The sequence below is a fragment of the Emys orbicularis genome, chromosome 23 (assembly GCF_028017835.1).
Source record: "Emys orbicularis isolate rEmyOrb1 chromosome 23, rEmyOrb1.hap1, whole genome shotgun sequence".
Taxonomy (NCBI): Eukaryota; Metazoa; Chordata; order Testudines; family Emydidae; genus Emys; species Emys orbicularis.
This window is the reverse complement of record NC_088705.1, coordinates 17,509,333-17,650,449: the sequence shown is the minus strand read 5'-3', so window position 1 is coordinate 17,650,449 and position 141,117 is coordinate 17,509,333. Positions and strand designations below refer to the sequence as shown.

Here is a 141,117-nt window from a genome sequence, read left to right as displayed (position 1 = left end):
TCATGCGAGACAAGTTGTCACTAGCCCCATAAACCAACAGGACAGCCGCCTGGATTCTGTCTGAGCTTAGACTGCAAGATTCCTGGAGCCTGGACTGTGCCAGTAGTAATTTCTTGTTCAGTGCCAGCACTTAATAAACAATACTGACTCACCTCTGTCCCGAGAGCGCACCCGTGCCCCTCAGAGCTGGCACTGAGGGATGGCCTAGCACACCCCCGGGGCCAGGGTCTGGAATCCACTCTGGGCTCCTGGCTGGCTGTGGGTGGTGTGACCCTGGTTTGTGGGATTAGCAAGCTCCATTGGCATGTGGAAGATGACGTTCTTGGGCAGGAGTGGAGTACCAAGACATGGGCCTCTTGCTCTGTAATGCACATCGTGTGTGCCGTCTACCTGGCTGAGCCACGCTTTCCTCTGGGCAGATCCTTGCACCTGTGCACACTCAGCCCTAGTTCTATCAAACAAAGACTTGCTCTGTTTTCACAACATCTAGAGATCCTGGGCGTTATTCCACACACCAGAAAGTAGAAGCCCTCACAGGTGATGAGACCCGCTGTCCGTGATGGAAGCCAAGTCACCAGCAAAAAGGCTCTGCAAGAAACCAAAGGGATAATTATTGTGATGAACCTGCTGGCTGCTGAGTGGTACCATGTTTACCCCCCTCCCCCGCCGCCCATGCAGCATCCAGCTGGCACAGGGCTCTGTCATTCCAGAGGAAAGGACAGGGATGGGCCAGCTCAGGTGAGAGGGGACCAGCCTCAGAGGAGCCAGAGGCTGCATGAGGGGGAGTACCTGCTGGCTGAGGAGGGAAGGCTAGGCAGCTGTCTGGGAGCTGGGTGAGAGCTGGGCTGGGCACACCCTTTGCAGGCAGGGTGCACAGCAGGACAATGCCGGGGGGTTGCAAGTCTCTTATATCCTTGTACTGGGCTCCCCCTAGGGTTCTTTTGATGGGTTTTGTCACTGTTACAGCCTTTATCTCTGGCAGTCCCAGTGAAATATCCTGGGTTCTGTTCGGTGTGTGTGGGCTGTGGGCTGGATCCTGTGAGCCAGAGGCGCCGACCCTGGGGGTGCTCCAGGGCTCAAGCACCCACCGAAAAAAATAGAGGGTGCTTAGCACCCGCAAACCCAGGTTAATCTTTTGTTGGCCCTGGCACCCAGACTGTGGCCTGCCCCCCTCTCCGCCAGCACTCTGCCCCAAGACCCCAACCCCGCTTGGCCTCTTCCCCACAAGGTCCTGCCCACCACACAGTCCTGAGGCCCCGCCCCTGCTCTGCCCGAGGCCCCGCCCCCACTTGGCCTCTTTCCCCCCACCAAGGCCCTGTCTGCGCTGCGAGGCTCCGCCCCTGCTCAGCCTCTTCCCCCTGAGGCCCAGCCCACCACTCGCACAGGGGCGGAGAGGAGAGCACTGTCAGTGCCTGTGCTGTGTGCCCACAGTGCATGGAGCGGCTCCCAGCCATCAGAGGGGACTGGTCCCCCGGCCCTCGTGGTCACACCCTGCAGGAGAGCAGGACAGTTACAGAACTGGGACGGCCTCGCAGGGCAGCCCCATTCCCAGTGCCCATGAGGCTTTGCTGGAGGGAATATGTCTTGGGGAGCCGAGGGCATGGAGCATTGCACCTGGCTGAAGTACTGCGTTGTCAGGCTCAGAACTCTGGATTCGGGGAGAGAGAGTCCAGAGTGAAAGTGGGGGAATGGTGCTGCTATTGTGGGGTGCTTTCCTGGCTCATACACGACCCCGGTGAAATGGGCTCGCGAAAGGATCTGAGTCTTCGCTCCCACTTCCTTTACCCACAGGCCTGCCTGACCTCGAGGGCTCCCCTTCCACTCTCCTGTGTGGCAGAGTCCTCGGAACCCCAACAAGGCTGGGCCCAGGATTCCTGGGGCCTCGACCCCCAACCTTGTCGTGGTCACTCAGGGCAGGGGCTAGGGTGTCCCCACCCTGGGGTGCTCTCTCTGCATTGGGCACTTCCCTGATCCACTGATCATTGCATACAGCTCAAAGCAAATACAATTTATTAAACAGCAATCAATTTAAAAAATAAGGAAAAAATTTAGGCTAAAGGAACACAAATAATTCTGCTCTGTGGCCCGGGGACGTCACAACCAGCGTCTCTGGAACGTCCGGGCAGTTCAGTCTGTTCCTCACACGGCCCAGGCCCCTGCCCAGGCCCTGGCTGTGCTGCAGAGACGCTGCGGGTCGGACACTTGCTCTGGCGGTGGCCACACGCCTTCAGTCTCTAGGTGGCAGGGCCCTTCTTCCCAGTGTCAGGGTTACAATCCCCCTCCAAGTCTGGCCTGCAGGGCCTCTTGGCTGTGGGGCATCTCCCTGTGCTGGGCCCTCTTCCCAGGGTCCCCCTCACTCTCTCCAGCTGCTCACCGCACCCAGCTCCGGACTGCTCCAGCCCCAGCTCCAGCTCCACTCGGCCTCACCGCTGCTGCTGCTGCTCTGCCTCCAGCCCCCTGGGCTGCTTCTCTGGCCTCTCTGGCCGGCCCGGCCCTGCTCCCCGGCTCAGCTCGGGCCCCTGCTCTCTCCTTAGCTCAGCCCCACTCTGTTCCAGGCCATTCCTGCTCACAGGAGGACGGGACCCCCCTGGCCTCCTGACACCCTCCCTGACCTGGAGCACTGGCCTCTGCCCATTGTTCCTGGGCACTGTCAGTCTCAGGGTCCTGATTTCCCACCGACCCTCCCCCTTCCTCTTGGTACTGGGAGCTAGCAGCCAACCCCCCGACACACACTGAGTTTCAGTGAGGGGCCGACAGTCCCCTTACAAGAGCTTGGGCCGCATGGCTGTTGTGTTCTGTCTAAGCCTAGTCCCGGTCCCAGAACCCTGCTCTGCTGCTGCATGGCGGATATGTACGCTGACTCGTGCAGCTGAGGACTGCACTGGCCAGAACCATGCAAGACAGACTGTAGGGCCCAGTGCTGCCTGGGTTAAAGGCACTAAGTGACCTATTCGGTGAGTTCCCATCCTCACAGGCTTCCCCCAGGCTACTCGCCCCAACAAATAACCTGGCTGTGTGGGGCCTCTCAGGAGGGGGAGGGGTCCAAGGCGCCAGTCCTGAGGCCAACATAGCCCCTAGCACAAGGAAGAGCCCCAAGGTCTGTGCTGACTTTGGCTGCCCACAGCCACCAATGGCTGCTGCCCAGAATTGCTCCAGCCACGTCCCTCCTGCCCCAGCCACCCCACTGCCATGCTGGTGTGCTGGGGCTGCCTGCAGGCCCGTGTGGGGCTCCTGGTACCGGCCCTACACTACCCATACATGGGGTCCCTGCAGGTTCGCTGAGCTGGCTTTGCCAGAATTGAAACCTCTCTGCACCAGCGAGGCGTCAGATAGCAAACAGCTGCCTGCACAGACATGCCCTGTGTCGCGGGCGAAGGCACTGCATCCCTGCAATGCTGAATCCGGTTCCATACCCAGCCTGGGGTCCCCAGCAGAGGGGCTGAGCCCCAAGTGATGCAGTTCCCTGCGTGCAGTATGGGCCTGATCCTTCCTGGTGTAAATGCACTGAAGTCGGTGGAGCTGTTTGCCAGCAGCTGAGGAGCTGGGCCTGTATCTGTAAATGCCAGACCCTTCCTTCCCTGGGGACGCCCACTGGTCTTGGGCTGGGTGCACGGAGTGAGCTCTCCGGGGCGCTCTGAATTAGGGTTGCCAACTTTCTAATTGCAGAAAACTGAACACCCTTGCCCCACTCCCTGCCCCGAGACCCCACCCCGCCCCTTCTCTGAGGCTCCGCCCTCACTCACTCCATCCCCCCTCCCTCCGTTGCTCGCGCTCTCCCACCCTCACTCACTCGCTCATTTTCACCAGGCTGGGGCAGAGGGTTGGGGTGCAGGAGGGGGTGAGGGCTCTGGGGTGGGACCAGGGATGAAGGGTTTGGAATGCAGGAGGGGGTTCTGGGCTGGGGTGTGGGGCCAAGGGGTTCGGAGTGTGGGAGGGGGCTCCAGGCTGAGGAAGGGGATGTTGGAGGGGGTACAGGCTCTGGGCTGGGAGTGTGGGCTATGGGTGGCGCTGCGGATGAGGGGTCTGGGGTGCAGGAGAAGGCTCTGGACTGGGGACAAGGGGTTCAGAGTGCAGGAGTGGACTCCATGCTGGGGCAGGGGGTTGGGGTGCAGGAGGGGGTGCAGGAGGAGGTGCGGGGTCCGGGCGGCGCTTACCTCCAGCGGCTCCCGGAAGCGGCCAGCATGTCCCTCTGGCTCCTAGGTGCAGAGGCAGCAAGGGAGGCTCCGCGCGCTGTCCTCACCACAGGTGCCGGCCCCTGTGAAGCCAGCGCTCGGGGCGGGGGCAGCACGCGGAGCCCCCGTGGCCGCTCCTGCACCTAGGAGCTGGAGGGACGTGCTGACCGCTTCCTGGTACCGTGCGGAGCCAGGTAGTGAGCCTGCCTGCACTGCCAACTGGACTTTTAACAGCCCGGTGAGCAGTGCTGACCGGAGCCACCAGGGTCCCTTTTTGACGGGGTGGTCTGGTCGAAAACCGGACACTTGGCAACCCTACTGTGAATGAAGGGGGGTCATTCCAGGGCCGGGGGGCTGTGGGTGTGAGGTGCAGGAGGCAGGCCGAGAATGGAGATGAGGGGAGGGAGGAGCAGGGTCTTGTGGGGCAGAAGGGCACTAGAAGGAAAGAAGCCGAGTCAGGCTGGGCCTGGGAGCAGAGGAAGGGCTGGGGGCCAGGCTCGGATGCTGAAGGCATGGGGCAATCAGTGCAGGGATTGTAGCAGGGGAAGGCCCTGGGGGCAGCGTGGGGGGAGCAAGGAGAGAGGCCGGGGGGAGGCTGCAGGCACAGCAGGCCTTGCTCCTCTTCCCTCTGGAGCCCTTTTGGACCCCGTAGCTATGCAGAGCAGCCCTCTCTGCAGGGCCCCAGGCGGAAACAGCTGCTGGGCTCCCCTCAGCAAGCAACATCCTTCCAGCAGCTCCATGCACTCGCGAAGACGCCCTTTCCAGCTGGCCGTGCAGCCACCATGAGGGTTTGTCCCCATGCGCTGGGCGCTGCATTTGCCGCCTGCAGCTTCTCGCAGGATCCTTCAAAATCCAGGCGATTGCCACGCTGGGGCTCCGGGCAGCGTGCCCCGGGAGCACCCATCCCCTAATGTGTGAGAGCCCCACCCTGGGTGCAGGACGTCTGCCCGGCAGGGCTAAACTTAGGCTGAGTCCTGCCTAACTGCCTCCTCTCCCTGGTGCCACCTCCTGCCTTCCTGCTAACTCCACCCAGGCCCTGCCCCACCCAGCTCTCCCTCCTTGACGGGGCTCTGGTGACCTGCTCACAGGGCTTTCCCAGGGCAGGTGGGGAATCTCTGCCACGGCCCCTTGGCACCAGTCAGTCGGGTGCTTGGCGGGGCAAGGGGCCGGCTGTGCTGGCGCCTGTATGTAATGGCCCAGGAGGCGGGGGGCAGGGCTACTAGCTCTGCTCCCCGGTAAGAGGTGATGCCATCTGCTACTGCAGAGGAGTGAGGCTCCGGAACAGCCTCCCAATAGGAGCACTGACAGCAAACACCCCATCTGGTTGTAAGCTGGAGCTTGGTACTTCTAGGGCTGGGCTCAGTGCCCCAGAAGGTCCCTTCCTGCCCGATGCGCCTGTGTTCAGCACTCAGAGCCAGGAGGGAAACGCTGAGCCCTGGCGCCCGCCCTGCACAGGGAAGCAGGCTGGATTCGTGCTCCCAGGTGGCGTCACTGCTGGGGCTGTGGGAGCCGGAGGCTGCAGAGTGGGATTCCCGAGCAAGGAGTGTGTGTGTTCCCTGGAGCAGAGTCAGCTGACAGAGCATTAACGTGCTCTGGTCCCTCGGCCGTCACCCCCACGCCTCCACACAGCCCCTGCACAGCACCCACCAGGCACTACTAGAAACATTCCCTGCCCCTCGGTGGCTGCAGCACGGCCTCTGAACACTCCTCCGTCCCCACCACCTCCTGGCTTGGCTTCCTCACGGATGCAAAGGCAGCTGGATAATGATGGAGCTGCCGGCTGTGCATGGCTGGAGCCTGGACGAGTCGCCAGTCTGGCTCCTTGGGGGCAGCGTATCAGCTTCCTGCCCGGCACGTCCCAGAGAAGCCAGTCCAGGTCCCGGGTGCATGGAGCCCAGAGCGCAGGTGTCTGGCGCAGATAGCGCAGCATGAACCTGCCAGAGCAATCTGGGAAGGGACGGAGAGGATGGGAGCCATGCCCCAGCCCCGGGCAGGACCACGGGGAAAGCCACAAAAAAGGAGTCTTGCTCCAACTCAGTTGCACCGAGCTGGCTGGGCCTCCTGCAGCAGCGGGGCCGAACTGTGCTATGGAGCCCGCCCCAGCTTCATCAGATCCAAGCCTGGTGTGCAGAGCCATGTGTGCATGGGTGTGCCTTGAGCCTGGGCTGCATGCAGGGCACCACGCTGGTGTGACGAACTGGGACTGTTCTTACTGTGGTCTGTGAATGCTGACAGGGGAGTGTGGCTAGGATAGTCTGCATTGGGGGATGGGAGACTGACCGATGGAGAATACCTGAGCATGTAACATGAGAACCGAGGAGGGGGCTGGGGCGAGGTGACACCTTTGCCCGGGAAACTGAACAAAGGCTGTGGGAGGGGTTGCTGAAGGCAGAGTTTCAGGAGCTGGCTGGGGAGCTGGCTGGGAGGCAGACGGGGCTCTGACCTCGCAAGGGGGCTGGGGCGCCCTGGGACCCCAAGATGGACCTAACTGAGGGGGGTCCTGTTGTCTGTGCCTGCAAGACCTGTCTTGGACTGTGTTCCTGTCGTCTAAATAAACCTTCTGCTTTACTGGCTGGCTGAGAGTCACGGTGAATCTCAGGAAGAGAGGGGTGCAGGGCCCTGACTCCCCCACACTCCGTGACAGCTGGACCCAGAGCTGTGGTGAGCAGCGCTGCTCAGCTGAGGAAGGGTTGAGAAGCCTGCACCATGCAGAGGCTGGAAAGGGAGGGGTGTTTCCCACAGGGCTGGGAGGACCCAGAAGAGTTCTGCTTTCCCCAAACCTTTTGGAGTCCCTCAAATCCTTTTTCTCCTCCCTTCAGTCCGGCGCGATGCAAGCGATCCAGTTCTGTCCCACCAGGCACGCCAAACAAGCCGGGCTCTGCTTTCAGCTGGATGCTGCCCAGCTCCTAGGACGAGCCGGGAATCAAACCAAACCACGTGGCAGCTCAGAGCTCACCTTGTGCCAGAGGCAAGTGGATCTAGAGCCACCACAGCTTGGAGTTGGTGCCATTCTGGCTCTAGAACCCAGGATTTCTGAGTCCCTTCTACACGGGGCCAAAGGAGCTTCTGCCAACAGTACCTGTGCTGTGCGTGTGTGTGCATGTTCCTACTCACACTGCTCAGATTGTGAGTGTGTGTCTGCATATGCCTGCAAGGAGAGAGAGAGTGTGTGTGTGTCTGTGTGCGCGTGTGAAGCCACGGGTGCCTCGGCTGCATGCCTGCTAACTGCTCCTTATATATGTGGGGTGTTTATGTGTGAAAATATGGGAATGTGTTGACTCCCTGTTCAATGACCTTCAAAAATGTCCAGCAAATTCGGCTTGGACAGTGAGCTCAACCAGATGGCCCTTCTCGAGCATGTTGGCCATGCAAACTGGGGTTTTGCTCTTGATTCCTGATCCTGATCCAAGGCAGGCTCATGAAACAACGTATTCAGTATGTGCTACTGGGAAGGCAGCCACACACCCCAGCTTGAAGAAAGATGCTGGGAAGAGGCCAAGCCTGGGTGTGGAGTGGAGGGGGAGGAGGATGTTACAGAACATTCCAGCAGAGATTTTTTTCCCCGCATTGAAATGTGAAGCATGGAGCTAAGTCTGGAGAATGGAAATCGCAAGCCCCAGGGAGGAGGGGCAGGCGGGAATCCAGGGGCAAGATGGGAGGCGAATATGGAGCCGTTTCAGGCTGTCACCGCAGGGCGCTGTCTCCGAAGGTCTCCAGGAGCTGCTGCTGCTGGAATGTGGGTGTCAAGAGACCCCTGCGACGCCCATGGGAGCCTGGTGCACAGGAACGCGGGGGTGGCCTAACTGCTCCCAGAGACCCAGTGAGTTTTACCAGTGGAAACAGAGCGAGGCTGGCACCGAGCTGTGGAGCTTTGGCCCCCAGCCCCGTGTTGTAGGAGCAGCCTCTCAACAGGACAGAGCCAACCCCCCACCGCCACAGTGACCATGGGCCGGATCCGCTCTCACTGACACGGGGATAAATCAGCAGTAACTCCACTGAAGCCAATGGAGTCAGAGCTATGCAAAGGAGAGGAGAACCAGGCCTTGCATTTTAAGAGTTAATCTCTCTGCCCCCTTCCCCCCATCTGATTTCTGTCCCCAAATGAAAATCTCAGAAACTGGGCTAACACCTTCATCACCCCCCAAACTGCCCTGGGCTCTTCACTGGCAACATTTCACCCTGGCCACTCTCTGTAATCCATGTGGGACTGCATGCTGTGTTTGTACAGCTCCAAGCACCCTGGGGTCTTGGTCTGTCCCTGGGGCCCCCAGGCGCTGCCCCAACACAAACAATGAATCATAACAAGCACTAGATTTTCAGCTGGCAAGGAAAGGCCTGCTCTGGGTATTTACCCTTCCCTGCCCCAGGGAGGCCTTCTGCTCAGCCCCGCACTCCCCGCCCCCGCAGGGTAAGCAGCTGCACTGCCTACTAGCCCACAGCACTGCTCCATCACTAGGTGTCACAGAGTTTGGGGGAGACAGGGCCCTGCACCCCCGGCTTCCTGTGATTCACCGTGACTCTCAGCCAGCCAGTAAAACAGAAGATTTCTTTAGACGACAGGAACACAGTCCAAGACAGGTCTTGCAGGTACAGACAACAGGACCCCCCAGTCAGTTCAATCTTGGGGGGGGCAGGGAGGCCAGAGCCGCACCTGGGCTCCCCTCCATTTTCCCAGCCAGCTCCAAACTGAAAACTCTCCAGCCCCTCCTCTGCCTTTGTCTCTTTCCCGGGCCAGGAGGTCACCTGATCTCTTTGTTCTCCAACACCTTCAGTTGGCTCCTTTGCAGAGGAGGGGCCCAGGCCATCAGTTGCCAGGAGACAGGGTGTTAGCTATTCTCTGTGCAGACAGCATCACACTGGCCCTCTAGGGCTCTGCAACAATCATACACCCCTAGACACTCGAGAACTGCATGGGGGAAACTGAGGCACCCACACAGCACTCAGAGAAAACATTAAGAACATTCCCACTTCATCACACTGGGCTGCTGGCCCCACAGTTGCCATTGTATTATTTCACCTGCTTTTTTATTTCCCCCCTTTAACTTAAGTTCTAACTTTCAACCCAAAAGTGCTGGAGCAAATCATGTGCTGAGATCCATCTCGTGCAGCCCCCTGAAGTCAGGGGGAAAGGAGCTCACCTCAGGATGTTACTTGCTGTCCTGCCCCAAGTTAGGGGTGTGGGAGAGTCAGCCTGGAATCACTGCCCTGGAGCAGGGACTTGAATTCAGCTCTCCCTGTCCCCCCATCAGCACTCTAGCCCCCCTGCTATAGGCTGGTCTGCAGTGGGCAGCTCTCAGTCTCTCCTCTTGGAGCTGCTCCCCTCCGTATAGATACTGAAATGTTTGTCTGGCCCAAGAGAGGGAATGACTCTGCCGCCTGGTGAACGAGGCACTCGGCGGAGAGGTGGCGTCCGAACCCTCCTCTGACTCCGGCAGCTACGTCTGCCGCTTCCCAGGTGAGTGCCCTGCTCACAGGTGACAGTCATTCTCTTGCTCCACCTCGACAAGTATGGAAGTCTTTATACAAAGCAGAGCGGCTTCAAGAGGCGCTGCAGAGCGCAGCCCACGCAGCATAGTCTGCGGGTTAGGCCGCTCTCCTGGGGAGTTTAAGTCCCTGCTCCGGTCGGAGTAAAGATTCAAAGGTGCAGATCCCAGGCAAGCACACTAAGCACTGAGCTAAAGGACACCCTAGCCCTTGTGGCCACAGCTTCGCATTCAGCTCACATTCAGCTGATTAGCCCCTATAGCCCCCAAGTCCTTTTCAGAGTCCCTGCTTCCTGGGCTTCAGTCCCTCATCCTCTGAGCATTGACATGTGGCTATATGAAAACACATATTGTTCGTCTGCGCCCTGGGAAGCAGTGTCTCTGAAAAGCTTTGGGGTGGGAGTGGATAATCAGCTGAACATGAGCTCCCAGGGCGACGCTGTGGCCAAAAGGGCTAATGCAATCCTTGGATGCACAAACAAGGGAATCTCGAATAGGAGTAGAGATGTTATTTTTCCTCTGTATTTGGCACTGGTGCATCTGTTGTGGGAATATGGTGTCCACAATGCAAGAAGGATGCTGAGAAATTGGAGTGGGTTCAGAGAAGAGCCACTGGTATGATTAGAGCATTAGAAAGGATGCCATATTGTGATAGACTCAAGGAGCTCAACCCAATTAGATTAACAAAGAGAAGGCTAAGGGGTGACTTGATCACGGTCTGTAGGTACCACTTGGGGAACAAATATTGGAGAGTGGGCTCTTCAGTCTAGCAGAGAAAGGTGTAACATGATCCCATGGCTGGAAGTTGAAACTAGACAAATCCAGACTGGGAATAAGGTGTAATTTTGTAGCAGTGAGGGCAATTAGTAGTGCAAACAATTTACCAAGGGTTGTGGTGGATTTTCCATCCCTGACCAGTTTTAAATGACAACGGGATGTTTGACTAAAAGCTCGGCTCTAGGAATGACTGTGGGACAGGTCGCAGCCTGTGCTATGCAGGGGGTCAGACTAGATGATCACAGTGGTCCCTTCTGGCCTTGTATTCTCTGAATAGGGGCATGCCAGATGTAGCACCAGGATGTGCTGGGGCAGACAGGGAGCAGATGGAAGGCTCTGGTCGCTGGCAATCAATTCCGGGCTGCCAAGAAGCCCATACTCTGCCTTGGTAAGGCTGCCATGGGTCACAGCAGCTTCCAGGGCTGTCTGAGTTGTTGGAGGCACTATATTGCCCCCCCCCCCCGATTCTGGGTATCTCCCCTCCCCCCAGGCTGTGCCTTCTGAACAGCAGAATCACACCCCTTGTCTTTCAATGGACAAGTTGCTAAGTGAACAAATGTGGCTTTGGAGCCATTCTCCTGCAACCCCCCTAAGGGGTTCCTAGCCTTCCCTGCCAGACACTCAGACCTTCTGGGACACAGAGCAGGCACTTTCCAGCCTGTCCTGGTGTGGGGAGGAGGGAGGCTATCCTGCTGCAGCCTTCCATGGCTTTCAAAAGACAGCTTGAAGAAGGGGCCATGGAGCTGAGAGACACCTGCTCACCGGGCTGCCCAGCTCCTTAGACAACAATCCTGAGAAGGCAGATAGCCCCCTTGTTTGGTGGATCTCAACGCTCCTTACTAAAGGGGATGAGGATCATGATCCTCATTTTACAGACGGGGAAACCGAGGCACAAAGAGGGCAAGTGCTTCGATGGGTCTCAGGTGTTAGAGCCTATTAAAATTATGGAGTTACCTCTGTAATATCGTCTGGTCTCTCCATAGAATTTATTAGTCAAAATAACAAGCTACCAAAACTCCAGCAAAAGCAACCTGAAAGTATTAAAGTTACACCAGTTCCCAACTGCACAACATCTAGTGCAGCCCTAAATGTGCATAGCATGGGGAAATGCAATCTAGCTCCCATACTGGTCTAGCCAGTCGTCAATGCTCATAACTTTAGAGCTACTAAACCAATTTTCTCAAGCTGGCGCTTATTGTAGAGCTCTTACTGAGGCTTGAAAATCAAGGCAAATTTAATGACTTTATTGTATTGTGTTTGATGATGGTATTATTAACTCCTGGCAGCCTGGATCTTGCTGAGTGTGTGGTGGTTTTATATGTTATTATTTATTAATTATATTATATATTATATCTACTGAACACATTATTTAGGTCAAAAATCCAAGCACTCAAAAGTTAGGAGATTCCAGTTTCACAGTTGCCCGTGCAACCTTAATTCTTCCCCCTGTGCACTGAGTGTGTGTGTGTGTGTGGTGGTGGTGGGGGGGGCCCAGTGGAAGAACTGGTGTGCAGTTAACGACTATCAGAATGTATACATACAAGGGGGCTGAATTCAGGTTACGCAGACAAATGTAAATCTGATATATAACTTTAAAGTTCTTGACTTGTCAACCTAAATAGAATCATAGCAATGTAGGACTGGAAGGGATCTCAATAGGTTATCTAGTCCAGTGGTTTTCAAACTGCAGGTCGCGACCCAGTGGTGGGTTGCAGAACATAAGGCACTGGGTCGCGGCGGCTCTGGTCAGCACCACCGACCGGGCCGTTAAAAGTCCCGTCAGTGCTGCCCAGCTAAGGCAGGCTAGTTCCTACCTGTTCTGACACCGCACTGCGCCCTGGAAGCAGCCAGCAGCAGGTCCAGCTCCTAGGTGGGGGGGGGGCACAGAGCTCCGCGTGCTGCCCCCACCCCAAGCACCAGCTCTGCACTCCCATTGGCTGGTTCCCAGCCAATGGGAGCTGGAGAAGGAGGTCGGTGCCTGTGGCCAAGAGCCACGCGGAGCCGCTTGCGCACCTCTGCCTAGGAGTCGGACCTGCTGCTGGCCACTTCCAGGGTGCAGCGCAGTCCGCGGTGCCAGGACTGGCAGGCAGCCTGCCTTAGCCCCTCTGCTGCGCTGCTGACCGAGAGCCGTCCCAGGTAAGCCCGTGCCCCAATCCCCTGCCCCAGCCCTGAGCCCCCCCAAACCCGGAGCCCCTTCCTGCACCCCAACCCCCTCATCCCCGGCCCCACCCCAGAGCCTGCACCCCCAGCCCAGAGCCCTGACCCCCTCCTGTACCCCAATCCTCTGCCCCAGTCCTGAGCCCCTCCCACACCCCAAACCCCTCATCCCCAGCTCCATTGGGTCGTGGGCATCAACAATTTTCTTCAACTGGGTTGGCAGAAAAAAAGGTTGAAAACCACTGCTAGTCCACTCTCCTGCACTGAGGCAGGACTAAGTATTATCTAGACCAGAGGTTCTCAAGCTGCGGTTCGCAGACTGAGCTCTATTCAGATGGTCCGCGGATAGTTCCCTCTAGGGTGTGTGCCTGGGCGGCTGCACACAAGAGAATGACGGGCCACCCACCTAATTAGTGGAGCTGCCCAGGTGCCTGGACCCTGGAGAAGCCGCACATGTAAGGTGAGGGGGTGGCCTTGGGGAAATAGGGGGTAGGTGGGAGGAGGAAGTGGGGTGAGAAGAGGGGGTGGGGGGAATTTGGGACGTGCAGGGCTGTGGCGGCCAGAGAAAGAGGCGACTTTCCCCTGCTCCAGAGCTGCGACTGCCAGGGAGAGATGGCCCTCCTTCCCAGTCTCAGCTCTATGGCTGCTGTGGCAGGGGAGAGACCCCCCCCCTCTTCCCCAGCCCCAACTCTGGGGCTGCCACAGTGGGGGAGAGAGGGAGAGACCCCCCCTCCTTCCCAATCCAGTTCGGTGGCTGCCACGGCAGAGGAGACCCCCCTCCTTTCCAGCACCAGCTTGGGGGCTCCCACGGTGGGGGAGAGAGGGCACATCCATCGCATTAGAAAGGTAAGACTACTAATATTAAAATATGAGTTGTGTGCTTTAATTGTAGAACAAAAAATCGTTAATTATTATTAATTTTTTTATATAGCACTTTTATCCAAAGTGCTTTACAATAGTTAGCTAATGGTACAAACATTTGGAAAGATCATTGAGTGGTCCGCCGAGACCTCAGCAATTTTCAATTGGTCAGCAAAAAGAAAAGTTTGAGAACCACTGATCTAGACCATCCCTGTTTGTCTAACCTATTCTTAGAAACAGGGCCGGCTCCAGGCACCAGCCGACCAAGCACGTGCTTGGGGCGGCACCTTGGGGAGGGCGGCACTCGATTTTTTATTTTTTATTATTATTTTTTGGCTTCGGGCGGCGTGGTGCTCAGAGTGGGGGTGGGGGCTTCGGGCGGCGTGGTGCTGGGGGGGCGGGGCTTCGGGCGGCGTGGTGCTCGGAGCGGGGGCGGGGGCTTCGGGCGGCGTGGTGCTGGGGGGGCGGGGGCTTCAGGCGGCGTGGTGCTGGGGGGGCGGGGCTTCGGGCAGCGCGGTGCTCGGAGGGGGCCGGGGGCTTCCGGCGGTGCTCGGGGGGGCGGGGCTTCGGGCAGTGCGGTGCTCGGAGGGGTGGCGGGGCTTCGGGTGGCGTGGTGCTCGGAGGGGGCGGGGGCTTCGGGCAGTGCTCGGGGGCGGGGCTTCGGGGGGCGTGGTGCTCGGGGGGCGGGGCTTCGGGCGGCGTGGTGCTGGGGGGGGTGGGGGCTTCGGGTGGCGTGGTGCTTGGGGTGGCGGGGCTTCGGGTGGCGTGGTGCTGGGGAGCGGGGGCTGGCGCGGTGCGGCGCTCGGAGGGGGGGGCAGGTGCTTCGGGCGGCGTGGCGCTTGGAGGGGGATGGGGCTTCGGGCGGCGCGGCGCTGGGGGGGCGGGGATTTCGGCGGCACTCACCGGGGGGGGGGGGAGTACGGCAGGGCGGCTCTCTTCTTTTTTGCCTAGGGCGGCAAAAAAGTTAGAGCCGGCCCTGCTTAGAAACCTCCAATGATGGAAATTCCAGAACCTCCCTAGGTAATTTGCTTAACTATCCTTACAATTAGGAAGTTTTTCTTAATGTCTAACCTGAATCTCCTTTGCTGCAATTTAACCCTCTGATTTCTAATCCTGTCCTCGGTGATTAAGGAGAACAATTTATCACCTTCCTCTTATAACAGCCTTTTACATACTTGAAGATTGTTCAGTCTTCTCTTCTCCAAATTAAACAAACCCACATTTTTCAGTCTTTCCCTGTAGGTCTGTTTTCTGGACCTTTAATATTTTTGTTGAGGACAGAAAACAAAAATGATTAAAGGTAGAAAATGACCTTGCACGGGTTTCCCTCAATAGACTCATCTCTCATCTAGTGGATTTGGTGTGTCCAGAGTCACCGTGGGGTTTTTCATGCTGGCCGTGGCACCAAGGACATGATTTTTGCAGGCCAACAAACACAAGAGAAGGCTCGTGAACACAACAGAGACCTGAACATGGTGTTTGTTGACCTGCCCAAGGCCTTTGACATGGTGAATTGTGAGGGTCTATGGAAACTCCTTCGTAAATCTGGCTGCCCAGAGAAGATGATTGCTGTCATCTGCCCATTTCACGATGGCATGATGGCCAGGGTGATGGAGGGTGGTGACTCATCAGAAGCCTTCCCCGTCACCAAGGGCACCAAACAAGGATGCGAAATGGCTCCAGTTCTCTTTGCCATTGTCTTTCCAGCCATGCTCGTTTGCATCCCAGGACTTGACAGAGGCGCACACATCAGTTCAGATTGGCTGGGCTCTAGCGACTCAGGTTCTGCGCCAGGGCGATCGAAGAGCCATTGAAAGAGCTCCTGTGTGCTGATGACTGTGCCCTCATTGCGCACACACTCGAGGACATTCAGCTTATCGTGGGGCGCTTTGCCTAGGCCTCAAAATGCTTCGGTTCCACACTCGGCCTGACAAAGGTCACGTCCCAGCCAGCCCCAGACCACCGGCATCATGAGCACCTGATCCCATCGTCACAGCTGACAACACACCCCTCAAGTCAGGTGGGAAATCCGGCTGCCTGCGTAGCACACTTCCCAGCAACGCCGCGCGGGGTGAGGAGATCGCTCAGCGCCGGGCGCAGGCCAGCTTGGCACTTGGCAGGCTCACCCACGGGCTCTGGAGGGAGCGTGGAGTCTGCCTCAGAACCAAGAGAAACAACCTACCAGGCTGTTGTACTCACCTTACTCCTCTACAGCTGTGAGACACGGACGCTTTCCCAGCACCACATCAAAGAGCAGGAGAGCTCCCACCCTCACCGCCCAACATCCATCCACAGCATCAAGTGTCAGGACCGGATCTCCAACACTGAAATCCTTGACAGGTGCCAAATCCCTGATGTCGACAGCGTCCTCATCAGGGCTGAGCTTCACTGGGTCTGACACGTGGTCGCATGGAGGTTTCCCGTATGCCGATCGCAGTGCTCTACAGCCAACTGAGCACAGGAACCTGCTCGAAGGGTCGGCCCGTCCTCCGAGATAAAAATACCTCGAGGGCCGACTTCAAAGCGTGCACGAGAGACATTAAAACCTGGGAACTTGTTGCCCTGGACAGACCCAGATGGAGAGAGGTCAGTGCCATGAGGCCGTGTCCACTTTTAAGGAGTGGCATGTGAGCTTTCTTGCAGGAGAAGAGAGCATGTCATAAGGTCAATGCCTCAAACCTACCCACCAACAATGACTACACTTGCAAGACAGGCAGCCACATTTGCAAATCCAGGATCGGATTCGCTTTCCATAAAAACAAATAAACCCAGAACTCAAGACAACACAAGCTGAATACTCATCCAACGAAGTGATGGGAGAATTCAACAATCATTTTTGTTGCTCTCCTCTGGACTTTCTCCAGTTTGTCCACATCTTTCCCAAAATGTGGTGCCCAGAACTGGACACAGCACTCCTGTTGAGGCTTCATCAATGCTGAGGAGAATGGAAGAATTACTTCTCGTGTCTTCCTTACGACACTTCTGCTAATACAGCCCAGAATGATGTTTGCTTTTTTTGCAACAGAGCTACACTGTTGACTCGTTTTTAACTTGTGATCCACTATGACCCCCAGATCCCTTTCCGCAGTTCTCCTTCCTAGGCAGTCATTCCCATTTCATATGTGTGCAACTGATTGTTCCTTCTAAGTGCAGTACTTTGCATTTGAATTTCACTCCATTTATTTTAGACCATTTCCCCAGTTTGCCAAGATCATTTTGAATTCTAATCCTGTTCCCCAAAGCACTTGTAACTCCTCCCAGCTTGGTATATTAAAATAATGGGCTTTTAGAGATTTTGGCATGTAATTTCCTAGGTTTTTTTTTTTTTTAAAGAAACACATTTTCTATTATGTACAACTATACCAGCACCCTTTGACAGGATTTGACTCCTGAATTTTCAGCATCTCAGAACACATTGCTACCACATAAGACTAACTATATCAGCTGCTAGCAGGAGAAGACTATTATCCTAGAAGGGGGAGGGCCTGCTACCAGGTGCTGGCTCCAGTGGGAGGAAGACCTGCTGTCTCTCACTCCGACACTGCAAGCTGGAGGGAGTGGGAGTGGGAGTGGGAGTGAGGGTGGGGGTGGGGGTGGGGGAGTTTCCTCCTCTATGTGGTGGCTCCAGAGAGGGCCATGTGTTGAGTGTGATGGGGGGAGCCTAGCTGGAATCTTTTCACCAGCCAGTAGCTGCTCTGGCGTCTCCCAGGTGTGTTTCCCATATAGTGTCTGCAGCTGCTTTGGCATCAGAATGTTCCTGTTCAGTTATTACTTTGGCAGGATAACAAAATGCCCCTCAGGAATACAAGCAAGGGAAGGGAAATTGTGATGGTTAGTACTTTATAGCTCAGCAAAAGCCAAAGGGAATATCAGGGGATAAAGAAAAGGCACTTGCTTTGCCCCTGACAAAGGCCTGCTGCAAACAATGGAAGTGTGAAAGTTTTGCAAAAGAAAGATTTCAAGAATCCTGTATAATGGCAAGTGTTAAGCAACCTAAATGTAGGGGGTCTGTCAGCTCCCCCGATGATATAATAGAATCATAGAATATCAGGGTTGAAAGGGACCTCAGGAGGTCATCTAGTCCAACCCCCTGCTCAAAGCAGGACCAATCCCCAACTAAATCATCCCAGCCAGGGCTTTGTCAAGCCTGACCTTAAAAACCTCTAAGGAAGGAGATTCCACCACCTCCCTAGGTAACCCATTCCAGTGCTTCACCACCCTCCTAGTGAAATAGTGTTTCCTAATAGCCAACTTAGATCTCCCCCACTGCAACTTGAGACCATTACTGCTTGTTCTGTCATCTGCCACCACTGAGAACAGCCGAGCTCCATCCCCTTTGGAATCCCCCTTCAGGTAGTTGAAGGCTGCTATCAAATTCCCCCTCACTCTTCTCTTCTGCAGACTAAATAACCCCAGTTCCCGCAGCCTCTCCTCGTAAGTCATGTGCCCCAGCCCCCTAATCATTTTCGTTGCCCTCTGCTGGACTCTCTCCAATTTGTCCATATCCCTTCTGTAGTGGGGGGACCAAAACAGGATGCAATACTCCAGGTGTAGCCTCACCACTGCCAAATAGAGGGGAATAATCACTTCCCTCGATCTGCTGGCAATGCTCCTACTAATGCAGCCCAATATGCCATTAGCCTTCTTGGCTAGAAGGGCACATTGCTGACTCATATCCATCTTCTCGTCCACTGATATTACTCATGCAAGCAGAGGAAGGGTCTGTGAGTGGGTCAAGTGGATCACAGAGTGAAGTGTATGCATTGGTAACCCTACAAAGAGAGCCAAGCCTCTAGCTCAAGGTGTAGGTGCCTATGCTCAGATATTTTAGGTTCAATCCCAGCAGCAAACTGGGGTATCATTTTAATGCAGATTGTTATTTGTGTTACCGTAGTGCCTAATAGTCCATGATTAATGATATAAAGAGAATGGCATAAACAAAAGGGGCAGTGTTAAGGTTAAGCTTTTGGCATTTCCTGACTATACCACATTTGATTTCCTCACCTTAATGCTGCTTTTCCCCAGAATCTGTATTGGTTTGTATTTAGTTCAGTGAATGTTCATTACATGCGCAAATGCACCAGAACCAATCACTGGGGAGGGGAGCGCGTGGCTGCAGAGGGGAACACGGTGGAGGGCTGGGGAGGGGAGCGCGTGGCTGCAGAGGGGAGCGCGGCGCAGGGTTGGGGAAGGGAGCATTTGGCTGCAGAGGGGAGTGTGGTGGAGGGTGGGCTGCGGAGGGGAGCACATGGCTGCAGAGGGGAGCGTGGCGCAGGGTTGGGGAGGGGAGCGTTCGGCAGCAGAGGGGAGCGCGGCGCAGGGTGGGCTGCGGAGGGGAGCACATGGCTGCAGAGGGGAACGTGGTGCTAGGCTGAGGAGGGGCGCACGTGGCTAAAGAGGGTAGCGTGGTGGAGGGCTGGGGAGGGAAGCGCGTGGCTGCAGATGGGACTGCAGTGCAGAGCTGGGGAGGGGAGTGCGTGGCTGCAGAGGGGGAATGCGGTGCCGGTCTGGGGAGAGGAGCACGTGGCTAAAGAGGGGAGAATGGTGGAGGGCTGGGGAGGGGAGCACATGGCTGCAGAGGGGAACACGGTGCCGGGCTTGGGAGGGGAGTGTGTGGCTGCAGAGGGGAGTGCGGCGCAGTGCTGGGGAAGGGAATGTTTGGCTGCAGAGGGGAGCACGGTGGAGAGCTGGGGAGGGGAGCGCGTGGCTGCAGAGGGGAATGCGGTGCCGGGCTGGGGAGGGGAGTGCGTGGCTGCAGAGGGGACTGCAGTGCAGAGCTGGGGAGGGGAAGCGCGTGGCTGCAGAGGTGAACACAGTGCCAGGCTGGGCAGGGGAGTGCGTGGCTGCAGAGGGGAGTGCGGTGGAGGGCTGGGGAGGGGAGCGCGTGGCTGCAGAGGGGAGCGTGGCGCAGGGTTGGGGAGGGGAGCGTTTGGCAGCAGAGGGGAGCACGGCGCAGGGTGGGCTGCGGAGGGGAGCACATGGCTGCAGAGGGGAACGTGGTGCTAGGCTGAGGAGGGGCGCACGTGGCTAAAGAGGGTAGCGTGGTGGAGGGCTGGGGAGGGGAGTGCGTGGCTGCAGAGGGGACTGCAGTGCAGAGCTGGGGAGGGGAGTGCGTGGCTGCAGAGGGGGAATGCGGTGCCGGTCTGGGGAGAGGAGCACGTGGCTAAAGAGGGGAGCATGGTGGAGGGCTGGGGAGGGGAGCACATGGCTGCAGAGGGGAACATGGTGCCGGGCTGGGGAGTGGAGTGCGTGGCTGCAGAGGGGAGTGCGGTGCAGTGCTGGGGAAGGGAATGTTTGGCTGCAGAGGGGAGCGCAGTGGAGAGCTGGGGAGGGGAGCGCGTGGCTGCAGAGGGGACTGCAGTGCAGAGCTGGGGAGGGGAGTGCGTGGCTGCAGAGGGGAGTGCGTGGCTGGGCTGGGGTGGTTTCTCTGACTCCCCTGGCCCACCTCAACCCCAGAATGGAGCCCCTGGCAGGGAATCTGAGGGCCTGCCATGCTCCGTGTGGATCATGTATTGATCTAGTAGAGGAACAAGTACACAGACACCTGGAGTACGTGCTCCAGCCTTTCCCAGTATTCTGTGGCATCTCCACTCTCCTTAAGCAGGGCTTGGCCTGGATTGCAGGTGTCTGACCGAATTCCAGCAGCGTATCATTCCAGTGAGCTCACCAGCCCAGTTACCCTGAGGAGCATGCAATGCCACCCTGGGAGCCCAGGCAGACCTGTGTGTGCTCTTGCCAGGAGGGAAATGGAGAAGGAAGAAAACCATCCAGCCTTTGGAATCTGCTTCCCTGGAGCAGGGAGAGCAAGTAAATCAGGAAATCATCACCCAACGCCTACACGCCGATCCTGAGTGGGGCAGGTGCTGAAAGCTGCAGCTGGCTCGAATCCTCTGCCGGGTGCATCATTCCTGCCCTGTCCACATATGTGGGAAGTTTAGTGCTCACAACTCAAAGAAAGAGCTATTGAGACCCATCTCAGAAGCTAATCACACATAGGCTTCGTGAGCACAGCTGGGCCCTGAGCAGCAGATTCTGATCCTTGTTTTCCCCTTGTCTGGGGAGGTTGGGGATTTGGCCCATTCCCCCGAACAGATACCAGCACCATGGCAGCTCCTGTGAGCATGGAGTGAGGGTTCATAGACACACAGACTTTAAGGCCAGAAGGGACCATCGTGGTCATCTAATCCGACCTCCTGCACATTGCAGGGCACAGAACCTCACCCACCCGCTGCTCCAGTAGGCCCAGAACTGCTGGCTGAGTTACTGACGTCCTAAAATCATGATTTAAAGATGTCAAGTTACAGAGACTCCACCATTTACTCTAATTCAAACCAGCAAATAACCCATGCCCCTCGCTGCAGAGGAAGGCGGAAACATCCCAGGGTCTCAGTCAATCTGATCTGGGGCAAAATTCCTTCCCACTCCTAAATATGTTGATCATTTAGAGGCTGAACATGGGGGCAAGACTCACCAGCCAGACACCTGGGAAAGAATTCTGTGTAGTAACTCAGAGCCCTCCCCATCACTGGCCATTCAAATATCTGCTAATAGCAGTCGTGGATGGGCCATATGCCACTGTCAGCAATCTCATCATACCATCCCGGCCATAAACTTATCAAGCTCAGTCTTAAACAAATTAGACTTTTTTCCCCCCACTACTCTCCCTTAGAAAGCTGTTCCAGAACTTCACCATCCATCTAATTTCAAACTTATACTTGTTGATGGTCAGTTTATATCCATTTGTTCTCGTGCCAACATTTGCCCTTAACTTAAATAACTCCTCCCCCTGGTGTTTATCCCTCTGATATATTTATTGAGAACAGTAGTATCTCCCCACAGCCTTCATTCTGTTAAACTAAACAAGCGAAACTCCTTAAGTCTCCTCTCGTATGGTAGGTTTTCCATTCCTCTGATCAGTTTAGTAGCCCTTCTCTGCACGTGTTCCAGTGCCTTGTATAATTGCAATAACACTTCCCTGTATCTACTGGATATACCTCACCTGATGCATCCTAGAATTGTATTAGCCTTTTGCATCACACTGGCGGCTTGTAGTCATTTTGTGATCGACCAAAACACTGAGATCTTTCTCCTCCTCTGTCGCTTCCAACTGATACATCCCCAGATTATAACAAAAAAATTTATGGTTAATCCCTAAGTGCATGACCTTGCACTTTGCACTATTAAATGTCATCTGATTTCTATTACTCCAGTTTTCAAGGTCAATCAAATCTTCTTGTACGATATTCCGGTCCGCCTCTGTATTGGCAGTACCTCCCAACTTTGTGTCATGTGCAAATTTGATTAGCTCACACCCAATTTTTGAGTCAAGGTTATTAATGAAAATGTTAATAAGATTAGTCCCAAGACCGATCCCTGAGGAACACCACTAGTAACCTCCCTCCAGCCTGGCCTTTCACCATGACCTGTTGTAGTCTCCCCTTTAACCAGTTCCTTATCCAACTTTCAATTCTCATATTAATCCCCATCTTCTCCAATTTAAGTAATATTTTTCCATGTGGAACTGTATCAAATGCTTTATTGAAATCCAGGTAGATTAGATCTACTGCATTTCCTTTGTCTAGAAAATCAATTATCTTCTCTGGTCTGGCACAATCCACCTTTTGTAAAATAATCTTGTGTTTTACTCCAATTACCATTTACCTCTATGGTCTTAACTACTCCTTCTCAAATTTATTCTAAGATCTTGCATACAACTGAGGTCAAACTAACAGGCCTGTAGTTTCCTGGATCACTTCCCCCCCCCCCCCCCCTTCTTGGATAGTTACAGTATTTGCAATTCTCCAGTCATATGGCATGACCACCGAGTTTACGGATTAATTAAAACTCCTTGCTATTGGACTTGCAATTTCTTGAGCCAGTTCCCTTAATATTCTTGGATGGAGATTATCTGTGTCCCCCGATTTGGTCCCATTAAACTATTAGAGTTTGGCTTCTACCTCAGATGTGGTAATTTCTACTTCCATATCCTAGTTCCCATTAGCCACCCGGCCACTATCCCTACTTTCTTCATTACCCTTACTAAAAACTGAGGCAAAGTATCTGTTTAGATGTTGGGCCATGCCTAGATTTTCTTTAATCTCCACCCCATCCTCAGTACTGAGCAGTCCCACTTCGTCTTTCCTTGTTTTCTTTTTATTTATATGGCTAAAGAGCCTTTTACTATTGGTTTTAATTTCTTTTGCAAGGTCCAGCTCAGCTTGGCTTTTGGCAGTTCCACGTGTCTCTGTTCGTGCTTGCCTGGCTTCTTAGAGGCCCTGGCTCTGCTGGGAGTTTGGCCCTTTTCCAGTGCAGGTGCTTGGCATTCAAAAGGGCTGCCACTCCCTCTGTGTCCTCAACCCACCCCTGCTTGGCAGCACAAAGGATCTGGAGATGGATCGCTGTGAACAGGCATGATTGCATGTGCACAGCGCACACCTTTCACACCTGGCTGGGGTCAGCCCTCCAGCTGTGCTGGCAAAAGGCCAGCCTGCAGCAAGAGGCTGAGCAGAGCCTCCCAGCACCTCAAACACCTGGGTGCCCAGCTTGGATCCGGGCCCCTGGGACCACATGCTCAGCTGATGATACAGGAAAGGGCTCTGGAAGGAGCTGCATCCAGCTTCTTCTTGGGCTGGGGGAGGAAGCAATGGGGAAATAAATGTACCTCCCCCACAATCCCCAAAAATAAACCATGCACACTGTCATGCACACTGGAGTAAATGAGTAGAAACCCCATTGAAGGCAATGGAGTTATGTGAGACTAAAATCAGGCCTCCCCAGCATTGAAACTCTTGCAATGTTTGTCTTAAAGTCTCAGCTCCATGACTACAGGAGACTCTCAGCTTCCATCTGAAAGACAAGTACGTTTCCAGCTCTTCTGGTTGCAGAGAAAAGCTTGAAAACTTGACCCAGTGTGACCTATTGGCTCCAGAACCAGAAAGCAAAGAAACAGACCCCAAATGTATTAATTTTTAAGCCAATCTCTTCATTTTGAGGGCCTGACCCATGATTTTTGAATGCTCGTGATTTCTGAACGGCTGCATTTGGATGCCACAAGAAGCCAGACTGACCAGAATATCTTAGTATTTGGGGTTACATGCAGTGTTGGTTAGTTGTGTTGGTCCCAGGATATTAGAGCGATAAGGCAGGTGGGATAGTTTATTTTATTTGGGGTTATGTTACTCAGGGCTTATCTACACTTGAAATGCTACAGCAAAAGAGCTGCACCGCTGTAGCAAGCACTTCAGTGTAGACACTGTCTACCCCGACAGGAGGTGTTCTCCCATCAGCATAGGGAATCCGCATCCCAGGAAGGTAGTAGGTGGACGGAAGAATTCTTCCATTGACCTAGCGCTGCCTATGCTGGGGTTAGGTCTGCTTAACTATGCCGCTCAGGGGGGTGGATTTTTCATGCCCCTGTGTGATACAGTTAAGCTGTTTTAGTTTTCTAATGTAGACCAGGCCTCACAGACACTTCTCATTTATGCAGCCAAAATAATGAGATCAAAACTTCCCAGGAGCTCCGTCGGAACTGAAATATGCATTTAGCCACATTAATTGTCCTGCCCTAGAAGCATTACGTAATCAGTCGTGTGACCCTACAAAAATACAAGCCCAGATGAGAGAGGCACCGAAGCTGCACAATTTGAATCCAGATCTGGGTTCCACCACCCCAAAGGTTTGAGGGCATTCAGGTCTGGGGGTTTAGCTCAGCCCATTATAAAAATATGGGGTTGTTTACACAATGTGGCTCTGAGGCCAGGTTTCAAACATGCCCAAAGTTCAGGGGTGTTTCCTTTGGGCTGATCTCTAATACAGACACAAATGCTGGGCAGCATCACCACTGGTGCTGGGCAGTACTCTGATCTGAGGTATAAACAGACAGCTCACAAATTCCACATGCTGTTAAACAAACGTAGGATCATTCCATCAGCAATTCAAAGTGGAGGGAGCAGATATTGTGTAGGGGGCTCTGAGGGGTAGAACCAGTAACAGAGACAAAGGGAAAATTTATGTTGAATATCAAGAAACCTTCTTAACACTGCAGTACACTAGGTGGAATAGTCTGCCCGACGGAAGTGGTGGAAACTCCATTGTTTGGGCCATTTAAAACTAGGTTGGACAGTGTCATGAGGAATATGCTCCAGAAATCGATCCTGCCCTGGTCCCTGGAGGCATGGATCTCTGCCTAAAGGACTTTTCAGTCTCTAGTTCTAAGATTCTGAGAAAATGCTGAGAGAGAAAACATTTAATTTTACATTTCAGACAACAAAAAATATCACAAACAATTATTCTTATAATAATAATTTATAATGAGCATCTATGTAATAATAACATTGAGCTCTTACAGAGCACTTTCATTGGCAGGTCCCAGTATAGAGGGTCTTTCAACCCAGAAGATGCTACGGCACATTACAAACTACGCTCGTTCAGCTGCAGTGAAATGCAGCCACCTGCTGCATGGCCGGGCCTTTCGGCTAAGGGCGCTGAGCTAGCCTCATGGGTACAGGAAAAAGGCAAACAATTGATTTGACGTTGATGTGCCAGAGGTTGGTCCTGGCAGGTACCACCAGGATTGGAGACCTCCTGGACTACAACCGCGGGGACTGGGTGGAACCCAGAACATAGTTCTCTACTCCTCGCACCCCACAGCACATATTCCAGGAGGTGAGAGCAGCTTTATCACCAGCCTCTTGGGCCTTCCTTGAGCGGGTCCTGCAGGAGGGTGCTCCCTGCCAGCCCCTCAGCCCTGGCCCTTCGGACCTTGTAAGTGGGCCCCACAAGCCCCGGCTGCCCCCTCTACATAACCTGATCTGGCTGCGTGACATGCAGCCAGTCCATTTTCAAACTGTGCCTAGGAAACAGCTGTACATGCTCATGCGCCACACCTTTCATTTCCTCACCCTCGTATCCTGCCCAGACACCAAGTGGCGGGACGTACTACCATCTGTGGAGGTGAGGAACCCTGGTGGGTCAGCCTGTACTCCACCTTGGTCCCACGGCCCTCTGGGGATATTAGTTGGCAGCTCCTTCACAGAGCCATGAGCATGGGCGGAGGGATAGCTCAGTGGTTTGAGCATTAGCCTGCTAAACCCAAGGTTGTGAGTTAAATTCTTGAGGGGGCCATTTAGGGAACTGGGGTAAAAATCTGTCTGGGGCTTTGAGCAGGGGGTTGGACTAGATGACCTCCTGAGGTCCCTTCCAACCCTGATATTCTATGGGAGTGTACTTGGCACAATTCACCCCATTCCCTGACACCTGCCCCTTCTGTGGTGTGAGGAGACCATGGCACACATCTATCTTGAGTGCACCAGGCTACAACCCCTTTTCTGACTCCTTCAGAACCTTCTCCTTAGATTCTGGTTGCACTTTTCCACACACTTCCTGATTTACACAGACAATATCAATGGCCCCATGAAGTCGCGAGACCTCCTCCTGGCACTGACCAAGGTGGCCATCCACCATACCAGCAGGAGGTTGTAGGATGGGGAGGTGCTCTGCCACTGTGGGACCTATTTCTGCTCCTCTCTTAGATCGTGTATCCTGGCAGAGCTCCTCCATTGGCTCCCTGGATGCTTTCGAAGAGCAGTGGGCACTGTCTGGGGTTCTCTGCTTGGTGTCACCCTCTGTCTCCCTGCTTTTGACCCTATAACCCTCACTCCTGTTCCTGCTTTGTCATTTGTTGTCCCGCAACTTTATTTGAACCCTGGGCTAGTGACTCCTCCCCTTAGGCTAGGTGAGGGGCCTCCTGAGGCGGACGGGCCCTCCTGGAAATTCAGTAGGTACAAGCAGCGGATCCTTTGTGTCTCATGTAGCTTGGCCAGTCTGTCCTATCTAGGGATTGCCACTGTGCCTGTCACGTGCACCCAGGTACCCACCAATTGACCCCTCACCCTCATGACCCCCATTGGACAGGCCTCTGAGCCTGCTGTGGGCCTCCGAGGGTCTGTACGCACAGGCAGGGCCTGAGCTAAACTCCACCTCCCGCTGACCCCAGCTGGTTCAGGGGGCTGAGCTCTGTGTGCTGGGGATGGTGGGGCTCTTGCGTGTGGGTGGGACTGTGTGTGCCTGAGGGAGGGCGGGGCTCTCAGATGTGGGGGGGCTTTGTGTGTGGGGCAGGGGAGGCTGTCAAATATGGGTGGGACTGTGTGTACCTGGGGGAGAAGGTGGGGCTCTCAGATGTGGGGGGGGGGCTTTGTGTGTGGGGCAGGGGGGCTCTCGAATATGGGCAGGACTGTGTGTGCCTGAGGGAAGGCGGGGCTCTCAGATGTGGGGCAGGGGGGCTCTCAAATATGGGCAGGACTGTGTGTGCCTGAGGGAAGGTGGGGCTCTCAGATGTGGGGCAGGGGGGCTCTCAAATATGGGCGGGACTGTATGTGCCTGGGGGAAGGCTGGGCTCTCAGATGTCGGGGGGCTTTGTGTGTGGGGCAGGAGGGGCTGTCAAATATGGGCGGGACTGTGTGTGCCTGGGGGAGAGGGCGGGGCTCTCTGCACAATGTCGGGGCCCTTGGCGCAGGGAAGGCGGGGCTTGTGGGGGCGGTGCTATATGTTCGTTGGGAAACGTGGCTTTTCGGTGAGTGGGCGGAGCTTTGTGTCTATGGGCGGAGCTTTATGACAAGTGGGCAGGGTTTGTGTGTGGGCGGTGGCTGTGGCCTCGCTCTGACTGGCTCCGAAACTCCGTTGCCCTGGGTTACTCACCGATACAGCTGGTAGCCTGACGTCATTGGTGGGCGGAAACCCTTTGCGAGCGAGGCTTGTCTGCCCGCCCCGTTAGGAGGCTTCCCATCGGCCCAATGGGAAAGCGCGATGGGCCGGGCCTGTGCCGCATTCTTCCAATGAGAAGGGGGCGGTCGGTTCGGGCCGCTGTAACGGAGGGGGGGCAGCAGCACGCGCCCTCTGGCCCTCTGAGGCCTGCCCGGGGGAGCCCAGGCAGCCGCGGGGAGGGGGGAGCAGGACGTTGGAGAGGGGCAGTTGGTGCTGGGGAGGGGAAGGAAGGGGGATGGGTAGTTGTGTGGGGGAGGGGGCAGGTGGTTGGCGTGGGGGGTGGGGCAATGAGGGAGGGGGCAGGAGGTTGGCGTGGGGGTGGGGCAATGGGGGGGAGGGGGCAGGAGGTTGGCGTGGGGGTGGGGCAGTTGTGGGGGGAAGGGGAAGTTGTGGGGGGCGGGGTCGCTGCTGGAGGTGGGAGTCCCCCGCAGCCCGCCCCGCCCCGGCGCTAGCCCTGGGGAGGGGCCGAGGCGGGCGGGGACAGCCCGGCCGCTGGCCCCGCCCCGCGCCCCGCCCCTCCCGGAGGTGCCGCCGGCTGCGGTGGCGGGCGCTGCTGGTGCGTTGGCGGCGCGGGGCACGGCGTAGAGGACAGGGGCAGCCGCCGCCTCAGCATGGTGCCGTCCAGCCCCGTCCCGGGAGAGAGGCGGCGTCAGCCCAGGGCGGCGGCAGTGGGGCAGGCGCAGCGCGGAGCGGGGGCCCGCGGCGCCGGCAGGTGCTAGGTGCGGGGCGTGTGCCCGCCCGAGCCGCGCTGTCTGGTCGCTCTCGGGTTCGACTGCGGTGGATGCCACTTTTGCACAGACGGCGAAGCAGGCGGCGGGATCCGCCAGTCCCGGGCCGGGAGCCGGCCGCTGCCAGGTGCGTGCGGCCGTGAGCATGCCCGCCTCGGCTCCGCCGCCCTGCCACCCACCTGCCGGGGAGCGCCCAGCCCAGCCGTAAGGAGGGGGCAGCCCTGCCTGCCGCCGGAGCCCTGCCCTCCCAGCCCCCGATGACCTGATCTCGCCTCCTCTCCGTGTTCCCGAGGGGGCCGGCGTGAGAGAGCCGGGCTCAGCGCGCCACAGGCTGCCCGGCTACTTGCCCAGGTGACCAGCTGGGATCCCCGGACTTGCCCGCAGCCTTCCCGTTGCCTGCCCGGGAGGGCTCCTCTCCCGCAAGCCGCCCGGGCTCCGGAACATCTGTTGCTGACTGAACAGCCTCCCCCCGCTTCCCAGCCTGGCCCCGATGGATGCAGCCGCCCTCTGCAGCCCCCGCCAGCCATGCCCTTCTGGCTGAGCCCCCCGGCACTGGGGCCGTTCCTTACGGGGGAGCTCCGCGCCCGTCCCTGCCTCGGGAGCCCCCATCGCGCAGCCCCCCATCTGAGCTCTCGCGTTACACTGCTGCTGGCTGCCATGGGGCTGGGGCCATCTGCCTCCTAGGTGCCGGCGCTCGGCTTCGGACTGCTGTGCATCCTCTCCCCGCTGCCGGGGCCTCTTCTCCCCTCCCCGCTGCACTCCAGGGTCGGCCCCGGGGGTTGCCGTCCTCTCCCGCCCCCTGCCTCTGCCGTGAGCGCTCGTCCCGGTCCGCTCCCCGCCGTCTCTCCCTCTCCCCGGCCGTGCAGAAACCTGCCGTGACTCCGCGGGGGAGGCGGAGCGGGGGGAACATGGAAGAGAAGCGGCAGGCGCATCAGGTTGAAATCGACCCGGATTTTGAACCCCAGAGCCGGCCCCGTTCCTGCACCTGGCCGCTGCCTCACCCCGACTTCCCCGGGGAGGAGGAGGACGGAGGTGCGGCGGCAGCCGGTGGCTCCCGAGCCCCCGCGGCCGGCGGAGCGGCAGAGGGCTCGGAGAACACGGGAGCCGTGGCGGATCGCAAAACCGCTTCGGCGCTGCCTTCGCTGGCGGCGGATGTTGGACAGCTCCGCAAGGCGAAGAACTCGCGGCGCAATGCCTGGGGCAACCTGTCCTACGCGGATCTCATCACCAAGGCCATCGAGAGCTCCCCGGAGAAGCGGCTCACCTTGTCCCAGATCTACGACTGGATGGTCAGATACGTCCCCTACTTTAAGGATAAAGGAGACAGCAACAGCTCTGCCGGCTGGAAGGTACGTACAGCCCCCGCCTGGGGCCAGAGCTGTGCCCGCGCCTCCCTGCCCGCAGGCGCCAGCCAAGTTTAATTTAAATCCATGTGTGCGACCAGGGAGGCTGTGTTGAATTAATCTGTGTGGTCAGGGGCTGCGCCTGCAGCTGCCTATTTCCATGTAGGGATCGGACAAGTTTCTCTGTCTGTGCCATCAGAAAAACCTGCTCGGTCCCTGCTTGTGACTAGAGTTTCATTAAGGCGACACATGTGATGTGGGGGCCATATCAGTGCATGTGTGGCTAGGGGACGGGCAGCTTGATTTCGCTGTGTGATCAGAGCTCTCGTTTTCATCTAGAGCTGGTATCGGAGAAATTTCTTATCTACATTTGTGCATCTGCATATAGGGGAGCAGCAAGTTTTCCCAGCTTCTCTAGGGTGGGGAGAGAGAAAAGGTTCTTGTTGCCTTGTGTGTGTTAGCAGGGAGATCCCTACCAGGCTAACTTGTCTACAGTAGCTCCCATTCACCTGTTCACCCATTCTGAATGGCCTGGAGGAGGGGTCATTCTGGCCCTGAGTTCTTGCTGCCCTTGTGTTATAACTGCCCATGCACCTGCCCATCTGGAAAGGACCCTGGGCAGCAGAAGCAGGGAGGTGCTTGTGTGTGCATGACTCTGTCTCCTGTTGGTGTGAATTGAAACCTGATTCAGATGAATGACACCCTTCCCTCCCTTTTTTCCATGTGGTTATGTTATAAATCTTTGTTCTTGGGTTGCATTTTAGAGGAAGGAGTCTGAGAACAAGGTCTGGGAGAGAGGGGAGAAATCCATGTCTACTTTATCATATGAGAAGTGACTGGCTCACCTCTGTCAGATGCTGGCAGGGCTAGTGGCCAGCAGAGCTGGAATTAGACATGTGACAGGGGTCTTGGCTCCGGGTCTGTCAGGATAAAAATTGGTGCTGTGCTGGAAGCCGTCTTTGCCTGCCATATGTAAGCATTAGAGCATTATTAATTACAGCGCTGCCAATCCCCAGCACTGTGTGTGTATGGGGGGGAGGGGGTTACATGGACGATCGGGATTTGCCCAGCAGCATAATGTGCTTCTGTTGCGTGGTCAGTAAGGTGAGATCAGGGGAGTCCTGTCCTACAGTCGTAGAGCTAAATATGCCTGCTTTGCCCAGAGTGGCTGTAGCATTGCTAAGTGTCTGACGGCAGCGAGGCAGAAGGCTCTTCACAAACAGGTGTGCTCCATAGAAATGGCTTTGTGAGGCGCCTTTCACTGTACATGTACAGAGCAGGGTTTAACTCTTGCAGCGCTGTGAGGAGGAACAGGCACTGAGGACTTTCCCCGCAGAAGGTGCTGTGCTTCCCTTCCCTCATGTGCGCGCACACAGCCCTCTGGTCTCTGGATTTGGTTTCATTGGCAGCACTCCAAGCAGTTGCCTTTGGTTTGTTAAATATTTCTGTCAGCAACCATCGATCCCCTCATACTGTGTTTTCCTGTGGAGCTGTGTTACGCTGACACTCCTGGAGCTAAGCGGTGGGGGGAGAGGCTGTGCTGAGCTCAGTCGCACCTGCCGGCTGAGGTGTTGTCTGTCACAATATCTTGCCCAGTAGGAAAGGGCACTTGCACAATGACGGGCACTTGGAGACACACCTCGTGTTAGCAACACTTGGCAGAGCGGAGAGATTGCCTTGTGTCTAGATGGTGGCAGTAAACTAGTAGGTGGTTTCGCTTTACCCCTCCCCTAAACCCTGTCACCTCCAGTGTGATTAGTGGATAACAAGCAGTGCGTTAATTAATACCAGGGCTGCTGTGGGATATGGGCCAAACTCCGTCCTGGCATTAGCAAACCCAGCTCCCATTGGGGTCAGGAGGAGTTGGGCCCATTTCTGTCCTTGCTGAGCCTACCCCCACCTCCTCCTAATAACTTGTAGGCTGGGCTGCTCTAGCCCCAGGGGATGTCATAGAATATCAGGGTTGGAAGGGACCTCAGGAGGTCATCTAGTCCAACCCCCTGCTCAAAGCAGGACCAATCCCCAACTAAATCATCCCAGCCAGGGCTTTGTCAAGCCTGACCTTAAAAACCTCTAAGGAAGGAGGTTCCACCATCTCCCTAGGGAACCCATTCCAGTGCTTCACCACCCTCCTAGTGAAATAGTGTTTCCTAATATCCAACCTAGACCTCCCCCACTGCAACTTGAGACCATTGAGCCATGTCCCTGGCTGCTCTGAGACCTTTGTGAAGAACTAACTCCAGTAGCTCAGGTGTGCAGATATGCTGGTGGTCACTTGTATTGGCAGGGTCCCTGAGGTCCCCACTGAGAACAGGCCCCATTGTGCTAGGGGTTGTGTAGATGGGCTCTGCCCCATAAAGCTTATGCTTTATGTAGCCGTGACAGACAAAAGAAGGATTGTTATCCCCACTCTTCAGATGGTGGAACAGAGAGAGGCAGTGACTTGCTCACGCTGACACACAGAGTGTGTAGCAGAGCCAGGAATCAAACCTAGATCTTCTGAGTCCCAGTCCAGTGCTTTAACCTTAAGCCCATCCTCATGGAGAAGGAGCCTAAATAGAACAGAGGAGAATGAGACTGTTTTACAGATCTGTGCCCAGGAGAAGCTTCCACTGTAAAGGAGAAAATTGTAGGGTGATGAGTACGCGGGGAACTCTGACCAAAGAGCACATGAAATCAGTGCTTAGGGACTGGTGGCAGACATACCCACTGAAGTATCAAGGGAATTCCCAGTGAAGGGCCAGAGACAGCACAAGGTGGCTGGGGAAATGTGTCCCATACTGGAAAGGTGTCTGAGAGCCACAAAATTCCATCACTGGAGGATGTGAGCGCTGGGCTTCCTTGGGGAACTGAATGTTATTGGGTGCTCCTAGGCAGCTGCCACGTTCCACCCCAGAGGTGGTTGCATTTCAGTAGTGGATAAAGAGATTCCCTTCCTATCCCTTTGTCAGCTCTTTGGGATGTTTGTGTTATTTAACAAGTGTAAAAAATGCTGTATGATCTCCAGATGCACAGGCTCCTGGAAGGATAAAGGATTCTTATTATTGCTATGGTGGGAGGGTAGAAGGGGGCTTGGGGAGGGTGGGAGCAGTGGTGAGGAGTTGGCAAGTTTGCAAACTATGAGCTTGCTAGAAGGAGACTGAGAGGGTTGAGGGTTGTGTCTCTAGTGGCATGGTGCTGGCACTGATCTGGCATATGGGAGGTGGAAATTGCCCATGAGCAGAAGCTTTTATCCCAGCTGGTAAGAGCGCTGGCCGAGGGTGGTGTGTGGGCTGAGAGCCAGGTTTGGAGTGGGGCACAAAGCCTTTCCTTGGAACATGCTAGCACCAGGGGTTGAGCTGCCTGCAGCTTGCAAGCAGGAGGAACGACCAAAGGGGGTCCCTGTGGGACGTGGGAGGATTCAGACCAGCACAGTGGGGCACTGCGCAAACCACTAGGGTGGAGCTGGTAACAGGTTTGGGCTTGCAATCGTGTGAACGTCGGGATGAGCAGCGACTTTGGCCTTGCAGCAGTAAGGGCTTGAATGTGACTCTTGCTTTTGCAGCCCAACCTTGGACTAAGGGGCTTCCTGTCTGGAAAGCAGGTGTCCGAATCGGGAACCATCCCCAGCATTCCCTCCAATGTACCTCGCTGTCTGTACGTCACGGCCCCCTGCAGCCCACGGCTAAGAGGCCAGACAACTTCGTAGCATGATGGGCTGGTGCTCTCTAAAGCATCCACTAGGGAGCACTTGTGCATGATGCAGCTTGCTCTGCTGCTTCCGTTCCCCACCCAGAGACTGGAGAGCATCTCCTGATCTGCCCTTTGGGGCAGGGAGGGTCTCCCCTACCTTCTGGAGAGGGCCACATACCCTCACAGCGCCGCGTGCACCTTATAGCAGCGCGTGGAGCCAGTGAGCAAAGATTCTGTTGTGTTGCTGCCAGCCCCGAGGGGAATCCCTGATTTAATCAAGCGTTTGCATGAAAGGGGCTTCATCTGGAGCATGGTCTCCTTGTGGGAGCATGTTCTCCCTGGGGAATGACACCCTGAGACAGGCATGCAATCTGGGAAAGAGTGACTCACCTGGCCAGATGTGGCTGCTGGACCCCCCCTCCCCCCACACTGCCCCCCCCGTTTGAGGTGGCTGCTATAGCCACAGAGATGATGGGGGGAGGGGGGGAGTAACCCCAGCAAGGAGCCAGTGGATCCCACAATGCTGCAGCGAAGCTGGGAGCATGGTTGGAGCCAGGATGGGCTCTAGAGCCCCAGCACCTGCCTTGAGGGAGAAGAGGATCGTGCACTCGGAGAGCCGAAGTTCTGGGGCCTCTCCCAGCTCTGCTCCGCGGAGCATAGGGCAGGCCGGTGGACTCCTGCCCAGGACACTGCTGCTGCAGCTGGGGAAGGAGGCAGGAACAAAGGATCCCTCAGGTGCTCAGCCATTTTGGGGCATTAGTGGGCAGTTCGTCTGGGCAGACCTGTCCGCCCTGCTTGGCAAAGGGATCCCAGGCAGCCGGGTGCGTTCCATGACCCAGAGGATTTGGTAAAGGGATTGGGGGTGAGTGCAATTTGCCTCCTGGGCCCTGGCCAGAGGAGACCCGTCCCCGTGGATGGCAGGTAGTTCCCGCCCTGGCTCGTGGCGTTTCTGTGCCTCTTGCCCAGGCTGAGAGCAGGAGGGTTTGTCTGCAGTGTGGCACAGCTGCAGTAAGTAACGACTCATCTCCTGCAGCCTCGTGGTGACATTCAGACCGTGTCTGACACCTCCCAGCTGTCGGCAAGCCGCCTGCCCAGTTCCTAGTGTTGCAGTTAGCGGGAAGGCCCCATAGTGAGCACGAATGCAGCAGAACACCTGACAGCAGCATTCCCTGGTGCACATGGCCCTTTGAATTTGGGAAGAGCAGGGTTTCCAATACCCCCCCCCCTCCAGCCAGGAGCCCTGGGAGGGTACATGGCTCTCTCCCTGTCTGTATCAGGGTACTCTGGACCCACATTCCCTGCCTGTGCTTGCTGTCGGGGGGGCTGTAGCAGCCCCTGTGTGCTTTGGATCAATGTGCTAAATACCCCTTTGGTCTCCTTGTCCTTCTTGGGGTGGTTGCTGAACCTCTTGGTCCTGTGCTCCCCCAGTGATCCCTGCATGCACCGGAGGGGACCGCTTTCTCCTTTTCTCCAGCAGCCGAAGAAGCAAGGCTGCTATGGAGCTGTGCTAAGCCAGGCCACTGGGCTCTCTTGGCTGGGGTCAATGAGTCCTGCGTGTCCAGCAGCAGCCACACCTGAACTGGGGGTCGGAGGGTGTTGGTTTGTGATCCTGTGAAGTGCCAGTGTGCCAGGGGTTCAGTGGCAGACCTGCTGTCTCCCATGCAGCACCCCATGTAGCGTGGCAGGGAGCCTGGCCTGCTTGGAGCTGGCACAGCGTTTCTCTCCGCCCTCTCCCTGAAATAAAGACCGGTTCTGCTCCTTTAATCTGCGGCTGCGAGTGGGGGCTGGGAGGGAGCTGGTGAAAGGCCGAAGCACACACCCCACAGTGACAGCCTCTGTCTGCACCCTGTTTCCCAGGCCTTGCCCCGGACACTGTCCTGTCGGGTCCCTAACCCCAGCCTGCAGCACAGCTGCCTTCCTCCCCCTCCTGCCCCAGCAGAGCCAAGCCTGGCTCCCCGGGAATGGCCTCCCCTCGACACACAGCCCCCTCCACCGTGCTAATGGCGCTACGCTCCCCTGACTGCCCCGTCTCCTGGCATCAGTCTTGGCGGCGGGCGCACCTGGAGTAGCAGCCAGACAAGCGTGCAGTAATGAGCTGCTTATTGCAGAGGTTGCTCTTCCCCCTCCTGCCCCAAGCCTGGGAGAGGCATCCTGGCTCTGAAGCGTTTCATTACCGACAGCAGTGTTGGACGGGGGTCTCGGATAACAGGGCTTTGCCTTTAATTAGCTCCCTGTGCAAGTGTCTTGATCCCTGTGCATTGCCCTGAATGAGGGCGAGGCTGCTGAGAAAGGGGTAACTCTAGCCTCATTTCCTGGGTGACTTGCCCCAGGCTGCGCAGTGCTAGACCTGGGAGTTAAATCCTGACTCCTGACCTCCTCTGCCCACTGGACACCGCCCCCCACCCTGAGCCAGGAATAGAAGTGCAGGGCTCCTGCTCTAACCACTAGACTGGGCTTCCTTTCAGAGCCAAAAACCAAACCAGGAGTTCCAGCTTTAACCCCTTTTGGAGCTGGGAACAGAGCACAGCAGTCCTGACTCCTACCCTGCTCTAACCACTAGACATGCAGCATTTCTCCTCCCCACAACCACACAGAGCCATGCTTGGAGCTCGGCAGAGCTATTGTTCGGGAGGGGGCTCTCCAGGATTTGAATACGTCTTTCAGGGCCAACCTGCTGCGTATGGCGACTAAAGGGAAGGTGGGTGTCTTTGGGAATCTCTCCTGCACGCACACTGCTCCTTGGTCGACCTTCGGGCATTCTTTAGCATTCACTGCCGTTTCCTCCTGCCCCAGACCTGGGCCTGACACGCACCTGTGCACAGCTTTCCCCTGCGCAGGATGATCGTTTCAGTGTCCTTGGGGGAGGGCTGAGTGGACTTTGCCTCTGCAGTGAGAGAGTGCAAGCCCAGTGCACAGGGATCTGAGTTCGGCTGGTCTGTCTGGAAGCCTGCGGGGGAGATGACAGACTGCTCAGAAGCGGTGTTCTGCCCCTACCCGAGCCTAAGGGCGGGAAGAGCTGCTGGAGCAGCCAAATAATGAGAGCACATTTCCTCTCACCTCCTGGAGCCTCTTTCATCCAGTCGTCTCACACAGCACTTTGCAATCATTAACATCCCCTCCTATGGAGTGGGTGGCAGTAGCCCTGCCTCACATTTGGGGAAACTGAGGCACAGTGTTTAAATGACTTGCTCACAGTCAGAGTTTGGAATGGGACAGAGGAGTCTTGGCTCCTCGTCTCCATTGTATTCAGCCCTCTAGGCTGTGCTGCTTCCAGTGGTTAAAAGGGAGCTCTGCTCTGGAGTCCCGCTCAGGGGCATGTCCTGGGGACCCCCAGTATGTGATGTGAGTGGCAGCACACCCCCTGTGCTGTTATGCCAGGCACGTGCGCCGGAAACTGCTGCTTTTTCCCAGTGCGGGGCAGCCAGTGCCTGTGACTGACAGTTCTGCTTAATTAGGGAGTTGTTATTTTATCAATTCCAAAGCGCTTGAAGTTTTCTGCTCCAGCTCACGCTTTCCACTTGTTAATGGGAAACCAACACCCTCCGTCAAAAGGCAGCAGCTCTGATTCTAAGTTTGATGTCCAAAATATAACACTCAAGCAATCAGCTGGTGGATGGCTGCTTGATGTAGCTCTGACAGTGCCGAATGCCTTCCTTTCTGAGCCCTCCCTGTCCCATGGTGCACTTTGCCCTCAGCCGAACAGCACTGGAGCCATAGGCAAGTGGGTGGCTCAGGCCAGGGAAGGCTTGCATAGGGGCAGGGACAATTGCTTGGGACATTTCAGCTTGGGCTGAGTAAAGTGTGGCCCCTCCTACCCCGCTGCAGGGCAAGAGCAAGGTGAGTAATGCAGTGGACCTTATAATGTGATGGATTCATTTCTAGAACACAGCGCCCCCTCCCAGGAGGGTGGAGGAATGACAGGTAGCAGTCCACTGCTGCCCATTCCCTGCTCCTCCCAGCACAAAGCACCAAGAGCTGGCACTGCGTGGAGAGAAGGAGCCCTTCGCGTCTCTGCTTGCTTTGAAATTCTCCATGCACCCACACCCGCCATGAGGGTGTTTTGGGGGCTTGGTCCGCATGCCATTATCCCGGGTTAATGAGAGGTGTGATTTTAAACCTGTTTAGTTAAACTGCTGTAACCTCCTATGCAGCTGCTTTTATGTGGGTATAACTTAGATCTGTCAGGAACTGATTAAGCCCTTGGAGGTCTGCATGGGGGTTAGCAAAAGGGGCTGAAAATTGCACATTGGGAGCAGCTATCTCCTGTAGGCAGGCAGGGTCTGCACCGCTGAGAGGTTGGAATGAGGGGTGGAATGGCTGGAGTGAGAGGTGGGGCAGGGAGTGAGGGGGTTAATGGGGAGCTGGAGAGCTGCTGAGCCTGGGGTGCCTGGCCCTGGGCAGCCCTCATTAGTCCAAATACTCTCTTCCTCTGGCCCCCTCCCTGGGGAAAACGCCCTCGCCTCTCTTGGGCCCATGCTGCACCACCCGGGCCATCCACCAGGCTCCAGGTTGTTTCAACTTCCCATTAGCCCCTGTGCAGCTGAGAGCAAAGTTACTTTTGCTCCTGGGCAGCCGGTTCAGCAGTAACGGCTGGCCACTGTGGAGTCCCCGTGCCTCCCTTACTCCACTCTCCTTCCTCTCCATATGTGGAGATCATTCCTCAGTGCTGCAGGACATTAGCGAGCTCATTTTTCATGGGTGCCAGGTTTGTATTATTTTTGGTGGTGCTCAGAACATCCATAGGACAGACTGGGGCAACCGCCCCGGACCCTGTGCTTTGGGGGCCCTGTGCTTCAGGGGGATGCAGGGTCCAGGGTGGCCTAGGGGGTTAGCAGGGGACGTGGTGCTGGCAGTAGTGAGCGACCCAGCCCCAACCCCAGGCCACCCTGCCAGCTCCCAGTGTCGCTCAGGGGAGGGGGCAGAAGCTGGAAAGAGGCAGGGTGGAGGCTTGGGGAAGAGGTGGAATGGGGGCGGGGAGGGAGTGGGGCGGGGCGGGCTGGGGCCGGGTCGCTTGCTGCTGCTGGCACCAGGACCCCCACTAACCCCCCAGGCTGCCCTGGACCCTGCGTCCCCATGAAGCGCGGTTGCCCCAGTCTGTCCTATGGATGTTCTGAGTACTCTAGTCGCATCCCTTGGCCATCCTTCAGAGCTGTGTGTTGGTGACAATGCCTCTCGAAGTGCGGGGAGGGATGGAGCCAGCTCTTCCTGAACCCTGGGGTCTAGCTGTGTGTGGGGGAGCCCGTTAGCGGTGGCAGGGGCAGGACAGCTGGGGTATGAGCACAAGAAATCCTCACTGGAAGGGCTTCCCTCCTCCCCACAGCGTTTCTCTGGGCTCGCGGGGAGGTTTTCAGCCGTTTTCCCCTCTGAGTTGCTTCTCATGCAGCGCTAACTGCTGAAGTAACACAAACCTGCTAAATGGTCCAGCTTTATGATAACATAAAAATGATACTACAGCAGTGAGTGGGGCTTTATTAACCCCTAGGGAGAGGCTCCAAATGAACAGCTTGCTCTGCTCTGAGCTCTCTTTTTCCTTTATTTTTAATAACCACTGGAATATAAACTACACTTCAGCTGCTGGGGCCTAGAAGGAGCACTTCCAGGAGGTCGCTCTCCAGCAGTCTGCTGCTGCCTCTCCCCCGCTCTGTCTCTCTTCCTCGCTCACTGCAGCCTGACACTGGGAGGCAAGTGCCAGATTCCTGGGCTGGGAAATGGATTTCCTGCCATTTGGAATTTTACTTAAAAGGCCTTGTAAATATTTTGGATGGACTCTGATCAGTTCAGGCTCAGCACGGTGGCTGCTCTGAGCTCCTGGACGCAGAAGGGCCCAGGTCATTAAAGGTGCTGAGGTACTAGGAACGGGCCCCAGGATCTGCTCTGTGCTGCTGCCCTTTGGAGAGTGATTTCTGGGAGTGGTATCTGTGCACCCTGCCTACTGCTCTAGGGCCACATTCTCAGCTGGTGTAAATCACCGTCAGTCCATTGAAGCTCATGGGGCTACATCATTTTACTCCAGCCAAGGATCTGGCCTCTAGTTTTAGATCTCCTCAGTGGGGGCAGGGAGGGGAGCAAGAGGGAAACCAGGAAAAAGCAGGGTCCCCCATCCTCCCTCCACACACAATGAGGCTGGTGTGCTTAGACCACTGGACTGCCTTCTGTCTCAGCGGTGGTCTTGTGCTTCATCTGCCCCAGCGAAGAGCCTGGAGAGAAGCCTCACAGACAGACAGTGTCCCATCCCCCGAGTGATTTGCAGCACGTTCTCACGGAGCAGTATGTTCCATCTCCTGGCAGGCCAGCGGTGGTGGCAGAAAGGCAAGGAGCGTGGATTCCTTCGGAATAGGTGGGGCACATACCTTAGGACGCAACAGATCCTCCCCTACTGCCTGTGGAAGGGTGGGCTGCTCTGTTCTCCCAGTACCCATCAAAGGTCAGGTTTTAGGAGCCACCCCCATTTACCTCTTACATCACTTGCACCTCACCCCCAGTTCTGGTATTCTTTTATTCTAAGTGGAGCTGGTACTGCCACCTTTAACTAAGTTTGCCCTTTCCATTAGAAGACCCTGTTTTCAGTTCCTTATAACTTTGCCAAGCATTAGCCGTTTGGGCTGAAGCTTTCCACTCTGGGTGTCTGCCTCAGGCTGAATGTTTTGGAAAGTTTCAGCGAAAACAGTTCAGCTGCTTTCCAGAATGAAATGAGGGAAAATATGTTGTTTTGCTGATGTTAAAAAAAATCATCTGTTTCTATAGAAGTGCTAGTGCCTCATGCTTTATACCCGGGACGTGGAGTTTATCAGGGGGCTGAGCCTAGTGGCAGGGATGTCTTTTACTGTTCTCATGGGAAAAACACCCACATTTGGCTAAGTTATAAACTGCTGAACAATCACAGTTTGCACATGCTCAGTAGAGACTTGTTAGAACTTGGCAGCTCAATTCTCTGTAGATTCCTCCTGCACTCAGCATGCTGCAGGCCAGGCCTGCAGTGGCTGAACAGGGCTTCCCCTGTAATTACTTCTCCCAGCTGTTGGGGACTGATGCGACTCTGGGCACCAGAAAGGAGGGTAGGGAGAGGTGTCCTCTGTGCTCTTAGTGCTGTCCTGCTGTCTCTGGGGCAAGGTGGGGGAGGAGGCTAGGCTGTGTGATGACTGCAGAGGGAGGGAATATGAGCTGGGCTGGGGGCAGAGGGAGTCAGTTGGGAGAAGCAGCCTGGGTGGAGATTGGGACTGGGAGCCAGTGGGGAAAGACTAGGAACAGACAAGGACCTGGGTTGGAGGGAGACTAGGACTGGGTAGGGGAAAAGCCGGGGACTAGGATGGGGAGACAGGACATTGGCCAGGGTGGAAGGGGTCAGACATGGAGACACCAGCAGCAGAAGGGTCTGTGGCCAGTAGAGCAGAGGTCTGCACAGTGGATTTCCTGCTGACCCATGATGTCAGTATGATGCCATGTGATGGAATTGGGGGGTGCTGCCTTTCCAACCCTGCTGCTGTGCCCCCCATGGCAGCACCCTGTCAGGAAGTAGGTTGTTGCCCACACAGCTGTGTTTATTTCCCCCTCTCTGTCGGCAGTGGGCTGTCCTGTCCCTGCTCACATTACTTTTAATTAGCCAGACGCTTCCTGTCCGCTCCTCTCTCCTGCTGAAGGTGCCTGGCTAGTGCGAGGTGAAAGGCACTTTGGGTTACAGAAGGACACTTGGAACAGGTTACCCGCTTGCTGCTGAAGCTCATTTTGGACGGCATCTGTTCATTATTATGTGTTGGCTTGGCCGCTTGCCAGCAAGGCAAGCCGAAAGCCCGACACAGACATTGCTTTCACCCGGCGGAGGAGAGAGGCTGCTCTCGCTGTCTCTGCCTCACCCCAGGAAGGGGGAACACAGGCGCTCACTGTAGAAGCAGTCGGGATCAGGGCTCCATGGTGCTGGCGCTGTGCAGTCACAGAGGAAGGCATGGGCACCCTCCCCTTGCAAACAGGGAGAGTCCAGCTTCCCAGAGCAGGGAACAGCAGCAGCTAATGCCTCCCCACAAGCCCTTGCTGAGGTAGGGGAAACTGAGGCACAGAGCAGCAAAGCCCACATTTAGCTGAGGGGCGAATAGACCCCGGGAGTGTTGGCTCCTTGCTCTAACTCCCCATGTGGGTTAATGTCTGGCAGGGAGAGCTGAGTTCTTGCAGTCCTCTGCCTCACACACTCCACTGCCTGAGCACCCACCACGCCAGCCTGTCTTCCTGTTCTCTTCCCAGCATCAGCATCTGCCTCTCTCTGGTTCTGGAGAGCTGCATCCCGTGCCGCTGGCTGGAAGCCTCATCATACGCCTCAGTCCCTGCACTCCTCCCGGCTGTGTGCTGGGGGCTGGGATCAAGGAGAGCTTTCCTAGCGTGGATCCTGACAAGGCTGAGGAGTCGAGGGAATGGACCAGCCCTGCTCCCGGGTTGAGTACCTGGCTCTGCGTCTGCTGCTCACTGCCTCTGGTGCGTTGTTATAGCAGGACAGCCTGGAGACGTGGCTCATCTCACTGCTCCCCCAGACCCTGCATGTCCCCCACAGCCCTGCCCGGGGAGTGGTTGGGAGGCCTCCGGGAGCCAGCACAGTAGTGGTTGTTGTGCAGCACTTGGGGATGATGGCAGGGTCCCTGTTTTCCTTTGGTGTGGGAAGAAGGGCAGGGGAGTCACTGCCCATTGGCCCTAGGTGGCACTGGGCTGGGAACGCCAAGATCTGGGTCTGTCCCGCTGCCGGTGTGGATCCGAGAGCAGGGGAGGCCAGAACATGTGTATTCAGCAATGAGGGAGCTGCTCGGTGTCAGGGCTGAGTGGCAAAGCAAGCAATGGCAAGAGGCCTGTGCCAGGCCAAACCCAGGCCTGGCCTCAGCAGCTCCAGCCCCCGGGAGCACTCACCCCCACCCCCAGTGCCGCATGCATACACTCACAGGAGAGGGGCAATGTCACTTCTGCTATCACAACTAGGTGCTTTTTCCAGGGCCCATCACCACGGTCTCTGGGCATTCAGCACAGATCTGGTTACAACACATCAGTGTGACACACATTCAGTACAAAGTAAATACACCCCACGTGATTGTGCCTCCCTCACGCTCACTAGTGCAGCCTCCTGTGCACACACATTGTCATACCTGCACACACGAATGTGCACACACTCACCTGCGTGCACTTTGCTCACACACACTTGGACATACACTCTAGCACTCCCATGTGCACACACAACACTAATACCCCCATTAGTACACACAAGTACACACATTACACACTGAAATGCCCATGTGTACACAAGCACATATTACACATTCCCCACATATTCATATGCCCACATGAGCACCCCCAACACACAACGTACGCACCACCATCTGTGTGCACACACATACACCCAGCATATTCACCCTGTGTGCTCACGACTGCCACATATACATGCTCACCCCTGCCCCCTTGTGCATTTACACACCCACCCACTGTCTATCTGTAGAATTGCTTAGTGGGTGTGCACAGAAGATACTGGTAAATATTGTGACAGTCAAACTGGGTGAATAACTCAGGAGTCTGGCTCTTAACCAAACCTCCGCCTGGGCTGACCCCACCCTCCTCTGCCCCTCACCCTTTCTTTGGGGGGTTGGAGGGGAGAGTTCCCCATCTCTTCAGGGGGCTGAGAAAGGAAGAAGGAGCCTTTTTGTAGAGCTGTGGGTATCAAAGGGGCTGGAGCTCAGGGGTGCTTTTGAAGAACATGCTGTGTCTCGGGGAGCTCAGGGGAGGCCGAGACAGAGAAGCCGAGCAGACACCTTTGAATTTGCTCAGAAAAAAAGGGTTCTTAGAAGCCGCCTGCCACCTGGCGCGATGCCAGCGATTGAGACGCGCCGAAGCAGACATGCCAAGCTGTAATTGCAGACAGACTCGTTCAAAGAGACGAGACGTTTATTTTTAACTTGTGTTAAGGTAATGCGCTGATCTCCAGACTGCAGGTTCAAAAGTTCACTGCCCCCAGTCCCCCCACCCCACCCCCAGCATTCCCTGGGTTTGGTCTTGCAGTGAACGCGCAGTGTTCCTTTGCCCCAACGCCCTCGCGTGCAGGGCGGCTCATCTGGCATTTCTCTAGACACCCCGTTCCTCTTCTGAGCAGCCTTTGTTGTCTCCCAGGGAGTCTGGCTCCTTTCATGTGGGGCGGGAGGAGCAGGCCCTCCGGGAACTGAACTCCAGGGAGGAGCCTCGGACCCCCAGGGTCGGGAGGAGATGGGGGCATGTGAGGCTTTGCCAGCTTGGATTCCTGCCCCGCAGAGTGCGGCCTGCAGCTGTGGTCAGCGCTGCTCCCGGCCGGACAGTCCCGGCATGGAGGGTGCTAAGGAGCCATTAGAACTGAGAGTTCTCGTGGTTTATTAGCAGAGGGAAGGGGTGGGGGTTGTTGGGAGCTGGGCTTGAGCAAGTCGGGGGGATGCGGGCCGGTGTGCAGGGAGTGTGACCGGGAGCCAGGAACTTGACACTGACCCCAGGGTGACCTTATGCAATTCCCTTGCCCTCTCTCCGCCCTGAGGGGGACAATGCTCCTTGCACAGGCCTGCACCTCTGGGCAGATTGTCTCTCTCAGGGGAGGCAGGTAGCTAGGCCCCCACCTGGGCTCATTCGTTCCCTCACGTCTGACACTGACTTTTATCCAAGGGCAGCTGGCCGTTCAGCCTCCTGCTCTCACCTGACTTCAGGGGCCCAACTCGAGTTGTCTTCAGTGTGGCCCACAGCTTTCCCCGCCTAGGCCTGCACGCCAAACCCGGCTCTGGGAAAGCGTCTTGTCTTTCACGCTGACAGTCCTGGGCTGCCGGCCATTCCCCCACCCCACCATTAGACAATAACCCGGCTGGGGCGGCTGAGAATGAGGAATAGCTGAGTTAGGGGAGCTTTCCCCTCTGCCCGCCAGCAGGACTATACGGCTGAAGCCGCAGAGCCCCATAACATGTCTATCTTAGAATGGCTGCGTACCAGGGTGCCCCAGAGAGCAGGCCAGAGAACCAGACCCTCAGCCTCCAGGAGATTCCCACTGTTCAGGGTGCTCTCCCCACCCTTTTGTCCCCTGTCTGGTGGGGAGAAAGAACCTTAATCCCAGAAAATCTCAGCTTCTGAGTGCAGAGAGTGATGCCTGTTCATCATCATCCCAGTGCACTTTATGGCTGTGCCCCCTTCAGTGTGCTGCAGCAGGGAGCTGCAATCTCCATTGAGGACCTGCTCGGGCAGCGCTTGGGCAATATGGAAATGCAGCCACCGCTGGGGGGCAGGGCAGCAGACAGCAGGTTTCACAACAGTGGGAGAGCGACAGGGAGTTTGGGGAACCCAGCTCCTATAAAAAGTGCTCTCGTACCTTAAAGGGCACAAAAGCTCACCCCCAAAGACCCCACATGGTCAAGTGCACGGAGCTCGGTTTATTAATATCCAAATGCAGTGCGATTGCAGAATCTGCATGTGCAGAGATGGCCAGTTAGACATCATCTGTGTGCTCTCTTACCCAGTTATGTGTGCACCTGGAGTGGACTAGCAGCTTGTGCGCATTCTGTGTGTGCTGAGGCAATTCTGAAAACCTGGCTCAGAATATTTTCACTTTTTATTTTAAGTTAAAATACATAAAGCTCATCACTGTCTGGACATGAGAGTGGCTCATTTCTAGGCCGATTTCTTTGGTCTCTCTCAAATTAACCACCGCTATGGAGACAGAGATGTAATCAAAGGCATTATTAAGTGGCTAAATAGTTGACCAATCAGTGCCAAGAACAGGAATGTGATAATGAGGCTCTGTCAGGTCTGCCTCCTGCCCCAAGAACATCTGATAAAATATTCTGAAAGAAAGCTGGAGCAGAAATGCTTTATGATGCACTGGCTTTAAACCTGCAATAATAATAATTAGTAAACTATAATCCTTCCCTCTTTGTTAGCCTCCTATCCAAGGATCTCGAAACATTTGACAAACATGAGTTAATTACACCTCACAACAATCCTGAGATGTAGGGGGAGTGTCTGTCTGTCCGTCTATTCTCTGCTCCTTGGTTGGTCATTGTCAGCAGTATCTTGGATGTTCTCCAGACTCAGGAAGCAGGGTTCTCCTTGGTTTTGTTGAGGTGTCTTTTCTTCAGGTGGTCCTGATCCTCAGGGTGAGTATGATGTGCGGACAACATGGCTGGTTTGCCTGGTGTGGGTGGCGTAGTTATTCCCTTTGAAATGTGCCAGTCACTCTTGTTTGGATTCTACTTCTCTCCCCCTTGAAGGGGAGGGAGCCATTTGGCACTCCTGCCAGGGCATTCCTTCTGTTGCTATTTCCTGGTGCATCACACTCGTGTAACTACTTTGGGGTTAATTGCCTTCAACTCAAGAAGCTTGTTAGACGTTAGCACTAAGGGCTGTGATCCTCTGCTTCCAAGTTGCTGCATCTGGTGACCCTAATGGAGCCTTGTGAGGTGTGCTGCCATGTTCTCGTCATGCTGAACAGGGAGCCCTTGAATCTGCCCAATTTTTTTATCAAGGTCTTTGCTTTTTCCATCAACTTTCCTGCTGACCTACTTGAATGTATTTTAAAGAATCCTTATTGCGGTTGCAGGAACAAACCATCCCGATGTGTAGAAAGAATAGTAAATATGGCAGGCGACCAGCTTGGCTAAACAGTGAAATCCTTGCTGATCTTAAACGCAAAAAAGAAGCTTACAAGAAGTGGAAGATTGGACAAATGACCAGGGAGGAGTATAAAAATATTGCTCATGCATGCAGGAGTGAAATCAGGAAGGCCAAATCACAATTGGAGTTGCAGCTAGCAAGAGATGTTAAGAGTAACAAGAAGGGTTTCTTCAGGTATGTTAGCAACAAGAAGAAAGTCAAGGAAAGTGTGGGACCCTTACTGAATGAGGGAGGCAACCTAGTGACTGAGGATGTGGAAAAAGCTAATGTACTCAATGATTTTTTTGCCTCTGTCTTCACAAACAAGGTCAGTTCCCAGACTGCTGCACTGGGCACCACAATATGGGGAGAAGGTGACCAGCCCTCTGTGGAGAAAGAAGTAGTTCGGGACTATTTAGAAAAACTGGACGTGCACAAATCCATGGGGCCGGATGCGCTGCATCCGAGGGTGCTAAAGGAGTTAGCGGATGAGATTGCAGAGCCATTAGCCATTATTTTTGAAAACTCATGGCGATCAGGGGAGGTCCCGGATGACTGGGAAAAGGCTAATGTAGTGCCCATCTTTAAAAAAGGGAAGAAGGAGGATCCGGGGAACTACAGGCCAGTCAGCCTCACCTCAGTCCCTGGAAAAATCATGGAGCAGGTCCTCAAGGAATCAATTATGAAACACCTAGAGGAGAGGAAAGTGATCAGGAACAGTCAGCATGGATTCACCAAGGGGAAGTCATGCCTGACTAACCTAATTGCCTTCTATGATGAGATAACTGGGTCTGTGGATGAGGGGAAAGCAGTGGATGTGTTATTCCTTGACTTTAGCAAAGCTTTTGATACGGTCTCCCACAGTATTCTTGCTGCCAAGTTAAAGAAGTATGGGCTGGATGTAAGGTGGATAGAAAGCTGGCTAGATCGTCGGGCTCAACGGGTAGTGATCAATGGCTCCATGTCTAGTTGGCAGCCAGTTTCAAGCGGAGTGCCCCAAGGGTCGGTCCTGGGGCCGATTTTGTTTAATATCTTTATTAATGATCTGGAGGATGGAGTGGACTGCACTCTCAGCAAGTTTGCCGATGACACTAAACTAGGAGGCGTGGTAGATAGACTAGAAGGTAGGGATCGGATACAGAGGGACCTAGACAAATTAGAGGATTGGGCCAAAAGAAACCTGATGAGGTTCAACAAGGACAAGTCCAGAGTCCTGCACTTAGGACGGAAGAATCCCATGCACAGCTACAGACTAGGGACCGAATGGCTAGGTAGCAGTTCTGCAGAAAAGGACCTAGGGGTCACAGTGGACGAGAAGCTGGATATGAGTCAACAGTGTGCTCTTGTTGCCAAGAAGGCTAACGGCATTTTGGGCTGTATAAGTAGGGGCATTGCCAGCAGATCGAGGGACGTGATCGTTCCCCTTTATTCGACATTGGTGAGGCCTCATCTTGAGTACTGTGTCTAGTTTTGGGCCCCACACTACAAGAAGGATGTAGAAAAATTGGAAAGAGTCCAGCGGAGGGCAACAAAAATGATTAGGGGTCTGGAGTGCATGACTTATGAGGAGAGGCTGAGGGAACTGGGATTGTTTAGTCTCCAGAAGAGAAGAATGAGGGGGGATTTGATAGCAGCCTACAACTACCTGAAGGGGGGTTCCAAAGAGGATGGAACTCAGCTGTTCTCAATGGTGGCAGATGACAGAATAAGGAGCAATGGTCTCAAGTTGCAGTGGGGGAGGTCTAGGTTGGATATTAGGAAAAACTTATTCACTAGGAGGGTGGTGAAGCACTGGAATGCGTTACCTAGGGAGGTGGTGAAGTCTCCTTCCTTGGAGGTTTTTAAGGCCCGGCTTGACAAAGCCCTGGCTGGGATGATTTAGTTGGGAATTGGTCCTGCTTTGAGCAGGTGGTTGGACTAGATGACCTCCTGAGGTCCCTTCCAACCCTGATATTCTATGATTCTATGAATGTGCACAGTAGGCCATGGTGTGGTGTGTTTGAGCTGATAAAGCAAAGGGAAGTGCCAGGATGATTCACGGGTGAATTGTGGACCATTATTTGTTATTAGCTCATCTAGGAGCTAGGTGAGCAAACCATGATTTACAGTAAGGTGTTACTGTGATTAGGGCGATGATTTGTTTATGGTAGCACCCACAATGTGCTAGGCGCTTCCACACTGGCAAGAAGGCCTGGTCCCTGCCCTGGGGAGCTCACAACCTACGATTAAAACTGTACAAGTGTTAGTATATTGTTACTCAATGTGTTGTGCAACAGTGCAATGTAAATTGAGAAAATGTCATAGGAATCCACTAATAAGAAGTCACATTCCCCATTTAATTCAAAGAGACCTGCATCAGCGTGGGAACATCAGGAAACATGGCTCTACAATGAACCACATAGCAATGTGTGAAAGTGGTCACGAAGAGCCTTCTTTTCAAAAGTGCTGAGCACCCATAACTCTAGTTGGAAGTCAATGGGAGCTGGTGCTGCTCACCTGATTAGGCCTTTTAAGCTGGGGCTCTTTGTCATCCCTTGAGTGATATATGTACAGAATAGCTGCTCATTCAGTGGCTTCTCTCCTGTGCCGTAAAATCACACTGCATGAGATCTGAAATGCTGAGCACGGTCCAGGTGGTTACCTGTGTACTGAGAACAGAACCCGAGAGATGCTATTCTAGCCATGTACCAGTGCTTCCATCCAAGATAAGGCAGCCAAATAAATCAACAATTGATACAGGAAGGAGAAAGCAAAAGAACCACTGAAACCACATGAAACTGACTTTGTATTTAAGACCTACCTGTACTAAGTGTCCAGTTTTTGCTGGGCCCTTGGATGGCTGCCTAATGCAGGCTCCTTTGGGTGTGTGTGTGTGTGTGTGTGTGTGTGTGTGTGTGTGTGTGTGTGTGTGTGTGTGTGTGTGTTTTAACAGTAATCCCTGCAGTTCTGTATTTAGATAAAGAGAATCAACCTGCATGCTTCAGTGCATAAACTAAATGCCAAAGGGGAGAGGAGGCCCCCCCACACACGGACAGTGCTGCTCAATGCTAGGTGGCTTATAATAGGGGAGTTTTGCCCTCCCATTAAGGTATCATTGGACACCATCAGCTGTTGGAAGTGGGTTGGTTGCATGATCTGATGTTGTACAGCAAGTCCTATGTTCCTAAACGCTAAGCAAATACAGCTGCATGTGGCAGCTTAATAAATAGGACTTGGTTGGGTTGGGGTCTCCAGGTGAGAGGAGCATCTTTGCCTCTTTAGCCCCTCCATACTCTGTACCTGGCGTGCGGGGTACATGGAGAGCTGCAGAGAGGCGATGGACAAGTTTGTTCTGGAGTGACAGGCTGATAAGCCCCCCAACCTCTCCCCCTTTTTTTTTAGACTGTCAAACCTACGTCTGTCCCAGGGCTGTGAGACAGCATTTTATTGCTGTATGCTTGATGGCTGCTCCCGGTTCCTCTGCTGCTGTGATTTATCTCTGCACTTTGCACTGATTGGATTAGAAGTTTAAATGCTAAGAGTGCATAACAATATATTTTTCTTATTAATATTAAAAAATCATTATTGGATTTTTTATAGTTCTGTTTTGAATTGAATCCCCATGTTTGATTTATTCTCTCTCCTAGAGTAGAATTTAATGCTAATAGGAACAATCATTGCTTTGTTTTGAGGCTTTGACTGTTTGGAAAACTTTCACTGCAAAGGGAAATTACAGCATTATTAAGAGTCCATTAAAAAGGGTTTGTCCATTGCCGGCTGATACCTGCAAGCTGGAGAGAAAACAAAAAAGTAAAGACAAAGAGCCTGTTTTGCAAGGCTCTCTCCCTGTGCCCTTCCCGGGGTGTCACATAATTATCATGGCAATTATTATAATCAACTCTATTATGTTACAGGTATTAATTGCAGGTCCCACTGGTGAAATTTCCTATGGGACGCCAGGCTAATAATGTGTGTAAATCACGGTGGAGCATGATTTTATGTTAATCAGTAAAAGGAGAGATTGTGTGTCTTTGTGGTTTGTTTTTATTAAGTGAAGCCTTGTCCTCACTGATAAAAAAGGTAGTTTCTTGTCTTGGGTGAACTAGTGCTCATGAGCTATCCTGAGCAAAAAGCCCAGCGAAAGCCAGGTGCTTTGGTTTTACCAGGAGGTAAAAAAGGCGAACTCAGCCCTGGTGCTGGCCTGGCCTGGCCTGGCCTAGCTACTGTGCGCCAAAATGGATGTGTCTGGTCTGCGCTGTGTTTTTACCTCGGGACAGCTCACGTGCATTGCAGTGAGGTGAACTTTTCAGCGGTGTAGGCAAAGCTGAGACCCACTGAAAGGGGCCTCAGGTGCAAACCATATGTCTGCTGTTAAAATGCTATTCTAGGGGGACCAGATGTCCCAATTTTATAGGGACAGTCCCGATTATTGGGTCTTTTTCTTATATAGGCTCCTATTACCTCCCACTCCCTGTCCCGATTTTTCACACTTGCTGTCTGGTCACCCTATGCTTTTCCCATGCTGCCAATGTGGGCCCCGATGCTGCAGCTGGATCTACTCTGGCAGACCCTTGTGTGGGGCTGCCCACATCGATCCAATTGCAGGATTGAGACCAGCCCCAGGGAGTATTACAGAGGGAGAGATTTATTTCTTTGCTTTCTATCGCATCGGCTCTTGGGCTCCTTCTGCATCGTACTGCATTTGGACAGTGCGAGCAGGCCAGCTGGGGCTGTAGACCGCCTGGTTATCCTACTGCTGAGGCTGAATTCACAGCACGCAGAGGGGAAGGCTCAGCCAAGCAGAACTCTGCTGTCACAGATTTTTTTTAAAGCCGTTTCTCTTTAGATTGCGGTTGGTGTGAACTTTTTTTAAACAAATTCTAAAATTGAAGTCTAGACCCCTTGCTCCGTGTGTGTTATCTGAATTACAGGAGCCCCTGTAGGTCTGTGTTTGTACAGTGCCTAGCACAGTGGGTCCTTGTCTATGACTGGGGCTTCCGGCAATAAATAGTAACAGGCCCCAGCTGAGATCGGAGCTCCAGTTCACTGGGCACTGCCCAGCTCCATGGGAACAGACTGAGGAGCTTAGAGGCAAAATAGACCAGACCGAGGTTGGGAGGTGGAGATGAGGCTCAGAGAAGTGACTTACCCAGGGTCCCACAGCAAATTGGTAGCAGAGCCAGGAACAGATCCAAGGACTCTGAACCATGGTGCCTCTCCAGGGAAGCCAGCTTTGGAGGACCATATGGAGATGTGGAGAGAGCTGGCGTGGCCCTTTCGGATATGAAGCCAGGCTATCCACGACTGGTGAAAGGGATAGGGTTGCCAACTTTCTATTTGAAACCGAACAACCTTGTCCTTCCCTGAGGCCCCGCCCCTTCTCTGAGGCCCCACCTCCCTCCCTTTGTCACTCACTCTCCCCCACTCTCGCTCACTTGCTCATTTTCACTGGGCTGCGGGGGGTGGGCTCCGTCTGGGGCTGTGGGCTCTGGGCTGGGACCGGGGATGAGGGTTGGGGTGCAGGAGGGGGCTCCAGGGTGGGGCACGGTGTTGGGGTGTGGGACAGGGTATGGGCTCTGGGCTGGGGGTGCAGGCTCCGGAGTGGGGCCAGAAATTAGGGATTCAGGGTGCGGGAGGGGGCTCCGGGCTGGGGCAGGGGGTTGGGGTGTGGGAGGGGGTGCGGGCTCCAGCTGGGGGTGTGGACTTTGGGGTGGGGCCGGGAATGAGGGGTTTGGGGTGCAGGAGGGGGCTTCAGGCTGGGGGATGGGACCAAGGGGTTTGGAGTGTGGGAGGGGGCTCAGGGCAAGGGGCTGGGTGCGGGAGGGGGTATGGGGTGCGAGCTCCAGGAGGGAGTTTGGGTATGGGAGGGGGCTCAGGGCTGGGGCAGGAGGTTGGGGTGCAGGAGGGGGTGAGCGGTGCGGGGTCCTGGCGGCGCTTACCTCAGGAGGCTCCTGGAAATGGCTCGCATGTCTGTCCGGCTCCTAGGCACTCAGCTCCCGCAGGTGCCGCCCCCTCAGCTCCCATTGGCTGCAGTTCCCGGCCAATGGGAACTGCAGAGCTGGTGCTCGGGGCAGGGGCAGTGCGTGAAGCCCCCTAGGAGCCGGAGGGACATGCCTGCTGCTTCCGGAAGCCGGGTGGAGCTGGGTAGGGAGCCTGCCTTAGCCCCACTGCGCCGCTGACTGGACTTTTAACAGCCTGGTCAGCGGTGCTGACCAGAGCCGCCAGGGTCCCTTTTCGACCGGGCGTTCCAGTCGAAAACCGGATGCCTGGCAACCCTAGAAAGGGAGCTGTGTTCTCTGTGCAGCCTGCCCCTCCCAGGCGTGCTTCCAAGCCAGCTGATTCAGGGAGTGAAGGGCAGGCCTCAGGAAGGTCAGAGGTCACGTTTGGTTTGGAGAAGCATCCAAAAGTTTGGTCTGCATAGGGGCAGCTTTATTTGAATGATCCCTCCTGGCTGTGCCAAGGGCTGGAGACAAGAGGGGTAGATTACTCCACAGCTTCTCCTGCCATCTCATGGCCTGTTGGCCTGCTCCAGCCCGCCCAGTGGAACATGCTGGTTTGGGACCGTGCTGAGCTGGTGTTCAGCTCGAAGTGTGGGTGTGACTGAGCCCAGGCCAAGTCTGAGTCTTTCCAAACCGACGACTGCAGCCCTCAACCCATGAACTCTTGTATCAAAATGTTATTCCTTTGCAGTTCGGGTGGCCAGCTCTGTCCCCGCTAATCCCAGCAGGCGGGCGGGGGGCTGCATCTCCTCTGAGGGCTGAGTGGGGTGACTCCTGCGTGGCTGCCCGTGGCTTTATGCCCCACTGCCACTGCAGTAAGGGGGGAGGGGACATCAGTGCAGGGAGCAGTGCTGGGTCTCCAAGGCGGAGGATTGGCACAGGCTGTGGTGTGATTGAGTGGGTGGCCTTTGGGGAGCTAGGACCCTTCCAGGGGCAAGTGGAATGAGCCTGCGTCTCCTGCTGAGCTCCAGGCTGCCTTCCAGCTCTCCAAGGCACCGTCTGACTGTTTCCTCATGCTGCTTCCAAAGGACATGGGGCAAGAAGGTTCCCTCTAGCTCTCCTGGGCTCCAGGGGCTCCTAACAAGCTGTAGCATTCGTATGACTGAAATATGGCTGGGGCATCTTTTGAACTCAGCTAATTCATTCTCTCACTCCTCGATCTGGGAGACCTGACGGGAGCTGGGCTCTCCCTGAAACCAGAGGGAAGGGATAGAGGGGAGAGGGTCGCTGCTCTTTTTCCAGCACTGCTGGGCAGCCGTTACTTTGTGATCATAGAATCGAATCATAGAATCTCAGGGTTGGAAGGGACCTCAGGAGGTCATCTAGTCCAACCCCCTGCTCAAAGCAGGCCCAATCCCCAGACAGACAGATGATCCTTTTTCTCTCCCTTGAGTGCTGATTCCTCCGGTCCCCTGCCCTGCCCACGACCTCATTCCTGTGCCGCCAGCAGGCAGCATTCCTTCGCACGCAAGGCTGCCCCAGATAGCGGGCTGGGGCTGGGCTGCCCGCTCTCAAGTGCAGCCACGCTGCCTGGGCTGCTCCTTGGCAGCTTCCGGCCTGCCTCGAGTGAGTGTGTGAGTAGCTCCCAGGAGGCTGCCAGGGTGGCAAGGGTAAAGTGGGTTAGGTGCTCTGTACCAGGCCTAGCAGCATTCCACGTGTACAGCAGGGAACTGGGCCACTGCTGGGGTGGGCCCACGGTCCGAGACGCGCGTGGGGGTGGGAATGGAACCGGGATGTGTGCAGGGCAAGCCCATGGAATCGGCACGTGGCATAGAGCAGCCTGCAGCACCGGTTCCCGTGCAGCTGAGGCTCATACAGGGCCCGTGTGCGGAGCAGAGACATGGGTGGCACACGCATACACGGTACAATAGTGGCCTGCACAGACCCAGCTAGCCCCGCCTCAGGGAAATGACAAGATGCAGCGGGGGTAATGGTGAGCTGCTGCAGGGAATCACAAGAGAGGGTCAGAAATCTCAGCAGCAGCAGCCAACCACAGCCTCCCAGTACCCCTCCCCCAGTACCCCTTCCCCAGAACCTGCTCACCCAGCCCCCCTCACCCAGCACCACTCCCCCGGAACCTGCTCACCCAGCCCCCATCACCCAGAACCTCCTCACCCAGCACTGCTCCCCCGGAACCTGCTCCCCCAGCCCCCATCACCCAGAACCTCCTCACCCAGCACCACTGCCCCGGAACCTGCTCACCCAGCTCCCCTCCCCCGGAACCTCCTCACCCAGCACCGCTCCCCCGGAACCTGCTCCCCCAGCCCCCATCACCCAGAACCTCCTCACCCAGCACCACTCCCCCGGAACCTGCTCACCCAGCCCCCATCACCCAGAACCTGCTCCCCCAGCACCGCACCCCCGGAACCTGCTCACCCAGCCCCCCTCCCCCAGCTCCCCTTCCCCGGAACCTCCTCACCCAGCCCCCCTCCCCCAGTACCCCTTCCCCGGAACCTGCTCACCCAGCTCCCCTCCCCCAGAACCTCCTCACCCAGCACCGCTGCCCCGGAACTTGCTCACCCAGCCCCACTCTCCTGGAACCTGCTCCCCCAGAACCTACTCACCCAGCCCCCATCACCCGGAACCTGCTCCCCCAGCACCGCTCCACCAGCACCACTCCCCCGGAACCTGCTCACCCAGCCCCCCTCCCCCAGCACCACACCCTTGGAACCTCCTCACCCAGCACCACTCCCCCGGAACCTGCTCACCCAGAACCTGCTCACCCAGCACCCAGCACTGCTCCCCCGGAACCTGCTCAACTAGCCCCCCTCACCCGGAACCTGCTCATCCAGCCCCCCTCACCCAAAACCTGCTTACCTAGCCCCCCTCACCCGGAACCTGCTCACCTAGCCCCCATCACTCAGAACCTGCTCATCCAGGCCCCCTCACCCGGAACCTGCTCAACTAGCCCCCATCACCCAGAACCTGCTCATCCAGTAACCCTCACCCGGAACCTCCTCACCCAGCACCGCTCCCCCGGGACTTGCTCCCCCAGAACCTACTCACCCAGCCCCCATCACCCGCAACCTGCTCCCCCAGCACCGCTCCCCCGGAATCTGCTCACCCAGCCCCCCTCTCCCGGAACCTACTCCCCCAGAACCTACTCACCCAGCCCCCATCACCCGCAACCTGCTCCCCCAGCACCGCTCCCCCAGAACCTACTCACCCAGCACCACTCCCCCGGAACCTGCTCACCCAGCCCCCAGCACCGCTCCCCCGGAACCTGCTCATCCAGCCCCCCTCACCCGGTACCTGCTCATCCAGCCCCCCTCACCCAAAACCTGCTCACCTAGCCTCCATCACCCAGAACCTGCTCATCCAGGCCTCCTCACCCGGAACCTGCTCACCCAGCCCCCCTCACCCAGAACCTGCTCCCCCAGCACCGCACCCCCGGAACCTGCTCACCCAGCCCCCCTCCCCCAGCTCCCCTCCCCCAGAACCTCCTCACCCAGCTCCGCTCCCCTGGAACCTGCTCACCCAGCCCACCTCTCCCGGAACCTGCTCCCCCAGAACCTACTCACCCAGCCCCCATCACCCGGAACATGCTCCCCCAGCACCGCTCCCCCGGAACCTCCTCACCCAGCACCACTCCCCCGGAACCTGCTCACCCAGCCCCCCTCCCCCAGCCCCCCTCCCCCGGAACCTCCTCACCCAGCACCGCTCCCCCGGAACCTGCTCAACTAGCCCCCCTCACCCAGAACCTGCTCATCCAGCCCCCCTCACCCAAAACCTGCTTACCTAGCCTCCATCACCCAGAACCTGCTCATCCAGGCCCCCTCAAACGGAACCTGCTCAACTAGCCCCCATCACCCAGAACCTGCTCATCCAGTAACCCTCACCCGGAACCTCCTCACCCAGCACCGCTCCCCCGGAACCTGCTCACCCAGCCCCCCTCTCCCGGAACCTGCTCCCCCAGAACCTACTCATCCAGCCCCCCTCTCCCAGAACCTGCTCCCCCAGAACCTACTCACCCAGCCCCCATCACCCGGAACCTGCTCCCCCAGAACCGCTCCCCCAGAACCTACTCACCCAGCCTCCCTCCCCCAGCACCACTCCCCCGGAACCTCCTCACCCAGCACTACTCCCCCGGAACCTGTTCACCCAGCCCCCCTCACCCAGAACCTGCTCACCCAGCCCCCAGCACCGCTCCCCCGGAACCCGCTCATCCAGGCCCCCTCACCCAGAACCTGCTCAACTAGCCCCCATCACCCAGAACCTGCTCATCCAGTAACCCTCACCCGGAACCTCCTCACCCAGCCCCCCTCACCCAGAATCTGCTCAACTAGCCCCAGTCACTCGGAGCCTACTCACCCAGCACCCTTCAACCGGAACCTCCTTACCAATCCCCCCTCACTCAGAACCTGCTCACTCAGCCTCTTCACCCAGAACCTGCTCACCTACCTTCCTCATCCAGCACCCTTCATCTAGAACCTGCTCACCCAGCCCCCATCACCCGCAACCTGCTCCCCCAGCACCGCTCCCCCAGAACCTACTCACCCAGCACCACTCCCCCGGAACCTGCTCACCCAGCCCCCGTCACCCAGAACCTGCTCACCCAGCCCCCAGCACCGCTCCCCCGGAACCTGCTCATCCAGCCCCCCTCACCCGGTACCTGCTCATCCAGCCCCCCTCACCCAAAACCTGCTCACCTAGCCTCCATCACCCAGAACCTGCTCATCCAGGCCTCCTCACCCGGAACCTGCTCAACTAGCCCCCCTCACCCAGAACCCCCTCACCCAGCACCGCACCCCCGGAACCTGCTCACCCAGCTCCCCTCCCCCAGCTCCCCTCCCCCAGAACCTCCTCACCCAGCTCCGCTCCCCTGGAACCTGCTCACCCAGCCCACCTCTCCCGGAACCTGCTCCCCCAGAACCTACTCACCCAGCCCCCATCACCCGGAACATGCTTCCCCAGCACCGCTCCCCCGGAACCTCCTCACCCAGCACCACTCCCCCAGAACCTGCTCACCCAGCCCCCCTCCCCCGGAACCTCCTCACCCAGCACCGCTCCCCCGGAACCTGCTCAACTAGCCCCCCTCACCCGGAACCTGCTCATCCAGCCCCCCTCACCCAAAACCTGCTTACCTAGCCTCCATCACCCAGAACCTGCTCATCCAGGCCCCCTCAAACGGAACCTGCTCAACTAGCCCCCATCACCCAGAACCTGCTCATCCAGTAACCCTCACCCGGAACCTCCTCACCCAGCACCGCTCCCCCGGAACCTGCTCAACTAGTCCCCCTCACCCGGAACCTGCTCATCCAGCCCCCCTCACCCAAAACCTGCTTACCTAGCCTCCATCACCCAGAACCTGCTCATCCAGGCCCCCTCAAACGGAACCTGCTCAACTAGCCCCCATCACCCAGAACCTGCTCATCCAGTAACCCTCACCCGGAACCTCCTCACCCAGCACCGCTCCCCCGGAACCTGCTCACCCAGCCCCCCTCTCCCGGAACCTGCTCCCCCAGAACCTACTCACCCAGCCCCCCTCTCCCAGAACCTGCTCCCCCAGAACCTACTCACCCAGCCCCCATCACCCGGAACCTGCTCCCCCAGCACCGCTCCCCCAGAACCTACTCACCCAGCCTCCCTTCCCCAGCACCACTCCCCCGGAACCTCCTCACCCAGCACTACTCCCCCGGAACCTGCTCACCCAGCCCCCCTCACCCAGAACCTGCTCACCCAGCCCCCAGCACCGCTCCCCCGGAACCCGCTCATCCAGGCCCCCTCACCCAGAACCTGCTCAACTAGCCCCCATCACCCAGAACCTGCTCATCCAGTAACCCTCACCCGGAACCTCCTCACCCAGCCCCCCTCACCCAGAATCTGCTCAACTAGCCCCAGTCACTCGGAGCCTACTCACCCAGCACCCTTCAACCGGAACCTCCTTACCAATCCCCCCTCACTCAGAACCTGCTCACTCAGCCTCTTCACCCAGAACCTGCTCACCTACCTTCCTCATCCAGCACCCTTCATCTAGAACCTGCTCACCCAGCACCCCTCACCCGGAACCTGCTCACCCAGCCATCACCCGAAAGCTCATCCGGAACCTGCTCACCCAGCCCCCTTCACCCTGAACCTGCTCACCTAGCCCCCCCTCACCAGGGACCTGCTCACCCAGAACCTAGGGTGCTAGGGGACAGGCTGCTGATGTTGAGGGAACCCTAAATGGCCTGCTCATTGGTGCTGCATGGAAGGAAAGCAAGCAGCTTAGGCCTCAGGGACTGAAAGTGGCTTTGGGTTGTCTCAGCCATCTCTCTCCATTGTCGCTGTCTCTGCCAAGATGCTGCCTTCCAAGAATCCAGCGTGTTTTTGTCTCCTGGAGTTTCAAGTGCCAGTGCTTGGAGACCCTGTTAATCCGACTCAGCTACTTGTTGGAGTGTTTCTGTCGCACAGCCCCAGCTCTGCTCCAGCTGCTCCATTCCAGCTCCCCTCCCCAAGCACAGGCAGAGAGGGGGATGGGGCGCACAGTGCCCCACAGAGAGCTAAGCCCAAGGGACTGCTTGGCAGTAACCCAAAGGGGAGGGTGCATTTCCCACACTCTGCACAGTGGTCCAGCTGCAGCACTGCCCTTTCCTTGAGGTTCAGGGCTCAGGTCTCCATTGTGCTGTCCCTATGCCAGGTGGGGGAGGGACAAAGGTGGCTTTAAGCCCCTTTTCTGCTCACCATATTCTTGGGTTTCGCTCTAACTTAGCTGTAGCAGCCCCCCAGGGGCCACCTGCCAGCTCCTCGTGTGCCCAGGCCATATCACCTCCCTGCTCTGCCTCCCCACCCCCCGCCACACCGTAGGGATTCCCTGGCAGTGGTTTCCAATCCTTGCTGCCACTGGAGCAGTGTAAAGGGGCCAGGTGCAGCGGAAAATCAGCCCCCGGTTAATGTGTTGCATGAGCTAAGCACCAGCCCCTCTTTCTCCCCCAGCCCCGGGCAGGCATAGAGTTGCCAACCCTACAGGATTGGCCTGGACTCTCCTGGAATTGGCATTGATCTCCCGGTGACGATTGAAAGCAATCTGGGAGATTTGAATAGGATATTTTAAGAAAATGACATCACGTCATATTGAGGGGGAAAAATCTCCCGGAATAGCATCAGTCCGAGTTGGCAACCCCAGGCAGGCATCATCTTAGCCAGCCTGAGAGCAGGCTGTGAGTCGCGCTTTGGGGCTACAGTAATTCATGACGGGATTGTCAAACCCATGCAGCATTTGGAGAGAGACGCTCACTCTTCCCTGTGCACTGTGCAAGGAGAGGCCCGTTTCAGCAGGCACAAATTGCTCTGCCCTGGCTCCCGCCTCCCTTGCCTGCAGCCCTGGGCTGGGTATGTGGGTAAATGCACCTGAGGCCTTGGCTACACTTGCAGCTGTACAGCGCTGGGAGTTAAACCTGTCTTCGTGCAGCTGAGTAGGGAAAGCGCTGCAGTCTGTCCACACTGACAGCTGCCAGCGCAGTGGTGTGGCCACACTTGCAACATTTGCAGCTGTGTTGGGAGCGGTGCATTATGGGCAGCTATCCCAGCATTCATGTGGCTGCAACGTGCTTTTCAAAACCGGGGTGGGGTGGGGTGGAGTGTGACAGGGAGTGTGGGGGGAGAGAGAGTGCTTTTTGGAGCATGTCAGCTCTCTCTTTTGCAAGTTCCGAACTCCCGGCCCCCTGCTCATTCATTCACTCACTCAAAGCAAGCTGCAAACTGTTTGCTTTTCTCTGTGGTACGAGCTTTGAAACCGGCACTTCCATATTCCTGCAGCCGGTCACAACGATGGAGAGGATTGGCCACTTGACAAGGTGATTAGTACAGCGCTGCAAGCGTTTACACTCACACCCGTGAGTCGTAGCCACTCCGCTGCAGCTGTTATTCCTCTCGGAGATGTGGAGTACCTGCAGCGGTGTACCCAGGGAGATACAGCGCTGCAAGTGCCCTGCCAGTGTGGACGGGGAGTGAGTTACAGCGCTGGGGGAGGCTTTACAGCGCTGTAACTTGCAAGTGTAGCCAAGGCCTGACAGCCCAAGGCTGGCTGGGTTACACGCCTTCGGTGTAATACGGCATTACGTGTCGAATAGCCTAGGGAAATTGGCTGTCCTTTCTGCCCCTACCCCATGTGGGAGTGGGCAATTGGGGATACGCCATCTGCGAAATCTCCCAGCCTCCCCTGGGCTCCCTGGCAGAAACATGATGAGGATCTTTCTCCCCAGCAGAGGATTTGCAGCCATTGTCATTTCCCTGCTGCCTGGGGATTGTGATCTCTGGGTACAGGGGACTCACCACCCACCCTGTTGTTCGCACCACGGCCCAGGAGGGGCCAGGGAAACACAGGCAAACCAGCTTGGGCTGACACATGGACATCAGTGCCTGTGCTGCTATGTATGCGTCACCTGGGTGTCTGGTGCTGCGGGCGGGTGGCCGGGTCTCTTCGCATGGTGGAGGGGATGAGGGTGGTTTTCAGTTAGGTGCAACGTGAGGTTTTTTAGATCCTTGTGGCAGGGATCCTGTCTTTATTTGTGGCTTGTACCGCTCTGAGCACCTGTCTGCATGGGGCACATACATCACAGTGATGAATTACGGCTCGAGGCCGGCACTCACTCAGCTACTGGACAGAGTAGCTCTTGCCTGCCATTCATTCCAGGGCTAAGGGGTCTTCAAGCCCACTTCAGCCCTTGCAAAGTGGACTATGCCACAGCACACGTGTGCATATGCTAGTGCCCCCTAGTGGCTAAACTGGGGAAGGCTGCCTCAAAGCAACACATCCCGGTTTTGTTGCTAAAGTTTGCGGGTTCCATTCCCTGACGCTGCACAGATGCACTTGGCTGAGCCCCGCAGTGCCTGCGTGTGGCTGTAGGTTGCTGAGTGCCAGAGTCCCTCCTCATGCTGCTTTCCCACACTGTGCTGCCATTTCTGCAAATAGTTTTCCCACCACTGAAAGCCTTGTGGCAAATGCACACAGCAAAACAGAAGCCCTCAGTATAATGAGAAAATGCCAGACGGGTGCATCACTGCCTGGGCTGGGATACACTGACGTATGGCGGTCTCTTTATCCCATGGAAGGAAATGATGGTTGCTGTTTGCGTTCTCACCCAAGATTTATGGTATCAGCCCCTCCCTCCGTGGGTCAGGAGAGTGACACTCCAGATTTGAAGCTCAGAAGTGGTCTCTGGACTCCCAGCCCTGCCAGCTAACTTCTGCTGAGCTTGCCATAACGGGCACCTTTTCAGCAAGCCTGCTTAATCATGGACCTGTGTGCGAGCCCAGGACCCTGTACGTTGCACACTCACAAAACCTCCGTGCAAATATGGGTGAATGGGCAGCACACAACCCTTGCACATGCAGAGGAGCAGGGCCACTGAACAGCTGCCATCAAGGCTTCCGCTGAGAGCTAGTCAGATAAAGGCTTGATGGCAGCGTGTCCTCAGGAGCCCGCCCATCAGCAGTGACCATACGGCAGAGGTTTCCCAGCACCCAGTTCACAGCCAGCTAGGCAGCTCTGGAATCCCAGCAATAGGATCCACTCAAACCTCCCTGTGTATTTCTTGGCCGACCTGCTCTCTTTTTTCCTGCATCCTGTAGTCTGAGCGTGCGAGCCAAGGAGCGGCTGTATGGGGAGGCTGCATGCCAAGCTCTTAGCCAGCTGTTAGACTGGAGGATTTATGGCAGGATGAGGCTTCACTTGGTTAATGATGGTAGCTTCAGGTTAATTTTTGAACACCAGCCTCTTGTTTGGACTAAGTGAGCAGATTTGTCTTCCTGACCCTGAGAATTCCCAACGGGATCCAGACATTCCACTCCCAGCTTCATAACAATGATCTGATTCCACTGCCCTTCCCTAGCACCAGCCATCCTCGTTGCTCAAAGCACATCACAAGTGTTCATGGATCCAGCCTTGCAACCCCCCATCTCCAAGGTGGGGAAATTGAGGCACAGAAAACGTAAGGATCTGGGTTTTAAACTAGTTAGCTCTGCAATTGCATGTGCTGCATGTGTGCACAGCTGCCCCCCTGATTTGTGCATACAGCTAACACGACAATGTGTGTTGATCAGGTACAGTAACGTTATTGTGATCACTTGCACTCTCAGATATCCAATGAGCATGCAAAGCACCGTGGTCCCACACAAGGGGATCCCATTTTTCCATGCAGAATTGAGCATCTAACTTGTTATAAAATTGAGGGACTTGTTTGACATCACATCGGAAACGTCAGCAGGACCTGGGATCTGACCACCAGCCCATAGATTCATAGATTCAGATTCCAAGGCCAGAAGGGACCATTGTAATCATCTCTGACCTCCTGCACAGCACAGGCCAGAGACCTGCCTCACAATAATCCCTAGAGCCGAGCTTTTAGAAAACACCAATCTCATTAACAAATTGTCGGTGATGGAGAATCCACCACGACCCTTGGTAAAGTGTTCCAAGGTTAATTACCCTCACTGTCAAAAATGTACACCTTATTTCCAGTCCAAATTCGTTTCACTTCAATTTCCAGGCATTGGACCATGTTAACCTTTCTCTGGTAGATTGAAGAGCCTGTTATTAAATATTTGCTCCCCACGTAGATACTCAGAGACTGTGATCAAGTCACCCCTTAACTTACAGTATGCCAACAGTGGTCACGCCAGTGCCAAATATAGTCGTAAAATAAACTCCCTCCTCCTACTCGATATTCCCCTGTTCATGCATCCTAGGATCACGTTCGCTCTTTTGGTCACAGCATTACACAGGGAGCTCCAAAGCCGCCTCAGAGTCCCTGCTTCCCAGGATAGAGTCCCCCATCCTGTAAGTATTCTTTGTTTCCAGACGTATACATTTACATTTAGCCATATTAAAGCACATACTGTTTGTTTGCATGTAGTTTACCAAGCAATGCAGATCACTTCATATCAGGGACCTGTCCTTTTCAGAATTTACCACTCCCCCAATTTCTGTGTCATCTGCACACTTGGTCAGTGATGGAGCCAGTGGTGACCAGCCATAATTCCTGTGAGATCCTCTGTGCCGTCTCTCTCCAGCTACCTCGGCCTAGTGTCTTTCATAGGTTGGAAGCTCGCTGAAGGGGCCTTGGCTGAGATTTTTCCATGCAGTCTAGAGGATTTAGGCACATACCTGCATTCACTATGATGGAAGACATGTCTGAATCTCCTAGACAGCCTCGAAAATCTCATTCCTTGTCTTTGATCTGCCTCAAGTGCCCTGCATGGCCTAAGCAATGATCATAGACGGTCCCTAAGGCAGCAGCGTAGTCTAGTAGACGGAGCTAGGACTAGGAAGCAGGATTCTTGAGTTCTCTCTCTAGCTTTGTCGCTGACTCAGTGTGTCCCCCTCCTGCTGCTCCTGCTGCACCCCCCCCCCCCACCGCTGTCCCAGCACTCCAGGAGGCCAACTGGATTTCCCCCACTGAGATGGGAGTGTTAGGTGACAGCTCCCAGTCCGTGTGCACCCCTCTGACTCCTCCAGAGGGAGGGCAGCCAGCAGTGGCTCCTATAATTACTGTTATGCCCTGAATAATTCATAGCATCATGACTCCAGTGAAGTCGCCCTCCCCTCCTGAGCTCATGGGGGCCTCTGCCTGGGAAGCATTGGCTGATGCTCGGGGCTGCATCAGGCACAGACTAGAGGGCTGAAGGGCCTAATGCAGGCTGGGCTGCACCTAGTGGCCGGGGCAGAAGGGATGAGATGGGAGGCCTTAGGGCAAAATGCGATACACCAAAGGCAGCTTTCCTTCCATCCAGCAGGGACTGGTGCCCTCTGCCGTGGCGGGGGGCGGAGGGGGGGGAGGGGAGAGTGAGGGTGATGGGCTGTGGGGAAACACAGGAATGGATCAGGCACAGAACAGGGTGGGCAGTGTCCACCCTGGACAGCACCTGCTGCTTTCATCACCAGCCACTGAAGGTGCTGCAAGGCGCTGGGAAGCGGGACTCCTGGGTTCTGTTCCTCACTCTGCGACTGACTCAGTGTGGCTTTGGCCAAGTCCCATCCCTGTTCTGTGCTTCCCCTGTGCAGGGAGAATAATGCTCCTGGCTGGGGGGGCTGAATTTGTTACTGTGGCCAAATAATTCAAGTCTTGGGGACTTCAATAGGAGCTGCTCAGCCCCTCTGAAAACTAGGCCAGTTATTTAGGCACCTAAATGTGCAACAAGGGGCCTGGGTTTTGGCCCCCAGGTTTGGCTATGGAATCTCCACCAAAGCGCTCCGAGCTGTGGGGCTGGATGTATGGAATTACCCCAGGGCTGAACTTGCCTCATGATGCTCTCCGAGAGGTTTATCCTCCGACAGGGAGAAGTGGGCAGGGTTTTGGGAGGGGGTAGCGGGAGCACATGCTGGAAGGAGGGCCCCTGGTGCAAAGCGTCTGCACGCTGCTCCTTGCCCAGCATCCCGGAGGCTGCAAGCTGTGAGGGGTTAATAGGAATAAAGCCCGTGTGAAACTTTCGGCTTTGGAGCTGCAGTCAGAAAGTGCATTTGTAGCCTCAAGTGGCCGCCTTGAAGACAATCCAGACCTGTCTGGGAGCCGTCTGCTGCTAAAACCCTTTGATCCACTTACTGTCCTCTGGGGAGCTCCCTGCAGTAATGGTGCTAATGCCCCCATGGCGACAGGGGCTTAGCTGCCAGACAGATGCAGGCGTGGCCCCCTCCCTCTGCCAAGCCATAAAGCAGCAGCAGAAGCAGCAGAGAGAGAGAGAGATGGGGTCTTCTTTCGTGACAGACTGAGGATGCCACATGGGCTTAACCCCAGCGGTGCTGGAAACCTGGATAAATGTGTCTGGAGCTGGAGACACCTGGCAGTTTCATCTGGGAGGGGTAGCTTGGAGAGGGGGATTCATTAAACAGAAATGAATTATCCCCAGATGCTATGTTCAGGTAGTTTTAGATATGAAAGAACCGTAATTAGAGGAGTTTTACTGCTGGAAGAACCTCTGCTGGGTGGTCCTGGCAGGGGGCTCCATTGGGCAGTCATGGCAGGGAGCTCTGTTGGGTGGTCACAATGTGAGCTTTCTTGGTCAGGCATGGTGGGGAGCACTGTTGGGTGGTATTGCGGGAGCACCATTGGGTCATCATGGCAGAGAAATCCATAGGGCGGTCATGATGGGGAGTTCTGTTGGGTGGTTGCAGTGGGGAGCTCTTTGGGGCCGGTTGTAGTTGGCAGCTACATTAGGTGGTCGTAGCTGAGCGGTCACAGTGGGAACCTCAATTGAGTGGTAATGGTGGTGAGCTTAGCCATGATGGGGAGCTCCACTGGGCAGTCCCAGATGGACCTTCGTTGCGTGGTTGCATTGGGGAGCTCCATTGGTTGGTCACAGTGGGGAATCCCATTCGGTGATCATAGCAGGTTGAGGGGTTCTTTTGGGGACTCATGGTGAGAATCTTAATTGGGTATTCACAATGGGTAGCTCTGGTGGACAGTCGGCAGGATGCAGGGCTCCATTGGGCGGTCATTGCCGGGGAGAGGCAATGTAGATGGTCATGATGGAACATCTTTTGGGGTCTAGCTTATACATTGGCATTGTGGTGGGATCTCTTATTGCTCATCTGGTCCCTTCCCCTGCCTCAGGGCCTACGGTGGGGGTTTCAGATAGTTTTGCACAGGAGGTGGGGTGAGTAGAGCTTGATGGAGTAGGATTACATAAGAACTACTACGCCCCCATTGGAGAGGCCTTGAAAGGACTCTATTGGTTGTTGTCTAGGCTTCATTTCTGAGCTCCCATCGGTTGCATCTTGCTGCAGGATGTGGATGGAGGAATTAGGGTATGTATAAACTCCCTGAGACCAAGGACATGGATTGCTAGTGGGATGGGATCAGGGAAGATGGAAAAGCCCATTTGTTGTAGGGAGTAGGGATCTTTCTCCAGGAGGGGAGCACAAGGTCAGAAGGAGAGCTGTCTCCATTTCCAGGAGGTGTAAAATATTTCCGTAGAGAAGGGTTTATTGAAGCTGGAGGGAAGACACTGATCCCAAGCCATGGTAGACTGAAGTCTCCAGGAACGCAGACTTGGGATTCTCTTTGGGAACATTCCTGAGACAGCTGGATCTCTGCATCTGTATGGGGATGAAATGCTGAGTTGAGCCCATCAGCAGATGAAACTACTGCACCCCTCCTACCTCCCAAATCCCCTTCTCCTACCCCTCCTCTGCCTGGCCCCTCACAGAGTGTGTGGGAGATCTGGCATGGCCTGCATTAACACAAGGGACGTCATGCTGGGAACGAGTGAACCTGAACTGGGTGGCAGGTGTGTTTCTATGGGAAATGGGCCCAGAATGGCCATGCTCAGATGAACCTGTATTTCTGCTTCCTTCAGGCGCCCAGAGCCTTGGGAGAGGCAGATTGAGCATTGCAATAGCAGAGTGGGCTTGTAGTAATTCCTATGGGTACAGGGGAAGGGGAATGTGCTTGGCTTGTGTGTAAAGAGTGATGCTGCCCTTTGATGAACCTCACAGAGAGGAGAAGGGACCTGCTAATGCTGTTGCTTATGGGAGTTCTGCTTTCGCTCAAGTGGCAGAGGCCTGTGTTTTCTGAGCTGAAGACCTAGCATTTGAGTCCTGGCTCCCTGCGGAGTGTGTTGTGATTTTTCTGGTTGCTGTCTGTTGTCGAGGGCCCTGTGCCTGCGATTCTGCCCCAGGTTCAAAGAGCTGGGATGGTATTTATTTATTTATTTATTTGCTCCCGTGTATTCAAAGCTAGAAAGTTTTTAAAAGTGTGGAACAGTGTGAAGTGGGCCCCAGGATTAAAGGTCCCAGACTCCATACACCTGGACAGGGGTTCCATTATCTGCCCTTCCCCCTTGTGGGCCCAGGGTGGCCTGTCCCTTCCTTTCCCCTACACAGGCCCTGTGGCCTGCCCCTTGTGCCTGGTTTCGTGGCTGTCCCTCCCGTCCCCTGGCACAGCCCCCAGGAGCTACCCCTCCCCTTCTCCAATGCAGGCTTGGTGGGTTAGCCTTTCCCCTGTGATTCCTGTGGCCTGTCCCTCCCCTCCCCTGGCACAGGCTCCGTGGCTTACCCCTCCCCCTGTGTCTGCTCTGTGGCCGGTCCCTCCCACTGTGCAGGCCCTGTGGCCTGTCCTCACCCTTCCCTGGCATGGCATGGCCCTCCCCCTTTTGGGTGAATGCTGGCAGAGGATGCTGAGGTTAGAGGTTGGGGGCTGAGAACCAGGATCTCTCTTCAATGGCCCCATTTTGCTTTTGGGGGCATACAGCTGGTGTCCACGTGGTGCCCTGGAGTGGGGGGGTAAAGGAGGTCCCCATGTGGAATGGGGCATAGCTGGGGGCATTGCCTGGCTGCTCTGATGGAGCCGAGGTGCCAGCCCTGGGAACAAATCTCTGGCACGGCAGCTGTGGGCTGCGGTTGTGTTGGGGTCCACTAAGCATAGCTACCAGGTAACTCAAAAGAGTAAAAGGCCAAAGTGTCAATAAAACTCTTTTGCTCTGGGCCTACCTGAACCCCCAGACTCCATCTTGTGCACTCTCACCTACTTCTATGCTAACTGCTTACATGCTAAAGCAAAAATGTAAGGGTCAGCTTTTCTAGCAGGCAGCTGCTGTAAACAGGCCTTGCAAGGCCAAAAAATAAGCAAACAAATAAAAAATTTTCTAATTATAACTGCTAAAAAAATAAAAAATAAAAAATAAAAAAATAACAAAACAAAAGCTTACACAAAAACAATTTAAAATATAAAAAGTAAAAATTATTTATATTTGTTGCACTAAATTTAAAACATGCTAGTCTCCTAGTGCCATTTCAAAGCTCTGAAATAAACTTGGCTTGCTTTCTCCCCTCGGTGTCTTCATTGGTGCTAAGCACACCGGGCCACGGACCTTTGTTGTCCCCTCGAGCCCCTAGGCGGGCAACAGTTGCTTACACTGCATTACAGTGCGTGGCCAGGCTCCTGTGCGGATCGTGTCACTGCCTGTTACCCATCACCAGTCCTTGCTACGGCTGCGCCCTGCATCCTTGTGCACGAGCCTGGGCCGGACAGGTTGGGAGACGGCTTCCTAGAGGGTAACAGGTGTTTCCTGTGGCACCGGTCCCTTGCCTCCAAGAGGCTGGGCACCGCACCAGCTCATCATGCCAGGCACTACAGCTGCCATCACAGCTGGTGGGGACAGGCTCAGGCATGGGGCGAGGGCCCGGGGGGAGCACGGAGAGGGGGGTGATGAGGCACAAAGGAGAAGGTCCTGGCAGGTAAGAAAGGAGAGGCTGGGGGAGGGGGAATGGGACTGCTAGGAGATGTGCCCCCCAGCAGACAGCATGATGGGAGTGTGGGAAGGGGAGAGGGGGCTGATGGGGCAGAGGTGTGAAGGTGAAGCTAACAAAGGCGCTATTGAGTGACTGAGCTTGGCCGCACTGCTTTGTGCGGAGCCGGAGGCTGGCCAGGAAAAACAGGCCTGGAGCAGGGAGCACACTGTGTCCCTGGCTGGAGCTGCGCAGCCCTCGGTACATTCTGTTGTGCAGGAAGTTGGCGGGAGGAGGAGGCTCTGCACATCTAACCCTGGCTGGGAGAGACTCCCGGCCCCCTCTGACTGCTCGGCTTGCCATGCCTAATCGTCTGCATAATGAGCTCCATTCAGGGCAGCAGGACCCCCTGCAGCTGGGGGGCGGAGGGGTGGCTAAAGCCGGTCAGTTCTAGGGCAGCGCTGGGGGGTCAGACTGCAGACAGATTGGGCGCCTTTCCCAGGAATTTGAGGATGGTTTGCAGGCTGCTCTGTCCAGGCAGCAGCATCTAATTCAATTAAAACTCAGTGTCCTAAAGCTGGAGAGCCCAAAAGGAGCACAGCACAGGGGAGCCGATGGGACGCGCCTGGGCAGGTGGCAGCTGCAAGGGATTGCCAGCTCTGGGGGGAAGCCACAAGTTACCTTCCTGGTGCTGCTCCCAACACCCCCCACCCTGCGGTCCGGTCCGGGGAGAGCCTGTCTTCTGGCATCTCTGCATGGCAGCTTCATGGCTGAAAGCTGCAGAACCGCCTGGTTGGCCTCGCTGTTCCTGGCAGACACTGAAGGGGCTGGCACCAGGGCCGGTGGTTTTGGCTCTGAAGGTGAAATTGCCCATTGGAGGATCCCCTGTGCCAAGCTGCAGTGGGAGATGGGCACGCAGCAGGGTGAGGTGGGGATAGCCCAGGGACTGTGTCAGCCCTGCAGAGTGACGGGTTCACTGCAGGCAGGTCAGCAAAGCTGGTCCATGCTAAAGCCACCCTTTGTTCTACCCAACTGAGCCGGCTTCAATCCTTGTTCTACAGAGCCAGCGTCCCCCGGCTTCAATCCTTGTTACACACAGCCCGCGTCCCCCAGGTAGGCAGAACCTCAGGGGACCCAGCTAGCCGGTGCAGCAGGGGGAACAGCTCAGTCCTCTGCCACAGGTGCCCAGCAGCCTCCCAACTACGCAGCTGAGACAATGCCCAGTGAGGAGCGCTAAGCGATCCTCCCCACTTCCAGCTCGGGCTGGGCCTGGCCATTAGGGGGTGGTGGGAGCAGGTCTCAGGCAGATAATGGCACTGAGCAGAGACCCAGAATCACTCCACACACATGCCTCTCTCCCCCACACACCCCGACCTGCCTCTCCCCCTCCCCCTGCCTCCAAACCCTGACACACTCACCCCAGCCCCTCACACAGTGAGCCCGCCCCTCCCCCTGCTCCCAAAACCTGACACACTCCCCCAGCCGCTCACACAGTCAGCCCCGCCCCTCCCCCTGCCCCCAAACCCTGACACACTCACTCCAGCCCCTCACACGGTGAGCCCTGCCCCTCTCCCTGACCCCAAACCCTGACCCACTCACCCCAGCCCCTCACACAGTCAGCCCCTTCCCCTGCCCCCAAACCCTGACACACTCACCCCAGCCCCTCACACAGTGAGACCCGCCCCTCCCCCTGCCCCCAAACCCTGACACACTCACCCCAGCCACTCACACACCCATCTCTGCTACTCCTCCTGCCCCTGACCCCCACACCCTGCCCCCCCAACTGTCCCATTGTTTATATACATGCCTTCATCCTTCCTATCACTACTTCCCTCCCATCTCTATACCCCCATCCGTCAACCCTCCCCCACCCCTGCAGCTCTCCTGCATTGCCCCTCCCACAACCTCCCCATGACCAGGTGCCTGCTTCTGGCCCCTGCTGTTCCAGGGAAGGCTGCTTGTCCCTCAGTCACTGTTCCAGGCCTTGCAGCTGGGCCAGGATTCAGCTGCTGGCCCTTGTGTTACTCCCAACCCCCAGCGAAGCAGCTCCCAGGCCTCTGGGTGTGCCAGGCCCACTGGTGCCAACAGCGTATTGTCTTCCCATCTCCCATTGTCCCACATCTGGCTCTGGCCATGGGGTTGGCTCTGGCCATGGGGTTCAGGCCACACACCCTGGCTAAGCACCAGGCCATGACAATGCCCTTTGTGCAGGGTTTGAGCTCTTCTGATGCAAAGAGGCAGAGCTCCCCTGATGTGCCAATGGAAATGTCCCTGGCACAAGAGGGGCTTGACAATTTGTGGGTCCCATATAGCCAGGCCAAGATGATGCCCTGTGGCTCTTGCTGCAGGCTCAGGCATGGGGCACCAGGCTGCAGTGGCACTCGGGCACCTCCTACCAGCCATAGTGCGCTTGACATTGACTCTGAAGGAAGCAAAATACCTCAGCCTCCTAGCTGGGGCTTGGGTAGGCAGCCGTGACAGTAATGCCACAGAGGGTGAGAGGGGTCACTTGTGGGAAGTGGCAACGACATAGGGAAGGATCTCTGCACCAGCCTGTGCCGTGCACTCATGCTCCAGGCACTTCATACTTCAGAAGTATGGGCTGGATGAATGGACTGTAAGGTGGATAGAAAGCTGGCTAGATCGTCGGGCTCAACGGGTAGTGATCAATGGCTCCATGTCTAGTTGGATATCAAGCGGAGTGCCCCAAGGGTTGGTCCTGGGGCCGTTTTTGTTCAATATCTTCATTAATGATCTGGAGGATGGCATGGACTGCACCCTCAGCAAGTTTGCCGATGACACTAAACTGGGAGGAGTGGTAGATACGCTGGAGGGTAGGGATAGGATACAGAGGGACCTAGACAAATTAGAGGATTGGGCCAAAAGAAATCTGCTGAGGTTCAACAAGGAGAAGTGCAGAGTCCTGCACTTAGGACGGAAGAATCCCATGCACTGTTACAGACTAGAGACCGAGCGGCTAGGAAGCAGTTCTGCAGAAAAGGACCTAGGGGTTACAGTGGACGAGAAGCTGGATATGAGTCAACAGTGTGCTCTTGTTGCCAAGAAGGCTAATGGCATTTTGGGCTGTATAAGTAGGGGCATTGCCAGCAGATTGAGGGACGTGATCATTCCCCTCTATTCAACATTGGTGAGGCCTCATCTGGAGTACTGTGTCCAGTTTTGGGCCCCACACTACAAGAAGGATGTAGAAAAATTGGAAAGAGTCCAGCGGAGAGCAACAAACATGATTAGGGGGCTGGAGCACATGACTTATGAGGAGAGGCTGAGGGAACTGGGATTGTTTAGTCTGCAGAAGAGAAGAATGAGGGGGGATTTGATAGCTGCTTTCAACTACCTGAAAGGGGGTTCCAAAGAGGATGGATCTAGACTGTTCTCAGTGGTGGCAGATGACAGAACAAGGAGTAATGGTCTCAAGTTGCAGTGGGGGAGGTTTAGGTTGGATATTAGGAAAAACTTTTTCACTAGGAGGGTGGTGAAGCACTGGAATGGGTTCCCTAGGGAGGTGGTGGAATCTCCTTCCTTAGAGGTTTTTAAGGTCAGGCTTGACAAAGCCCTGGCTGGGATGATTTAGTTGGGGATTGGTCCTGCTTTGAGCAGGGGGTTGGACTAGATGACTTCCTGAGGTCCCTTCCAACCCTGATATTCTATGATTCATCCCCTGAGGTGTGCCATCTGAAACCGCTCAGGGACCTGGGGTGGGACGGACCCCGCTGTCTCTGGCTCACTGGTGCACATGCAGGTCAGGAGAGATTGAAGACTTTTCCCATCCAGTGGCTTATGGGAAATGTGTGTGCTCTCCAGAGTGCCCACGTCACAGGTCCCCCAGCACCACGGATTGCCCCCTGGCAGTTTGGACTTAGCAGAATGGCCAGGGACTGAACAGGTCTCGGAAACGAGACACCACTCTCACCTCCGAAGAGGTCCTGCCAGGTCAGAGGTGTGTTAGTGGGGGCAGTTTGTGTGGGAAGCTAGCACCTGCACCATGGAGGGAGGCCTCCATCAGCCAGCCACACCTAGCTGCTTTGCTGGGGGAGAAGCTAGCAGCTGGGAAATGTGTTTGGAGGCTCGGAGAGGTGTCTGTGGAGCTCTACGGCAGCTGTGGATCTGCATAGTGGTTCTAGATAAACAGGATTTCAGGTCTCGCTCACACTCTCCTTCCCAGGATGTCGCTGCCATATGCAAACTGTCTCCCTGGTGCAGGCTTAGCATGAGGTGTAAAACACCCTCTAACAGAAGCACTAGACATCCCAGAGATGAGGCTACGTTGTGTGGAAGTTTAGGACAGTACTTTACAGTTGACATAGGCCTGAACCAAATCCCATTTCTACGCAACTAAAACCAAAAGGAATAAACACCTGCCCTCCAACAACAGCAAAACAATAGCAGTATTTTATCCATCGTCCATGTGCTTGTGTGTTATTCCCAGTCCCCAACCCTTTGTCTGTTCATGTGTCTTTTATGCTGAGCTGTATTTGTGTATTGCCTACCATGGGCTTGATCTCAGAGTTTTATACTGTTTCCCATCACTGTAGCCACCTTCTGTGTGAAATCAATAGCACGAGCGCCATCTCTGGATCTTCTCCCTTTTTGGGGTAAAAGCTTTGCCTGGGGTATGATCGATCCCAGTTGAAGACTTTGGGCGCTATTGAATGTAGTGCTAACAGTAGGAAGAACAGCAGTCCTGGATCCAAACCCCAAACCTGGGAAGTGTGAGTTTGGAGCCACACTTTGTGCCTGACCCCTACCTTTGCAATGGGTCAAGCCAGATCCCTGGATCCAAACACTCCTGTACTGGGGTAAGTCTGAATCCAGACTTTGTGACACAGACTCATCCCTGATCTCGTACGTTCCACCCAGGGAGCAAACAGCGCTTTACAGACGTTGGTTCCTTAAGCCTCACTTTGAGGTTGGACTTGGTATCATCCCCCTCTTACAGGCACAGAGAAGCTAAATTCAAAGTTAATTATAACAACAATTCTGGCAGGGATATTAAACCCTGTGCTTCAGGCTTAAGCCAATCTCTGACTGTGAGAGACCAGGTGGAGGACTGCTACACCTGCCTCTGAAGCATCTGTGTTAGATGGACTTCAGGGCTGATCTGCTCTGGCAGTTCCTGTGTTCCTAAAATCCTCAAACATGTCCATTAATCCCGAGACAGCTTCAGCCTCTGAGTTTGGTACCTCAATTCTGGGGGCCCTTCTTAGGACACCATCAGATTTCTCTACCCAAACTAGCCACTTTTGATAATTCATGCCGTGGGGATGTGTCTGATGCCAGACAGTGAGTCGGGCAGAGGTAGGACTAGAATGCTGACAGCCTGATGCCTAGCTGCCTGCTATTAGAATATGGTGTGTATAATACGGGGGGGAATTTCAGTGTGTTTTCCTTCCTGTAGCTCCTAAATAACCCAATTCATGCTGGCTAACTGGTCCTAGCAATCCTGTTTCCATACCCACACTGGGGCATTTCCAGTCATAGCTTGGTTCACTTTGGAAGGAGTGAAATGATTTTCGTATTGGGACTGGATTTATCATTTGGAGGCCGACATCTGGATCTCCAGGACTCCTAGCACTGAAGGGACGTCATTATGTGCAGGGCGTCTGTGCAGCTGTACACAGAGAGAATGACTCTGCTTCTTTTTAGAACAGCATCTCAGTGCCACTGTGCTGCACAAGGAACCAGCTGCTAAGAGAGGTTCAAGATGATGTAATTTTTGCCATTACAGGTAAAGCTTCAGGTCCCCTGTGTGGCCAACTGTTGAGCTCCTCTGAGACGCTGACAGGTGTGTAGGTTGTTGTGTTCCTGTTCCTCTGCTACATCCTAACTGGAATAGCTGCTGCATCCCTAGGTGTGTCTGTTTCCCCTTGTAGGACCTTCTTGGGATGTATCAAGGCTCTGCTGCTAATCCAGACCCTCAAGGCATTTGAGCAGCTGCTATGGGACGCCAGAGGCTGCTACACTGTCACGTGTTTGGAACTGAGCTACTTTTACCCCAGGATTCATTTGTCTAAAGTTCCTCAGCTGGAATGGGAACTGCCCACCTCATTTTGCTTCCCAAGCGACACTTGCATGGCTCCATTCATAGCTTCGCCAACTTGCTGCCCCCAGACACAGTATTAGTCGTCCTTGTCTTTGTACCTCTTTTGGAAATATCCCCCGCATTGAACCCTGTATGTGGCTGCAGGCTGGACATTGTGCATGCAGAATCCCGCATCTCCCTGCACAAAGGCAGTCTGCTGGACTCACCTGCTACTGCGGCTTGCGGGTGGGGTTGGGTAAGCAGTGGGCTAAGGCTGGCCGGGGGAAAGACATTTCTGTACAGTGGTGACACCCTGCCAGGATGAATGGCCCACAAGTCCCACATGCCTTCCCCCCCGGGGACGATGGCATGCTGGCATGCCTGCAGTCCCCTGAGTTTGGGATGCCTGTGGAAATGAATGACTCCGTTTTCCTGATCTGGGGAGTGGCACCTCCGCAGAGTGAGCAGTCGTTGGTAATGCACTCTGAGCCCCTCCGAGGGAAGGGCAGAGGCTGTCGTTGATACGATGATAACTCCAGGGCACTTCTTGCTTGTGGAGTAGTAGCCCAGCATGCGGCCTGAGGCTGGGGGGATTAGAGCCAAGAGGTGCTGAGGCTGCAGGGTAAGGAGCTGTGTTGAGTATCGTGGTAGCGACCCGCGCAGTGATGGGCGAGGCTGAGTGACAAGGCAGGGAAAGAGGAGAAGACACCAAGGCAGGCAGTGAACACATGGAGTGGAGAGCTGTTTGGAGAGGGAACCTCTGGCCCTGCGTCTCCCCTCCCTCCCTACAGGTCAACCCAGGAGAGCAACCCCAGTGTCCCCTCATATGTGGGGATGATGCCCAGCAGGCCGAGAGTTCCACACTTCCCACCCACTGCACTGCCCTGAACAGCCAGGAGCATGCCCGAGGGGTGAGACAATGACTTGAATCCCTTCCTTCCCCCAGCACAGCACCCCCCAGTGGTGCTGTGAAACCCCATGAAGGCCAGTTCCTTTAAGGATTAACTAACATAAAAATAATAAATAACATTGAAAATCAGCTCCGCCTTCACTTACCTGCCGGGAACTTAACTCAGAGCTCTGTGTTTCCTGGCAACAGTGGATGGCATCCCTAACACCTAAAGCAGAGAATTTCCTTGCCTGGCTTTAAGGTGCTTGCGATGTCATCAGCCGTTTCCCAGGTAACAGAGAATCCGGAAGCCAGGTCCTGGCAGGCAGGTAGAGGAGGAGCTGAGTTTCACATCCCTTTCTTTGCAGCTGTATTTGCTTCTCTAAAGTTGATGCATCAGTTCTGCGACCTGTTCACTGATGAATGGGGAGTGGTTGTGCAGTTGCCCCTCTCTGCTCTGCCACCCTCCCTTCATGCAGGGTCTGGTCAGGGCTGCACCCCCCGCATGTCTGAGTCTCCAGAGGAGGAGAGGTTGCTATTTCTACACTCAGTGGGAGAATGTAAAGCTGGATAAGGAAAATAAGAATTGGACTTGTGCCCTTTCTTGCATCTTTCTGATGGATAAAGGAAATCTGAAAGTTCAAGAAAACAAAGTGTGTGTGTGCAGGGATGGGGTGGTTCTGTTTGTTAGAAAGCCAGGCCTGCTCTATCCTGCTTTCCCTGGAAGACTTGATAGATGACCGGAGAACTGGTAGATCTCAGGCCTGGTCTATGCTTAAACCTTTTGCCAGCATAGCTATGTTGGTTAGAAGTATAAAAATAACACCCCACTAACCCACAGAGCTATGCCAGCAAAAGCCCTAGTGCAAACCACCATACTGGCAAAAATGTCCTTTTGCCGGCTTAACGTATCCCATGCAGGGAATTGGTGTAAGCTCTACCAGCAAAAGAACTCTTTTGCCAGGATAAGCTGCATCTCCACGAGGCGGGTTTGCCAGTGTAGCTATAGCTGCATTCCTGTACCAGCAGTGAAAACTGACGAATGGTCTAGGAAAGTGATTTTCATCCCACTGTTAGGAGTTGTCTTTGACAGCACCTCTCATCTCCAGTAACAGCAGGAGGAGAATCTCCTTTGGGTCCGGGTTCAGTTGCCCCATCCTTTCAGGTGAGGGAATCCAAAGCTCTGGGCCCTCCAGCAAGGCCCAGCCGATCCCGATATTTAGAAGTTAAGAACAAGCAGGAATGAAATGAGGCTTTTGTCCAGGAGAAGTGAAATAGGCACCAGCCTGATCTGTAGTGGCCTTTGCCTTGCCACTCAATCCCTGGGCCCGGGAGGCTTTAAGGGTGGCCCATTGAGGTGGGATGGGGGTAGAGCCCCTGCCAGGATGTTGCTCTGTTGTTCACACCTGGGGTGCGTCTCTCCAGTTGAGGAGCTGGCCCGTGAGCGATGGCCTTTCCCCGGCTGACTCTCCTTTCCCGGTCCCACTCAGCTCCCCGAGAAAGTGGCCTGCGGGCAGCAGCCATTTTGTGCCTGTTGTTATGTAAGTGGATTTCTTGGTCATTTCAAAGGGCTTAGCTGTGTTCCAGGTCTGAGTCGCAAATCCCACCTCTCCTAATCCAGGTAGATCTGTCTCTGAGAAGCTAGGAGAAATCCGGCTTAGCCAGGGCACTCTGGGGTTAAACACTCCTGTCCCTGGGCTTGAGGGAGGGAGCAAGCCAGAGGCAAGCCCCAGGCGCACATTCACACAGACCCACCAGGGCGCCTGGGGATGCTGCCAGCTCATCAGGGCTCTGGGAAAGTCCCTTACTTGGGCAGCATTTGACAGCCCTGCCTGGCTGCCTGGCTCCCAGCAGCGATGGTGGGGCTGGGCAGGTTATATTGGGATGAAACCAGAGCTGCATGGTGCAGCCACTGGGAATTCCCCGATGGATCATGCGCTCCCTGCACTGTACTGTGCTCCAGGGGATTTCCCAAGCCTGGGAGACAAGACCAGCCGGTGACGTCCCTCTTTTCCAGAGACAATCCCTCACCTTTCACTGAGTCCAAGCCTGCCACGTGGCACCTGCCCGGGAGGAGTGGTCCTAGGGCACAGGAAGCCGAGGTCACCCTGTAGCGTCGCTCCTTGGTCAGAGACTGGCTGTGTCATATGTTCATATCCACATCTGTGTGGGGCCAGTGTGCATGGGAAGAGCTGCGCGTACACAGAGTGTATATACAGAGCACACACAATGCAGAGAGCCAGCAACCCACTCTGTTCCCTTTTCTAAGCACACCTTTGTGTGTGCACACACACGTAAGAGTGTGTAAGTCTCCTGAGGGTGTGTGTTTGTGTGGGCAGGCATATGGACATAGCAGTGTGTGTGCAGCAGGTGGAGTGAGTTAGGGATGTACTGTGCTGGGCTGCCCTGCCTGGTGTCCCGCCTTGTCGGGCGAGGTCTCACAGGAGGCGATGGCATAGGTGTGGGCGCTAAGGGGACTCCCCGCTTGCACTGCGTGAGGGGGGCAGGGCAGGCTCCCTGTGTGCACTCCTTGGTGTGCTCCTTGTCCCTGGGGGCCAGTGGAAGGCCATCTGGCCCCCTCTCTGAGCACAGGAATCTGCGGTGGGGAGGGGCAGGGCAAGATGGAGGCTGGGCTCTGGGGAAGATCACCCAGCTCTAATGCTGAGTCTGGCTCTTCCTCTGCATGTGCCTCCTGGCCCCCTTTGATTAGCCTCAGTCCCTGCGTTAACCCCTCGCGGGCAGCTCAGAGGGTTTAGTGAGAACGCACTGCTCAGCACAGTGCCCGATATGGGAACCCTGGGAACGGGGCGAATGGGACACTGGGGAGGAGGAAGTGGTGGTGGCGTGGTGGGGCTGAGTGACAGGTACCACCACTGCCTGTAACCTTCCAGCACCCGGCGGCCTGGTGGGCACCTGTGAGGATCTCTCAGAGCTGGGGAGCAGTCGTGGTCCTTGGGGTTGGTCTCATTCCCTCCTGGTGCTGCCAGGGTGGGGGCAGGGCCGGGGCTAGGTCTACAGAGCAGCAGTGCTGAAGCTGCCTGGCGTTTCCTTGCTGGAGCCTGGAGGGTTAATCTTCTGCAGCTATAAATGGCACCAGCCCCCTGCCCCCCCCCCCCTCAGGGCACCTGGGCCTGACTGCGCCGCAGCTGATGTGCATGTGGGAGGATCCCCCTTCCCCGCTCTATGAATTATGAGTAAGCCCTGGCTGGTGAGACCCTGGTGAGAGAGGCTGAGGGGGTGGAGGGGGGAGGTAATTAACAGGTGCAAAGCAACCCGCTGCCCATCAGGTCAGCTGAGTTACTGCAGGGCTGTGTGTGCGTCTGCACATGTGGCCAGTGTATGTGGGCTCGGGGTGTCCGTTCATGTTTTGTGGCCGTGAGTGGGTGTGAGAACGTGTGTATGTGAGGGAAGTGTGTGTGTGTGTGGGGGGGGGGTCGTGCACTGTGGGAATGCATGGAGTATACGGGAGGGCCGTGGGAGCATATGAGTGCCTGCACGCACAACTGCTGGATGCCAGAGGTCTGAGTGAAGGGGATAAAAGATTGCCTGCTGGCGTGGGCCCCAGGAGAGGCCATGGGCTCGGGCTTCTCAGGGTGAGCTGGCCATTGCAGGTCTGTGCTCCTGATCCTTGGAAGATGGGAGTGCAGTTGCTTTTTGGCTTGTCTTCAGCACCAAATGGAAAATCCTCCCCGCCTGCAGGGCTCTCCTGGGCTTGACTCGGAGCCTGCCAGGAGCCTGCTGGCACCCGGAGCAGCGCAGCTGGGATCCTGCCCGGGGAGCTGAGCAGGGAAGCCTGACTGCTGCTGGCTTTACCGGCCAGAGGAGCGAAAGAGACTCCCAGCATACCAGGGACCTCTCCAAATTCCCCTCCCTGCCAGCTCGCGGGGGAGGGGCGGGGACGCTCACATGCACAAGCACGCTAACACTGTCAAACTCATTCCACTCGCCATTTGCTTCTGGTGGAGGGGCAGAGCTGTTTCCATGGTGTATTGTGCCCGCCAAGCTACTGGGGACAAGGCCTGACATCTCATTCAGGGAGGCTCTCGCACGCTGGAGAAAGGAGATGCACGTGTGTGTGGGTGTGTGTGTGCACTGGTGTGCGGGCAGAGCTTGGGGATTTAACGGACTGGCAAATCCCTCTCCCTAAGCGGTGACTGAGAGTCGGCGCTCCCTGGACCAACAGGGAGAGCGGGGTTCTGTTCCCAGCCTCCCACTGACTCACTCTGATCGGGTCATGGCCCCACTCTGTGCCTCAGTTTCCCCATGACCCTGACCCTCCTCCCCAGTTACTCCATTAGTGTGTGTGGTGCTTGAACACAGGAGTGCTGGCCCTCCACTCCCCATTACATTGCCTCCTCTGGGCTCTGCAGCAGCCGCCTGCACCAGGGCTTTGGGATCCTGCAGCCCAACAATGACCTTGTTTTGCTTGCGTGACTTTGGTCTGTGGCGCGTGTGCTCGGGGTGTCATGGTCTCAAGATGGAATAATCACATCCTGCGCGGTTCATCCCTGCTGGATGTCTGGGGGGAGCCGGGACTTCTCTCCGACCCTCCCCCCCTCTCTGAGGAGGGCCTAGTTGTGCCTGTGGATGGTACTGGCCCCAGGCAGAGACTAGGACCTGTCAGCCAAGGAGCTGCTAATCGGGCTCCCTTAAAGGGACAGCACGCTCTGCTCTGCTCTGCTCTGCTCAGTGCGAGCAGCTGGCATTTGCCACACTGCCGCTGCTCACCCTGCTCTGTGCACAGGTGCATGCCTGGGGGTGAAATATGTCATGTGTGCGTGCACATTTGTGTGTGTGTATATGTGTGTGCATGTGTGCACATTTGTGGGTGTGTGTATGTGTGTGCATGTGTGCACATTTGTGTGTGTAAGTGTGTGTGTATGTGTTTGCATATTTGTGTATGTGTGAGTGAGTGTGCGCGTGCGTGTGCACGTTTGTGTGTGTGTGTGTGCGCGCGCGCACATTTGTGGATGGGTGTAAGTGTGTGTGTCTATGTGTGTGCACGCACTGTGGAGGCAGCTGAGCTCTCTCTCCCTGTGTGGGACGAACAATCGTATTTTGCCTGGTGCTGTCACTGGCGCTAAGCCCTGTCACCCTGTCAATGGGGACCAGGGCTGGCTCCCAGGTGCTGGTGCTGCCCCAATACCCGAGCTGTCCTTACTCCCCCTCCCTGATGGTGCTCGCTGCCAGGAGAGGGTATTAGCCTTCTGTGTTGGGGGGGGGGGGGAGCAGGCTGTTCCCGTTCCCCTCCCTCCCCTATGCAGTGCCAAGGGATTGCATGGCCTCTTCCCCAGGCAGGGGTCAGGCCCAGCTGGCACCCCCGGGTATTGTCAGGGTGTGGGGAATTGACAGCCACTTCCTAGCCTTCGAGCAGTTTTGGGAGGAGCCGTTTTCTGCCACTGAACTATTAACTAGCCATTTCGTCCCACCTTGGCCCCAGCAGGATCGCCTGGCCCTGGAATGTGACAGCACAACAACCCTTTTCCCCAAGTTCATGGCTGGGGTCTCAGAAGTGCAGTAGCCCCCCATGCCCATCCCCAGCACTCTCCACTCTCTGGCTGACCCATCTTTGCCCCACTGTCTTCGTGGTGCCTTGGCCATGGGGCTTGCTGAGAGGCAGCGTGTCTGGCATCCCTGGAGCCTGCGGAGCCAGCACTGGGGACCCAGCCCCTTGGCCTGTGCTCTGGGCGGCAGGACGCCAGGTAGCGGTGCAGCATGCTCTGGGTGCATGCGACGGTCAGGAAGAGGCTGGCTGAGTGAGCCAGAGCTGGCAGACGGCTCGCACAAGCAGTTCCCTGTTCCCGTCCAGGCAGGACACCAGCTCAGGGCTCTGCTCACTAATGGCTTCACCCTCTGCCAGACGGGGCGAGGTCTGTGACTGGGCCCGTGGGAAGGGCTAGCAGGCCTCAGGCTGCCAGAGGCCCAGGTGTAGGGCTCCCCCTTTCCCAACTGGCCCCTGCCGCCCCTCTACACCAGCGCCCCAGCTGTGTGTCCAGCCTTCTGGGTGCAGGGTGACCTGCAATGATCAGCCTTGCCCCTGCCATCCGCTGAGGTCCTACAAGGATCCTCCTGGCTCTGGGGAATGGCCCAGGGAGGCAGTCTCCTGCTAGCGCCCCTGCGGCCTGTGTTGTGGTTGGAGCCATGCCCTGGGCTGCGGCGGCCTGCGGCTCTGCTGGGAGCAGGCAGCTGGCTCAGCCCCCGCCAGGCTATTGCTGCTTTGCAGTGTCTGATCCCAGTGTGAGGAACCCGCCAGGGCAGGGCTCCCGTCTCCCCAGGGCACATGCCGTGGGGGGCAGAGGGTAAAACCTGCCACTTCTAGATGGGAGGGTGTCACCCTCAGGCCTCACTGGAGCAACACGCGGCCCCATTTCCAGCAGAGAGAGGAGCGTTGGGAGTGCCAGGGCATGGGAGGTGGAGTGGGGGGTCTGGCTGGGGGCATGTCAGAGGGCGTACATGGGACTGTCAGGGTCTGGGGGTTGACAAGGAAGGACCCATCTGGTATTGATGGGGAGGGGAGTCTGTGAGGAGGTGATGGGGGAGGGGTGGATGTGGGGCATGAGTCTGTATGAGGGAGGGAAGTCTGCGCATCCTGGAACACTGCTGGCTCCTATGCCCAAGGCTCACAGGCATAGTAGGGCTGTGGGGTGTGATGGGTAAGTGCCAGGCCATTCAGCCCCAGCGGCCTGGGTCCTGTCCCTACCTTAGAGTGCAGGCAAAATGTAATTCTGAGTCTTGCTGTGTGGGCTGTCTGCTGGAGAGAACACAGCCAGGGTCGTTGGGTTGTGCGTCAGACTGGGGTCGCTGGGGGGCTGCTGGCCAGGAATGAGGTGCACTGGCGGGGAGCCTAGCACGGGAATAGAAAGGATGTGGCTAGATTTTTAATTCAGGATTGAGGGGCTTTGGCAGAGCTGTAATAAATCACACTCATCATACATCGGACATGGAGAGAGCATCTTTCATCCAAAGCATAACAAACTGAAACACAAACTCGCCAGGCATGGCTTTATCCAGCGCTGAAGCGCCGGTGCTCCTCTGGGGTGGAACATGGCTGCTTAACAGTGCACAGCAACGCTGCGGAGCAGTTTAACTCAGGCCGTGAAGACCAGCAGCAGATCCAAATGAAACTGCAGGTGTGCTTTAGACTGAAAGGGTGCAACAGAAATGGAAATGTATCCAGGAACTGGGGCTTAGGGACAGGTCCCAGTGGGGTTTGAGAAACTTCTAGCCCTTAATTTCAATAGACTGATCAGATTCACAAAATGTGGTTTAGTTCAACCGGCAATTTCCTCCCTAAATTGAAACCATTGCTTTGAAAGGGAGTTAGTTCACGTCAGGTATTTCTAACTAACCAGAAGCCTATGCTGGTCTCGCATATATTGTTTGGAGGCGATTCCTGCCCTGCTTCTAGGACAAGCAAGGGAATCGAATAGCGGACAAGACAGTAGCCTAGGCTGTGCGTTTGCTCAAGCCAAACTGGACTGGAAACTGAGCTGGTTGGAAGATGTCAATTATTTTCCCAGGCAATTTTTTTAAAATTATTTTTTGCAAAATTTCTCATGAAAAGCTTTTGCTTTTTTAGAATCAAAACAGGGGACACATCATTTTTTCAAAAACTGAAAAAAAATGTTCTTTGAAAACCCCATTTTGTTCTGAACGCTGAAAATTTTTACCCCCAAAAAATAAAAAAAAATCTGTTTCAATTTTTTGGTTAAAAACTGGAAAATTTTGACCAAAATGAAAATGTTCTGCAACATTTTCTTTTCCATTTTTGGCAAAAAACAACCCCAAAACACTTTGCCAGAAATTGTGCTGGAAACTCCTTCAACTGCAGTTCGTCTCCCCAGCTAAGGTCCCTGTTTCTGAGTAAGCTCCCCATAAGGCAGCCAGAATCCCACCTCCTGGTGTGCTCTTGGGAGGTGCTTGCCCAGCTGACACCCATGCTGTGCCGAGCTGGAGCTGAGATGACTCACTTCTCGAGGCTGGTGCCTCTCGCGGGAGGGAACGGATGTTGCGCCAGCCAGCAGGAGGTAGCAAGGCCCCTGCCCTTCTGCGGGGGCAGAGGCCTCCTGATTCCAGAGGGGCTGAGTGCCCGCAGCTGCCATTGGGCTGCGTTTGTAACTACAGGTGGGAGACATTGCTCTGCGGGAAAGCCGAAATCAGTGATGTTGTCCCGTTGCCGAGCGGGGGAAGGCTCTCCTCCCCGGCCGGGCTGAGCCAGCTTTCCGTGTGGAGGCGTCTTGCTCTATAGCAGCCAAACCAGCCAGTTCCCTGACTGGGGACTGTCACTGCCAAAAACAGCACTGGTGGGTTTCAAGGCAGCTCCATGGCTGCCATCAGCCTGCAGCTGTGTGTTCCAGCCAGGCAGCAGGTGGCACTGGCTGGAGCCCTCCTGGCCACGGAGAGGAAGAGCGAAGCTGAGGCCAACCCTGGCCTTTGGAAACCATCTGTGCACCTTGTAGTGTGGAGCAGAGTGAATCATAGAATCATAGAATATCAGGGTTGGAAGGGACCTCAGGAGGTCATCTAGTCCCACCCCCTGCTCAAAGTAGGACCAATCCCCAACTAAATCATCCCAGCCAGGGCTTTGTCAAGCCGGGCTTTAAAAACCTCTAAGGAAGGAGATTCCACCACCTCCCTAGGGAACCCATTTCAGTGCTTCACCACCCTCCTAGTGAAAAAGGTTTTCCTAATATCCAACCTAAACCTCCCCCACTGCAACTTGAGACCATTACTCCTTGTTCTGTCATCTGGTACCATTGAGAAGAGTCTAGATCCATCCTCTTTGGAACCCCCTTTCAGGTAGTTGAAAGCAGCTATCAAGTTCCCCCTCATTCTTCTCTTCTGCAGACTAAACAATCCCAGTTCCCTCAGCCTCTCCTCATAAGTCATGTGCTCCAGCCCCCTAATCATTTTTGTTGGGGTGATGTGGGGTGAGGAAGTGGGGAAGGGAACGAGTCTCTCTGCTTGGTGCCCCTTAGACATGCTTTCAAGGGCTGTTGGCAAATGCTTAGCAAGGTTTGGCTCCTGTTGCCAGGTGGCAGCAGGCAGGTGTATAGGGCATCGAGCAGCTGGCCGCAGTCCTAGCAGTCACAACCCTCTATCACCATGTGATTGGACAGCCTGGCTGCATCGGTGCTGCCAACCTGCACAGGGAGTGCTGGGCGTGGGGCTGGGCAGGGAGCCGTGTGGGGTAATAAGGAGGGGAGAGAGAGGGACTGGCCATCTGCCTGTGTGTTTATGCCGTGCTCCTCTCCATGGTATCCATGTGCCTTACAATGTAAGAAGAAAAGGGCACTAGCCGAGCAGCGCATGCTCAAGGGGTTTCGTGACCTACCGCATGGCCCAGTGCCCAGTGTTCTGTGGATTCTTGGAAACTGTCCAGTTCAAATGTAGATCACAGCCTGGAAACTAGCACTGGGCCAGCCTACAAAGAACTGGTTCATATCAGCATCCAAAAGACAGGATGCTTTTCCAAGCCACTCCAGGCTGGAAATTCCACAAGAGACAGCTTCCTTGGGCGGTGTCTTCTCCCTCCTCCCCATGGGGCTGGGGGGAGCCCAGGAAAAGAGCACTGGTCCCTGTAGTACTATTTCTGCTCCTGCTGGGGCCAGTTCAGAGCAGCAGGTACATCAACGGTAAGCTCAGTCGTTTGCAGAGTCAGGGGCTGGTCCCAGGTCAGTGCGAGGGGGCGGGCTGGGTCTGACCCAACTCAAGGGAAACCCAGGCTAAGGGAACGTCACGGGGCCCCACCAACCAGGGGAACACTCCTCAGTATTAACTCGCTAAGTGTTGAATATCCGCCAAGGGCAAATCGTCCGATCAACCTTTTGGTGCCACCGTCCAATCAGAACTGATGTTAACACATTTCTGAGCCCTGCCATTGGCTGAGGTGGAGGCTCATTATGGAGCCATAGAAATGAGGGCTAGACAAGCCCTCTCACTTCAGATCTAGTCCATCTCCCTTAGGACCCTACGGTCCATGGTCCAGGGCTTTGTCCAGCGTTGCTGGAAACATCCCAAGCAATGGGGCTTCCATCCTTTCCCTGGAAAGACGGAAAAGCCCAGCAGCTCTCACTCTCACATGGCCAGACTGCATTTCTTGTCACATTTTAACACCAATGAATTCAACTTGCTCCAGGGAAGTCCCAAGAATCTGACTGGTGGCTCAGTTGCTTCTCATTTTCATGGTCTAACCCTCTCCTGGCTGAAATGAGGCTGTATTAGCGGGTGCCCCTATGACTAGCGGTAGCTAATGGGGACCCTCCTTTAGCTCAAGGAGGAGAGACCTGGGTGCTTCGAGCCCCAGCTTAGGGGTTCTGCTCCCCATACTGAATAAGCGAGATGCTCTCGAGGAGCCAGTGCAGGGTGTGCACATTCATCACACTTCACTTGTGCACAGCGACTTTCTAAGGTGCCACCCTGGGGACCTCTGAGCTGCCGTGCTGGGGGCCCTTCAATTCCTTGGGTTTGGCTCTCCCTCTCTGGCACCTCAGCCTTTGGGCTGCACAGATTTGACATTGGGGGCGGGGGCGTTTCTGGGCAGCAGGGGGCGTGCGGCTGTCAGTGCTGCCAGCCCCCAGGTGCCCAAGCTTTGCTCTGCCCCGAGCTGGCACAGCTGTTTGCCATCCGGCGGCTCCACTTGCCAGCTCAGGTCAAACAACAAAGAAGCAGCCGAAGCTCCAGGGGCTTTTCAAGTCAGCCAAGGCTCTGGGACAGGCCATGGGAGCTCAGAGCCAGGTGACCCAGTCCTCTGCAGACGGCTCCTCCAGGCTGCAGCCTGGGAACGGTGCTGAGAAGGCGAGGAGGGGGGTCTGGCATCCAGAGGTGAGCGCGCCTGCAGCGTCCGTTGGCTTTGCTCGGGACTGTGGGCGCCAGCACCTCTGGAGATCAGGCCCAGGACCTTTGGAGCTCGGGTCAGTTTCCTAAGGAGAGCTGGTTGCAGGCTCCCCTCCCCCACTGGCCTTTGGAGCCTTCATCCCCCTCCCTGCACCTTGAAGCTCCCCTGCTGCATCTTTTCAAACCTGCCCCTCCCTGTAACAGCAAACAAAGCAGCTGCAAGCTCCAGTTTTGGGGTGAAGGCTCCCCTACCCCCCACTCCCGCATCTCTTTCTGTGGCTGGGGTTCCGGAGCCCCTCCCCCCCCCCCCCCCGTGTACTCTTCCCCGGCCCATTGGCCCTGCAGCCGCCATGCCCAGGCACGGGGGAGGGTGCCAGTGGGGCATTAGACAAGCACCTAAGGAAAAGGGAGCGCTGCCGCTTTAATTATTTGGCTGCGGTAAGAACTTGGTGTGGAGGAAATTGAACCCAGGGGAAAAAATACTGTAATTTCATGCAAAAATTACATGGCAGCTGTGTGTGATTTACTGCAGCTATTTTGGTGGCCAGCTCTGGGGTGTAATTAGAGTATTCCTGGGGCAGTAGCGAGTGGAGAGGGGTCTTTCCGTACCGGGGGAGGGGCCAGGCTGGACTCTGCCTTGGTCATTTGGGGGCAACGTGTCACCCCTGGGGTTCCAGCTCATACACCTCGCACGGGCTCTGGTTGTGCAGTGCTCCTGGCCCCAGGTGATTTACAAGCAGAGCCGTGTGGCAGCCAACAGCAGGGGATTGATGCAATACGCTTGGGTGGGCCGTTGTGGGGCTCTGCGCCCCTCCAAGCACACCTGGGGGGCTGGCTGGAAGCGGAGGGTCTGGAGCAGTGAGCACAGAGCTTGGGGTCAGGATGCCTGGGTTCTCTCCCAGACTCTGGGTACATCTACGCTGCGCCAGTCTCACTGAGCCCAGGTCAGCTGAGTCAGGCTCACAGGGCTTGCGCTCCGGGGCTAAAACCAGCAGTGTAGCCGTTCCTGGCTCGGAGACCCCCCCACCCATCAGAGCCCAGGCTCCAGCCCCAGCAGGAACGGCTACGCTGCTCTTTGGAACCCCAGACGTGAGCCCTGCAAGCCTGAGGGTGTTGGCACAGGCTCTGAGACTCACTGCAGGCGTCCCTAAGTCACTGTAAAAAGCGACAGAGCCCTGTGGCACCTTATAGACTAACAGACGTTTTGGAGCATAAGCTTTCGTGGGTGAATACCCACTTCGTCAGATGCGTGACACACCTAAGTCACTCTGTAACTGGGGCAGATCCCTGCCGCTCTCTGAGCCTCGCTTTCCCCATCTGTAACATGGGGGGGACCTGCCGCTGCCCCAGCCTGGGGTAGGGATGGTGATCTCTGGGTGGGAGTGTTACCGGCTACGGCCGTGTCCTGGGGCTCACGCTCTGCTGTTAACCTGCTCCGCGCCACGCTCTTGCAATTTTAGCTTTGTCATGGTGAGTGCACGGCTGGGATTTCCCAGAATGCCCAGGAGCTGGCTGCTCAGGGAGCTGGGGGGAGCAGTTAGAGAACATGTTTTCCAATTAAAAATGCAAAGGTTCTGTGATGTGCCTGCTGAGCCTCTGTGCACCTCCCAGCTGCCGAGGGAGCAGAGAGGGCAGCGGATGGGTGGCAGCATGCTGGTGCTCCTGCCCCAGGCAGCACTTTGCTTCCCCCGCCAGGGGAGCAGCTAGAGCAAAAGCCTCCTGTTCTTGTGCTTTAGGAAGGAAAATGCTCCCGGGGACAGCCCAGCTCCAGGAGCACACCAGGGTGGGGCCCTGGGGCTGGGGAGCGGCACTAGGCTGGGTGAATGTCTGGCATCACCTTGGGCAGCTTTGCTTTTAATCCTGGGATTCCCCCCTTGGCAGAGCCCCATGGAGCCCGCCCGTGGCAGGCCGGCCCTGGTACTGAGGGGGAGCATCAGGCGGCACCGTGCCTACGGAGCCCAGGACCTTCCAGAGGATGGCTCTGGGCCCAGCCTGTTCCCTACAGCCCGGCTGTCACTGTGGAGTCTGCCCGGATCCCAGAAATGCCCCCAGGCAGAGTCCTCGGTGCACAGATGGGCTGTCGGATGGTGAGCCATGCACGGCACTCACAGCCTGGCCAGGGCCCCTTCCCCATGGGCTTGGCTCGGTGGGAGCGTTGGTAGGTGTGGTTGGCATGGGGGAGGGGAGGCTCTGAGCTGATCCTTGGCAGAGCTCACAAGAGCAGCCCCAGCAGCTTCTGCCCCATGGGAATGTGGCTTTCAGGCTGTTCCCTCCAGGGCTGGTGACGCTGGTGAGGGCCCCCAGGAGACAGACGCCTGAGGAGCTCCCCAGAGCCAGCTGCAAGCTGCTCCCATTGCAGTGCTCCCAGGACTCTGCCCTCGCCCGCCCTTTGCTGGAGCCACATCTCCCACTCACGGCAGCATGGCCTGGCCCTTCTCCCACCGTCGTAGCTCAGGGGGAGGCAGGGGAGTCTTGCAGGACGCTCGAAGGATGGCAAAGCCGGGGCCACCACGATTCCTGCTCGAAGGAGTTGCATGGCCAGTCCCTGCCGAGCTGTGCCAGCCACAGCGCTCCCTGCTGGTGGACAGAGGGCCGGCGGCGAGCCAGGGGAGAGTGCCGAGTGCTGAGATGTGTTTAACCGGGGTCCCAGGAGACCCCAGCAGCCTGGCTCACCATTGAGAGGCCTTCCCCAGAGAGGAGCAGTGCGATTGCCTGGCCAGCTCGTCTGTGCCCTGCTTGGGAGGGGTGTGCCCAGGGGCCGCGGTGAGCCGCAAGGCCGGGTGCCAGTTGGACAGCGGGGCCCAGGTGGCCTCAGCAGATGGCAAGTGTGTCCAGCCAGCTCTCCCCGTAGTGTCACCTCGGGGTTCCCTGGGCTAAGCCAGGTGCGTTGCCTGTGCGCCCTAATGTCTCTCCAGCCCGGCCCGGCCCGGCACTGCCTGAGCCTGCTGACGAGAAGATGTACCTGCGAGTGCACAGATCGTCTGGAGCTGCACACAGCTGTGGAGCAGGAGGGCAGAGACACCAGGGCCTGGCAGATCCCGAGGGAGAGGAGGAGCTGTTGGCCATCAGGATTCTCCAAGAGGAATGAAAGCAGCTTCCCGCTGCCCTGTCTGCTCCAGCTCTCCCATGGGATTCAGTGCAGCTGCGGCAGGCAAGAGCTCTGGGATCAGAGTCGTGACCATAAGATCAACTGGCAGTGCAGCTCGAGCCATCTCCTTTTGGATCCATAGGCGCCCCCGGTAACTGAACCCCACAAACCCCACCCCCCAACCAACAGGAACTCTGGGAGCCTGGCGTGGACGGATAATGGAGACAACAGCCCCCCGGCTCCGCTTCCCAGCGCCTTTGGCTTGACCTCAGAGCAGAGAGGGCTCCCTGCCGACTAACCTCCGTCCATACCATGGGACAAAGGGCAGCAGGGCCCCCCTGGAATGCTGGGTGACTGGGGGCTTTGAGATACAGGTTGACCACGGGCCGATCCCGTCCGCCCTGGGCTCGCCTGACTCCGCTGCCGCAGCCCGCGGAGAGACCCTGTCAGCGGGCCCAGTGCTCCGCCGCCATCGCAGAGCAGCCAAGTCTGGGTGTCAGCCAGGAGAGCCCTGCCACTAGCCGAGTTAAAAATAGCTGCTAGGAGCGGTGCTCACGCGGCTAATCAGCCGCCAGTCAATCGCCTGTCTGAAGAGCTGCTCATCAGCCGTAGCAGCTAATCAGCGGTTAACCCGCAGTCTCGCTGCTCCCAGGGCTCAGTGTCTGTCTGGGGACGCGGCGGCCCCAGGCAACGAGCGAGGCCTGAGGCTGCTGGGCTGGGGGCAGCCCCCCGCTCACACTGGGTGAGAAGCCTAATCTCCCTAGGACACAGCAGGCAAGAGGGGCCTGGGGGCCAGGCCGTAGCGCTCACCTCCGAGCAAAGGCCAGGAGATTGGCGCTGGCTCAGCATGGCCTTGGCTCCTTCTCCTGCAGGGACACGGAGCCAGAGCCAGGTTCAAACTCTCCTTGGCTCACCCATATCTAGCAGGGCATCACACACGCCCCGTCCTTCCACAAACACCCCCATCCACACACAACCCATCCTTATCCACCCCCATCCTCACTCACACCCCCACCCCCATCCTCACTCACCCCCCCACCCCCATCCTCTCACAGATACCCCCATCCTCACACCGCATCCTCACTCACACCCCCACCCCCACATCCCATCCTTATCCACCCCCATCCTCACTCACCCCCCCACCCCCATCCTCTCACAGACACCCCATCCTCACATCCCATCCTCAGTCACACCCCCACCCCCCATCTCACAGACACTCCCATCCTCACTCACACCCCTGCCCCCACATCCCATCCTTATCCACCCCCATCCGCACTCACACCCCACCCCCATCCTCTCACAGACACCCCCATCCTCACATCCCATCCTCACTCACACCCCCACCCCCCATCCTCTCACAGACACCCCCATCCTCACTCACACCCCCGCCCCCATCCTCTCACAGATACCCCCATCCTCACATCCCATCCTCACTCACACCCCCACCCCCATCCTCTCACAGACACCCCCATCCTCACTCACACCCCCGCCCCCATCCTCTCACGGATACCCCCATCCTCACATCCCATCCTCACTCTCACAGACACCCCCATCCTCACTCACACCCCCACCCCATCCTCACATCCCATCCTTATACATCCCCATCCTCACTCACACCCCCACCCCATCCTCTCACAGACACCCCCATCCTCACTCACACCCCCACCCCCATCCTCTCACAGACACCCACACCCCAATCCTCACCCCCCATCCTCACTCACACCCCCACCCCCATCCTCTCACAGACACCCCCATCCTCACCCCCCCATCCTCACTCACCCCTCCATCCTCTCACAGACACCCCATCCTCACTCACACCCCCACCCCCATTCTCTCACAGATACCCCCATCCTCACATCCCATCCTCACTCACACCCCCACCCCCATCCTCTCACAGACACCCCCATCCTCACTCACACCCCCACCCCATCCTCTCACAGACACCCCATCCTCACATCCCATCCTCACTCACACCCCCACCCCCATCCTCTCACAGATACCCCCATCCTCACATCCCATCCTCACTCACACCCCCACCCCCCATCCTCTCACAGACACCCCCATCCTCACTCACACCCCCACCCCATCCTCACATCCCATCCTTATACACCCCCATCCTCACTCACACCCCCACCCCCATCCTCTCACAGACACCCCCATCCTCACCCCCCATCCTCACTCACACACCCACCCCCATCCTCTCACAGACACCCCCATCCTCACATCCCATCCTCACACCCCCACCCCCATCCTCTCACAGACACCCCCATCTTCACCCCCCCATCCTCACTCACACACCCACCCCATCCTCTCACAGACACCCAAACCCCCATCCTCTCAAAGACACCCCCATCCTCACCCCCCATCCTCACTCACACACCCCTATCCTCACATCCCATTCTCACTGACACCCCCACCCCCATCCTCACCCCTCCATTCTCACTACTCCCCCCATCCTCATACAACGCATACTCCCTCACAGACCCACACTCCATCCTTATACACCCCCATTGTCACATGCCCCCATCCTCACACACACACTCAGCCAGGCCCATGTTTCGGCTGCCCCTGCCCATCCAGAGCCCCCCGCAGGAGCTGCCATCATGGCCTGCCTGGAGCAGCTGAGAAGTCTGGTTACAATCAGCAGAGACCCGGGTAAAGTTACGCGGTGCCCAGGCTCTGAGGGCTCTGGGCAGGGCTGGGAAGCGGAGAGCAGAACCCAGAGCCGACCGGGGAGGCAGGGACTGGGGTGCGGGTGGGGGGGGGAACTTAAGACAGAGCGTAACAGAGACCTGCCGCCACCTGCTGAGCTTCCCAGCAGCTGCCTCTCCTGGGGCCTCCAGGCTTAGACAGCTCCGACCGTGGCGCCCCACCCCAGCAACATGCCCCCCGCCCCCACCCCACCCGAGTCCCCAAGAGGCAGCGCTTGGATTCATTATCTAAATTGTGCATCGTTCGCTCTAATGAGCCCTTTGGAGAGAGCGTGGGGCGGGACAGACGGTGCTGGGGGCAAACCAGGAGACAGAGCTTGGACTGGCAAAGCAAAGGGATTACACTGTTACACAAGCCACCAGCCCCACCTGCCCCCGCACATAACGCACATACACCCAGACACACCTGCACCACGCAGCATCCCCTGATGCACAATCATATCTGCACCACGCAACATCCCCTGACACCAGCACCACGCAACATCCCCTGACGCACACACAGACACACCTGCACCACACAGCATCCCCTGACACGCACACACAGACACACACCTGCACCACGCAACATCCCCTGACATGCACACACAGACACACACTAGCACCACACAACATCCCCTGACATTCACACACAGACACACCTGCACCACACAGCATCCCCTGACGCACACACAGACATACCAGCACCACACAACATCCCCTGACACGAACACAGACACACACCTGCACCACGCAACATCCCCTGATATGCACAGACACATACCTGCACCACGCAACATCCCCTGACACACACACACACACACCTGCACCACGCAATATCCCCTGACACGCACACACAGACACACCTGCGCCACGCAACGTCGCCTGACATGCACACACAGACACACCAGTGCCACGCAACATCCCCTGACATGCACAGACACACCAGCACCACACAACATCCCCTGACATGCACACACAGACACACCTGCACCCATACAGCATCCCCTGACACGCACAGACAGACACACCAGCACCACGCAACATCCCCTGACATGCACACACAGACACACCTGCACTACGCAGCATCCCCTGACACGCACACACAGACACACCTGCACCACGCAACATCCCCTGACACGCACACACAGACACACCTGCACCACGCAACATCCCCTGACACGCACACACAGACACACCTGCACCACGCAACATCCCCTGACACGCACACACAGACACACCTGCACTACGCAGCATCCCCTGACACGCACACACAGACACACCTGCACCACGCAACATCCCCTGACATGCACACACAGACACACCTGCACCACGCAACATCCCCTGACATGCACACACAGACACCCCTGCACCCATACAGCATCCCCTGACGCACTCACAGACACACCTGCAGCAGTCACATACGCAGTGCACTTTGACACATACAAACACATACAAATGATCTGCTGCCATGCTCTCACACACCGAGCTACACACCCGTCATCCTAAAACTATCCTTCATAAAGGTGTCACACCACGGCGTCCTTGTGCCTGTCCCCTGTCAGCCCTGAGCTAGGATTGGGCAGGAGATGGCCCCATCTGGAAGGGGCACTGCCCACGGAAAGCCCTGTCCTCGCAGGGGCAGTGTCTGTGCAGTGGTTCGGAGATGCTCACCTGGCTTGGGCACCTGAGATCAGACCCACCCAGTCCCTGAGGCAGACACTCCAGTCGGGCTCCATGTAGGATGGGAGCTGGTGGGGCCTTCGACAGGAACCTGTTGGCTGCCTGCAGGGTGGGTGACCAGAGCCTTCAGCAGCTCATGGCTGGATTCCTCAGGCTTGGTGGGACACATGTCAAGGCAGCAATGCCAGGGACTCTGAGCACCAGATCTCAGTGCTGACTCTGTACTGACCCTCAGGGGGTAAGCTATTGACCCCCTGGGCTGGCCTGCTTGCTGGGGGGCAACCCCATGGACCACCTGGAGGGTTCCCTTTCCCAGCCCTTTCTGTCCTCACTCAGCCTTGTAAGTGCAAATGAAAATGCAGCAGCAAAGCCCCCAGTAACCCTGCGGCCAGTCCAGGGGTCCATGCTGGCCATGGCAAAGGCAGGCTAGGCTGGGCAGGCCACGCCACAGGGCCCCATGTGCCCATCCCAGCCCAGACAGAGGCAGGGACCGAGCGACTGTGAAATGTGTGCAGATGGGGCTCCGCTAGGCTGCTGTGGTGCTGAGCCAGTCCCTGCTGGGAGGCGTCTCTTCCTCACCCAGCTGGTGGGAACTGGGTGGAGCGGCCTCCTGGCTGGGATCGGGGCCTCCTGGGGCCAGCTCCACACCCCCTGACTGTGGCTCTTTTGGAAAGAGTGAGCTTGCTCCCTTCCCCGCCATCCTGTGCCCGTAGCAGCAGTTGGCTCGCTGCCCGAGACTGGTAACGCTCCCCCCCATGTCAGGGCCATGTGCTGGCTGTGCGGCACTGCAGCCAGCCAGGGAGGGACATTCCCCCTCTATGTCCCCAGGTGATGGGCCTGGCAGTGTGACACCCCTCCCCTGTGGCACATGCCGGGCATATCATCAGTGAGGTCGTGCCCCTAACACGGGTCGCCTGGCACCGATTGCAAACCTCCCCGACTGTGACTCATGCCTGCGGCTGGAAAGAGCCATCACCTGACCAGAGAGCCGGGTCACCGGGACCTGGTCACGCAGCCCGAGCGGGTGAATCCAGCCACAGCTGGGAGGGGGAAGGAGCCTTCCGCTACAAAGCCGCCCTGTGTTCCTCCTCCCTGGCAGGCTCAGGGGAAAGGCTGGCTCACATAAAGACGCCTTGTCTGGGGTGGCCAGCTGGGGGGATGCTCCTGGGACAGCAGGTGAAGGCAGTGTCTGGAGAGCGACGGGGCGCAGGGCTGCAGCTGCAGGGACATAGTCGGCTGGGCGGGGCCTGGATCCCCTGCGGGGGGCATGAGGGCTTTGCTCCCCCGGCCTGGGATGACCCATCCCCAGTGATCGGGGTGCTGCCCTGTCTGGTCTGTTTTCAAAGGGGCCATTGAGTGATCCTGGCTGGCTACAATAAATCCACTGCCATGGCAACAGATACACTCCCATTTCAGAACGTCTTAGCAACCAGTTGTTTGGCCACGCTGGTAACCAGGGTGGGTGGAGTGTCTCTGGCTATCCACGCCTGTCACCAACACCTATGTGAGCTGGGATCAGCATCTGCCAGGCTGGAGACCCACCTGCTCTAAACGATGGGGGTTAGCGAGGGACCTCTGCTGGGGCAGGTTACTCCAGCTCTGCCCCCTTCAGGAGTTTCCTGCCTCTCTCTCTGGTGCACAGGCAGAATCCTGGGCTGGACAGACCCTGCTCTGATCCCATGTGGCAGTTGCCAGGTTCCCACGCCTGCTCCCTCATGTAACATGCCTGGAGGGGCATGATATGGTCTCTGTTCCCTCTCTGCCCGCTGTGGGGGGCAGCGGTCACTCGGGTACAGTGATGGGAGAAGAGGGCCCCTCTGCTGAGTGAGGTGTCTGTTGGCAGGTCTCCCCCGCCCCGGCATGGTGTCACTCTGCCATGTATGTCGCTGCACGGGGCTGAGGACGGGACGGGCGGCTCTCCGGAGAGCTCTGGATCCTGTCTGACCTGCAGCCTGGAGACGGCTGTGACTGGAACACTGCGAATGCACAAGCAGACAAGCTGGAGTCTGCGGAGTCTCCTGCGGTGGTGCAGGTGCCAGGCTGTGCCCTGTAGCAAGGGCTGGCGGTGGGGGTGGGCGGGTGCTGTGGTTTGATTGGCGTCTGCTGGTTATCCTGTTGGTTTGGAAATAACTTGCCGAGCTCGTGGTCAGGAGCGGGAGGAGGGAGCAGTGACAAATCGTGACACCTGCCCGGGGAGGGGCGATTGGCAGGGAGACCTGCCCACAGACAACTCACTCAGCAGAGGGGCCCTTCTCTCCCGTATGGGAAACAAGCCTGCAGGTGCCAAGTCCGCAGGCGTGGGGAGGGCTCCCGAGAGCCCTGCAGCTCGGCAGACTCAGGGTTTTACCCAACAGCCACTTAGGGCTGCTTGAGTCTGGGGGGACTCCTGACCCCGAGGAGCCAAGAGCTGAGCTGGCTAGCACAGGTCAGGGAGCCCAGCCCAGGGGGCAGCACGGTCCATCCCAGCAGGATGGATGCAGGTAGTGGACACCTACCACCACCTGAGGGGGGAGGGGTAGCTCAGTGGTTTGAGCATTGGCCTGCAAAACTCAGGGTTATGAGTTCAATTCCTAAGGGGGCCATTTAGGGACCTGGGGTGAAAATCTGTCAAGGGGTGGGACTAGATACCTCCTGAGGTTCCTTCTAACCCTGGTATTCTATGAGTTTATGACACCCAGCTGGCTCTTGGGGACATCCATCTGCTGGGGCAGCTCTAGGGTTTTTGCCGCCCCAAGCACGGCAGTCACGCGGCTTTCGGTGGCGCACCTGCGTGAGGTTTGCCAGTGCCGCGCCTTCGGCATCCCTGCCGCCTAATTGCCGCCGAATCCATGGGACCGGTGGACCTCCCGCAGGCATGCCGCCGAAGGCAGCCTGACTGCCACCCTCGCAGCGACCGGCAGGCCGCCCCCCACAGCTTGCCGCCCCAGGCACGCGCTTGCTGCGCTGGTGCCTGGAGCCGCCGGGGTGTCACGGAGTATGGGGGGACTCAGGGCCCTGCACCCCCGGCGTCCTGCGATTCACCATGACTCTCAGCCAGCCAGTAAAGCAGAAGGTGTATTTAGACGACAGGAATACAGTCCAAGACAGGTCTTGCAGGCACAGACAACAGGACCCCCCTCAGTTAGGTCCATCTTGGGGTCCCAGGGCACCCTAGCCCCCTTGGGAGGTCAGAGCCCTGTCTCCTTCCCAGCCACATCACCAGCCAGCTCCTGAAACTCTCCCTTCAGCGACCCCTCCCACAGCCTTTGTTCAGTTTCCCTGGCAAAGGTGTCACCTCGCCTCTAACCCCTTCCTGGGTTCTCATGTTACATGCTCAGGTATTCTCCGTCGGTCAGTCTCCCATCCCCCAATGCAGACTATCCTAGACACACTCCCCTGTCAGCGTTCAAAGCCCACAGTAAGAACAGTCTCAGTTCGTCACACGGGGCCTTGAGCCAAAGCCCACTAATCAATGGAAACACTTGTACTGATGGCAGTGGGTGTTGGATCAGGCCCTGTATCCATCTAAGCCCTGGGTTACGTGCTCTGCATGTTGTGTCCAACTTGAGTATCGCCCCCTTCCGGGTCCTCGAGGGACCTCAGCAGGCCCGCTAGGCTGAGTCCTCTCCTGCCAGGAGACGCTTTCCTCTGTGACCCCAGCATGACCCGGCACGAGTGCGATCAGAGGTGTAGAGTGGGATGATGGGCCGGGGCAGGAGGGGACTGGGTGGCTTGGGGGGCACGTGCTACTGACCTGCCATAGGATGACATAGGTGATGGCCAAGGAATCACCTTCCCCCTCTCTGGAGCCAGCACAGACCCAGCTGGAGCGAGCAGCCGGCCAAACCTGTGCAAGGCGAGCAGCCGGTTCGCCACCGTGTGACTGAGTCGGGCAGGAGCTCAGCCCAGCTTCTATAGGCCTGGCTAAGGGGCTCCAGTGACCATGGGGTGGCTCAGCAGCACCTCCTGCCCAGGAACGAGTTCAGCCTCCCGGCTCCACAGGAGGGCAGGTTGGACCATCCCCAGCCCACAGGAGTGGGAAGCGAAACACAGAGAGGTGGGAGGGCTGGCCCAGCCCATCAGCAGAGAACGGCAGCTCTGCTGACTCCCAGCCCTGGGGTGCAGTCTGCCCTTCCCTGCTGTGCAGCCGCCGGCCGGATCCGGTGGGGGATGGAGCACTGGTCTGATTGGGGGTGGCTGGAGGAGCCAGCCCAGGCTTGATGGCCCGATGGTCTGTGCAGCACAGCAAACCTTGTGTGTGTCCTATGTGTGTTGTGTCCCTGGGCATGGGTCACCCGTCATGTTGGGGCCCAGCCCTTTCCCTCCCTCCTCTGTGTGTCTATGCAGCACGGGCAGGGCTGTTAGAGGGGTTATCGAGTTGCGAGCCAGGCTTCTGACTGACAAGAGCGTGCACCGGTCTGTACTGCGTGGCAAGCAGAGAAATGCTCTGGACAGGCCTTTGCTGACACACTGGGCTGCTCTCAAGCAGAAGCTGGGATCCTCCATGTCCACCACCTGTGCTGCCGGGCTCTGTGACTGACACAGGCCGGCATGCTGCTAATGGGCATTTGGTTCAATTATCAACATGTCAGGCTGGCTTGGGCTCAGGCGATGCACTGACCCGAACATGGTAGCCGCTGTTCCGCAGCTAGAGGCAGAAAGCTGGCTGCGTGCAGACGCGGAACACAGCCGTCTGTGGACAGCATCACGCCTCGCACCGCCCAGCCGGCTGCCTTTGTGCCCCGGCTGGCTCCTTGCAAACCCTGCTCCCAAAGGGGGGCAGCAATCGAGGCTGGCTGTGGTGCTGGCTGTGTGGGGAAGCACTCCCAGCTTCCTCCAGCGGGAGGTGCTGCAGGGGAGGGTGCAGGAGCACGGCTTATGGGGAAGTGCAGTCCCAAGCCTCACCAAGCAGGGGGCACTATAGCAGGTGGTGCAGGAATGCTGGCCGTGGGGAGCTCAGCGGGGGGTGCTGCGGGGTGGGGCTGGGCCCCGACCGTGGGGAGCTCAGCGGGGGGGGGGGGGGAAGGGGTGCTGCGGGGTGGGGCCGGGACCCGGCCGTGGGGAGCTCAGCGGGGGGGGGGGTGCTGCGGGGTGGGGCCGGGACCCGGCCGTGGGGAGCTCAGCGGGGGGTGCTGCGGGGTGGGGCTGGGACCCGGCCGTGGGGAGCTCAGCGGGGGGTGCTGCGGGGTGGGGCTGGGACCCGGCCGTGGGGAGCTCAGCGGGGGGGGGGTGCTGCGGGGTGGGGCCGGGACCCGGCCGTGGGGAGCTCAGCGGGGGGGGGGTGCTGCGGGGTGGGGCCGGGACCCGGCCGTGGGGAGCTCAGCGGGGGGTGCTGCGGGGTGGGGCTGGGACCCGGCCGTGGGGAGCTCAGCGGGGGGTGCTGCGGGGTGGGGCTGGGACCCGGCCGTGGGGAGCTCAGCGGGGGGGGGGGTGCTGCGGGGTGGGGCCGGGACCCGGCCGTGGGGAGCTCAGCGGGGGGGCGCTGCAGAGTGGGGCCGGGGCCCCGGCCGTGGGGAGCTCAGTGGGGGTGGGGGTGCTGCAGGGTGGGGCAGCCGTGGGGAGCTCAGCACAGGCACCAGAGGAAGTGGCGCCGGAGCTCTCGCAGGCCCCTCTGTGCACTGGCAGGACTGTGCAGGGGCCCGGGAGCTCCCACTGCTCTGCTGCCAGCTCAGCTCAGCTCAGCGCAGAGGGAGCAGCGCTTCTGGGGTGCTGGAGTAAATTCAGGAGGCTGGAGCAGGGGGTTGGCTCAGGCCTGGCTGGAGACAGGGGAGCTCTTGCCTGTCTCCCCTCCTGTCTGCGTTCGCGCTGGCTGTGCCCGGCCCCAGGGACTGTGTGGGGCGAAGGGCCTGGCTCACCGGCCAGGAAGCTCTCACCTTCCCCTGGAGCTGGGCACGGCTCCCTGAGGGCTCAGGGTCTGCCCTGGTGCTTTAGGGGCTCTGCCTTGCTTGGGAGGCCCTGTGGCAGCCTGCAGCTGGCCTGCATTGGGGTGGAGAGCGGGTGGCAGTCGAAGGGCCTGGGGAGGCAGCCGAGCAAGGCCCAGCAAGCCCTGCACTAGCTCCTGCTCCCCCATTCCCTGCCGCCCTGGGTGCCTGGAGAGGGTTAAACACCTGGCTGTTCAGGGGACAGTGCCGCACTCCCAGAGCTCCCGCATTGAGTCCCAGTGGGGCTGTGGTGTACACGGGCCCCTCAGAGATCTAGGGCCAAGTCCTGGGCTCTGAGGCCACTGTAGATCCAGAGAAACCCCAGGAGCTAGTTGTGCTGGGTTTATACCAGTGTCACCGAGATCCGGCATCATCCACATACCCACCGTCAGTGTGAAAGGGGAGGGGACCACCTGGCTGCATGGCCTTAAAAGCGCTGCCCCAGAGCAAACCTGGGGGCTGCAGAGAGTTCACACACACGCACACATGTACACACATGTGCAGGGGCCCGGAGTCCCGTGCTGTACAGGACTAGCAGGGTCAGTAGGTGCCAGTAGTGTCCGGTCTCAGTGTGTCAGGCCAAGGTGAGGGCGGGGGCTCATCTCCACAGGCCCGGGTGGCAGTGCCCATCGCAAAGCGCCCTGGGGAATGGCTGGCTGTGCCATAGGGCAGGGCAGGAGGCAGACTGCTCAGACAGAGGGAGGCGCTAGCTAGCACACCCAGGGCCTCTTACACCCCCCCTCCATCCTTTGACAATACCACCCCTGCCCCCCGATTCCTGCTCATGGGACCCAACCCCCCTGCTCCGCTCTTCTCATTCCCCCTCGTGCCCCAAGCTTGGCCCTGGAGGAGCCAGAGTATGGGGCAAAGGGTCAAAATGCAGTGCTCAGCTCCCACCCCCCACCCACCTGCCTGATCAATGCAAGCTGCTCATGCATACGCCCCCTCCCAGCCACAAACTCCCTCCCGGGTACCAACTCCTTCCTTCTAGCTGATGAACTGACCCCTCCCCCACCCCGATGACCCTCCGTCCTCAGCTCCTAACCCCCTGCCATATGCTCTGCTGGCCAGCATCTCTCTCCTGCCCAGCCTGGTGCCTCCTCTCTCCCTCCCCACGGCCCCAGTCCCAGCGTGGCCATGCTAGCCCTCAAGCCCAGGGCTGTGATCCAGGAGCCTTTGATAGCACCTGTGAGAGTGGGAGGAGGCTGCATCTGGCTCTTGGGGGCCCCGCAAGCCTCCCCCCCCCCCCCCCGACTACCACAGGCAAGAAGGATGAGTGGGAGATGCTAGCTGCACAGATCTCCCAGCACCTCCGCAATCACGATCATTAATGGATGCCAGCCATGTGCACAGGAGGGGGCTCCCCTGGGAAGCAGGGACTCTGGAATGGATTTGGGAGTCATGGTGGAGAATCAGCTGAACATGAGCTCCCAGCGCGACACTGTGGCCCAAAGGGCCAATATGCACAACGGTTCCCAGAGAGTAGTTATCAGTGGTTCACAGTCGTGCTGGAAGGGCCTAACGAGTGGGGTCCCACAGGGATCGGTTCTGGATCCAGTTCTGTTCAGTATCTTCATCAGTGATTTAGATAATGGCATAGAGATACACTGATAAAGTTTGCAGACGATACCAAGCTGGGAGGGGTTGCAAGTGCTTTGGAGGATAGGATTACAATTCAAAAGGATCTGGACAAACGGGAGAAATGGTCTGAAATAAATAGGATGAAATTCAAGAAGGACAAATGCAAAGTACTCCACTTAGGAAGGAACAATCAGTTGCACACATACAAAATGGGAAATGACTGCCTAGGAAGGAGAACTGCGGAAAGGGATCTGGGGGTCATAGTGGGCCATAAACTAAATATGACTCAACAGTGTAACGCTGTTGCAAAAAAAGTGAACATCATTCTGGGCTGTATTAGCAGGAGTGTTGTAAGCAAGACACAAGAAGTGATTCTTCCGCTCTACTCTGCGCTGATTAGGCCTCAACTGGAGTATTGTGTCCAGTTCTGGGCACCATAGTTCAGGAAAGATGTGGAGAAATTGAAGAAAGTCCAGAGAAGAGCAACAAAAATGGTCAAAGGTCTAGAAAACATGACCTGTGAGGGAAGATTGAAAAAACTGGGTTTGTTTAGTCTGGAGAAGAGAAGGCTGAGGGGCGTGGGGACATGACAATTTTCAAGTACATACAAGGTTGTTACGAGGAGGAGGGAGAAGAATTGTTCTCCTTAACCTCTGAGGATAGGACAAGAAGTAATGGGCTTAAATTGCAGCAAGGGAGGTTATGGTTGGACATCAAGAAAAACTTCCTGTCGGTGGTTTAGTACTGGAATAAATTGCCTAGGGAGGTTGTGGAATCTCTGTCATTGGAGATTTTTAAGAGCAGGTTAGATAGTCACCTGTCAGAGATGGTCTAGATCAGTGGTTCTCAACCAGGAGAGCGGAGCCCTCTGGGGGGCCGCGAGCAGCTTTCAGGGGGGCTGCCAAGCAGGGCCAGCATTAGACTCACTGGGGCTTAGGGCAGAAAGCTGAAGCCCCACCGCATGGGGCTGAAATCCGGGGCCCCAAGCCCAGCCACCTGGGGCTGAAGCCAAAGTCTGAGCAACTTAGCTTCGCGAGACCCCCTGTGGCTTGGGGCCCCAGGCAATTGCCCTGCTTGCTACCCCCTAACACCAGCCCTGGCTTTTATATGCAGAAAACCAATTATTGTGGCACAGGTGGGCTGCGGAGTTTTTATGGCATGTTGGGGGGGCCTCAGAAAGAAAGGTTGAGAACCCCTGGTCTAGATAATACTTAGTCCTGCCATGAGTGCAGGGGACTGGACTAGATGACCTCTCGAGGTCCCTTCCAGTCCTACGATTCTATGATACATAAACCGGGGAATCTTGAGTAGGGTTGCGAGGTTATTTTACCTCTGTATTTGGCACAGGCGCGACTGCTGCTGAAATCCTGTGTCCAGTTCTGGAGTCCACAATTCAAGAAGGCTGTTGATAAATTGGAGAGGGGTCAGAGAAGAGAAAACCTGCCTGACAGTGCTAGGCTCAAGCTGCTCAATCTATTTAGCTTATCAAAGAGCCCAGGCTGTAAGGACCTGTGTGGGGAGCAGAAAGGCTCTTCAGTCTGGCAGCACAGGGTCTAACACGATCCAGTGGCTGGACGCTGAAGCCAGACAAATTCAGATTAGAAATAATGGGCACATTTTAACAGTGACTATTGGAACAATGGACCAAGGGCAGCGGTGGATTCTCCATCACTGGCAATTTTTAGATCAAGACAGGATGTTTGTCTGAAAGTTCTGCTCTGATTCAAAGGGGAATTAATTCAGGGAAGTTCTCCGGCCTGTGTTGTGCAGGGGGCCAGACTAGTTGATCACAGAGGTCCCTTGTGGCCTTGGAATCTACGAATTATCCCCATTGTAGAGACAGAGAAACTGAGGCACAGGGTAGGGCAGAGACTGGGCAGAGCCAGAAATAGAACCCAGGAGCTCCTCCTCCCCACCGGTGCGCTCCCCCTTGCCCTCACTCTTGTGGCACCAATTACTCCTTGTCCGAGAGCTCTGGCTGGGGCTCCATGGGCCGTGCGGTGCATGCCTGGGCCACTGGCATAGGATGCAATGGGGAGGTTGTGGTGACCCTGCTCTGGGAGGAGCCTGCCATGTCACGCAATGGGGCCCCACCCCACCTGACAGACCTGGTGTGGCATGGCCCAGCAGTGTAATCCTGTTCTGCTTGGCGGGCTGGGGGCTGCCGAGGCTGCTGGGCTAGGAACCCCGCGGTGTGTGAGTGCTCTGCATGGGGCAGGGAATGGCTGACACCCCATCTGCAGTCACAGCGTCTGCTCCAGCAGCTCCTCTCCCAGGTACCCTCCCCTCCAGCCGGTGTCAGGGCTGAGCACAGGGGCTCTCTGGACAGTGAAGCTGGAGAGGAGCGGGGCTGGGGTAATTCGACTCTCCCAACCTGCCCACCCCCCCGCTTGATGCTCTTCTGGGCAGGGACTGTGTTGGGCCCTGGGCTGTGACACGATGGGGCCCTCCAGATAATCATGGGCTCTTGTTCAGTGCCCATCCTGGGAGAAGACGACGGGTTATTTATAGTTTCTCTCCCTGTAGCGCCCAGGAGCCCTGGGCACAGGCCAGGGCCCCACTATGCTAGGCGCTGCACAAACACAGAACCAAAAGCCAGTCTCTGCCCCAGGGGTGAGCCTGACCCAGAGCCCAGCATCTCTCCCAAGGAGCTTCTCTCTCATCCTCCTCCCAAGCTCCCTGCTGTGGCCAGGCCGGGACAGCTGCCCCTTCTGGTTCCAGGGGGTGGCTAGAGGAGTTTGGGGATTTTAGGTTGCTCTGGGGCATGGCATCACTGCATATTGGGCTCCGGTCGGCTGCCCTCGCAGGCTGCGCTGGGTATGCCGGCTGCCTGAGGCAGCGGTGAAGCCTCCTAGCCTGGTGGTCGGGGTTCAGGGCTGGGCCTTGGATGGCAAGTAATGGCAGGGCCTGCGCTGCTGGTGGGCCATGAAACGTGCCCTGGCCCTTCCTAGCAGGCTGGGCTGTTATTGGAGCTGGGTGCAACGCCCAGTGCGCAGCCCAGGGCCATGGGCCGTCAGTACCAGGTCTGTGCAAGCCCCGAACTCAGAGTGGGAGTGAGGAGTGGGTGGGCTGAGCTCCAGTGGCAACTCCATTTCGTGTAAACGGGGCTCTAGTGTGAACCCAGCATCCTGGCCAGACTCTGCCTGTCTCAAATGCCCCTCTAGTTACCACTGGGATGGGATTTGCCTTCACTTCCTGTCCTAACCTGTTGCGCGAGGTTGCTGAGCACTGTTAATGCCATGCTCCACCCTAGAGACCGCTGCATTTCAGTAGCTGCCAAGGTGCCCTAGGTAGCCTTTGGGTATGGAACATTAAACTCTCTCCATGCAGCCCTCGATGCGAGTTCTGGGCACGTTTCCAAGGCTGCCAAGGGGTCTTTCACTGTGGAACTAGGAGATATTAGTCTGGATTGAGCCATATCTGTACAGCACCTAGCGCAGCGGGGCTTCTGGGCCTGACTCTAATACAGATAATAATGCTCAGGGCCTTCTGGGGCCCAGACTGGACTCCTGCTTCCCTTCCCCCACCACCTTGTGGATAGAACTGTACCTCATCCTGTGCTGTGAAGATGGCACCCAGAGACCATGGTGATGGGTACCTCAGAGATGGATACCCATTGGATAATGCTGCCCTTATCCACTCCCCACTGGAGGAGTTTCCAGCGGGGTGAGGAGCACTGCGGGGGGTGGAGGTGGGGGGGGCTGTAACAGGCATTGTCAGAGGATTGGAGAGGTGGGTCTCCCCACCATCAGTACCCTGCCATTGCACAGCTTGTCTGGGTGCAGTGTGCCCTGCCATGGGACCATGGTCCCCGAGGGCAGGGAGGCAAGTGCTGGAGCCATGGCACCAAGTCCCGGCTGCAAGGCCTTTCCTCCAGCACCTACCACTTCTGTGTGCAAAGCAATCAACCAGCCATTACCCCCCTGTTATCCTGCCGTGCGTGGCTGGCCAGGCTCAGAGGAGGAGTCTCGTTAGCGGCCTGTCACCACTTTCTCTCGTTAAGCAGCACAAGCGTACAAGCAGGTAAAAGGCTCATTAGCTGGCACGACCAGCAGCTGGGCCAGATGTGCAGACTTGGTGGGCCCCTGCCAGTGGCCAGGCTGCTTGGACAGCTGTCGTCTGGAAGAGGAATCGGCCGGTAGGATCAGGCCTTTCTTTGAGCACATCCAGGGCTCCCATTGCCAAGACAAGCTCCTGGAGCTCCTCAGCCAGCATCCCTCCCCCGCTGCTGCACGCTTGGCAGCTGGCGGGAGCTGTGGAGGCAGGAGCACGTCTCTGACCCTGGGGTCTAACAGGAGGCGCCCTCGACAAACGCTGTAGATGGGCTGACATTCCCAAAGCTGTCAAGTGAATAAGTAGCCGTGTCTCTGGTAGCACGCAGGGCATCCCGAGCCAAGTGCAGACGCTGCCAGCGCTTGGTCGGGCCCGGAGTGCTGAGCCCCCTGCACAGAGAGCTGCCAGCGACGGCATCGAACTCTGCGGCCTCAGCACCAGCTTGGCTCCACGTCCCACAGCAATTCACCTCCTCCCCGGCAGCACTCAGCACCCACGCAGGCCAGGCTGGCAACGTGGACAGGAGCCCAGGGCAGGAGCCACAGCTACGCTTGGGTAATGGCCGCTAGAGCCCAGAAGCTATCTCCATGGCAACTCATGCTTAGCAGGCTGCCCAGTTATATTATTACCGTAATGCCTAGCAGCCCCTGTCATGGGCTGGGCATGGCACAAACACAGACCAAGTGGGCTTACAATGTAAGGGAGAGTGGTCCCCCACCTAGGGAATCGGGCCCCATTCGGAGCTCTCTGTGATGGGTCCCAGGGCTGTGTGGGATGGGGTCCCCTCTGCTGGCTGGGCCCATCGAAAGGATAACAGCCTGCTCTGCCAGGGAAAGGAGCTGGAGGCCTGTGCTGAAGAGCCCGTTCTGTTCTCACTCATGACCGGGGGGCGGCTCCATTCTCCTGCCTGCTCCCCAGCAGCTCCTGGTGTCCGGGTTGTTTCTCTCTTTCCCCTTGTGGTCAAGTGAATTTGGTGCAGGGGGGAGGTGTTAGCTGGATGCCACTGGCGGGCAAAGTCCCAGCATGGAGTAGCGCAGCAAGCCAGCTTGCCTCTACCCACCATGTGCTCCCGCTGAGCAGCGGGAGGTGGGGCTTGGTCTCTGCTGGGCCTGCCAGCCAGGGGGCTGACAGTGCCAGTGGAGCTGGTAGTGCCGGAGATATGGACACGCTGGGAGCTGGATTAACAGATTTTAAGGTCGTCAGGGACCATTGTGATCATCCAGTCTGACTTCCTGCATAGCGCAGGCCAGAGAACCTCAGCCCGTAGTTTCTGCATCAGGCCTGTAACTTCTGGCTGAGCTAGAGCAGATCTTTCAGACAGAGACATCCAGCCTGGAGTCAATGATTTCTGGTGATGGAGAATCCACTACAATCTCTAGCTAAGGGCTTGTCTTCACTGCAGTTGACTTGAGTTATAACTCGAGTATTGCTCCTAACATGACTGCCATCTTCCCACAATCCCTCTTCACTTGGGTGCAGTGGTGCATGGTACTCAAGTTGGCTGGCACAACTCGTCAGTTGGTAACACAATCAGTCTGTGCAAATCAAGTGTTTGTTTACAGTGTAGCTTCTCTCCCCTGAGCTAGGTTGACTCAAGAGGAATTGTCGCGTGTAGATACCTTAAGTTAACTCCGCAGTGAAGACAAGGGCTACGTTGCTCCAATGGTTAATTCATATCACTGTTAAAAATGTGTACCTGGTTTCTAGCCTGAATCCATCTCGCTTCAGCTTTCGGTCCCTGGATCTCAATATGCCTTTACCTGCTGGATTAGAGAGGCGTCTGCTGTCTCAGATCTCCTCCCCTTGGAGATCCGTACAGACTAGGATCAAGTCACCTCTTAACCTTCTCATGGATGAACTAAATCAATTGAGCTTCTTTAGTGTCTCCCTGGCAGGCAGGTTTCCAGACCGTGGCTTGTTCTCGCAGCCCTTTTCAGGACCCTTTCAAATTTTTCAACATGATTGTTGCCGTGGGGACACTAGACCTGGACATGAGATCCAGGCCACATGCCGAGGGAACAGCCCCTCCCTTCTCCATGCAATACTCCTCTGCTTATACGGCTAAGGATTGTGTTGCCTTGTAGCTGCTGCATTGCTCTGGCAGCTCCTGGCCAGCTGGTTATCTCCTGGGACCCAGAGTCCCTGTCAGAGGCCTGCTCTCTGGTGGCCCCTTTTGTAAGTGTGACCTGTGCTCTTTGTACCTTGCTTTGGGCTGGTAGAACCCGTTGTTCTGCTGAGCCCACCTTACCCAGGGACCCAGGGCGCTATGTGCCATCGTTATTTACCGCGCCATCGGTGGTTGGGTCATCTGCAAACATTCCCGGCCCTGCTGTGAGATGTCCTTCCAGAGCAGGCCTGCACAACATGCGACCCGGGGGCCGCATGTGGCCTGCATGGGCTCACTGTGCGGCCCGCGGGAGGGTGAGTAGGCAAGCGGCGGGTGAAGGAGGGGGGCTGAGTAGGTGAGCGGGCGGGCAGTGGCGGGGAGTGAGTAGGTGAGCCGGGGGAGGGGGGCTGAGGAGGCAAGCGGCGAATCGGTGGCTGACCTGTTCTACTGATCTGGTCTGGCTCCCATCCCCTCTCTCAGGGCCAGCTCCAGGCACCAGCAAAACAAGCATGTGCTTGGGGCGGCACATTTCTAGGGGTGGCATTCTGGCGCCAGCCATCATAGGCGCCGACTCCGGGGCATGGGGAAAAAGTGCCCTCGCCGCCCCAGCTCACCTCCGCTCCGCCTGCTCCCCTGAGCGCGCCGCCGCCACTCCGCTTCTCCCCCCTCCCTCCCAGGCTTGCCAGGTGCGAAACAGCTGTTTCAGGCAGCAAGGCTGGGAGGGAGGACAAGCCGAGCGGCGGGCGCTCGGGGGAGGTGGTGGTGGTGGAGCGGAGGTGAGCTGGAGCGGGGAGCGGTTCCTCTACCCCCCCGTTACTTCCTGTGCCCCCCACCCTAGCTCACCTCCGCTCCGCCTGCTCCCCTGAACGCGCCGCCACTCCGCTTCTCCCCCCTCCCTCCCAGGCTTGCCGCGCGCAAAACCGCTATTTCACGCAGCAAGGCTGGGAGGGAGGGAGGAGAAGCTGAGCGGCGGGCGCTCGGGGCAGGCGGCGGTGGTGGAGCGGAGGTGAGCTGGAGCGGGGAGCGGTTCCTCTACCCCCCGTTACTTCCTGCGCCCCCCCACCCTAGCTCACCTCTGCTCTGCCTGCTCCCCTGAACGCGCCGCTGCTCCGCTTCTCCGTCCTCCCTCACCTGAGAGGGAGGGGGGAGAAGCAGAGTGGCGGCACGCCCGGGGGAGCAGGCGGAGCGGAGGTGAGCTAGGGCAGAAGGTCGCGGGGGGCCCCGCAGGAAGCAATGGTGGGGGGGAAATGCAGCACGCCAGGGGAGGAGGCGGGGCTGGGGATTTGGGGAAGGGGTTCGGAAGGGGTGGACTTGGGGTGGGGCCGGGGGCAGAGGGGCACGAAAAAAAAGGGGGGGGCGGCCAAAATTTTTTTTGCTTGGGGCGGCAAAAATCCTAGAGCTGGCCCTGCCCTCTCCAAGGGTTGCAGCTGTCTGGAGGTGCTGCCTTCCATGCCTTCCTCATTCACACCTCATTCATTCAACAGGGCAATTGATTACAAAGTGGGGGGAAGATCTTATTCTACTTCTAGCAAAAAGACATTTTCCTTTTACCTTAATTATACTACCATAGGGGCCCGCTATAACAAATTACCGAGGTTCAATACTGCTGTTTCGGTGGGGTGGCGCTGGGGAAGGAGGGTTTGTTTCCGCGGGGCAGGTGGCACGGGGGGGGAGGGTTCTGTGGGGCAGGTGGCGTGGGGGGGGTGTTGTGTTTCGGGGGAGCTGGGTGGCACTGGGGGGGGGTGGGGTTGGTGGCGCTCGGGGGGTTTCGGTCCTCAGCTGTTTTCTTTGGAGTAATATGGCCCTCGCCGCTTTACAAGTTGTGCAGGCCTGTTCCAGAGCATTGACAAAGCGATTGAATAGCGCTGGGCCAAGGTCGGGGCTGGTGCCCCAGCAGCTTGCAGACTGGCATCTGGATGGAGATGCATTTTGGTCACTGCTGATGTGAGCTGGATTTGAACCAGACCCTACGTGCTGCAAGCACCTGCCAGCACCAGGGAAGTCTCACTCTTGGCACAGTGCTCAGCTTGGTCCCGAGAGCAAACCCCTCCCTCCTCGCGGAGCTGACGGGCACTCTGCCCATCAGACACATGGGACCGCCCTCCATGCAGGCCCTGCCAGCTCCCTGCTGAGCCCGAGGCCTGTGGTGTGCAGGCGTTCCTGCTGTGCTACCCCTGAGCTCCACCTCCATGCGTCACCCGGCCCCCCCGTGACTCTTAGCTTACTCTCCACATACACACGCCAGCTGCTGTAGCCCGCACTCCCCGGCTGAAGAGAAAACTCCCCACCACCCCCCAGGGCCTGGCCCGTCCCCATGCAGCGAGGGGAGGCAGGGCCCCACGTCTGTCTAGACCAGCAGCTGCCTCCCACCAGTTCATCTCAGGACACGTGAGGCCGAGCCAGGAGCCCGGCTGTGTGCGGTCATGGCCTCTCAGGGGGAAGCTGTTTGGTTAGGGTGACGTCGCCGGGCAGGGAACAGCGAAGGGGAGGGTGCGGGGGAGGGCTGTGCACCGAAATGGGCTCCTCTTTGCCCCAAAGCGCAGTGCTGGTCTCTCCACCCCCTTGCTGGCTGCCGCGGGAACAGGGGCTCCCGGGTACAGCTCTGCCAGCCGAGGCACAATCCACCCTGACCCCGGTTCCTGAAGCCTGCCTGTGGGGGAGCAGACAGTGCCCCAGGAGGTGGGCAGGGGCATGGCCAGGGGAGGGAGCACAGGCTGGCTGCGTCACCCTTTCATTGGCAGTTTCCTTGGCCTGGTACGTTGGGGACCATCCGCTCGGGCTGTCAGGACAAGCAGGCAAAAGGAGCCACTCCTGGGAAGTGAGAGGCCGTTGGTCAGGGGCCGGGCGGCTCTGCGGGTAGTTCTGGTCGCTGGCTTTGTACCTGTCCGCAGCTCTCAATAGCTCGTCTGACTTGGGCTAATCCCAGCCCTTGTGCTTGGCAAAGAGACGAGGCTGAAACCAGGAGCCTCCAAAGGGAATGTCAATGGAGGCACCTAACTAAGGCTTTGTCTACACTACACAGCTTTTAGCGACAAGGCCGTGTCCACACAGCCATGTCGCTAAAAGTCAGGCAGTGTAGCCGCTGGTTGTCCGCACTTTTGCCGACAAAATACTTCTACCCCCAATGAGCAGCGTTTGCATTGTCGACAGGAGAGTCCTGCCAACAACGCACTGTTTACACTGACACTTGCAGCTGCAAAACTTTTGTCTTGGGGGTGTATGTGTGTGTGTGTGTGGGGGGGGGGGGGTTAGCACCTCTGAATGACAAAAGTTTTGTCACTCAATTGCCAGTGTAGACTTAGCCTAAGTGACTAACTTTCCAGAGGTGCTAAGCCCCACAGCTCCTCCTGCCTTGCAGCGGGGCAGGGCCCAGCAGCTGGATAAGCAGCCCACTCCCGCAGGTGCCACAGGGTGGACGGATGGGCGGGCAGGTGCAGAGTCTGCCCCAGGCTCTGGCCCCGGTCCTGGCCCTGCGGCTGGCTCACCACCGCGTCCTGCCCGGGTCCCAGCAGCAGGGTGCTGGGCAGCACGGCCCCAGACAGTGTCTGTCTGGTCAGAAGGATGCTGAGAAAATGGACAGCTCCTTCCAGATGCAAATTGCTAGTCAAGCCACTCATCAGAACAATGGGTCCGGCTAATCCTTTCACAATGGGACTAATTGCTAATCAGACCAATTTCACACTGGCTGTTTCCCTTGACAATGAGGCTCCTTGGAGAACAGCTGGGGGGTGGGGGGGAATGGGGGCCGTTTCCCTGGCACGCATGTCTCCCTGTGCTGGGGGAGGGGGAGGCACCGTTGGGATTAGCGCCTTCCCGCTCTCTGGAGTGTCTCTCCAGCCCCCTGGGGATGTGGGGCTGATGGTGCGGGCGTGAGGCGAGGCACAGGGGATGGCAGCTGGGGACTCTGCTGTGCTGGGAAACCCGCCGGCAGCCTTCTGCAGGGGCCTGCCTGCCTGCGTGCCCCTCCAACCTCCAGCTCCTAGGGCAGCTGCCTCTCCCGCCTCCCTCTACACTGCTGGGTGCAGGGACCCTCCTAGCCAGGCCCAGAGCCTCTCCTCAGGAGTTGGCTGCCCGGTTTAGGCCTGTGCACAGCACTGGGCAGGCATCTGCTGCTGCAAGCGATAACACCCCTGCCCACTGCTGTCGGTGTCAGCTAACACAGCCTAGCCTGGCCGTTCTCCCAAGGGCTATTTCGCCTGCCACTGGCAGGCAGCCACCTCCGAGGTGGAGCACCGCACCTGTATAACAGAGCACAGCAATGCGATTCAGCAGTTTAGGACAGGAAGTGGCGCCATGCTGTCAGTAATGACCCCAGGTGCAGGAGCTCCCTGAACATTTCACTTGGCCAGCGCCTCTAGCCCCACGCTGGAGTTTTCCTGGGTGCTGATGTGGGGAGCAGCGCCCCCTGCTGGGTCACCAGCCGCAGCTTGCTCCGCCCTGTCTGTTTCCGGCCGTGGCTGAGTTGCGGCCCCTGACATGCCCTGTCAAGGCTGAGGCTGCCCTTTGAGCTGTGGGCATTGCCATCTTGCTGTGGTTCTGGCTGCGAGCCGGAGAGCTGGCCGCACAGGCCCCCCGGGGCTCTCCCAGCCGACTCGGAGCTGTGCTGGGGGAATCCCATGCCAGCGACTCCCCGGGCAGGCTGCGCTACATACCTCGTTTCCCTCCCATGGCCTGTGGCTGTGCGGTGCTAGGGTGACCAGATGTCCCGAGTTTGCTGTCTGGCCACCCTATGCGGTGCCTTGCCTGGTAAGAGCTTTGTGTGCCTGGCCATCAGGGCAACCAAGTGACTCCTTGGACATGCTCACCGTGTGGGGGAGATGCCTGCACTTCTGGGATTTCCCAGGCGCCCCCAGGAGCCCCCGGGTCCTGCCAAAGGCCCAGGGCCCATTCACAGCCTAGCCGGCTAGGAGAGATTTCTGCCTCAGCAAGAGAGTCGGGGCAGGGGCAGCGTCTGATGGGAGAGGGGCTGGTGTCCAATGAGCTCAGGCTGACTGGAGATCCGTGAGGGGCTGCATCAGTGAGAGGGAGCGGGTGTGAGGGGGCAGGAGTGGGGCAGCGGACTGGGGCAGGCAGCAGCGACAGGGAGAGCCTAGGGCATCATTGCTGTGTCTCCTCGTGCGGATGTGGTTTGTGTTTGTGGTTCATGACGCACTCACTGATTGAAGCTGTGAGAGGCAGAGTGGACTAGTGGTGAGCGCACAGGCCTGGGAGTCAGGAGCTGCTCGGTCCTGATGTGCCATGTGGCCTTGGGCGAGCCCTTCCCTGCGGCCAGACATTGGATACCGGCCGTTGGATGGTTAATTGGCTGGGCTCGCTGCATGTGCGACATGCTTGGTCAGTGCCGTGTGTCTAGCACTCAGCCGAGTTTGCTTGCAGGAGCAGTGCTGGCCCCAGCAGCCAGTGGCCCGGCCTCCCCCACCCCCGCACATGCTGGCTCCCCCAAACAGCCTGCCTTCGCTCCCTGCTTTGGGGGCTGGCCAGAGCTGTTTGCCCGTGGCAGAGGCATTGCTAAGGGCCGGGCGTCTCAGCCTGAGGACGCTGGTGTGGGCAAGAAGCAACCGAGCTTCTTCCAGTCTATTAATTAAGCTCCGTGTCCCTGTCCCCGCCCCCGCGTGCTCTCCCTGCAGAGCCCAGCTGCCCTGCCACGAGTGCCCACCCAGACGCAGCAAGCAAAGTGCCTCAGGGCTCTAATGAAGCGGAGTCCTGGACGCGCTCGGCACTGAGTCCCCGGCTCGGCTCGGCTACAATTAATTGCTGTTTCCTTTTTGCTCTTAATGAACCTTCTCTGCGGAAGGAGGCAGCAGCCTCCCCGCACCGATTGGCACTGAGCTGCTCCCCTTCCTGCCCCCCCGGCTGGTTCCTCGGTCTCAGGCAGGGGAGGGGGCAGCACCCCGTCCCAGCCAGCGCAGCGGCCTCCCGGGCCTGCTGCCAAGTGCGGATGGCTTTGGGTGCCAAGTGCAGGGAAGGAAGAGATCTCCAATTGTTGGAATTGCCTAAAAAAGGAGAAAGGCAGCAGCTTGAAGTGGAACTCCGAAGCTGGGGTTTCGGGAAGGTATTTGTGCGAAGGCCCCGTCGTTAATACTGCAGCGGAAGCTACAGTTCCATCTGGCCTCGGCGTTACCTTTCAGCCACCCGGCTAAGCCCCTAACCCAGCCAGCAGCGACTCCCTGTCCCAGTGCGGGAGGTGGCTTGTCACCCCCCCCATGCCACATTCTGCTGTCTGGCCGATGCCCTGGGGCACCAGCATCTCCTGTATTACTGCTTTGCAGAGATGAGTGAGACGTGGTCGCCTGGGGCTGCATTGGTGCCGTTCACAGACCCCAGGCTCTGCACCCCCCCGCCCCCTGCTAGGTGCTGGCAAGGTGAGCAGGCGTCTGCAATTCCCCATAAATTGTGCCACGCCTGTCCCGGTCACCTCTTCTGAGGCAGTCCCTGGCCCAAAGGAGGTGGCAGTTCAGGCAGGATCCCTGATTTAGTTGGTGTTGGTCCTGCTTTGAGCAGGGGGTGGGACTAGATGACCTCCTGAGGTCCCTTCCAGCCCTGGTATTCTATGATTCTATGGTTCTTACTGCGTGTAGGGGGCAGGGTCCCAGCGCTCCCCACTCCCACTGATCTCTGAGGGAGCCAGTGCAGGGCCAGCTGCCCACACGGGTGCTGGACGCTGACAGCCTGAAGTATGTTGTGGCTGGAGCTGTGTGGCCCAGATGGTGCCTGCTATGGGGCTGCCCCCTGTGCTCTGGGCCAAACCATCCCCATGCCTGGCTCCCAAGGGAGCAGCACCGGAGAGGGATCCGTAGTGGGGGCGCTAGTGCCCGCCTTGGGACTCGTGCCTGGCACGGCTGGCAGTGGGGGCAGCAGTGCCGCTGTGTTGCACAGCGCAGGGGGTACTGCGGGAGGTGCTGCCACACTGAGCCCTCCCTGCCGAGTACACCGAAAGAGGGACCCCGCTGCACCGGGGGCCAAATGGGGCAGTGCAGGGGGCATGGCAAGGAGCCAGCCTGGCAGTGCTGCGGGGGGCGGGGTGGCATCAATGCCTCCAGCTCGCTGCATTGCCCCGGGTGTAACTGCAGCCCTGGAGAATCCAGCCAGCCAGGGGCACCGGGGGTGAGGCCAGGGAGAGGGAGCAGCCTCAGCAGAGACCTGGGAGCAGCTTTGGCATCAGCCTCTAGAAGCGTCTGCTGGGACCCCGGGGAAGGGCTGGGTGGCTGGCGGGTCTGGCCCGGCGGCGGAAGGGCAAGCTGGGCAACCAGTGGGAATGAGCGTCCGCTCCAGCATGGAGGTGCTGGTCCCTGGAGCTCCCATTGCCCGTCCTGTCTCCCGCGGAGCAGGGCGAGCTGGGCAGCCCGCTGTCAGAACAATGGGCAGCCCGCCCACATCCCTCCCCTCTCCCCCAGCACCCCTCAGCCCGCAGGAGCGCCAGGCTCTTCCCAGGCGCTGCCATATCCCTGGCCCTGCAGCTGCAGGCTCCTCGGCCCTCGCCTTGCCAGCCACGAAGGGAGGTGGTACGGGGCGCTGGCTGGAGCTAGCCAGGGCACAGGTGCATGAGGGCCCATCCTTGCAACCTGATGCGGGTCAGGGCCTGCCTCCAGCAGCCTGGGCACAGAGCCATTCTCAGGGGACAGGCATCCACACCACCAACACTGCCAGGCACCTCGCTGGCAGCATCAGCAGGGAGGCCGAGGGCTGGGCGGGCTCTGGAGACCCGACTCCCCTCTCGCCCCTCGAGACTGTAGTGCATTGATGTGGCTATGGGCAGAGCTTGGCCTGGCATCCCCCTGCCGGAGGGGGCGCTGCGTCCTGCCCCTGCCCAGGCTCTAGCAGTTCTGGGGATAAGACCCATAACCCAGGGTTAGACAACGAAGCCCCCACCCCTTGGCAGCTCCTGTCTGAAGCTCCAGACCATCAATCCCTGGGCACCAATGCCCTGATGAGAGGGTGGCACGTGGTTCCTGGACTGGGAGCCTTGCCCACCCCAGGGCACTTTGGGGCTCTGCTGGTGGGAGCAGCGCGGGGAGCCCAGGCAGACGGTCATTGGCGTTGCAGTCAGGGCGTGGGTTAGCCTCTCTCTGCCAGCTATTGCAGGCGTCTGCCCAGCAGGATGCCCCACACTGCTGCCGCGGCGGGGCTGGCTCGGGTGGCAGCAGCGGGAGAAGTTTGTCCCATGTCCCTCGTGGGGCCCAGGCTGCAGAGCTCAGTGCTGCCCCCCAGGCGCGCCCTGCATCTCGCTCAGCGCTGGGCATCGGGGGCTGCTGACGCAGCCTGAGGAGCCACTGTGCCCCCGGCCCGGACACCAGCGCCCCAGGAGCATCTCTGCTCCTGTCGGCCAGGATGGGCCGGGCTCTTAGCAGCAACCCAGAAACGTTGCCTGGTGGAACCGGCTCTGACAGGCCTGGGAGCCGGCCCGGGTGAGGGCAGGAGGGCATGGCTGGCCCGGGCACCAGGCACTGTGCCAGCAAGCAGAGGGGAGGCTGGTGTGGGGGCAGAAGGCAGAGAGAGGAATGGGGGGCAGGAGGCAGTGGGCTGTGGAGCTGGAGGGAGGCACAGCGACTAGCCCCCCAGGTGCTCTGGGCTGGGTGGGGCCTGTCTCCTGGGACTGGCTAGTGGCCGTGTGGCTCCTGGGGACTGCCAGCAGGCTGCGAGGGAACGGAGGGCCAGGGCGCTCCTCACCCATGTGCCCCACAGAAGCCCCCAGCAGTGGCAGGTGTTTCTCGCCTGGGTGCCCTGGCCTGAGTCCGTCTGGGCTCTGGGGAGCCTGGCCAGGTGGCACTGGGGCTGTTCCGTGCTGAGGGCAGGCTGGGAAGGGGTTAATGGCCAGCCCATACCTGCAGTTGCATTTTAAAGATGTGAAATTAAAGCCCGTAATTTATTCTCCCCACACACGAAGGAGCAATTAGTTCTAAACACGGCTTAATCAGTCAGCGCGAGATTGATTTCTGTAGACTTGGATTTGGTGGCTGCTGGCGAGGAGCCAGGCTGGGAGCAATCTCCAAATAAATGAAGTGCGGAGAAGGAAGCCATTACATAATATGATGGATGGGCCCGGAGCTCGCACGGCTGCTCATTAGTATGCCACTCGAGGCTGGCAACCGCACCAAACTTTCTCCCAGGCACCTCGGCAACTTCCTTCCCCCTCCCCTGCCCCTTCCCCCAGCTGGGCTGGGGCTAAACTCTTGCTGCCTCCCCCAGCACACTCAGCTGGGGCTCAGGGCCGGGACAGACACCTGGACCCAGGAACCTGTTCAGCCCCAGGCAGCCCTTCTGCAAACTCCCTGATGTTCCCATCTCTGGCTTCCAGCTGGCGCAGCATGCCCCTGCCTAGGCCTCAGGTCTGGTCTCTTCCCCCTCAGCTCTCTGCATTGTGCTGGGCACTGGGCCTCCTACAGAGGAACCACTTTTATCCCCATTTCACAGACAGGGAAACTGAGACACGGCCAGGGCACATGCCTTTCTCCAAGGTCACGCAGTGAGTTGGTGGCACAGCAGCATGTAGAACCCAGGAGTCCTATCCTGGTCCTTCCCCTTCACCCCAGACCAATCTCTGAAAGGGGCTCATTAGGGAGCAAAGCGCAGCCCCCAGCTGTCTGGTGGGGTCAGGTGCGAGGCAGCCTTGGGGAGCATTCATCATGCCACCTCCCACTGGCCTGGCTTTCTGTAGCGGCCCCACAAGTGACACATGCTATTGGCGGCTGCAGGGTGCCCGCTGGGAATTCCATGGGCAAACTCCCCCGAACTCCAAGGCATAATCCCCGGGTCACAGAGTAACGGTCCCCACCTCCCGTGTGCGTCATGCCTGGACTTCCCTGCTGTAGCATCAAAGCGTGGGGGGTGAGCAGAAGGGCGTGGCCCTGCCTGGTGCTCCCCCTCAGAACGGAACCCCGCGTTCAATGGCGTCAGAAACGCACCCGTGGGTGAGGACAGTGCTGGCATGGCACAGCTGGGGGAGCTGCGGGAGTCTCCCGCATGTCGGGCAAGCTGGCATGTTCTCTGCCCGGGGTTTGGCTGCACCCTGGGGGAGTCTAATCACACCAGCCCTGGTGGGCTGTGAACGCAGAACCCAGGATGCTCCAGCGTCAGACGGGCTCTGCTGCAAGCAGGCAGCACTGAGGTGGCTGCAGAAGCACCTGGCACCAGGATTCAAAGGTGCTGCTGAGGAAAAATCCGGGTCGGATACTACCACGCCCATGCCTGTGCACCATGCTGTCCTCCTCAGGTACCTCAGGAGGCTGCAGGGGGAGTCAGGCCGGCAGCATCTCACCCTCAGTAGCTAAACTCTGCATTTGTTGGCAGGAGAGATGGGCCCCAGAACTCACATGCTCTGGGCTTCGGGCAGGTCAGGCCCACACCTCGTATTAAGGGGAGGATTTGGGGGCAGGATTTGCCATGCTGGGGAGGGGATCCCCGCAAGGGTTTGCAAGCAGCCCTCATGCCAGGTGTGTGATGCTGGGGGATGCGTGCCCTGCCCGCGGGCAGGCTCCGATCCGCCGGCAGCATGCGGCTTCCTGCTGTGAGCGGAGCCCAGCCGCTTGGCTGCTGGCCAACTCTTCACGCCGACTTGCTTTGAAGAGCCGCCATTCGTGCCGTGGAGCCGGTCCCTAGGGGACATGTTGTGTCTGCTCTGGCGCTGGGCTGACCCTTCCTGCATGTGGGGGTGGCTCCCGATTTCCCGATACAGATGATGGGCTGAGGGAATTGGAGGGAGCTGGGCCTGAGCCCCCTGGGCTGTAGCGTCCCCACTGCCCTGGCCTAGGACTGGCCAGGAGGGACCCACCCACCCTTAACGGGCCATGCATATGTAACCACACACCTCCTGGGGGTGGGGTTCTGTCCCAGCTAGTGGCACTGAGACCACTTAAAGCGAGAGAGAAAACGAGTCGGCTCTACAGCCTTAGGTAGCAGCCAGATGGCTTTTAGCTCATGCTGGAAAGGCTCATGCCCTAAGCTCCAGAAGTCCCCGGTTCGATCCCGCCCGCCGACACTGGGGCCTGTCAGCATTACACATAGATTGAGCACAACTAGGCTCCTAGCTGCAAGGTCCATGAGCCTGTAGGTCTCTGCAGCCCGACTTGCTGCTGGGGGCTGAACTCCCCCCAGAGCCAAGGCCCTGGGCCAGGCCCATTTCTCAGCCCTGCCCCCTCTGCCAGAAACACAGAGCCCCAGGGTACTTATCAAACCAGACCGTTCCCGCCACGGCACATGCTTCTCCCGCTGGGCTGACCCGTCCTGCATGTGGGGGTGGCTGTGTAGTCAGTGGGCTAACGCTGCTGGAGGGCGTCGGACACTGTCTAGAATAGAGCGAGTCCAGTGCCAGCCTAACCCAGAGGCTCACCTTTGCGCAGGGGACAGCAGGGTGAGCGATGCAGGAGCCAGCTTGCAGTAGCTTTGGAAATGTTTTCTTTCTTCCTTCGTGGTGTGAAGAAGGTGCGGCGTTCACCAGGAAATAGTAGCCAGGGCTGGGGAGAAGCGTTTGAAGCCAGCTCGAGCACAGGAACAGGGAGTCCGTGCTCACTGGGGGGCTGGGAGAAAGGGCCTGTCTGCCAGGCTGGTGAGGGACTGGGCATGTGCCTGGCGGCAGTGAGGCAAGTGGGATGGGCGTGCTGGGTCTGAAGATGACTATGCATGGGCTGTGCTGGGAAGGGGGCCCCGAAGGAGGGCTCCAGGAGTCTGTGCTGGGGGAGGGGGGTTGGGAGTGGGACCAGGGAGCCACGGTTGGCCTGGTTCTGATCCCAGTCACGCTCTGACATCAGTGTCACTCCATCGGCTCCAGCGGAGCTGCTCCTGATTTACACCAGTGTAAGAGCAGAGTCGGGCCGGAGAGCTGTTCCTGTCCAGCAGCCTTTGTGCAATGCAGTCTCAGTGCCGCTCCTGCGGGGCAGCCCCCCCGTGGCACCAACAGGCCCCCTTGCTGCAGCCACAGCAGAGAGGCCAAGGACTGAAGGTGCCGTGGAGAGTGAACTCCCAGTGGTCCCTCGCCTGGCCAGGCTGAGGCGTACTGGCGGGCTGGGGTGAAGGACGGAAGAATCCCATGCACTGCTACAGACTAGGGACCGAATGGCTAGGCAGCAGTTCCGCAGAAAAGGACCTAGGGGTTACAGTGGACGAGAAGCTGGATATCAGTCGACAGTGTGCCCTTGTTACCAAGAAAGCTAACGGCATTTTGGGCTGTATAAGTAGGGGCACTGCCAGCAGATCGAGGGACGTGATCGTTCCCCTTTATTCGACATTGCTGAGGCCTCATCTGGAGTACTGTGTCCAGTTTTGGGCCCTACACTACAAGAAGGATGTGGAAAAATTGGAAAGAGTCCAGCGGAGGGCAAAAAAAATGATTAGGGGACTGGAGCACATGACTTATGAGGAGAGGCTGAGGGAACTGGGATTTTTTAGTCTGCAGAAGAGAAGAGTGAGGGGGGATTTGATAGCTGCTTTCAACTACCTGAAAGGGGGTTCCAAAGAGGATGGAGCTCGGCTGTTCTCAGTGGTACCAGATGACAGAACAAGGAGCAATGGTCTCAAGTTGCAGTGTGGGAGGTTTAGGTTGGATATTAGGAAAAACTTTTTCACTAGGAGGGTGGTGAAGCACTGGAATGGGTTCCCTAGGGAGGTGGTGGAATCTCCTTCCTTGGAGGTTTTTAAGGCCCGGCTTGACAAATCCCTGGCTGGGATGATTTAGTTGGGGATTGGCCCTGCTTTGAGCAGGGGGTGGGACTAGATGACCTCCTGAGGTCCCTTCCAACCCTGATATTCTATGATTCTTGCAGCACCGCCGCTGTTGTGGGGGGGTGGCTCCTTTACCCCGGCTGTCAGAGCCCTTGATAAATCCCCGGCTGCCCAGGCTAGTGTATGTCAGAGCACATGTGCGCTGCTCCTGCAGTGCATCAAAGGGAGACGGAGAGAGCCCCCCAGCTCTTCCCAGCCATAGCTCTCAAAGCACTTGTACCAAGGAGTCAGTATCATTATCCCCATTGTACCAATGGGGAAACCGAGGCACATAGTGGGGCAGTGACTTGCCCAAGGTCACCCGGCAGGCCAGTGGCAGAGCAGGGAATGGAGCCCAGCTCTCAGGGGTCCTAGTGCAGTGCTTACTCCACACACACTATAGGGAAGCCCCCCCGCTAGCCACTAGTCCCGGGGCAGAGGCGCTGGGGACTTTCACTGACAGAGGCTCTTTGTTTTGTTGTCTCCGCAGAACTCGATTCGGCACAACCTGTCTCTGCACACCCGCTTCATTCGCGTGCAGAACGAGGGCACCGGCAAGAGCTCCTGGTGGATGCTGAACCCCGAGGGCGGCAAGACCGGCAAGCCGCCGCGCCGGCGCTCAGTGTCCATGGACAACAACAGCAAGTTCCTGCGCATCAAAGGGAAAGCCAGCAAGAAGAAGCAGCTGCAGGCGACTCAGGAGCGTGGGGAGGAGAGCCCGTCCTCTCAGCAGGCCAAGTGGTCTGAGAGCCCTGCCTCCCACACCAGCGATGAGTATGACGCCTGGGCTGACTTCCGGACACGGGCCAACTCCTCGGCCAGCACGCTGGGTGGGCGCCTCTCCCCAATCATGTCCAGCCACGAGCCGGACGAGCTGGAAGAGGACGACGGCACCCCATCCTCCCCGCTGATGTACCCCAGCCCCTCCAGCACCATGTCTCCCTCCCTAACCAGCAGGTGCTCCGTGGAGCTGCCCCGGCTGACCGACCTGACCGGCACCATCAGCCTGAACGAAGGGCTTGGCGAGAGCCTGCTGGACGATCTGCAGGACAACTACAACATGAGCCCTTCCCAGCCGCTGCCCTCGGGCGGCCTCAGGCAGAGGAGCTCCAGCTTCACCTTCAACTCCAAGTGCTCAACGCTCGGGGCAGCCACCGGCACGTACTGCGGGACCATCTACAGCCAGCCCGCCATGAACCTGCTGCGGCGCCTGCCCATGCAGACCATCCAGGAGAACAAGCAAGCTACCTTCACCCCCGCCGGCTCCTACCGGAACGCCTCTCTGCAGGACCTGCTCTCCTCCATCTCCTACGCGCACAAGGAGAGCATGGCTCAGGGCGAGCCGCCCATGGCCCAGGCCAGCGTCCTGGCACCGTCCCGCAGCCACAGACAGAGCACCCTCATGTGCGGAGGTGGGGAGCTGGGCTTGTCCTCTTACCCCGCCCACTCGGCCTCCCTCATGAAGAGCAACACTTTGTACCACCCGTCACCAGCCAGCCACCACCCTGCTGTCAGCAACAGTGCCTTACCCACTCCTATCAGCCTTATGAGCTTGCCTAGTGACTCCTGCAGCCTGGCAGCCATGCCCCACCACGGGCATCTCCATCCCTATGTCAATACCCAAGGGGCACACATGAGCTTGCTGGATTCCCTCCAGGGCCCTTACCAAGGGGCGATCCACCCCCCTGTTTTGGGCCAGGACAGGTTCCCAGCAGACCTTGACCTGGACATGTTCAACGGCAGCTTGGAGTGCGACGTGGAGTCCATTATCCTCAATGACTTTATGGACAGCGACGAGATGGACTTCAACTTCGACTCGGCTCTGCCCCCGCAGAACGGCCTCAACATGGCCACGCTGCCCAGCGCCCCCCAGCCCCCCAACCAGAGCTGGGTGCCTGGCTGAGACGAAGCCGGACGCTTCCCACCAAGGAGTCACATGGGGAACAGTGAACCAGACTTTTTTTTCCTTTCTCTTCTGCCTTTATTTGTTCTGATGGGCTAGAGGCATCTGTTAAACCTGAGAGCCACCCAGACCACGAGCTGCAGGGTGACAGATCCGTCCGGGCGCAGGACACAGCCCCACCAGCCAGTGCATTGATGTGTGCGCCAGACTAGCTAGCTCAGGCTGTGCTGGGGAGCCCCAGGCCCACTCCAGTGCTCTCCCTAGCACTGTAAAACAAAAGAGAAAGCACATCGGGTGTGGGCATAAAGGCAGTCTGGAGCCAGCCATGCCCTGTCCCTCCTCTGCCCTTAGGGGGTTTCCCAGGTGAGGCAGTGCAGAGTCTGGACCCAAGGCATTCGCATTTGTCAGAATAAGCTTTCCAAATTGCCCCCCTCTGACTGGCCCCACCTTTTGTGCTCTTGTTTGGTTTGGTTCTCCCCACTACCTACAGTGGGTGGCAGCCCTGGAGCAGAGGCACAGTGACTGCAAAGGCCCTTGTTTTCCAGGGCAGCTGCAGCCATCAGGAGCGGTTGGCTGGCTCAGAGGAGGCTCCCCCCAGCAGTCAGCGTTAGCGTCAGCCTGCAGCCCCTTCCACCCACTCACCCGACAGCAAACCAGTGGATTTCCGTGTATTGTTTAAGCCTGTTCTAGAACCTGATATAACCCCGGGGTAGCTGGAGAGCCAGGGAAAGCCTCTGAACTCTGGAGCTAGCAGCTGGGGCCGCCTGCTGGCAGCACCCACGCGCACGGGGCTCTCTCCAGAGTTTGCTTCTGGATTCTGAGCCAGTTTGATTTCAGCCAACTTTGGGGATGGTCACGTTTTCAATCATCAGTGCCTGCAAAAATCCCAACCCACCGATGACTGGCAGCTGTCTGTATACAACATGCATGGTGCCATGCACAGTCGGTGCGTGCGTGGGCGGGGGCACAGGCGTGCATGCCCTGCACATGCAAATGCCGGCTTTGCAGCAGGCCCAGGAGCCTGTGTGAGGCTCTGGGCTGCCTGTTGGGAGGGGCATGCTGCTAGCCTGGATCCCTGCTGGAGAGGTAGGCTGGGGGAGGTTAGAGGGTGTGGGGGGGAGTTATTTATTTGATTTTATGCACTCTCTTGCCATTGAATAATCACCTTGTTAGAAGAGCCAACGGGAGAGCCGTGCTGGGAGCTGGGGAGGCAGTCTGCAGGCAGTGCGTGCTCGCGGGAGATGGCAGTTAATATCAGAGATATGCGGAGGGCTGGGAGATGATTGCAAAACCTGAATCTGGCTTGCGATGCGGAACATCCCCAGAGTTTGGGGTGCTCAGTGCCAGGGCACTGGACCTCCCAGTGGGACTTGGGGTTCAAACACCTGCTTCCCTCTGCAGAGCTCACTGTGCCCCTGCGTTTTCCCTACCAGCAAACCCTGCCCTCCCCTGCCCCAGGGGTTGGTATGCAGGCTCTGGGCAGGTGCCCGGGGGCTGCCAGGCTGTCAGGCAAGAGAGAGGTGCTATTGCTACCCACAGCAGGGAGTCACTGGGGCTCACTGGCCGAGTCTAGCAGCAGGGACTTCCGGGGAGGCAGCCTGCTTTCTGAGCACTGCCCACCTGAGCTGGGCGGCCGTGCCAGCCATGCAGACAGCACGAGTGGGCACAGCAGGTGCTCAGCATTTGGGGATGAGCCAATCGGAGGTAAGTGAGAAGGGAGCCAATCCCCTTGCCTCTGCGGTAGTGCCCTGAAGAGCCAGGAGTGGCTGGGAGCTGCAGTGCGGGCACAGCTGGGCAGTGGGCTGTGCTGGCCCCCATCGGGGCAGCAATCCCCACACATCAGGCTTGTGTTCCGCAACCACCGGCCTGAGGCAGACCCAGAGCCCCAGAGCATCTCCAAACTGCCCAGGACCTTGTAGACAGTCCCTGGCTCTCTAACATGTCGAGCCCAAACACCATCTGAGCTCTGGGGCTGGAGCCTTTCCTTGGGGGTCCAGCTCCTCCTTAACCAGGGCCCGGCTCCTGGCTTTGAAATGAAGACACACGTTGTTTCCACTGCGCTTTGCTCTGGGATCCCCGGTCCGTTGGACCCTGAGCCTCGAGCGACCAGGGCGCAACCCCCTGGGTGGGAACCGAGGTTTCTGTGAACTCTGACTGCAGGACACAGGCCTGGCGCTTCCCAGCAGGGGGGAGGGATATTTGCCCCCCAAATGATCTTCCAGGGCCCCAAAGTATAGTCAGAGAGGCTGAACTACGTAGTGAGCGACCCAGCACTGAGCAGTGGAAGTGACAGTGACAAACTACTGATGCCAGAGCCAAATTTTACTTTCTTAAATTCCAAGATTCCCCAGGTCTAACCAGGCCTGGGCTCCTGGAAGGCTGGTTGTGTTTTAAACAGCAACCTCTAGGGACCTCAACATACACACCAAGAAAGGGACCCTAGAACTGGCCCTGGCATAATCCCACGTAGTCGGGAACTGGGGGCTCCCTGGCTTCATGGGGCTCCAGGGTTCTCTGGCCAGGTGGTCTAGAAAGCACCTGGAGCCCCCCGCGTTGGCCCATGGAGCCTGTGACTCTGTGGTCTGGGTTCAGGCTTGTTTCCCACAGGAGCAGCCAGCATAGGCACATCTGAAGGGCAGAGGAGATCCCAGCTGCTGAATGGGAGGAGATGGGTCCTCATCCCTACGCAAGGTGGAGCCTTGAAGGGCCCTGCCCTCCTCAGTGGGGCTGTCCCATGCCCCTGCCCTGCAGCCCCCCTCCTTTCTCTGTGAATGGCCCAGAAGCACCAAGCACTGTCAGGCACAGAGCAAGGGGTCGGTTTGTTAAAGTCCCCATCTCTTTCTCTCACCCCTCCAGCAATTCTCCCAGCCCCCAGCATCACAGCCAATGCATCTTCCAAGGGCCAGGCAACATGTCCTGATGAAGGCCATAGGAGACCTAGCAGCTGCTCCTTGCCTGGGGCAGAGTGGCACCCTGCAGTGGGCATACGCCATGTCCTCTCGCCTCACCCGAGCAGGGTCCATCAGGTACCCGGCGTGTGTCTATGGTGGGTAATAACGAAGGAGCCCATTGATGTACCATTGATGTTTGCTCCAGGTACATAGAGGTCGTAGTCTATTTATAAAGACATTATTACCAATTAATTAATTATGTTTACATTGTTGAATCATGTACAGAATTTAATATATTCTATTCTAGATATTCTTTCTCAGAGGCTTTTTTAAAAATTATTATTATTTGGTTGATAGCATTCATTCATTCATTCGTTCAGTTTCGACACTCCCATTCTGTTTTCAGATGTATTTAATTCATTGCAGAAATAAATTGCCAATGACAGATGGCTATGAAATACCCAGCCCCTCGCCCTGCCCTAGCCTGGGAGCGCTAAGGAGGGGTTGAGAGGAGGGGTGTGGCAGGGTGCTTTGCTTACCGTGGGGCTGGGGGCTGCAGGGCTGGGACCACCTATTAGCACCAGGGGTGTTCGGGGAGCAGTGCTGCCCTGTGTGGGAGAAAGGAGGGAGTTACCTCCTTCCAAACACCTGATCTTCCAGGCACATCTCCAGCAGCACAACAGAGGATGATGCCGTTAGGCACTGGATGGCATGTGCCATTGGCATGTGGCATCAGGCGGGCACCCTGCCCGCCCCTCCCAGCACCAGCCACACGCTTGGGGCTTTGGATCCAGCATCACCCCCCTTGGCACAGTCCTTGCCAGGCTTGGCTCTGCTGCAGTCTCTGCTCCTCTCAGGTGCTTTGGGAGAGCGGGGATGGAGAGGGGAGCCACGCCATCAGCTGACAGGGAACGCAGCCCAGGGGAGGCCTGGTTCTGTCCTGGGGATGGAACAGGCTCACTGGGGTGCCTAGTGCTCAGCATCAGGCCCAGTCACCACTCCTGCTCTCTGCCAGTCTCAGGGACTCTCCCTGCTCTCTGCAGGCCGGACGCCTCGACCTGCCCCTGCCCCCGGAGCTCAGTGCTAGCTGGGCCTTTGCGCTTACATCCTTCCCCACAAGGAGATGGGAAGCGGGACAGAGATGCCCAGGGAGCCCCGTGGCCTTGCCCAGCCCTGAGCATCCATTGGTACTTAGAGGAAGCAGCAGGAAGCCTCAGTCAGAGAAGAGCCCCCCTCACCCCCCCCGGCATCCCCCGTGCCTGCTCCCCCTGCCCCGCCGTGTGTTTGACCTGGGAGGCCAGCCCCGGGTACGTCGTCTTGCGAAGCTGTCTGTGGTTCGTGACCGTGGGGTTGTCGTGTGTACGGTGGAGTTGTGTTGGTAAGCATTGTGTGTGCCGTCGTTGTGCAGTGCGAGGGGTGTGGTGGCGGGCAGGGAGCTGGGCAGGGCGACCCATCACCCTGGGTGCCCAGCGACACCCACGCCCTCAGGCAAGGACACGGTCAGCCTCGGGCCTACGCGGGGGAGTTTAGGTGCAGGGCGGGAGAAGCCTGGGCAGCACCCCCATTGCCGGGGGGAGAGGAGGGGAGGGCCGTGCGCATGGGCCAGGGCTGCTCAGGGATCGGGACGGAGATGGGGGCGAAGCACATGGGGACGGATTAGGTGGGGGGGGGGTGTCAGTCATTCCCTTGCAGCTCCATTTCCATCCCAGCCCTGGGCCCTGGTCTCCTGTATGCAAGGGTCAGATGATACGTGCACAGGTCTGGTCTGGGCCCTGGGCACAGTCCCCTGCCCCCCACCTGTCTAGAGACCGGGGCCGGAGAGCTGCTCTCCCTGGTGGAATTGCTGCCAGCACCCCCCACTGCAGCTGGGGAGCATGGGGCCCCCGACGGCCCAGCGCGCTGCGAGCTGACTCCATGCTCTGGTGCGGTCTGCACAGGCCCACGGCAAGGAGCCGCACATGAGGCAGGGTAGGCTGAGGCTCTCTGGCCTGTGAGCACACGGCTGTGGTGTCTGCACTACACAGGCTGTTGTCATGTGGCTTGGCCATGAGTCCACATTTAAACACAGCTTCGGTGTCGCGTCCAGGGAGTTGGAGAGACGGCCGGGCTGCCCTGTCCTGCCCAGCCACGCTGGGACTCCAGGTCAGTGGCCACGTGCCAAGCCACCAGCCGCTTGGCTCCTAGCATGGCTGGGAGCACAGGGAAGGAGAAGGCTGGTTCTTTGATTTGAAGGAATCAGGGGGGTTATTTTAAATCTCCCTCAGGACATGGGTCCCCAAGCACAGCCCATACCCAGCCCCCTGGGAGACTCCTCTTCTGGACTTCCCACCCGGTTCCCTAGCACACTGTCCCCCTCTGCCCCATGCTCCCAGCCTGGCTCCCACATCTGGCCTGGTGGGGCCTGGCTTCAGTGACTCAGTGACGGGCACACAAGCCAGGAGCAATCCGATAGCGGAGCTGGATCCCCGGAGGGACTGGCTCCAGCAGTTTGCTTTATACAGATGTTTCAGTTCATTCTTTCCCTCGTATTTATAACTGTACAAACTTGGGGGGAGGGTTTCGGACAGGCTGTTATCTCTCACCGCACATATATTGTAGGCAATGTAACCTTCTTGATTGTGCTATTAGAGTTTGTGTATGTGGCAATGTAAAGAACTGTGTATAGTGCATTGTACAGCATATTTTCATGAATAAAATTGTTTTAAATATTACAAGTATGGCCAGCTGACTTCCGTGCTTGTGGGTGCATGCGTGCATGTGTGTGTTTGCAGGCACACATGTGTGCGCGCGCATGTGCGTACCCCTGTGTGTGTGTGTGCAAGAGATGGAGGAGTCAGTGTGGTGACCAGAGAGGGAGTGTACCAGAGAGGGAATGTGGTGTACCAGAGAGGGAGTTGGAAGGTTAAAGGGGGGGACAAGTATAATAATCAATACTTGTGAGCCATATTGTTTTGTTCCCGGCAAACACACCGAGACGTTGGATAAAAACATTGACACTCTTGCTGAAAGGCTACAACATCACACAACTTTATTTCTTAGAATTCAGAACAATAAAGCACAGGAACTCAAAACCAGAGAAAGCGAAAGCAGGCTGCTCTTTAAAACAGAGAGGCCCAATTCACCCCTGCTAGCCCTAAGCTGGCTGGCTGCAGACTGACTCTGATAGACCCAGATCCCCTGCTTCTCTCCAGGTCTCCCTTGCCTACAAGCAGACCCAGGAACCCCCTTAGAACGTAAAGGGATAGCTTACAAGTTAACACATTTTACACCACACCTCAGCTATCAAGGAGCCCATCTGACCCTTGGAACTAAAGACCAAACTGAAAGTTAAAGGAAGGCAGGACATCCAAAGTCTCCGTGGCCCTGCTGGACCCTCCTGGGGCAATGGGATGGCTTCTCCAAGTGACCATCACTACTGCCAAGAGGTTCAGGTGCATGAAGCTGTGCAATCACTGGACACAGGACAAGTACAGAATGGATCCAGATCTGCCACTTGTCTGCTGGGCCAGGGCAGTGGGGCAGGAAAATGGGGTCTCCAGCACCCCAGAGGCTGGGCTGGACTCATGAGTGTCGGCGTGCCAATCACAAGACTGGGCAATAGACGAAAATCAGTAAATTGCAGCATTTGTGTAGTGGGGACCTGCTCCCCGCGGTGAGACAGAGGCTGCGTGTGTGGGCCGTGGGCTGGGCAGGGGATGTGAGCAGCAGGCCAAGTGGGCCCAGAGAAGTGATCACTGCACCACTGACCTGTGTCACCTCTGGCCCCTTTCCCACTATGTGGCCATAAATCCCTCCCCTCCACCTCGGCCGGCTCTGAGCACCAGTGAGATTCTGCTGCCATCTGTGAAAAGATGGAAGCCAGCCATTCCCATAGCCCCTTCTGCCAGGTCAATGCCCCTCACGCCACCTCCCCATTCACAGCCATGTCCCCTCTGCCAACACCCCCCTCACGCCACCTCCCCATTGACAGACAGGTCCCCCTGCCATCCCTCACGCCAGATCCCCATTGACAGACAGGTCCCCCTGCCACCGCTCACGCCACCTCCCCATTCACAGCCATGGCCCCTCAGCCAACACCCCCTCACGCCACCTCCCCATTCACAGCCATGGCCCCTCTGCCAACACCCCCCTCACGCCACCTCCCCATTCACAGCCACGGCCCCTCAGCCAACACCCCCTCACGCCACCTCCCCATTCACAGCCACGTCCCCTCTGCCAACACCCCCCTCAAGCCACCTTCCCATTCACAGCCACGTCCCCTCTGCCAACACCCCCCTCAAGCCACCTTCCCATTCACAGCCACGTCCCCCTGCCATCCCCCTCGCCACCTCCCCATTCACAGCCACGTTCCCCTGCCAACGCAACCCCCCCCACCACCTCTCTATTCACAGCCAACTGTCGTTTCCATGGCCCTCACTCACTCATGTGCAGCTGCAGCACCCCTGCTAGTTATGGCATCTCCAATCGCCTCATAGCTGGAAGTGGGCCTGAAGTGGTGCCTAGCCTTGGGTAGGCCTTCCGCCCTGCAGCAAACGCCACCCTTTGATGCTTTAAGCTTCAGTTCAGCACTTAGCCGACTCCGCTGAGCACGGCGGCAGGGACCCTCTGCCTGCCAGCTGAAGGCTCACTCGTGGACTGAGCTCTCTGACTTCAGTGCCCAATTTGCAGGCTGGGCTCCCAATTTTTTAAATCACAAAAAAATGGCCACAAAGCAAAAGGCAGCATGAATCCGCTGAGTGACGTGTGCAACACGTCGATTTCATGGCCCAGAAGGAGCTCTGTGATCAACCACTCGGATCCCCTGTAGAACGGCACCGAGTGAATGCTGCCTGGGGCCCAAGCACTTGTGGGTGAGTTGGAGATGTTTCTGTTCCTGTAGGTCCATTCCTATAAAGACTCCACCATCCTAGTCATAAAAACAGCCTGTAAAACTGGAGTCTGTCTTAACCTTCCACAGAGGCTGGAACCATCTGCCAGGGAGTGAAACAAAAATATTGTCCCACATTATCTTGACATTTTTATTGACATCATTTTTTTATGGACTTTAGCTTTTACCGATGACTGCGATGATTGACAGCCTCTATCACAGCAGTCACCAGCCTCTCACTGCCCACTGGGGTCTTCGCTGAGCTCAGCCACCCACTGCGAGAAACTCCGGCGTCTACACCTGCTGCCCTGGCCAGTAGTGCAGCTGGGCAGCTCAGCAGCTGGGGTTAGTTACCTACATGTTTCCATTTGACCAGCTCTTACGGTGACTTTCAGCTTTTGAAATGTTCCCCTTATGGACTGATTTCCCCCCCCAAGTCTTGAGATTAAATTTTCAAAAGCTCATAGGTGAACGAGGAACTCAGGGGCAGATTTACCAAGGGATTTAGGCTCCTAGAGATGCAGAGAGGCAGTAGTGGGAGTTTCAAAAGTGCCTAAGTGAGTTAGGCAACTAACTCCCACTGACTCTCTGTGAGTTCGGCCCCAGACAGCCAGATTTCAAAGGTATTTAAGCTCCGGACAGGTTCAAAAGTGCCTGAGCGTAACTCCCATTGAAGTCAATAGAAAACCCTACTCAGTGCTTCCCTACCTTTGTAAGGCTGGCCCTGAGTCACTCTTGGAAATGGGAATTAGGCTCCCAAGGCCCTTAGAAGGTTACTGTTACTCGCTTCTCTGAAAGAAAATTTGCGGGGAAAGACTGAGTGGGCAAACCCCCCAAACACCAACAATTCCCAGGGATACAATTTTTTAAATCAGGCCTGGATAACTCGCACCCCAGAGTCCTATGGGAGTTGGCTGAGGAGAGCTCTGGCCCACTGATGTTCAGTTTTAATACATCTTGGAATAGCAGGGAGATTCCAAAGACTGGACTATTGCTAATGTTGGGCCGATATTCAAAAAGGGCACGTGGCATGACCCAGGTAACTACAGGCCAGTTAGCCTGACAGCAATCCTGGGCAAAACAATGGCAAAGCTGAGACGTGGTGTGGCTGATAAAGAATGAAAGGATCGGAATGTAGATCAAGATGGTTTATATGGAATATGTCTGGTATTTGTTGATGAGATTACACATTTGAACGATAAAGGTAACTGCATTGATGTGGTATTTGTAAGGCATTTGACTTCGTGCTGCATGACATTCTGATTAAAACCCACCACTGCAGAATAGCAATAGAGCCCACGTAAGTGGTTTAAGAACTGACTGACAGATCTCAGAAAGTGGTCAGTGGGAGTCATCATCAAATAGGGGCGTTCTAGTTGGGCTCCACAGGTGTGGGTACCTGGCTTAATGCTATTCAACAACTCAGTGTGAACTCCCAGTGTAATGCGGTGGCCAAAAAGGTGTATGAACAGACGTAGAGACAGGGAGGTGGTTTCCCTTGGTCTACAGCATTGGAGAGACAGATCCTGGAATACTACGTCCAGTTCTGGTGTCCACATTTTAAAAAGGACGTTGAAAAAGGCACAGAAAAGAGACACCAAACTGATTCAAGGGCTGGAGAAAATGCCTCTCAGTGACAGACGCAAATAACTCAATCACTTTGGTTTATCAGGAAGGAGACTGAGAGGTGATTTGATTACAGTGTGTAAGAACCTTTCTGGGGAAAATAATACCAGGTGCTACTAAAGGGCTCTTTACTCTACCAGGGAAAGGCAGAACAAGAACCAATGGCTTGAAGATGAAGGCAGACAAATTCAAATTAGCAATAAGACACGTTCTTACCATTGAGGGTGATTAACCACCACAACTAACTACCGAGGGAAGTGGTGAATCCTCCATTTCTCTACATCTGCAAGTCAAGACTGGATGCCTTTTTAGAGATTCCTAGATTCCAAGGCCAGAAGGGAACAATTGTGATCAGCTAGTTTGACCTCCTGCCCTGCACAGGCCAGAGAACGTCCCTACATTAATTCCGGTTGGAGCTAGAGCAGGTCTTCTCACAAATCATCCAATCTCAAATGTTTCTAGTGATGGAGACTCCATCACAACCCTGGATAAGTTGTTCCAAAGATTAAATCGCCCTCCCAGCTAAAAATTGCACTTTATTTCTATTCTAAATTTGTCTAGCTTCAACTTCCAACCATTGGATCATGTTATATCTTTGTCTGCTAGACTGAAGAGCCCTCTATTATCAAGCAGCAAAGAGTCCTGTGGCACCTGTGACAAAGTTCCTCCTCTATCTTGGTGGGTCCTGCGCGTATTGGTGGATTTTCTTGCCTCAGAGATTCACCATGTGGGTTGGGGAACAGCCCAGAGACCTTCCCCTCTGGAAGAACCCACAGTCCAGGTCAATTGGGAGGTTTGGGGGGAACCCGGGCCCGCCCTCTACTCCGGGTTCCAGCCCAGGGCCCTGTGGGCTGCAGCTGTCTATAGTGCCTCCTGTAACAGCTGCATGACAGCTACAACTCCCTGGGCTACTTCCCCATGGCCTCCTCCAAACACCTTCCTTATTTTCACCACAGGACCTTCCTCCTGGTGTCTGATAACGCTTGTGCTCCTCAGTCCTACAGCAGCACACCCTCTCACTCTCAGCTCCTTGCGCCTCTTGCTCCCAGCTCCTCACACTCACACCACAAACTGAAGTGAGCTCCTTTTAAAACCCAGGTGCCCTGATTAGCCTGCCTTAATTGATTATAGCAGCTTCTTCTTAATTGGCTCCAGGTGTCCTAATTAGCCTGCCTGCCTTAACTGGTTCTAGCAGGTTCCTGATTACTCTAGTTCAGCCCCTGCTCTGGTCACTCAGGGAACAGAAAACTACTCATCCAGTGACCAGTATATTTGCCCTCTACCAGACTCCTGTACCCCACTGGTCTGGGTCTGTCACACACCTTAAAGACTAACAGATGTATTGGAGCATAAGCTTTCGTGGGTGAATACCCACTTCGTCAGACGCATGTGACATTACATTATGCTCCAATACATCTGTTAGTCTTTAAGGTGCCACAGGACTCTTTGTCGCTTTTTACAGATCCAGACTAACACGGCTACCCCTCTGATACTCTATTATCAAATTTCTGTTCCCCATGTAGAAACGTATAGACTGTGATCAAATCACACTTAACAAGGGTTAGATTAGATTACCATTGCGGTTCATTCTAACCTTATGAGTCTATGGTTCTGTGATTCTCTTTGGTAAGCTAAATAGATTGAACTCCTTGAGTCTATAGCTATGAGTCCTGTTTTCCAATCCCTCGATCATTCTTGTGGCTCTTCAATGAACCCTCTCCAATTTATCAACAGCCTTCTTGAACTGTGGACATCAGAACTGGACACAGTATTCCAGCAATGGTCACACCACTGCCAAATATGGAGGTAAAATACCCTCTCTACTCCTACTTGAACTTTCCCTCTTTATACATCCATGGATTTTGTTCCACCTTTTGGCCACAGCATCATACTAGAAGCTCATGATCAGCTGATTATTCACCATGACCCCCACATCTTTTTCAGAGTCCCTGCTTCCCAGGATAGAGTCCCCCATCCTGTAAGTATGGCTGACATAGATGTAGACATTTACATTTAACCATATTAAACCACACAGAGTTTGCTTGTGCCCAGTTGACCAAGCAACCCAGATCCCTCTGTTTCCATGACCTGTCACCATTATTTGCCACTCCCTCAATATTTGTGTAATCTAGAAACTTTATCAGTGATGATTTTATGTTTTCTTCCAGATCATTGATCAAAATGTTAACTAGCATACGGCCAAGAACTGATCCCAGCAGGACCCCACTAGAAACACACCCACTTGATGATGATTCCCCGTGTACAGTTACATTTGGAGACCTGTCAGTTAGTCAGTTTTTAATCCATTTAATGTGGGCCCTGTTGATTTGATATCATTCTAGTTTCTTAATCAAAATGTCCGGGGGTACGAATTCAAATGCCCGGCAGAAGTCAGGTATATTACATCAACACTATTACCCTTATCAACCAAATTGCAAACTCCTCAAAACAACATAGCAAATGAGTTTGACGGGATCTATTTTCCATAAGCCCACATTGCTTGATATTAATTACATTACCCTCCATTAATTCTTTGTTAATTGGGTCCCGTATCACCCGTTCCATATTTTGCCTGGAATCAGTATCAGGCTATAATCATCTCGTTTACCCTTTTAAAATATTCAAACAACATTTGCTTTCTGCCAGTCCTCTGGAACTTCCCCAGTGTGCCAAGACGTACTGAAAATCAGCATGAATGGTCCAGTGAGCTCCTTGGCCAGCCCTTTAAAAACTCTTGGATGCTAGAACTGCTGCTTTAAAAATGCCTAACTTCAGTAGCTGCTGTTTAGCATCCTCCTTAGTTACTGCTGGAATGGAAAGTATTTCATCATCGTCATATGGTAAGAACACATCATCTGGCTTTGGCCCAAGTACAGAACAGAAATGTTTCTTGACCACGTCTGCCTTTTCTGCATTATTATGGACAGTTCTGCCATTTCCACCTAGGGCTGGACCAATGCCATGACGCGGGTTCCTTTTGTTTCTGTTGAACGTTAAAAACTCCTTCAGATTCACACACAAGTCGTGGGGCTCAGTGCAGGTTGACTGGGTGAAATTCTATCAGCTGCGATATGCAGGAAGTCAGGCTACATGATCTAATAGTTCCCACTGGCCTTGAAATCTATGAAAACACACCCTATTTCACCTCCCTTCTGCCCCTACCCCCATCACCACCTTCACCACTCCCACACGTGCACCCCACCTCCCCTCGCAGCCCCCACACCTCCACCTTTGGCTGCCTCCTCAGCCCTTCCCCATGGCCCAGTTGTTTGCCTTGACCTCAAACTCTCATTGTGCTTCTCAGGTCTGCAAAGGCACCTCGGAAGCACCACTGGGTACTGTTTTGCCCAGCCAGCTGTGGGGTGACCCCCGCCCTCCAGTCCTGTGTCTTTGTCCCCCACTGCAGGGACATGCTCAGTGGCTCTGAGATCAGACGCTTCAGTCTCTAGAGGCGCTGCAGCCCCCTCCCTGCCTGGGCTGTAGTAACGCTAACCCATGGCATCAGGTAGCAAACCATCCACTGGTCCAGATGTCTGTGTCCTGCTCTCTAGCTCAGGAAACAACCAGCACCACACACTGCCCCGGGCTCTGCCTTTCGGCACAGGTACGTGCATTTACCACCCCCTGCGCTCACTGCCGTCCTGTGAATAAACTGCCATTTTTTCTGCAGTTAAAAAGGAGCGTCTGCACTGGGAATAAGTGGTCTCATTTCAATGGCAGAAAATTTGCTTCTGACAGTCGAACACTGCCTGTTGGGCACTTGGTGCCTGGTTTCTATTCCGCAGCTGCTTCTCGGGATCAACAGTCAATGGCTGAGGGTGATCACGCAGCAGCCGTGCTGCTCTCACATGGGCACAGGTGCACTGGACGCAATGGTGGTGGGGAGAGGTGCTGCAGGGACAGCTCAAGGATTGAAATCACCATTAGCTGTCCCCCACCCCACTGCCACAGCCCCCTGAGCCTCTGGGCCCGTTCAGCTTCCATCACCTATCCAGCAGTCTCAGCTGATGGGATCAGAGCCAGCCATGGGGTGGTTCTGGGATGGGGGATGCTGATCTGCTCTGAACTAGGCTGAGACTGAACAACTCCTTTCGCGGAGATCAGTGACTGGGCTGAGTGAGCTGAGCTGGACTCGAAGCAGCTCCTTAGAGCTGACTGGCTCTGGGGATGGAGAGCCGAGGGGGAGGAGCAGGCCCTGCAGGTCAAGGCACTTTACTTTGCAGGCAGAACCCATATCCGTGCATGCAGCAGCTGGCACACGAGTTCCCTCCACTGCCCACGAGCTGTTCAGGCCGGTGCCGAAGCGCTCCCCATGGCTGGCAGAGAGGAAGGCACCACACTGCTGTGCCATCCTCCCAGCCTCTTCGTGAGCTGTGATGCACCACTCAGCGGCACCATCAGCAAGAGCCATGGGCTGGGCTGTGAAGGCGCCATGCATGGCCCACAGCCTACGGCTCCGCGGCCTGGGCAGCATGCCAGGGAGGAGGGGAGAGCATTGGAAAATCATTGCTCTTGGTTGGAACGAGCATCAGGTGCACCTTCCCGCCAGTCCAAGCGGAAGCCGTTTATTGGCGAGCATTTCCCAGGGCTGCGTGAAGAGGGGCCAGAGCCACATACCCCTGGTTCCGTGTCAGTGGGTGCAGCTCTTTGTAGACAGGTAGCCAATGAGGTTGCTGGCCCAAAGAGCTCGCCATCTTGTTCAGCCAAGCCCCACACAGCGCAGCGGCCCGGGAAGCGGGATGAAGGCGCACAGGGGACAGGCCACAAGGTCACCCACTGAGAGCAGGGAGGGCACGGAGCAGGGGCAGGAGACGGGGACAGACGGGATTTGGAGTGCGGGGCGCAAGAAGAGGCACAGGAGAGCGTGAGAGGCTGGGTGAATCTCAGCCGCCTGTGGAATAATGTGGGACGTCGGAGGCCGGATCTGCAGAGAGAGGGGGACGTGGCTGGGGCATGAGCCGAGGAAGGTAATTTTAGCTGAGGAGAGCCTGGCGTGTGGAGAGGCAAACCAGGGGCAAGAGGTCACAACAATCAAAGCCGGAAGGCCCAAGTGCTCAAAGGCATTTAGGATCCTAGCACCCATTAGAATCAGTCGGTGCCTAAATACCTTTGAGGCTCTGGGCCTGTGTTTAAGCGCTTTAGCAGCAGAGAGGGAGCGGCAGGGAGGGACCTTAGAGCTCTCACAGTGGAAGGAGTCAAAGGCTTGGAAAACACCTGGCTGTGGGCAGAGCGGGAGCAGGGGTAAGCTGAGGGGACCCCTGAGGTTAGAAGCTGCCGTGCTCCCATCTCAGACCGAGCCACCAGCAAGCCCTGAGGTGCAGCTGCCGGAGGGGCCTTAGCTGTGCCTGTCCAGCACTGTGACTGGGGCCTGAGCAGCCCCCCGGAGCTGCTCACTTTCCACACTCAGGAGAGGGGCGTGGGCTGGGCCTTGCAGCCCCCGGCTCTCGGGGGCACTGTTCTGAGATGTACCCCTCTGTCCAGCAGCCCCCCGACTGCTCTGGCCTGGGACTCCGGCAGGTGAGCTCATAAGGGGAGGGTTCCACGTTCAATCCCCTGAGCCATCTGGCTCGGCCAGGCTGGAACCAGCACAAGGCCAGCTTCCTGTGTGGAAGCTCAATGTGGCCCTGAGAGCAGGGCGCTCCGCTCAGCAGCATGTGCTGTTAAAGAGTGGCCTTACCCAGCTGTTTTCCAGCTGCAGAGGGACCTGAGGTTTGGACTGCGCTTAAGGGTGTGGGTGGGGCCATTTGAGCCCAAGCCACTGACCCGTCCCAGATGAAGAGCTGAGCAAGGCTGGCTTGGAGAGCGTCAAAGCCTTGATCATTAAAGCAAAATGTCACCAGCCATGGGTGTGGCCTGTACAGTCATAGGAGTAAGAGCTGGAAACACCCCGGGAGGTCTCCAGATGCCACCTCCTCTCCCCTTCCCTGGAGTGCCGGGAAGCAGCGCCTGGCCTGGCTGATTGCCTCATTGATTTATAAGATTTGAAACACAGAAACGCGCTGGAGTGAAGCAGTAAAAGGGGTCGGTGCAGTTTGCTCCTGGCCCATGTGCTCACTGCAGGGTCAACACGGCATCAGACTCAGCCGTCAGGCAGGCAGGGTCACCTTCCCTCTGGGACCAGGCCCGTTGGCGGATGAGTACAAGTGGTAGAGGTATCCTCTGCCCGGGCTTTCTGCTCTGCCCCATTCCATTGCAGGGAACAGCATTTTACATCAGCTTGTCAGGGTGTTTTATACAGTGCGGGCAGGCTCCCTGGCACTGTGTGGGCAGGAATGGGTTAAAATATAGACAGACAGACAGATAAGGTGTCCGTGGTAGTATCTTTTATTGGACTTCGGAAGTTGGTCCAATACAAGATATGACCTCCCCACCTTGTCTCTCCAATATCCTGGGAGCGACACGGCTACAACTACACTGCATGAGCCAGCGAGGCAGACAGCTCGGGCTAAGGGGCTGTTTAATTGCAGTGTAGACATTTGGGCTCAGGCTGAAGCCTGGGCTCCTGGACCCTCCCACTACACCACAGATAAACAGCTCCTTACCCCGAACCTCCCCATGCCCAAGTCAGCTGGCCCGGGCCAGCCGCAGGCGTCTAACGGCAGTGCAGACAGACCTTACTCATTATTTGCCTGACTCTCAGGGTGGTTATTTCTCCAGCTGGACAGTGACTCTCTGCAGGACTTGGTTGCCCAGGGGCTCTTTCCAGGGTCAAGCCCACACTCCCATCTCAGTGGGGCCGGTTTTGTTCATCTTCATTAATGATCTGGATGATGGGATGAATTGAACCCTCAGCAAGTTCGCGGATGACACTAAGCTGGGGGGAGAGGTAGATATGCTGGAGGGTAGGGATAGGGTCCAGCATGACCTAGACAAATTGGAGGCTTGGGACAAAAGAAATCTGATGAGGTTCAACAAGGACAAGTGCAGAGTCCTGCACTTAGGACGGAAGAATCCCATGCACTGCTACAGACTAGGCAACGAATGGCTAGGCAGCAGTTCTGCAGAAAAGGCCCTGGGGATTACAGTGGACAAGAAGCTGGATATGAGTCAACAGTGTGCCCTTGTTGCCAAGAAGGCTAACGGCATATTGGGCTGCATTAGTAGGAGCATTGCCAGCAGATCGAGGGAAGTGATTATTCCCCTCTATTTGGCATTGGTGAGGCCACATCTGGAGTGTTGTGTTCAGTTTTGGGCCCCCCCACTACAGAAAGGATGTGGACAAATTGGAGAGAGTCCAGCGGAGGGCAATGAAAATGATTAGGGGGCTGGGGCACATGATTTAGGAGGAGAGGCTGAGGGAACGGGGCTTATTTAGTCTGCAGAAGAGAAGAGTGAGGGGGGATTTGATAGCAGCCTTCAACTTCCTGAAGGGGGGTTCCATAGAGGATGGAACTCGGCTGTTCTCAGTGGTGGCAGAAGACAGAACAAGGAGCAATGGTCTCAAGTTGCAGTGGGGGAGGTTTAGGTTGGATATTAGGAAACACTATTTCACTAGGAGGGTGGTGAAGCACTGGAATGGGTTACCTAGGGAGGTGGTGGAATCTCCTTCCTTAGAGGTTTTAAAGGCCTGGCTTGACAAAGCCCTGGCTGAGATGGTTTAGTTGGTGTTGGTCCTGCTTTGAGCAGGGGGTTGGACTAGATGACCTCCTGAGGTCCCTTCCAACCCTGATATTCTATGATTCTTCCCAGGGCCACACTGACTCAACCACGTGACCTGCTGGGCTGGCAATGAGGTGGGAGAGGCAGTAGCCAGCTCCTCAGCATGACAGGCCACCACTGTAGCTCCTTGGAGATCTGGCTTTGTTTATGGGGCTTGGCTTGGCAAACTGAGGACATCCAGTGCATGAGCCCAGCTGGGCCAGTGCCTGACCCATCTGCAGCCCCCTCCCTTCCCTCTGCCTTGCGCTGGGGCTCAGGGACAGGGCTGGGGCTGCCTTCAGCTCACTCACTTTGGTTGCAGGATGCGCTGACACCTTTACTATTACAGGAGCTAACTGGCACTTGCAAGGCTTAATTGGCGAGCTGTGCCAGTGTGGCTGCTTTGTATTCCTTTGAAGAAACAGGTCCCTGTGTGGCCATGCGTACTCTCGATTGTCCACTCGGCCTCCCCATCACTCCTGTGTGTCCTTCATTGGCTTCCTTAGACCCTCCAGCTGAGGGATGCAGAGAGATGCAGGCAGGAGGCTGGACTGTGCTTTATTGTCTTGGCCGAGGGTCAGCAGCCTCCAGTTCCCAGCATCTGTACAGTGGGTGGGAGCCAGACCAAGGCACCCTTCCGGGTGGCAAAGGGGCTTTCTGGCTCCAGCTATCAGCCCTTGTGGAAGATGCCCTGGGCCCATATAGCAACAAGGCTGTGGCCGAGAAGGACAGAATGTTACAGACACAGAAAGTTGAGGACCGTAAGGAGCATATTTCTGTCATAAACCATTCCCTTGCAGAAATCTTGGAAACCTTAGAAAGAGTTTTTGCTCAATGTTATTAATTAAGGCAAAAGAATCCCCATATGGAAAGAGAAACAGTCAAGTTATATTTTTGCTAAATACGCCACACCATATGGTAACATACAGAAAATTGGCCACATAGGCAGCTTAGAATATATGTTACCATATGTTCATATGTACTTTATAATGTCTTTGTTTTTCAAAGAGGGCATTGTCTTATGGGGCAGAAATGAGCAGCCTGCCCCAGGGGAGCAGGGAACGCATCACCAGCAGCTTTGCTCTGAAATGAACCTGGGCGCCGAGCCAAACGGCTGCCCCGGGGACCTGTGTGCAGTACAGGACAGGTAAGACAGGCACAAGGGCAGCATGGGCTCTTCCCGGCACAGTGCGGCCAAAGGTGCTGCCTCTGCATAGGAGAGTCAGCAGCTAATAATCCGTGTGCTGTGCACACCAGAGAGATCCCTGGAGAGGCTTGAAGGAGGAGGGGGAGAAACAAGGAGCTTCCTTGTTGTGTTGTCCCCAGGAAACCTTCATTTACCCACAGTAAAGGCAAGAAGAAGAGGAAAAGCTCTGTAAGGGAGAGGCACCAAGGCAGCGACCTTGGGAAAATCCTAAATAACACATGTGGGCTGCTGTGTGTGTGTGTGTGCGCGTCTGCGTGTGTGTGCGTGCATTCCACTGGAGTGGGTGAGCACACTGTGTGTGTGTGCACGTGTGCACCTTGTGTGTGTGTCTCTATGCTGATTGTGTGTGTATGTGTGCATTTGCACTCTGTGCATGTGCACTCTCACATGAGGCTGTGTTTGTTTGCATTGTGTGTGTATGGGGGTGGTGTGTGGATGGGGTGTGTTTATGTGGGGTGTGTGTGGATGGGGGTAGGATTTTGTGTGTGCATGTGTATGGATGGGGAGGTGGTTGTGTGGGGGGTGTGCATGTGTATGGATGGGGAGGTGATTGTGGGGGGGTGTGCATGTGTATGGATGGGGAGGTGGTTGTGGGGTGTGTGCATGTGTATGGATGGGGAGGTGATTGTGGGGGATGTGCATGTGCCTGGATGGGGAGGTGATTGTGGGGGGTGTGCATGTGTATGGATGGGGAGGTGATTGTGGGGGGTGTGCATGTGTGTGGATGGGGAGGTGATTGTGGGGGGTGTGCATGTGTGTGGATGGGGAGGTGATTGTGGGGGGTGTGCATGTGTATGGATGGGGAGATGGGGCGTGCGTGTCGTGCCGAGGGTGATGCCCCACCAGGGCTCAGTGTTTTGGGTGGAGGAGTTCCAGCCCCAGTGGCGAGTCACTGAACCAGCAGGTGCCTGGGGAGCCCAGAATCCATCTTCTCCTCAGCCTGCTTCCATTGCCCAGGTCTGACGACATCGCTACGCCTTCCTAGCGGGCTCACGGACACCTGAATGCCTGGCCTCTGGGCGTCGGCGCAGCCTGTCTCTGCGAGGCGCACAGGGGAAATGCCCCATTTCCAGTAGAGTGCCTGGCAGAGAAGTGTGCCAACTACATCACGCTTAGTGCATAGTGCGGCCAGGCCTGGCCTCCACCCCCGCAACTCTAGGGAGGTCAGTGTTGCAAGGGGCACAACCTTGCGGGCGCTTCACACCCTGACCCACCCACTCAGAGCCAGGCACCTCCTGACTCTGCCTTTCCCCTGGGCCTCGGCAGGCTGTGCACAGCAGGCCAGCTGCACGAGGGTGGGCTGTGAGGCCCAGACAGGCCGGCACTGACTGGGCTCCTCTCCTCTGCACTCAGCTGCTTTGTTCCTTTACGCTAGCGGGGGGTGGGGTGGGGTGGTGACTCCATGGAGACACCTGCTAAGGCCACTCGTTCGTTCCCATTTACCCCAGCTCTGGGGAGCGTCTACAGTCCCTCCCCACCCCCCGAGTTACAGGGAACGAACCACCTGGCCCAAGCATGCCTGGCGGCGAACGGGCCCCACTGGATGGCAAATGGGGCCACATTCCCACCTCCTCTCTCACTAGAGAAGGAAAAGTCCCAGCTCCAAACTCTCCCTGCAGTCCAGCCCTTCCCCGAGTCAGACAGCTGGACCCAGGGTGCAGTTCCCAGGCAGGAACTGCACCCAGCGGCTGGTCAGGCTGAGGAGTCTGCATCCTCCGTCCCCCTCTCACATTCCCA

The 141,117-nt window shown here is 56.9% G+C and overlaps 1 protein-coding gene across 3 annotated transcripts; it reads left to right on the top strand.

The window, feature by feature from the left end:
- The first annotated feature begins 28,433 nt into the window (after positions 1-28,433).
- FOXO6 (forkhead box O6) lies at positions 28,434-121,151 on the top strand. Of its 3 annotated transcripts, none has more exons than XM_065421786.1 (3): positions 28,878-28,957; positions 29,066-29,288; positions 119,739-121,151. In XM_065421786.1, exons 2-3 carry the CDS (start codon positions 29,226-29,228, stop codon positions 121,149-121,151), a joined length of 1,476 nt encoding a protein of 491 aa, XP_065277858.1. In that variant the 5' UTR covers positions 28,878-28,957; positions 29,066-29,225. The 3 variants fall into 3 exon arrangements, with proteins under 3 accessions (XP_065277857.1, XP_065277858.1, XP_065277859.1); XM_065421787.1 differs by having other exon boundaries at positions 28,881-28,979; positions 29,172-29,288; XM_065421785.1 differs by having other exon boundaries at positions 28,434-29,288.
- The last annotated feature ends 19,966 nt before the right edge of the window (positions 121,152-141,117 follow it).

Bases quoted from the DNA above. Each gene is read 5' to 3' on its own strand.
- FOXO6 (XM_065421785.1), top strand. From the start codon at position 28,434: ATGCAGCCGCCCTCTGCAGCCCCCGCCAGCCATGCCCTTCTGGCTGAG. The intron at 29,289-119,738 runs GTACGTACAGCC...TTGTCTCCGCAG, and splicing joins ACAGCTCTGCCGGCTGGAAG to AACTCGATTCGGCACAACCT.